At 43.2% G+C, this 143,856-nt stretch overlaps 4 protein-coding genes and 1 pseudogene across 18 annotated transcripts in view; 2 read left to right on the top strand and 3 right to left on the bottom strand.

Annotated features, from left to right (window-relative positions):
- LOC117074860 (SLAM family member 7) overlaps nt 1–14,373 on the top strand; it is a 14,657-nt gene extending 284 nt beyond the window's left edge. Inside the window, exons 2-7 of one of the 2 annotated variants that reach the window (XM_033196767.1) lie at nt 8,347–8,667; nt 9,971–10,243; nt 10,458–10,577; nt 11,499–11,602; nt 13,106–13,168; nt 14,018–14,198. In XM_033196767.1, coding sequence (XP_033052658.1) covers nt 8,347–8,667; nt 9,971–10,243; nt 10,458–10,577; nt 11,499–11,602; nt 13,106–13,168; nt 14,018–14,089 — 953 coding nt within the window. In that variant the 3' untranslated portion in view covers nt 14,090–14,198. Of the gene's footprint in view, nt 1–8,346; nt 8,668–9,970; nt 10,244–10,457; nt 10,578–11,498; nt 11,603–13,105; nt 13,169–14,017 lie in introns of both variants that reach the window. The other variant, XM_033196768.1, reaches the window with a different exon arrangement.
- Nucleotides 14,374–45,340: 30,967 nt separating this feature from the next.
- On the bottom strand, nt 45,341–47,002 carry LOC117074105 (annotated as a pseudogene).
- Nucleotides 47,003–53,186: 6,184 nt separating this feature from the next.
- On the top strand, nt 53,187–92,456 carry LY9 (lymphocyte antigen 9). 8 transcript variants are annotated; one of them, XM_033195752.1, is made up of 10 exons: nt 53,187–53,414; nt 56,916–57,245; nt 77,142–77,417; nt 78,423–78,764; nt 80,610–80,879; nt 82,243–82,344; nt 83,342–83,395; nt 87,695–87,987; nt 88,373–88,444; nt 91,964–92,456. In XM_033195752.1, exons 1-10 carry the CDS (start codon nt 53,291–53,293, stop codon nt 92,030–92,032), a joined length of 1,932 nt encoding a protein of 643 aa, XP_033051643.1. In that variant the 5' UTR covers nt 53,187–53,290; the 3' UTR covers nt 92,033–92,456. The 8 variants fall into 8 exon arrangements, with proteins under 8 accessions (XP_033051643.1, XP_033051641.1, XP_033051648.1 ...); XM_033195750.1 differs by having other exon boundaries at nt 87,653–87,987; XM_033195751.1 differs by having other exon boundaries at nt 53,285–53,414; nt 56,674–57,245.
- Nucleotides 92,457–94,174: 1,718 nt separating this feature from the next.
- On the bottom strand, nt 94,175–129,234 carry CD244 (CD244 molecule). Of its 7 annotated transcripts, XM_033195699.1 has the most exons (9): nt 128,948–129,234; nt 106,147–106,464; nt 105,774–106,064; nt 103,561–103,671; nt 103,072–103,139; nt 100,845–100,910; nt 98,049–98,114; nt 96,550–96,607; nt 94,175–95,458 (listed from the first exon to the last, which is right to left on the bottom strand). In XM_033195699.1, exons 1-8 carry the CDS (start codon nt 129,006–129,008, stop codon nt 96,566–96,568), a joined length of 1,023 nt encoding a protein of 340 aa, XP_033051590.1. In that variant the 5' UTR covers nt 129,009–129,234; the 3' UTR covers nt 94,175–95,458; nt 96,550–96,565. The 7 variants fall into 7 exon arrangements, with proteins under 7 accessions (XP_033051590.1, XP_033051587.1, XP_033051591.1 ...); XM_033195696.1 differs by lacking the exon at nt 96,550–96,607; XM_033195700.1 differs by lacking the exon at nt 100,845–100,910.
- A 14,082-nt stretch (nt 129,235–143,316) lies between these two features.
- ITLN1 (intelectin 1) overlaps nt 143,317–143,856 on the bottom strand; it is a 9,219-nt gene continuing 8,679 nt past the window's right edge. Inside the window, 2 exon segments of the mRNA XM_033195790.1 lie at nt 143,317–143,551; nt 143,554–143,593. Of these exon segments, the coding sequence (XP_033051681.1) occupies nt 143,442–143,551; nt 143,554–143,593 (150 nt within the window). The 3' untranslated portion in view covers nt 143,317–143,441.

Here is a 143,856-nt window from a genome sequence, read left to right as displayed (position 1 = left end):
AGTCCAGCCGGATTCTCTTCCACTCTCCTACTCTCCTGTCTACCACATCCTGAATAGTTCCAGGTTTCTTGTTCCATTCTGGGCCTCTGGCTCAACTCAGGAGGCCCTGTGTTCTCATCTAACATTTGCTTTTCGCCATCCTCTGATCTCTGAATCTCAGGTCAGGAAGAGACTAGAGGGAGGGCAAAAACTGACTCTGAGAACTGACTCCTCTATTGACTGTCCCAGGGATGAAGGAGCTGAAGGAAGTGGTGCTGGGTATCAGAGACCATTTTTCTAATCCAGTTTCTGCCATGAGTTAGATAAGGAATGTTAAAGTTTTCCTGGGCCTCAGAAACTTTATCTTCTAGCCTTCTCTCCTTTTGAGGGCAACTTTAAGAACAAAATGGTACTGTACAGGTATGTATTTATTTACTTATAAATGTATTTATAAGACCGGTTATGCATAACAGTAATATAAATGGAAAGAATCAATTGAATTTTCTTTCCTTACTCAAGCAATCTAATCAGTCTCTGCTTAAAGAACCATCTCATACCATAGGCACTTTATGTTTAAGCCCATGGAGGACAGAGGTTGGTTCTGCACCTGTCATTAGTATTCTAGTCTTTGAAGATTTTTCTATCCTAAGGGCTCTCAAAAAGGATCAGGAGCCCCATAAATGAGAAATATATCTTCTGTCATCAATCTCATGGAGTACTACCATGAGGTCACCCTATGAGGACTTCACATAACTGCTTCATTATGTGTATCTGAGCCTGCTTGAAGTGATCTGCCCAAGACCACGCAGGTGGCTGGTGCTCCCAGTACTTTCCCCTGCATCATCTGGCCTCGCTAAGTGGTCAGCATCAGCAGACTCTTACCAGCTTTGAATTCATCAGAAGTTTGTATTTTTGGGAAGTACCTGGGTCTAACCAGGTGGTTCTGGAATAGGCTCTCACTTTAAAAAAAACACTCCCTGAACGGAAATGATGAGCAAAAATGGAGCTTGAGGGAGATAAGGTGGAGGGGTTGGGGAAAATGGCAGAGATTTTGAAAGCCCCAGGTGTCCATCTGAAACCTGTCGGTGAAAGAGCCAAGTATGGAAAACCTGCCATGCAGGTCCCCCTCTGCCCTGCTCCAGAGGCTGTGGGTAGCCTGTGTAGTGCACCTCCTGAGGCTGAAAGGAGACAGAGATTGTTCTGGAACTTCCGGTCTGCAGGGCAGTGGCACAAGTCCTGGCCCTGGACAAGCGCATCCTGGGTTTGACTTAGTAGATGTATTATTGTGGACAAATTACTCTTCCCCTCTGAGCCTTGCTCTTCTCAGGTGTGTAACAGAGAATGAAATCTAAGTTGCAGAATTATTGTGACATTTTAAATGACATATCAAATGCAAAATAATTATTAAAATAATCACCATTTATTAAGTTACTACATCCAAGGTGTTTTTCATACCACCTCCTCATAAGTCTGTAAGACAGATATCATTATCCCTGTTGTATAGATGAGGAAACTTAGGCTTAACAGAGAGATCATGTTTCTTGGGCAAGATAACACAGCGTTTAAAAGGTAGCCAGAGATTGAGTTTTCAAAGCTAGTGCTCTTTTAATCACAACAAGCCATTGGTCACTGGACCTGGCACCAAAGAGATGCTCACTACATGTGCATTTGAGCTGAATCTTCCTCAGGGAGTACGAGTTGGGGTTTCTTCCCTTGCCAGGTACATAAATCTGAGGTAGAAACTGGAAAGGCCCAAGAAGAGCAGGTTGCTCTGTTTCTGGGATATGGGTGTACCAACAGGGGGTCACCCTGGCTAAACTCAGAGGGTCCAAGGAGCAGCTCTCATGGCCTCAGTATTCTCATCTGAAAAATGGGCACAGTAATCTGCCAATGATTCGATGATATAGTAGTGTTGAGGAGACAATCAATAAAAAGAAAACAAAAAGTGAGTGAGGGGAATTAGGAGAGTGTTGAAAAGAACCAGAATAAACAAGGAAGAGGGGGCAGGTGATGAGTGAGGAGCAAAGTGGTGAGCAACGTAAATGTGAATGTGGTAGTCTAGGGCTAGAGTGATGGGAAAGGTGTGCGGTGAAGTGGGAAATTTTCAAGCCTCTGTCTGTGGCTGCCTTGTGCGGCATTGAATTACACTGCTTTTTCATTCGTTAAGGAGGACTTGAGTAAAGTGCAATAGATTTCAAACTACTTTGGGGTTTTTTGCTTTTGTTTTTTTAATCCATGGTTTCCTTTTATGAAATGAAATGTTACACAGAAAAAAAAAGCAAATAAATGACTCCAATGTATAGAGTTGAACTCTCTCTAACGGAGGCAAGTCCCATGGCCTCCTATCCTATGCTCACCCCTTAAACCTCCTCCTGAGCTCCCAAGAAATACACTGAGGCACTGCCACAGCCTCCAAAGGTGGCAGGGGGCACAGTCTGTAAAATCCTGCCTTAGGAGCCTTGGCTGTTAATCCTGGCCTTCCACTGGTTTGGGAAACATCACCATAATCTTCTGAATATCAGCCTTCTCATCTGTGAAATGAGATCAGACTAAGTAATCCCTGATACTCCTCCCAGCTCTGAGATGCTCTGGTCCATGGTTTTCATGAGGAGAGTGCCACAACACACTGGTGCATTTGGACAGAGGCACCAAGTGTTCAGAGAAGTGCTTGGGGACGGGGCTGGCAAGCAGGAGGTAGGCTTTTCCACTCTCCCCTCCCCCCAAGTCTTCCTGCTATATCACCATCTCTTGGTACTGGCTGCACTGATAATGTATCTTCCTCATAATCGGGCTCCTTCCCTCCACTCAACTCGTGAGACTCTAGGGGACAGGACAGGGGAGGAGATGACAACCAAGAGGAAAGGGAGGTGGCAATGGGCAGGACCTGTTATCCCTTTCTGTTACAGAGGACATCTTACAGCTGACTCCCCCTGATGCAAAGACATCTGAGTCTTGGCTGGGGCAAAAGACAAAGGGTCTTCTGCCCCAGCTCCCTCCACCTCCAAAGGCAGGCGGGGGATGTAGTGGGGAATGCTCATGGCCATCTTAACTTTCTGGCTCACTTTGCTGAGAACCCATCCAAAGGTGTTTTGGGATATCTCTGTTTCTCATTTTTACCTATCTGTGCAGAAATAAAACCAAAAGATGGGAAGTCTTCTCAAGGCCTCACTCTTACGCTCCCATTTCCCAACCTTGTCACCTGCCTCCCATCTTGTTGTTAGGCTACTCTGTACTTCTCAAAATGCTTTCAAATCCATATTCACAATTCATCTTCCCCAAATGCCTGGAAACTAAATGTTGTTATTTATTTCCCGTATGAGGGTTCAGAAACCAAAACTTGAAGTGGTACATGTTGAAGCAGTAGTGAAAACCACACAGACCTCTGAGGCAGAGGAACTAACTCCTCTTCCCTTTTCCAGCGTTTCTTCAGTGGGGCTTTAGGAAAGTCACTCCACTTCTCAAAACTCCAGTATCCTAATTTATAAAGCAGGGCTTAAGCTCTATCTCACGGGGCTGTTCTAAGGATCAGGAGAGAGGATGCCCACTGATCTAGCATACAAACCACAGCGTGACACCAGGCATTTGCTGCTGAAATTATGATTACTGAAGCACAGGAATGGACCCAAGGTCCTGACTCCCAGTTAGGCCAGAGCCCTTTCTCCCTCTGCCACATGCTAGAGGAGGAGAAGCCACCTCTACCCCTTCTCTGGGCAGGACTTGGTGACCCCATCATTGAGTGATCTGGCCTCTAATCCTGTGGACCAATCATTGGCTAATCCACAGCAAAATGATATATCCAACAACCACCCAGGGAGGATATTTCTTTCTGGAGAATTTAAAGTGTTAATGAAGTGAAATTGGTGATAAATTTTCAGGGGATGTGTGTGAGGAGGAGTTGGAGGCTTCCTCAGGGAAGAGCTTTAAACTAGAATTTACGGGGTTTGAATAAGATTTAGATGAACAGAAAGGAGGATAAAGCACAAACAAGAGTGTGAGGTAGAAAGTGAGCTGAGGATCAGAGGAGGGAGGAGGCTGGGATGCTTGTGTGGTGGCCACATGTGAGTGGTAGTCCCAGTTGCATATCTTTCCACAACAATACATTGTCATCCTGGCCTTATACAATCAACCCATGTCATGTGACACTCCTGAACTAATTACCGTACAGGAGAAGGGCTACCACCTGAACTGAGTAACCCAAACCATTTGGCTTCTACGGAATGAGGAAGGGGTAAAACTGATGTAAAAGAGGCAGGTTACAACCTTATGACTGTCTTGCTCCCCAGTTATACCCTCGGCTCCTAAACAATGGGAACTAAATAAATTCTTGTTAAAAGAAGGAATGACTGAATCTGACAAGTGTGACCTGCTTAGATATGGCAAAACTCCATAGGGTTACACACTGCAGGTGCAAAACCATCACAGAAAGAAGAGCTTCAATTCAGCCTTGGACATCTGAAAAAAGAAGTGTCTTGTTTCTGGATCCCTTTTCATAGTCAACTGATAAGTAGAAGCAAAACTGGTTAGGACTCTCCAACTCTGCCCCTGTCCTCTGAACCCACATTCCGAGAATGGCATGGAGCTACTGTTTTCTTTCATTACTCCTTGTCTCACCCTGAAGATACATTTAAGACAGAACAATACACTCCATCTATAGGCTCATGTTGGTAATTTGCCCTGCGTCACTCTCTAATTTTATTCTAACAAGAAACAATTAATTTGGCGACATTTTCTTATATCCCACACAAGTCATGTCCCTTGGCATTTACCGTGAGAATACAGCACTATGTGTGTGGAAGGGTGAAAAGAGTAATTGCACACATGCTAGCAACTAAAGCCACGTGCTTGTAGTTTTGGCACTTCTTCACCTTAAATATTGCTCCAGAATGAAATGTGAAAATGAAATTACTTGAAGGTTGCCCTAAGTGTAGAAATTGCATCCATTTGGGGCCAAGTGATACCCAATCTTTATTTGACTTCAAAATATTCACCCCTTTCATCTCCGCTGTTGAAGTAGAAGAACAAATACATTCACTGATCAAAATTTCAGAATAAAATTGATTTTGTCTGTAACATTTCCTGGCACTATTTGACTTGACACTCCTAAAGATGAACAGAGAGAGCAGTCGAAAAACCATCTCGGCCTTAATATTGAAGAAGCAGAGAGAATAGTTTTTTTAAAAAATCAGATTACTTAATGGGATGATTTGATAAAAGCTTGAGTAATCCAAAGTATATAGGTACCGACTGATACATTATAAGGGGGGAAATGTTTGAAAATAGAAATCAGCTCCTAAAAGATACTGATTCCTCTTCTTACCCATGAAGAGGAATCAGTACTTTTGGAGATAAATTTAGCAAAACATTGGCAGAGACTTCAGATCTGTAAGCAATGGAGTGGGTCACCCTTTGGTAGCATCAGATTTCCTCCCCCTGGGGCACTGGTAGAGTAGTTTATGCTTGAGGGAAGGTCACCAAAGGACAAGAAGGGAAATTATGGTTCAATGGCACCCAAGGGCTTTGAATTTGACACTAGAGCCCCTTAGGGGGACGGAGAAGGGGAGTAAGGGAGAAGGCTAGAGCTGGTACAAATGCCAGGTGGCCTTCAAATTGAGCCACAGTGAAAAGAGTACAGGTCCCAGAGCTGGAGAGACATTGGGTTAAATTCTCAAATCATCACCTGCTAGCTTTGTGCCCTTGGGTAAGTTACTTAGCTGTTGTTGTTTGTTGTTGTTGCTTGAATCTCAGTTTTCTCATGAAGTCAGGAGTTAGCAATTTTTTTCTGAAAAGGGCCAGAGAATAAATATTTTAGGCTTTGCAGACAATAAATCATGGTCACAATTATTTAACTTAGTCTTTGTAGTGAAAAAGGATCCATAGACAATATGTAAATGAAAGAGTATGGCTGTGTTCCAGTACAACTGTATTTACAAAAACAGGCAGTGGACCAGATTTAGCCTGTGGGTTATAGGTTGCTGATCCTTGTGTAAAAAGGTCAAAATGCCTAATTTGCATGATTGTTTTGAGTGTTAGGCATGCTCCTTACAATAAACGTTTGGCGCAGAATAAACATCTAATATATGACAACTCTTATTATTTGGAAACCCTTGCCAAGATATTTGATTTTAACAGGGACCAAAAAAATGTCTCTAATGAAACAATTTTTGATATCTGGATATGTCCGTATAGGAATTTGTCTTTTTACTAGAAAAGACATGAGTTACATTAGTACTGGAGTAGAAGAAAACATTGTGTCTAAGAGAGCAGGCTGTGAAATGAAACAGAGCCTGGATGCTTGGTCAGTCTCACAGGGCCAATTAGACACAGGAGACACTGTATGTAAGGCTCACAATAGTTTTAATTTTAATTTCTTTTAAAATCAGAAGAGAAATGAATACAGCAATAACAATAACAATGAATATATAATGAATCCAGCCTGGATCACATTCATTTTATACCAACACAGTCATGAGATATGATTTTTAACATTTCTTATGGAAGAAGGACCAACAAGGTCAAAAGTACATAGAAACCACAAAAGTCACTATGTAGTCTTGCAATAGCATCGTTAGAACTGTCAGGATCCTATAGCTTGGCTGTTTTGTTGGCTTTGCTTCTTTCATTTGTGCTTTTCATGGCTGAATTAATAAAAATTCCATTTAAAAATTTCAACCTGACACTTTATGTTAAGAGGCAGAAGGGGAAATAATTTTGGGTTTTGTACTTTTAAGGAGAACACCTTTGTTGACAGCTGATGTGAGACCTAAGTTCTTGTCTACTTAGTTTAAGAGAATTTATATGAGAGACACACAGCAAAGGAAATGCAGCATACAGTAATTGATCGCAAAAGAAAAAGAATATTTTGACAGTTAAGTGCAGAAAAGACAGTACATCCTGAGAGAGGGAAAATTCAGGGCGGGCTGCTTGTAAGGATGAGACAGCAAAGACTGGCACTGGGGAGACTCCCTTTATGGGAGTCTTACATGATTCTTCATAAAAGGGTGGAAAGAAGTGTTATTAGTAACCATGTTCTTGGTGGTCCTCTGGGTGGACATGCACGGTAGCTATACATACTTCTTCATAAACCTCATATCTCATTAGCATCTTAAATCTCCACCCATGGGTGTGTTTTTTACTATTATAATGAGCAACGGGTCAGTTTGAGGACAAGTAAAATCAAAATCCACATGCTCTGTGCAGAGGAAGTCCTCACCGAAGACAGTTTTGCTTGAATGAGCTCAATTACAATGTGAATGCTGAGGCTTATTGTATTGACTGTAGGGTCACCAGAGTTACTGCCTCGCACACTGTTACTTCCTTGACTACCTACCCTACCTCACCTTTAAGGGTTTAGTCTTAGTTTTCATATTTCTATCAGCCTTGAATAAGTTCTTTTCATTTCTGCTATTTAGTTTTCTCATCTATAAAATATGCCCTTCAAGGTCTCGACCCTGTGGGTTTTGGTGTGTACTCTGCCTCTTACTATGTGGCTTGAGTAAGTCATTTACCCACACTGTGCCTCACATTCCTGTTCTGTAAGATACAGATATAAAGAATGTTTCCTTAAAAAGTTGTTTTAAGAGTTAAACAAGGCTGGGTGTGGTGGCTCATGCCTGCAATCCAGCACTTTGGGAGGCCGAGGCAGGCAAATCACTTGAGGTCAGGAGTTCATGACCAGCCTGGCCAACACGGTGAAACCTCGTCTCTACTAAAAATACAAAAATTAGCCAGGTCTGATGGTACACACCTGGAGTCCCAGCTACTCAGGAGGCTGAGGCAAGATCATCACTTGAACCCAGGAGGCGGAGGTTGTAGTGAGCTGAGATCATGCCACTACACTCCAGCCTGGGCAACAGAGTGAGACTCTGTCTCAAAAAAAAAAAAGCGTTAATCACGATTATAATTTGTGCTTTTAAACTGCTAGTCCCAAACTAAATTCTCTCACTGCTCTGTGCTATTCCCAGAGGCTGTCTCTCAAATTTAATAGGTAAGAAAAAGATGACTTACTCCCCACACCTGTTTACTAGCAGTGCTCAGCTGGCCACTTGTGGAAGTTTCTTCAGCAGACATTCTTAACTGTTTTTCACCTACAACCACATAACCAGTGATGACTTTTTATAAGTCATACTTTCTGGGAGTGAACTAAGATTGTTGTGATACATAAATTTCTAATATCAATGCTTCCATATGAGCACTTACATAACAGGGTAACATGTGAGGGACCTTCATATAAGGTTCCAAAGGCTTTTCCAGGAGCTGGCTGTGTCGGACTGAGTGGGTTTCTCAGATCTCTCCAGGACCTAAAGGGGATGAGTAACTGGTGACAAGGACAGGGAATCAGGCTTATTTTATGGTTCTCTGTGTTTATAGGGTCAACAGCCTCTGGATCCGTGAAAGAGCTGGTCGGTTCCATTGATGGGGCCGTGACTTTCCCCCTGAAGTCCGAAGTAAAGCAAGTTGACTCTATTGTCTGGACCTTCAACACAACCCCTCTTGTCACCATACAGCCAGAAGGGGGCCCTATGATAGTGACCCAAAATCGTAATAAGGAGAGAGTAGACTTCCCAGATGGAGGCTACTCCCTGAAGCTCAGCAAACTGAAGAAGAATGACTCAGGGATCTACAATGTGGAGATATACAGTTCATCCCTCCAGGATCCCTTCACCCGGAAGTATGTGCTGCGTGTCTACGGTGAGCAGAATCAGTTCCAATGGTGGATGGCTGCCTTGGTGAGGTGGTGAGCTCCTTGACATGAGAGATGTTTATGCAGAGGCTGGATAAACACTTGGCAAGAATGTGGGAGAAGGGACTTCTGCATGAATGAAATAGATGTAACTGACCCCTGAGGTCCCTGCCTACTCAGAGATGCTATAAGAAGCAGCGTGGTACAGTGAATGGCTGATATGTGCAGTGGCCATAGCATAGATCAAGACCAAATGCTGGCTTCTTAATTTAGTCACATGACCTTAGCCAAGTTATTTAATTTCTTCAAGTCTTAGTTTCCATATCTGTAGTGGGGAGGAAAGCAATGCCTACCTTAGGAAGATTTTTGGGCAAAGTATAGATCACACCTCTTTCTCTACAGATTACAACCAATTGATAAATAGATGCAAGAAGGAGGGGATAAAAATATCAGCATTATTTCTGGTACATCTAGACAGGAGATATGCTTCTTTTTAATTCTGGACCTTGGCACTCATCCAAGGAAGTTAAAATTACTATGACTCAAACATGTACAAGAAGAATAGCTGCCTCACTCATTGAACCACAATATCAGGGACATTAGGAGATGGGCCTCCAGACTTGCTTGTAGGAGGTAGGCACTGCACCTGATCCAGGTGTGTCTTTCATATAGACATGGTTGAAGGGAACGAAGATATGTATTCTGTGGGCTAACTAGTCAGGGGAGGAAGGAAAAGGGCAAACCACATTTGAACTGCAATCTTTAATGTCTCAAACCCATGAGTAGAGAAAGGTAAACGATGAATGTCAGACTCTTACCATCTCACCAATGAACCAATTACTCATTCTCTGAGGCAGGGGAGTGAGCACAGGGTAGAGAAGGGGGCCAGAAGGGCTACTCCAATACAATTTTCTCCTAGAGAGTAAAGTAAACTCTCCTAGAGAGTAAAGGGAAGCCTGAGGACAGAGACTAGAGAACCTCTAAAACAGATAATATTAGCAGACATCTAACAAGTGTCTAGCACAGTGCTTGCCATGTGGCTATGCTTAATAAATGGCGGTTATATTCCTATTGCATTATTATTTCTATTATTTCTATTGTTGTTATTGTTGTTGTTATTATATAGCTGTGGTAAAACAGACCTAGATAGTTCTCTTTTCTAGATAAGAATGAGGATTCTGCTCTGAATTACTGCTTTCTCTCCAGTCGGAGCTCCCAGGGAGATTCAGGTCCAAGGTATCCAAGGTTAACTTAGAGAATGGAGGGCTATAGGCAGAATTTCCACCTCTGGTTGTCCTTCCTCTTTCACAGAGCACTTGTCAAAGCCTAAAGTCACCATGGGTCTACAGAGCAATAAGAATGGCACCTGTGTGACCAATCTGACATGCTGCATGGAACATGGGGAAGAGGATGTGATTTATACCTGGAAGGCGCTGGGGCGAGCAGTCAATGAGTCCCATAATGGGTCCATCCTACCCATCTCCTGGAGATGGGGAGAAAGTGATATGACTTTCATCTGCATTGCCAGGAACCCTGTCAGCAGCAACTTCTCAAGCCCCATCCTTGCCAGGAAGCTCTGTGAAGGTGACTGCCTCTCCCCCCTCCACAGGAGCCTCTGCCCAGGACCTACACCTTCTTCAGCTCCTAGCCCCCATGGGAACAGGCACTGTATGGAAACTGGAAGCCACTGGGTGGTCACCAGGCTGGGAGGAAGGTGGCAGGTGCTCCAAGACCTGGGTCGTTTTCCTGAACTGACTTTTCTCCCTTCCCTGTGCCTCCAACCGTTCTCTCTTTGAAGGTGCTGCTGATGACTCAGATTCCTCCATGGTCCTCCTGTGTCTCCTGTTGGTGCCCCTCCTGCTCAGTCTCTTTGTACTGGGGCTATTTCTTTGGTTTCTGAAGAGAGAGACACAAGAAGGTAGAGCATGTACTATTTTTGTCCTCACCCACATTCATGCTTTTCTCCTTCATTGATTCAACAAGCACATATAGAGCTGTGTGCCAGACTTGGCATGAGGTGTTGAAGATGCAGAGATGAAGAAGCCACAGTCTCTGCCCTCAGGAAGCACACAGTCAGCCTGTACTCCTTAGTTCTGGAGTAGAGAAAGTGCTGGAGGTCTTTCCTGAGGACACAGTTCTCTCAGTTCCCTTTCCAGGACCTGTTTCTCTCCTTCTCCCAGAGGGACATACTGATGTGGCTCTTGTGTTGATACAGGCCCCACATTGCTGACTCTGCACCCCTGACCTGGGAGGTAATGGCCTCCAACTCTGAGGTCCCCACAGACCAGCATCCTCTAGTCAATCTTTCCTATCCCTATCAGAGCCCACAAACCACTCCCACCCTTTCCACAGGATCAACCCAAGACCTAGCTTTACTGCCCACTAGACACATGGCTCCTTGGGAATCCTTTCCCTGTCTCTCTCCAGTTGCACCCCATCCTGTGTTCCTAAACCCTGCTGATTGGTCTTCTGAGTTCCCACTGTCCATGCGGGTGATGGGGAGGGACATAACATCAGTTGGGTATGACTTGCAGACTTTGAAATCTCCCTTCCCTCCTGGAAGCCCCTCTGAAAGTGTCTTTGACTTTCTCTACTTCCCACTTTAACCACCTTGATGGAGAGATCAGGAAGTGAAATGATGAGAGTGGCCAATTCATCCTGTTTTGTTTAGATTTTCCCAGTTTTAACACTGAAAGTCCTATATCGTGAAAACCCTTCCGTTACAAGGAAACTGGGATGGTTGGTCACCCTAAGTGGGTCATCCAGGAGAAATAGTGGGCCAGTGGAAGTGGTGAGTGGTCGGAGAGGTGTCTTTGATTCTCTCCCAACTTGTTTTTAGGGTCCATTGAAGAGAAGAAGAGAGCGGACATTTGTCAGGAAACTCCTAACATATGCCCCTATTCTGGAGAGAACACAGAGTACGACACAATTCCTTCCACTAATGTGAGTCCCTTCTAATCTTTCCTGGGGACTGATCCTCTCTCTGAGGCTCTCCTTGTGAGGTTTTTCCATGGATTTGGGCAACATGGGAATGAAGAGGGGAGTGAGGATATATAGCCTTAAAACTCAATGCACCTGTGCCTCCTCCAAGTCTTCATGGATTCTCTTCTGTGCAGAAGAAGCTGGTGGTCTCTGGAGCACCTGGTTCTGACTTGTAATGCTCATGCTGTGGTCTATGAAATCACCTGCTCCCTTCCACAGTTCATAACGGCCACACAAAAGGCCAGATTCCTTTTGCATAAGGGAGTGGGTAGAAGAGTGTGACTTTGACAGGATGTTTGAATCGTGGTATCAGAAGACTTCTCTAGAGATGCCTCTTCTTCTGAGATGACTCAAGGAGCCATCAGAAGGATCAGGGAATCTGTGGTGACTCTGGGCCCTGAATCAAGGCATTGTAGGTGTAGGTCACTGAGTGAAGCGAAAGAACACAAATGCAATTCAAAGAAAAGTCTCCAAAAAGAAAATCATAATAATGAAGTTTAAAGAAACTCAAATAACAAAAGACAATTTGGAGAAATGAAATAAGTAGACAACTTCAAAAGGCTCCTCAGGGCCAATTAGTGAAGCCCAGGCTGGGCTAGCTCTTTAGAGGTCATAGAGCCCTTTACCACAACGGCCTGTTTAGTGAAGAAATAAAAATACTTTGAAGCCTCAAAACCCCAGTTTTACTCAGAACTTTAGTGTCTCTCAATCAGGTTGCATCTTCCTCATTTACCTACAACATTTACTTACGTTTACCCTCTACAAAGAGGAGTCATTACCAAAGTCATTAGTATTGTGAGACTGCTTTCCTTTCTCACAAAAGAGGCTGCTTTATGCTCCATTTAACTGGTTTAAGTCAAAATTTATCACTTTATCACTATGTTCTTTCTTCCCCTGCTTAAGATATATCCCCAGAGGGCTGCAGGGCTGCTCATGATGTTCAGGAACAGGCTTAGCCAACCCAGGATATTTGCCTCTGATTGGGAAGGAGTTTTGGTTATTGTTGTTCTTGTTTTGTTTTATTTTGTTCCATAAGTCATCCTTACTGATTTTCTCCAAGGGCCCTTTGACCGTTGGGGAAGTTTATTTGCAACATTAGCAATACTATTTCAAATTATCCTTTAATCTTTTTAGGAGACTTATAGCTAATGATATATATATATGTGTGTGTGTGTATGTGTATATATATATATCTTATGTATTTTTGAAATTCATGTAAACACAATACAGTTTAAAAATAATGTAATGGCTTCCTGAAAAAAGTTATCAAAAATTATTACAATAGCAGTCACCAACAAGAGAACTTCCTACTGCCCTTCTCTGTTCCAGAACCCTCCTTTTCCTCTCACCATCTCCTCCCATCTCTGCTTTCCTCTCTCTGGATTCTGAATGTCTCTCTGGTCTTGTCTATGTGATTCAGGATGTGGGTGATTATTTATTTTGTTTGTTGTTTGTTTTTAATAGAGAACCATCCCAATGGAAGACGCAGCAAATACACTTTATTCCACTGTGGAAATACCAAAAAAGGTAAGAAGCTTTGAGCTGAATTTCATCTTAATGGTTCCATTTCTTTTCCTGCTTCATGTTTAGGTCAAAATTTCTTGGACCCAGGGATCTCATATTCTCTGGAAATAAAAAGTCCCCTAGTAGTTCCCCATTCCCTTTGCTTAGGGTTATATGAGAACATGGGGGATGGAAGAGAATTGTGTTTTAGGCATCAAATTGGGTAATCTGGAACAAATAGAGTAGGAAAGAGGTTCTAGATAGAAATAACAGAGAAAATCAAAAGGCTTCTGACTGAAGTTACAGACAAGGAAAAAGACCATGGCTTAGGTTGTGCAAGGAATAAAGAGAGGAATAACTGGGGAGGAGACTCCAGCTTGCTCCTGAGACACCAGGAAACTGTAGGAGGGAGAGATTTCTACTTTTCTCCCATAGTCCAACTATGTTACATCTGGTTTGCATCCTCCCCTCAGTTAAACTACTAATGCAGTAGCTTTAATGCTTATTCCTTCACAGGGTACGGTTGGCAGCAGTAGTGGTACCTTTCTGTCTCCTTTTTCTTCCTCTCCCAAACAGATCTAAAAAGATAAGGATCATTAAAGCAGTTTGCTTAGTTATAGAAAAGGTTGGTTTAGTGAATTATTACAAGGAAAGTTCAGTTCGTTAAGCATTCAGCAAGATAAATATAGGTTAAACTTAAAAAATAGTTTCTCTAAGCTAGGGGTGGTTAAGATTAAACAGTGGGAGCCAGCATGGCAGCCAAATTGGGTTGGGTAACCTTGGAAATAAAGTTTCCTGGATGTCAAGGCCTCCATGGAAGATCCAGAGCCCTGCTCAACTCCCTCACTCTGCTTTCTTTTTGTCTGTCTTCAGATGGAAAATCCCCACTCACTGCTCACGATGCCAGACACACCAAGGCTATTTGCCTACGAGAATGTTATCTAGATAGCAGTGCACTCCTCTAAGTCTCTGCTCAAAAAAAAGCAATTCTCGGCCCAAAGAAGACAATCAAAAGAATTCACTGATTTGACTAGACACATAAAGGAAGATTGAAGAACATTGACTTTTTTCCAGGATAAACTATCATTGACGTTCCTTTAGATTTAAGAGTTCATAATTCCATCCACTGCTGAGAAATCTCCTCAAACCCAGAAGGTTTAACTACCCCATCCCAAAAATGGGATTGTGAATGTCAGCACCCCACAAGAAAAGTGCTTAGAAGTGTTCCTATAAAAATGTAAACGCGGCCGGGCGCGGTGGCTCACGCCTGTAATCCCAGCACTTTGGGAGGCCGAGGCAGGTGGATCATGAAGTTAGGAGATCAAGACCATCCTGGCTAACACGGTGAAACCCCGTCTCTACTAAAAAACTACAAAAAGTTAGTTGGGTGTGATGGCGGGAGCCGGTAGTCCCAGCTGCTCAGGAGGCTGAGGCAGGAGAATGTCGTGAACCTGGGTGGCGGAGCTTGCAGTGAGCAGAGATCGCCCCACTGCACTCCAGCCTGGGTGACAGAGTGAGACTCCGTCTCACAAAAAAAAAAAAAAAAAAAAAAGTAAATGCAAGGTCACACATATTAATGACAACCTGTTGTATTAATGATGGCTCCAGGTCAGGGTCTGAAGTTTCATTCCATCCCAGGGCTTGGACGTCAGGATTATACCAAGAGTCCTGTTACCAGGAGGGCAAGAAGACCCCAGAAAAGTCCAGCAGAAGCAGATACACCTTACAAAAATGGATGTATTAATTGGCTGCATAAACTATGTGCCCGGCACTATGCTGAGCTTACACTAATTGGTCAGACATGCTCTCTGCTCTCATGAAATTGGCTCCAAATGAATGAACTACTTTTATGAGCAGTTGTAGTAGGCCTGACCACAAATTCCCAGAGGGCCAGGTGCGGATCCACAGGACTTGAAGGTCAAAGTTCACAAAGATGAAGAATTAGGGTAGCTGACCATGTTTGGCAGATACTATGATGGAGATGCAGAAGTGTGCATGGCCCAAGGACAAGGACCTCCAGCCAGGCTTCATTTATGCACTTGCACTGCAAAAGAAAAGCCTAGGTCTTAAGGCTGTGCCAGAACTCACCCCAATAAAGAGATCGAGTCTGAAGTCACATTGTAAAGCCAGTACAGGAGACTTGGAGTCAGGTAGTAGAGACTGGTGGGACACATAGGGCGGTTGGTACTTGTAAACCTTTAAAGATGGTTAATTCATTCAATAAATATTTATTAAGAATCTATGCAGCCAGGCGCGGTGGCTCACACCTGTAATCCCAGCACTTTGGGAGGCCAAGCTGGATGGATCATCTGAGGTCAGCAGTTCAAGACCAGCCTGGCCAACATGGCAAAACCCCATCTCCACTAAAAATACAAAAATTTTCTGAGCGTGGTGGCACGCACCTGTAATCCCAGCTACTCGGGAGGCCAAGGCAGGAGAATCACTTGAACCCGGGAGGTGGAGGTTGCAGTGAGCTGAGATCACATCACTGTACTCCAGCCTAGGCAACAAGAGCAAAACTCCATCTCAAAAAAAAAAAAAAAAAAAACCTATGCTAGGTCAGTCTCAGTCTGGCACGTAAGATGAACATCCCTGCCAACACAGAGTTCTCCATCTCTTATACTTAAGGGAAAAACATGGGGAAGGGGAAAGGGGGATGGCTGCTTTTGATATGTTCCCTGACACATATCTTGAATGGAGACCTCTGCACCAAGTGTTGAAAGTGTTGAAAAACTTAAAAACAAATGATTGTTGGGCAAAAATGGGATTGAGAAATTGAGAATTATCTTCTCTCAAAAAGGCATTTTGAAGGAATTGAGCCAGATCTTTTTCCCTTACTGCAAAACCGTATTGTAGTAAAAAAGTCTTCTTTACTATCTTAATAAAACAGATATTGTGAGATTCACATACAAAAAGATGGATTATTTTGCTATTTGCAATAGTGAAATTCTGGAAATTGCCTAAGAACCTGACCACCACAGGTGAAAGTCTGTTCACACATAGACATTAAGAATTATGGGTTAGGCCAGGCACAGTGGCTCACGCCTGTAATGCCAGCACTTTGGGAGGCCGAGGCAGGTGGATTACTTGAGGTCAGGAGTTCAAGAACAGCCTGGCCAACATGATGAAACCCCATCTCTACTAAAAACACAACAAATATTAGTTGGGTATGGTGGTGAGCCCCTGTAATCCCAGCTTCTTGGGAGGTGGAGGCAGGAGAATTGCTTGAACCTGGGACGGGGAGGCTGCATTGAGCCAAGATCACGCCACTGCACTCCAGCCTAAGTGACACAGCAAGACTCTATCTCAAAAAAAGAATTATGGGTTATACTCAGCATCATGAAATATACCCATGTAACCTACACATGTAGCTTCTGAGCCAAAAATAAAATTAAAAATAACAAATTTTTAGCACTTGCCTGTAGTCCCAGCTACTTGGGAGGCTGAGGCAAGAGGATCTCTTGAACCCAGGAGGTGGAGGTTGCAGTGAGCCGAGATCACACCACTGTACTCCAGCCTGGGTGACAGAGTGAGATTCTGTCTCAAAAAAAAAAAAAAAAAAAAAATTGTTTAAACAAGAACTATGGGTTGGCCGGGAGAGGTGGCTCACGTCTGTAATCCCAGGACTTTGGGAGGCTGAAGTAGGAGGATCATTTGAGCTCAGGAGTTCAAGGCCAGCCTAGGCAACTTGACAAAGCCCCACCTCTACAAAAAATACAAAAATTAGCCAGGCATGGTGGTGCATGCCTGTAGTCCCAGCTACTAAAGAAGGAGCTGAGGTGGGAGGGTCACTTGAGCCTGGTAGGCTGAGACTGCAGTGAGCTATAATCGTGCTACTGCACTCCAGCCTGGGCAACAGAGTGAGACTCTGTCTCATAAAACAACAGCAACAACAACTATGGGTTTTCAAGTTAGAAAATGTTATGACATCACAAATATAAAAAGTAGAATGCAAAATTTAATGTGCTATATGATTACAGCTGTGTTTTAAAAAAAATCTCTACACAGAAAAATTTGGAAGAAAAAACATCAAAATAGTAACACCAGTTGTTTAGGGAGGGCGAAAGCTTAGGTGGCTTGGTTTTTCCCTATTTTTATTCATTTTCTGAATATTCCTTAATGAGAAAGTATGTATTACATAATAGAGTAGAGGAAGTTTTAAATAGATGTTCAGTGAGAAAAAAGAGGTGCTACCCACTACGTGGGGTTGAGGGGAAAGTCTGAGACCCTCATGATGAGGGTGTGGGGGACGATGGAAAGACCTCCTCGAGTGAGAATGGGTGGGGAGAAAGGAGGAAGCCCTACACATGAAAGAGGAAAAGATGACTTTCCTTCAGAGAGGGCTGCTGAAGGCTGAGGAGAGATTCACAGTGTGTGAAGACAGAGGCGTGGAGAGGGGGATGCTGGGCCTGAGGATGCATCTGTTTTGCCTTCCCCTCTCTCCTCAGAGCCCATTCAGATGATAAATAATTAGGGTTAATCATACTTTGGGGTTTTTTAAACCAGTGACTGAAACAGGACCTAGGGAGACCAATAGATCTGGAGTCTGGACACTCAGTAAATTCTGCTCCAAAGCTGGCTGCAGAAAGAAGCTTCCCCTCATGAGCTCAACCAGCAGGCAAAGGAAACCACCAGCTCTTTATGGTGAGAAGTCACATCACCTCACAGCCCCATTACGTGCAGCCTCCAGAACTGTGTGGTTTGCAACTTGTGAGGTGTAAGTAACAAATTCATAAACATTGAAACCTTGGTGGAAAGTAAAGAAGGTATCTGTACCATTTCAGTAAGGCTTTCACTCATTCATTTGATCATGAATGCATTCATTCATTTATTCATTCAGCAGTACTTATTGAGCACCACTAAGTGCTGGGCATTATGCTGAACTCAGGGAATACAGCAGTGGGCCATGACAGAGGTCTCTGCCCTCAGGGTGCTTACATTCTAATGGCAGAGGCCAACACTCAAATATCCTTTAAATATCATGGCTGCAATGATGACTGCTATGAAAGAGAGGTGTGTGGAGCCAAGAATGGCAAATTTTCCTCTGGTCAGAGACAGTATCTCCAAAGTGATGAAGACTGAGCTGAGATCCGAAGATCAGTAGGAGCTACTTACAAGAAGTGGAAAGGGAAAATAAAACCCTTCTAGTCAGAGATGCAAAGGCCTTGTGGTGAGAGGACCTAAAAGAACAAAAGTCAGTGTGGCCAGCAGAGAGAGTTGCACTTTTAAAATTTCATTAGTTGCAGTATGGTAAACAGATTGTAGGGGGTCAAGACTGGATGTAGGCAAACTGAGTCAGAAGGCTCCTACAGTTATCCAGGAGAGAGGTGATGGTAGGTTGGACAAGGATGGTAGGATGGAGAGAGAGAGGGAAGGATGCTTTCAAGAGATATCTAAGGGATAAGGAGGTTTCTGTTTTCACTACTGTCTTGAGAATGTGTGCTGATCTGGAAAAGGAGGTGGGAAGATGGGCCTTTGCTTCTGATAGCCTCTAGGGACTAGATGGACAAAGTTTAGAGTCTGGGGCTGCCAAGATTAGAGAACTGGTAAATCACTCATCTTTTTGACCTGGGACCCGAAAAGACTTACCCTGGGAGACTTATCCTTCTTGTAAACAAGAAGTACACCAGTTTTAATTCATCTATGGAGCCAGGAAAATCTCAAAACTGCTGTTAGATTAAAGAGATCCAAGCTTACAAGTGCCCACAAGTACCTTACAGAAGGAAACAAAGACCATCACTAAAAGAAAATAACATTCTTAAACCTCACATTTTTCCTACAAATAATTTTTCATAAGCAACGTTCATCGTATGTTCAGAGATATCCAGGCCCATGAGCAAGACCCTCTTGGTGGGGACAGCCTATCACAGACTGCAGCCCAGGACACAGCCTGGCCCACTCCCCTCTCATTTCATCCCAAGAAGATGGAAGAAGGAACTTCAAACCTCCTCAGTTCATGTACTTATAGACAGACTTAACAGATGTTTGGGCCAGGCACGGTGGCTCAAGCCTGTAATCCCAGCACTTTTGGAGGCCGAGACGGGTGGATCACGAGGTCAGGAGATCGAGACCATCCTGGTTAACACGGTGAAACCCCGTCTCTACTAAAAAAAAACACAAAAAACTAGCCGGGTGAGGTGGTGGGCACCTGTAATCCCAGCTACTTAGGAGGCTGAGGCAGGAGAATGGAGTAAACCCGGGTGGCGGAGCTTGCAGTGAGCTGAGATCCAGCCACTGCACTCTCCAGCCTGGGCAACAGAGCGAGACTCCGTCTCAAAAAAAAAAAAAAAAGATGTTTGGAGTTCTATCTGACTATAGTCCTAAGCATACTCTTTATTGCAATCTGTCAAGAATATAGTCAACAACAGACAAGAGTTAATAAACCATAAAATGACCATTTATAATACATTTATAGTATTTAATATTTAGAGCAGTCACAATCTGCCAATCATTGTTCTAAACAATATATATGTATATGTGTATATGTATATACATATGTACCTTTATTTAATCTTCATAACAAACATAACCATTTTATAGATGAGATAGTTGAGACCAAGACTGTCTTTTGTCTATCTGGGTTGTGTGGCTTGTTTTGTTTTGTTTGGCTCATATGTATTACAGTTCTAGGCAGTATTAATTAATTGATTAATTTATTTAAAATTTAGAGCTCCCAGCGCGAGCAACACAGAAGACAGGTGATTTCTGCATTTTCAACTGAGGTACTGGGTACATCTCACTAGGGAGTGCCGGACAATCGGTGCTGGTCAGCTGCTGCAGCCCAACCAGTGAGAGCTGAAGCAGGGCGAGGCATCACCTCACCTGGGAAGTGCAAGGGGGAAGGGAATCCCTTTCCCTAGCCAGGGGAACTGAGCCACAAAACACCTGGAAAATTGGGTAACTCCCACCCCAATACTGCGCTGTACAAAGGGTCTTAGCAAACGGCACACCAGGAGATTATATCCCACACCTGGCCAGGAGGGTCCCACGCCCATAGAGCCTCCCTCATTGCTGCTAGCACAGCAGTCTGAGATCTAACGGCAAGACAGCAGCGAGGCTGGGGGAGGGGTGCCCGCCATTGCTGAGGCTTAAGTAGGTAAACAAAGCCGCTGGGAAGCTTGAACTGGGTGGAGCTCACAGCAGCTCAAAGAGGCCTGACTGTCTCTGTAGACTCCACCTCTGGGGACAGGGCACAGCTAAACAACAACAACAACAACAACAACAAAAAAGCAGCAGAAACCTCTGCAGACGCAAACGACTCTGTCTGACAGCTTTGAAGAGAGCAGTGGATCTCCCAACACAGAGGTTGAGATCTGAGAATGGACAGACTGCCTGCTCAAGTGTGTCTCTGATCCCTGAGTAGCCTAACTGGGAGACATCCCCCACTAGGGGCAGACCGACTCCCCACACCTCACACGGTGGAGTACACCCCTGAGAGGAAGCTTCCAAAGTAAGAATCAGACAGGTACACTCGCTGTTCAGCAATATTCTATCTTCTGCAGACTCTGCTGCTGACACCCAGGCAAACAGGGTCTGGGGTAGACCTCAAGCAATCTCCAATAGACCTACAGCTGAGAGTCCTGACTGTTAGAAGGAAAATTACCAAACAGGAAGGACACCCACACCAAAACCCCATCAGTACGTCACCATCATCAAAGACCAGAGACAGATAAAACCACAAAGATGGGGGAAAAGCAGGGCAGAAAAGCTGGAAATTCAAAAAATAAGAGCACATCTCCCCCTGCAAAGGAACGCAGCTCATCGACAGCAAAGGATCAAAGCTGGATGGAGAATGACTTTGACGAGATGAGAGAAGAAGGCTTCAGTCCATCAAACTTCTCAGAGCTAAAGGAGGAATTATGTACCCAGCACAAAGAAAGTAAAAATCTTGAAAAAAGAGTGGATGAATTGATAACTAGAATAATTAATGCAGAGAAGGCCATAAACGAACTGACAGAGATGAAAACCATAACATGAGAAATACGTGACAAATGCACAAGCTTCAGTAACCGACTCGATCAACTGGAAGAAAGAGTATCAGCAATTGAGGATCAAATGAATGAAATGAAGCGAGAAGAGAAACCTAAAGAAAAAAGAAGAAAAAGAAATGAACAAAGCCTGCAAGAAGTATGGGATTATGTAAAAAGACCAAATCTACGTCTGATTGGGGTGCCTGAAAGTGAGGGGGAAAATGGAACCAAGTTGGAAAACACTCTGCAGGATATCATCCAGGAGAACTTCCTCAACCTAGTAGGGCAGGCCAACATTCAAATCCAGGAAATACAGAGAATGCCACAAAGATACTCCTCCAGAAGAGCAACTCCAAGACACATAATTGCCAGATTCACCAAAGTTGAAATGAAGGAAAAAATCTTAAGGGCAGCCAGAGAGAAAGGTCGGGTTACCCACAAAGGGAAGCCCATCAGAATAACAGCAGATCTCTCAGCAGAAACTCTACAAGCCAGAAGAGAATGGGGGCCAATATTCAACATTCTTAAAGGAAAGAATTTTCAACCCAGAATTTCATATCCAGCCAAACTAAGTTTCATAAGTGAAGGAGAAATAAAATCCTTTACAGACAAGCAAATGCTTAGAGACTTTGTCACCACCAGGCCTGCCTTACAAGAGACCCTGAAGGAAGCCCTAAACATGGAAAGGAACAACGGGTACCAGCCATTGCAAAAACATGCCAAAATGTAAAGACCATCAAGGCTAGGAAGAAACTGCATCAACTAACGAGCAAAATAACCAATTAATATCATAATGGCAGGATCAAGTTCACACATAACAATATTAACCTTAAATGTAAATGGACTAAATGCTCCAATTAAAAGACACAGACTGGCAAACTGGATAAAGAGTCAAGACCCATCAGTCTGCTGTATTCAGAAGACCCATCTCACATGCAGAGACATACATAGGCTCAAAATAAAGGGATGGAGGAAGATCTACCAAGCAAATGGAGAACAAAAAAAAGCAGGGGTTGCAGTGCTAGTCTCTGATAAAACAGACTTTAAACCATCAAAGATCAAAAGAGACAAAGAAGGCCATTACATATTGGTAAAGGGATCAATTCAATAAGAAGAGCTAGTTAGAAGAGCTCCTAATATATATGCACCCAATACAGGAGCACCCAGATTCATAAAGCAAGTCCTTAGAGACTTACAAAGAGACTTAGACTCCCATACAATAATAATGGGAGACTTCAACACCCCACTGTCAACATTAGACAGATCAACGAGACAGAAAGTTAACAAGGATATCCAGGAATTGAACTCGGCTCTGCAGCAAGCAGACCTAATAGACATCTATAGAACTCTCCACCCCAAATCAACAGAATATACATTCTTCTCAGCACCACATCACACTTATTCCAAAATTGACCACATAATTGGAAGTAAAGCACTCCTCAGCAAATGTACAAGAACAGAAATTATAACAAACTGTCTCTCAGACCACAGTGCAATCAAACTAGAACTCAGGACTAAGAAACTCAATCAAAACTGCTCAACTACATGGAAACTGAATAACCTGCTCCTGAATGACTACTGGTTCATAACGAAATGAAAGCAGAAATAAAGATGTTCTTTGAAACCAATGAGAACAAAGATACAACATACTAGAATCTCTGGGACACATTTAAAGCAGTGTGTAGAGGGAAATTTATAGCAGTAAATGCCCACAAGAGAAAGCTGGAAAGATCTAAAATTGACACTCTAACATCACAATTAAAAGAACTAGAGAAGCAAGAGCAAACACATTCAAAAGCTAGCAGAAGGCAAGAAATAACTAAGATCAGAGCAGAACTGAAGGAGATAGAGATACAAAAAACCCTCCAAAAAATCAATGAATCCAGGAGTTGGTTTTTTGAAAAGATCAACAAAATTGACAGACCGCTAGCAAGACTAATAAAGAAGGAAAGAGAGAAGAATCAAATAGACACAATAAAAAATGATAAAGGGGATATCACCACCGACCTCACAGAAATACAAACTACCATCAGAGAATACTACTAACACTTCTACGCAAATCAACTAGAAAATCTAGAAGAAATGGATAATTTCCTGGACACTTACACTCTCCCAAGACTAAACCAGGAAGAAGCTGAATCCCTGAATAGACCAATAGCAGGCTCTGAAATTGAGGCAACAATTAATAGCCTACCAGCCAAAAAAAGTCCAGGACCAGATGGATTCACAGCTGAATTCTACCAGAGGTACAAAGAGGAGCTGGTACCATTCCTTCTGAAACTATTCCAATCAATAGAAAAAGAGGGAATCCTCCCTAACTCATTTTATGAGGCCAACATCACACTGATACCAAAGCCTGGCAGAGACACAACAAAAAAAGAGAATTTTAGACCAATATCCCTGATGAACATCGATGCAAAAATCCTCAAAAAATTCTGGCAAACCGGATTCAGCAGCACATCAAAAAGCTTATGCACCATGATCAAGTGGGCTTCATCCCTGGGATGCAAGGCTGGTTCAACATACGCAAATCAATAAATGTAATCCAGCATATAAACAGAACCAAAGAAAAAAACTACATGATTATCTCAATAGATGCAGAAAAGGCCTTCGACAAAATTCAACAGCCCTTCATGCTAAAAACGCTCAATAAATTTGGCATTGATGGAACATATCTCAAAATAATAAGAGCTATTTATGACAAACCCACAGCCAATATCATACTGAATGGGCAAAAACTGGAAAAATTCCCTTTGAAAACTGGCACAAGACAGGGATGCCCTCTCTCACCACTCCTATTCAACATAGTGTTGGAAGTTCTGGCTAGGGCAATCAGGCAAGAGAAAGAAATCAAGGGTATTCAATTAGGAAAAGAAGAAGTCAAACTGTCCCTGTTTGCAGATGACATGATTGTATATTTAGAAAACCCCATTGTCTCAGCCCAAAATCTCCTTAAGCTGTTAAGCAACTTCAGCAAAGTCTCAGGATACAAAATTAATGTGCAAAAATCACAAGCATTCTTATACACCAGTAACAGTCAAACAGAGAGCCAAATCAGGAATGAACTTCCATTCACAATTGCTTCAAAGAGAATAAAATACCTAGGAATCCAACTTACAAGGGATGTAAAGGACCTCTTCAAGGAGAACTACAAACCACTTCTCAGTGAAATAAAAGAGGACACAAACAAATGGAAGAATATTCCATGCTCATGGATAGGAAGAATCAATATCGTGAAAATGGCCATACTTCCCAAGGTCATTTATAGATTCAATGCCATCCCCATCAAGCTACCAATAAATTTCTTCACAGAATTGGAAAAAACTGCCTTAAAACTCCTATGGAACCAAAAAAGACCCTGCATTGCCAAGACAATCCTAAGTCAAAAGAACAAAGCTGGAGGCATCACACTACCTGACTTCAAACTATACTACAAGGCTACAGTAACCAAAACAGCATGGTACTGGTACCAAAACAGAGATATAGACCAGTGGAACAGAACAGAGCCCTCAGAATAATACCACACATCTACAGCCATCTGATCTTTGACAAACCTGAGAAAAACAAGAAATGGGGAAAGGATTCCCTATTTAATAAATGGTGCTGGGAAAATTGGCTAGCCATAAGTAGAAAGCTGAAACTGGATCCTTTCCTTACTCCTTATACGAAAATTAATTCAAGATGGATTAGAGACTAATACCATAAAAACCTAATACCATAAAAACCCTAGAAAAAAACCTAGGTAATACCATTCAGGACATAGGCATGGGCAAGGACTTCATGTCTAAAACACCAAAAGCAACGGCAACAAAAGCCACAATTGACAAATGGGATCTAATTAAACTAAAGAGCTTCTGCACAGCAAAAGAAACTACCATCAGAGTGAATAGACAACCTACAGAATGGGAGAAAATTTTTGCAATCTACTCATCAGACAAAGAGGTAATATCCAGAACTCAAAGAACTCAAACAAATTTACAAGAAAAAAACAAACAACCCCATCAAAAAGTGGGCAAAGGATATGAACAGACATTTCTCAAAAGAAGACATTCATACAGCCAGCAGACACATGAAAAAATGCTCATCATCACTGGCCATCAGAGAAATGCAAATCAAAACCACAATGAGATACCATCTCACACCAGTTAGAATGGCAATCATTAAAAAATCAGGAAACAACAGGTGCTGGAGAGGATGTGGAGAAATAGGGACACTTTTACACGGTTGCTGGGATTGTAAACTAGTTCAACCATTATGGAAAACAGTATGGCTATTCCTCAAGGATCTAGAACTAGAAGTACCATATGACCCAGCCATCCCATTACTGGGTATATACCCAAAGGATTATAAATCATGCTGCTATAAAGACACATGCACACGTATGTTTATTGCGGCACTATTCACAATAGCAAAGACTTGGAATCAACCCAAATGTCCATCAGTGACAGACTGGATTAAGAAAATGGGGCATATATACACCATGGAATACTATGCAGCCATAAAAAAGGATGAGTTCGTGTCCTTTGTAGGGACACGGATGCAACTGGAAACCATCATTCTCAGCAAACTATCGCAAGAACAGAAAACCAAACACCGCATGTTCTCACTCATAGGTGGGAACTGAACAATGAGATCACTTGGACTCAGGAAGGGGAACATCACACACTGGGGCCTATCATGGGGAGGGGAGAGGGGGGAGGGGGGAGGGATTGCACTGGGAGTTATACCTGATGTAAATGACGAGTTGATGGGTGCTGACGAGTTGATGGGTGCTGAGGAGTTGATGCGTGCAGCACACCAACATGGCACAAGTATACATATGTAACAAACCTGCACATTATGCACATGTACCCTAGAACTTAAAGTATAATAATAATAAAATTTTTAAAAATTTATTTAAAATTTATCATTTTAAAATAAATACTGGTACTGCTTGTCTTTACTAATTATAAAAGTTATTTTTTCTTTCAATTAAAACTTATTATGTGTCTACAATGTGCTCCTCATACTTCTAGGAGCTCACAATTAAGTGGGAGACAGGGATATCAACAGACATTACGAGTTAAAATGGTAGGTAAGAAAATAAAGGCATGTATAAGACATATAGGGGGTTGTATTACTCACGGTTCTCCAGAGAAATAGAACCAATAGGATATTTGTAAATATATATAAAAGGAGACATTATAGGAATTGGCTCATGCCAATTAGGAAGGCCAAGAGGTCTCATGATCTTCCATCTGCGGCTGGAGAACAAAGAACGCCTGAGGAGTAATTGAGTTTATGACTTGGAAGTCCTGAGAATAGGGGAGCCAATGGTGTAACTCTCAGTATGACCCAGAAAGTCAGAGAACTGAGACCACCAATGCCCAAGGGCAGAAGAAAATGCATGTCTCAGCTCAAGTAGAGAGACCAAATTTGCTCTTTCTCTGTTTGGGGGGGGGCAGCTGTTTTTGTTTGTTTGTTTTACATTTTTGTTTTGTTTTGTTTGACATAGAGTTGTATATTGCCCAGGCTGGCCTCAAATTTCTGATCTCAGGTGATCCTCCTGCCTCAGCCTCCCAAGTGGCTGGGAGTACAAGTGTGCACCACTGCATCTGGCCTTCCTCTGCCTTTTTTGTTCTATTCAGGCCCTCAGCTGATTGGGTGGTGCTCACCCACATTGGTAAGGGTGGATCTTTACTCAGTCTACTGATTCAAAAATAAATCTCTTCTGAAAACATCATCACAGACACACTCAGAAATAACATTTTACCAATTATCTGAGCATCCCTTAACCCAGTCAGGTTGACACATGAAGTTCATCATCACGAGTCCACCCCTTGTCAATTTGGCACCCATAGCAATCTCCTAAAACTCATACTTAATCTCCAAATAAAGAGAATAACAAGGCCATAATTCAATCTAGCACGATACAACAACCTTGCATACAACTGAAAACACACTAGCCTCTTCCCCAAGAAGAGATAAAGTCTTTGAGTAACATTTACTCTTCTCCTGATAGCTGCAACTTAAATATATATATATATATTTTTTTGAGGCGGAGTCTCGCTCTGTCGCCCGGACTGGAGTACAGTGGCCGGATCTCAGCTCACTGCAAGCTCCGCCTCCCAGGTTTACGCCATTCTCCTGCCTCAGCCTCCCGAGTAGCTGGGACTACAGGCGCCCGCCACTTCACCCGGCTAGTTTTTGTATTTTTAGTAGAGATGGGGTTTCACCGTGTTAGCCAGGATGGTCTCGATCTCCTGACCTCGTGATCCGCCCGTCTCGGCCTCCCAAAGTGAACTTAAATATTATGATGTAAAATTAACAATACTTAAATACTGATATAAATTCAATACATCTTGTGTTACATGACAAGAAAATAAGACAGGAAAGAAAGCAAATATATTTGTCTAACATACATACACATAATTGTATTCATAACAAAATGAGGAAATATCCACAACAATTACAGTCCTTATTTCTGTAACTGGTCATATGGTTGTAGCTGAAATTTACAATTATCTTTTTCTACTACGCATTCTGTATTTCCTTTAACTTCAGCAAGTGCCTCAACTGGGTTTTGTTCTTTACCTGGTAGGGTGACCTAAACCTTCATTCCTGAAGGGCCTGGGCCATTAGCAGTTCTGCCTGCATTGGATTGTTGTAGTTGACCTTAATCACAGGGCATGATAATACTAAGAGATGTCCCTAAGGGAGCTCTTTGTATTCCAGACCCTTACCTGCTTTTGTGAAATACTAGTCTAATTTCTACCTTGGCAGTCAGGATCAGTATCCCAGTCAACACCAAAATTCCCTTCTTTGTCTGTTGATTCAGAGGCATGAGGAGGCCAAAGTGCTCAGGTGGCAGTCTTGACTTCCAGTTCAATGGAATCACTGTTGTGTCTCCTAGTGGAAGCATTCCTCCCTCTGTAACTAAGACATTAAGGCCAGCAAAACACAAAGTTGCAAGAACAGGAAGGAAAATTTTTGCTAGTGGGTCACTAGGGGGTAATAGTGGGTGGTGCCACTCCCGTTGCCATCTCCTTGATTCCACAACCCATGAATACTGGCGATTGCAAGAAAGAGCACTATATGTTGAACACTGATTCCAAGCCTAGGCACAACCTTCTGGAGAACCTTGCCCTAGTCCTGCAAGGTATGTGATGGTCTAAAGGTTGGTAGTCCAACGAAATTCATACTTGGGACCTAATGCCCAATATGATAGTATTAAGTGGGAGAACTTTTAGGAAGTGATTAGGTCACCAGGGATCTAGCCTCATGAATGGGATTAGTGGCTGTAGAAAAGAGGATTGAGAGGTCCAATTTGTCCCTTTCACCATGTAAGAACATAGCAACAAGGGGCCATCTATGAAGCAGAGAGCCCTCATCATACACTGAATCTACTGGTATATTGATCTTGGACTTTCCAGCCTCCAAAACTGTGAGCCAGAAATTTTTGTTGTTAATAAATTACTCAGTCTAAGACATTTTGTTATAGCATCAAGAACAAACTAAAACAGTATTACCACCTAGCTCTTGCTGTAACTGAGTCTTCCAAAGCCCATTCCTCTGTTCTATTAGGCCAACTGCTTCAGAATGATGAGGAGCATGGCAAGACCAGTGAATTTGAAGAACATGGGCCCATTGCTGCAATCCTTTGCTGTGTAATGAGTTCCTTGATCAGCAGCAATGCTGTGTGGAATATTATAATGGTGGATAAGACATTCTGTAAGTTCATAGATGGTAGTTTTGGCAGAAGCATTGCATGCAAGGAAGGCAAATCCATATCTAGATTAAGTGTCTATTACAGTAAGGACAAAACACTGCCCCATGATGGAAGTGGTCCAATGTATTCAATCTGCCACAAGGTACCTGACTTATCACTTTGGAGCATGGTGTCACACTGGGGACCTAGTGTTGGTCTCTGCTACTGACAGAGAACACAGCCAGTGGCCATTGCCAGGTAAGCCTTGGTAAGTGGGAGCCCATGTTGCTGAGCTCATGAAAAACCCCATCCCCGCCACCATGGCCACTTTTTTTATGAGCCCATTGGAGTGACTGGGGAAAGAGGCTGACTGGTATCCATAAAGTGGGTCATCCTATCAACTTGATTATTGTAATCATCCTCTGCTGAGGTCACTCTTTGGTAAGTACTCACATTAGACACAAATATCTTCACTCTTTTTGCACATTCAGAGAGATCTATCTAGATACCTATACCCCAAATTTCTTTGTCACCAACTTTCCAGTCATGACCCTTCCAAGTTCCTGCCCACTCAGACAAAGTGTTGGCTACTGCCCATGAATCAGTATATAATCATATATCTGGCCATATCTTATTCCAAGCAAAGTACACAGCCAAGTGCACTGTTCAAGTTTGGCACACTAGGGAGGATCTTCCTTCACCACTGTCCTTCAGGGATATCCCAGAAAAAGGCTATAGTGCCACAGCTGTCCACTTTCAGATGGTGCTTGCATATCATGCAGGACCATCTGTATTCCAAGCCTGAATCTTCTCTCCTCTGTAAATTGAGCATATGGAACTACCCATGAGGCCATAGGTTCAGACGGGGAGAGAGAAAGTAGTGTAGCAGGAATGAGAATCATGCATATTTAGGCCACTTCTTTATGTAATTTACTCGTACCTTCAGGGTCTGCTTGGCCTAATTATGTATATAACTCTTCCATCTGATGATGGAGTATTGCTGTGTATGCCAAAATTTATGGCTTAGGGGATCAGATAATACCCAGTTTAAGATGGGCAGCTCAGGATCATATGGTAATTTGGTCAAACATTCAGTCTCTACCAAAGCCCAGTAATAGGCCAAGTGTTCTTTCTCAAAAGGAGAGTAGTTATCTGCAGCTGACTCCAGGGCCTTGCTCCAAAATCCTAAAGGCCTGTGCTGTGATTCACCTATAGTGGCCTGACAAAGACTCCAAACAATACCCCTGTCTGCTGCTGACACTTCAATCACCATGGATCTGCTGGAGCATGTGGCCCAAGTGGTAAAACAGCTAACACAGCAGCCTAGACCAGTTGCAGAGCCTTCTTTTGTTCTGGGCCCCACCCAAAACTGGAAGCTTTTTTGATCACTAGGTAAATGGGACAGAATGAGGAATATGCTATCTCAAAAATCCGAAGTGGATCACTCAGCATTGTGCCTCTTTCTTGGTTCCATTAGGGTCCAGATGTAACAAGTTATCTTTCACCTTAGAAACGATAGCTCTGTCTGCCCCATATTGCTGAACCCCTAGAAATTTCACTGAGGTAGAAGGCCCCTGAATTTTAGTCAGATTTATTTCCCACCCTCTGACATGCAAAGGTCTTACCAATAAGTCTAGACTATGTGCCACTTCTCACTCACTAGGTCAAATCAGCATAATGTCATGAATGTAACTGATTAGTGTGATATCTTGTGGAAAGTGTCAGGCCTCTGAGCCCAAGCCAAGCCCAGATGGCCTGAAGTAACTGAAGAATCACAAAAGAAGTGTAAATGCCCTGCCTCGCCTTAACTGATGACATTCCACCACAAAAGAAGTGAAAATGGCCGGTCCTTGCCTTAAGTGATGATATTATCTTGTGAAATTCCTTTTCCTGGCTTATCCTGGCTCAAAAGTCTCCCCCACTGAGCACCTTGTGACCCCCACTCCTACTGGCCAGAGAACAACCCCCCTTTGACTGTAATTTTCCTTTACCTACCCAAATCCTATAAAACGGCCCCACCCTTATCTCCCTTCGCTGACTCTTTTCGGACTCAGCCCGCCTGCACCCAGGTGATTAAAAAGCTTTATTGCTCACACAAAGCCTGTTTGGTGGTCTCTTCACACGGACTTGCATGACAGAAGGCAAAGGTGATCAAGAGTCCCTTGAACTTGATTATGACACAGGGCCAAAGAGTTGATATTCCCCCAAGGTAGGATAGTGAAGGTGTACTGCTAGCCTTGTTAGCTAAAAGCATACTGTTTCTGGTGGGTCTTATGGATAAGAATGAAGTAAAAGGCATTTGCCTTAAGAAAATAAAAGAAGATATTTGTCAATTTAAAAACAAAATCTACATACTAGATACCAAGGAGTATGTTAATTACTCAAACAATAAAACCATATCTGATATGGCAGCTGCAACTGGAGTGACCACCTGGTTAAACCTATGATAATCCACTGTCATTCTCCAAGATTCATCTCTTTTTTGCACAGGCCAAATAGGAGAGCAACAAGGATGTAGTGGGAATTATTACCCTGCATATTCCAAGTCCTCAATGATGGCACCTATCTCTGCAATCCCTCCAGGTATGTGGTACTGCTTTTGATTTACTAGTTTCCTAGGCACAGGTGTTTCTAATGGCTTCTACTTTGTCTTTCCCACGGTAACAGTCCTCACTCCATAGGTCAGGGAACCAATGTGGGGACTCTGCCAGCTGCTCAGTGTGTCTATTCCAATTATGCATTCAGGAACTAGGAAAATAACAACAGAATCGGCTCAGGGACCCACTGGACCCAATGGGAAATGGATCTGAGCTAAAACACACTTGGCCTCCATAAGCCCCTACTCTGACCAAAGGGCCACAGTGATGTTTTGGTCTCCTGAAATCAGTGTCAGTTCAGAGCCTGTGTCCAGTAGTTCTCAAAATATCTGACTATTTACTTTTCCTCCATGAACAGTTACCATAGTTAAAGGCTGTAGGTCCTTTTAGAGAAGGCTAGGAGAAAGAGTAACAGTATGAATATTCTGTTGTTTATCAGGGTCCTTCCTCCAGAGAACTTGGCCTCCCCCTTATTCAAGAGGTTTTGGATCTGTAAACTGGCTCAAGTCAGGGAATTGATTCAGGGACTGTGACTGTTTTTAGGAACTGAGTTAAACTTTTGCTCACTTGATCTAACAATTTTTTTCTTATACAAATCATGTAAGAGTTTAGTAGGCTTCCTATCTGTTTTTCTTCTAGGAACACCATAATTACCTCACTAGTGCCACAGGCCTGCACAAGTCAAACTATTCTGATTGCTGCTTTGACTCTGCTATCTATTATGGTAACCACTCCCACTTTGCCTTTGGCGGTTCAATACCACACTTGGCTCCTGCCACCCAAGGTCCAATTATTCCCATTGTGTTTAGGTTTTCCAACTGAGTGGCTATGGTTCCCACTGTAAGATCTAATCAAAGTGAAGAGTGATCGTGGAGCTCTCCAACGATGCTGGGGCTCCCCTCACAAATTTATTTCTCAGAATTTGTAAAAGTTGTGTCTTCTGGATACTCCCCGTTTGGGTGAGTAAGTCTTAAATAATATATTCACTCTAACATTCGAATCTCTCAAAGTCTCTGATCCTTTTCTCTACACTAAACAAGGGAGGTCAGGCATTTCCAATTCTTATGGTAGGTAACTTTTTGGTCCATGATTTCAGTCAATAGACCAGACAATGTCTTGGGCCCTTTCGAACATCATGAGCTGCAACACTAAATGTAGAATCTCTGCTTAGTCAGCATATTAAACTAATAAATAAACTGAGACCCAACTTTATGTTCTTTCTACCATTACCCCACACCCTTATTATCCATTCCCACAGGTTTCCCAGACTTTTGCTTATATAAGTTAGAAAACTCACGTAGTCCTTTTGGAGTATAGTGTACCTCCTCATGGGTCCCACTTTGTACCTCATCTTTAGGGGCCTGCTGGGACTTGAGTTTAGTTATAGCTCTCAAAGCAACGAGGGGTGGGGAGAGTGGGTCCTGAATCAGCAGTGTTTTGCATGGCAGTTGCCTTAGGGGAAGGCATTACTCTTTTCTTTGGCAATGCAGCACCTCAGAAGGAGGTGGAAAGGCCAAGACCACTGTGGGTGGGTAGGTTACTTTCACTGGGGATGAAGGAAGACTTTTCCACTGGCAAAGAAGATTCATAAGCATAGAGGGGCTGAATATCCCCAGCTCTATCATGGTATTCCCAATGTCCCTTTCTCAACTTACAGGATATCATTCTGTCCCAATGAAAGCCATCACTTTAACAGTAGACATCCTGCAAGTTTGAGAGTTCAACTTGTATTGTAATTCAGCCAATCACAGGATGAGGTTCTGCGTTTGGTTTTCAGCCTTTCACCTATAGGAAATAAGTCTCTTCTTCAGGGCACACTACAAGCTTTTAGGTCATTTATGCCATGCTCCAGTTGGGAGATATATATATATTTTTTTTCTTTTTTTCTTTTTTTCTTTTGAGATGGAGTCTTGCTCTATCACCCAGACTGGAGTGCAGTGGTGCCAACTCTGCTCACTGCAAGCTCCACCTCCCAGGTTCAAGCAATTCTCCTGTCTCAGTCTCCCAAGTAGCTGGGACTACAGGTGCCCACCACCAAGCCCAGCTAATTTTTGTATTTTTAGTAGACATGGGCTTTCACCATGTTGGCCAGGCTGGTCTCGAACTCCTGACCTCAGGTGATCCATCCACCTCGGCCTCCCAAAGTGCTGGGATTACAGGGATGAGCCACTGGGCCTAGCCTCCAGTGGGGAATTTAAATCCCCAAGCTCATCCTTTTCTTTCACCACTTTGTCCATTGATATTAGGAGAAAAGAACCAATGTCATTATATTCTCTCATTTTTCTAAAAATGTTTAAAAGTATCATGTACAGAGTAAATGAGCTCCTTGCTTCATATAAGTGGTTAGATATAAGTTGATTAGAAGTATTCAGTGCAGATATTTTTCCTATCTATATAATAGTGTATGTCACAGACTATCACTGCTTTCCTTACTACTAGAAATAGAGTCATTAGCATCTTTCTAATCGGATTAGAGAGTCAAATCCAGAGACTCCAGAGCCAATTCAGAAAAATCATTCTTAAAATTGTTTCCTGTAGAACCACTCTCAGTACCAAACTCTGTATTAACCAGGGTTCTCCAGAGAAACAGAACCAATAGGATGCAGATATATAGGTGTATAAAGATTTATTATAGGCATTGTCTCATACAGTTATGGAAGTCAAGGAGGTCCCATGATCTACTGTCTACAAGCCAGAGAACCAGGAAAGCCAGTCGTATAATTCCGTTTAAGCCTGAAGACCTTAGAATTAGGAGGCCAGTGGTATAAGCCTCAGTCTCAGTCCAAAATTCCAAGAACCAAGAGTGTCAATGTCTGAGGGGAGAAGAAGATGGATGTCTCAGCTCAAGCAAAGAAACTAATTTCCTTCCATCCTTCACCTTTCTGTTTTTATTTTATTTTTTTAATTTTTATTTTAGGTTCAGGGGTATATACGCAGGTTTGTTATATAGGTAAACTCTTGTCATGGGGGTTAGTTGTGTAGATTATTTCATCTCCCCGATACTAAGCCTACTATTCAATCATTATTTTTTTCTGCTCCTCTCCCTCCTCCCACCCTCCATGCTCAGGTAGGCCCTAGTGTCTGTTGTTCCCTTCTTTGTGTCCATGAGTTATCACTTAGTTTCCACTTGTAAGTGAGAACATGCAGTATTTGGTTTTCTGTTCCTGTGTTAGTTTGCTAATGATAACGGCCTCCAGCTCCATCCATGTTCCCACAAAAAACATAATCCCATTCTTTTTTTTAGCTGCATAGTATTCCATGGTGTGTGTGTGTGTGTGTGTGTGTGTGTATGTATATGTGTATGTGTGTGTGTATATATATATTTAATTGACATATAATAAGTTTACATATTCGTGGAGTACATAGTGATGTTTAGAGCCATATAATTTGTAGTGATAACATAAGGGTAATTAACATACTTGTCATCTCAAACATTTATCATTTCTTTGTGTTGGGAACATTCAATATCCTCTTTCTAGTTATATAAAACTTACATTATTGTTAACTATAGTCATCCTAGAGTGGTATAGAACACTGTAACTTATTTCTCCTTTCTAGCTATAATTGTGTAACCTTTAACAAGTCCTACCTTATGCCTCCTCTCTACCTCTTTGTTCTATTCAGGTCCTCGATAGATGCATGATGCCTGCCCTCCTTGGTGAGGGCAATCTTCTTTATTCCGTCTACTGGTTCCAATGCTAATGTCCTCTGAAAACACCCTCATAGACACCCAGCAACAATGTTTTATCTGGTATCTGAGCATCCCTTAGCCCAGTCAAGTTGACACACAAAATTTACCATGACAGGGACCAACAGTTGTTTCCCCTCTGCCAAGGTAAATCCTGTATAAGGCTGGGACAACCCCAGAAGGGACAATCCTGGAGCTGAGTTAGTCTGGGAAGAAAGCAAAGAAGATGAGGACAGGGAGAGATGAAGGTGAGGCCCGGAGGCTAACCACTAACATCTAAACTTCAAAGATGGGCAGACAGCAAGGCAAGTGGTTGAGTGGTTGAGGCAGTTAAGAGGAGACAGTAGTGTGGATCATGGCTCCACTTTAGGGCTGAGGCTACCTAAAGTTTTTGATTTGCTCTTCTATGCATACCACCTCCATTTCAAACAAGGCAGAATAAAAAACCAGGGGTGAGCTGGCTTAGGGCACCAAGAAAATGAAATGAAAGGATGTTTAATTGAAAAGGGGAAAAATAAGAGAAAGCCCATGCTACCGACAGTGGTTAGTCACTAATCTGTATTACTTTACCACCCTGAAAACTTGGAGAGGAGAGAGAAAGAGGCACAGAGAGGGAGAGAGAGAGACAGACAGAGAGAGAGAGAGAGAACAGAAAAGCAACTCTGAACATCATATATCTTCTCCTAGTCCTATGACCATGAGCAAAATGCTTAGCTTCTTGGAACCTCAGTTTTCTCTTCTATAAAATGTGAAAGATACTTTCTACCTCACAGAGTTGTGGTGAAATTAAAGGTAAAGATAATCATATACATAAAGTGTTCAGCAGAGTATAACATCATTGTCCTTCGACAGAAGTTACCTCATCATAAAGAGACTACTAGCGTGAACCCAGGAGGCGGAGCTTGCACTGAGCCGAGATGGCGCCACTGCTCTCCAACCTGGGTGACGGCACGAGACTGCGTCTCAAAAAAAAAAGAGACTACTGGCTAATTATGTAGATTCCATTCAGAACTGAGCCTCTAGAACTTTAAGTATAAAGAGTAACTGAAGACCTGAGAAGAGCGGTTAATCATATCATTATAAAGTTGAGGCATGTGATAAGAGGCAGCTGACCAGTGCTCACAGAACAAGCAAAGTAGCAAACACTCTCCTCTGTGTCATTCACTCATTCACGCCACCCTTACAGAAAGCTTGTCAGCTATAAGCCTCCAAGCTGCTCCTCCCCTCACTCCTCTGGTGCTCTTTCTTGCTCCTCCTCTTCGCTGTGTTCTCCATGTTCCCTCCCAGTCACTTGCAGGCTGGGACTTGTGCATCTCTCCAGGAGCAGAAGCAAGCCCTGCTGAGTCAGGCTGCTGAACAGACTTTCTGGTTCTGGAGGTGCTGCAGGCCCAACTGCCCTGTGGGTGCAACTCTGCCGTGTCTCCTCCTGGGCAGTTAGGAACCCACCACAGTCCCTCTGATTGCCTGGCCCTGTCGAGAGCCTGTTCCCTGCTCCCATCTCACTTGGCCCCAGTGAATTTCATTCATTTCCTGCTTTGCCCGGTCCCTGGATCTGTTTGATATCTACTGGTCAAGCTCTGGTCCGATTTCTTACCCAGCCTCATACCCTCCAATCCGGACAACCTCCTCACCACTATGACAACCGTAGGGTCTGGAAGGCCCCATGGGAATGTAGGCTTCATAAGAGTAGGGAATTTTTGTCTGTTTCCTTCACTTTCTCTTCCCAGAGCTAAATCAGTCCCAAACGTCTATTTGAAGCTTACACACAGAATTTTGGAGCTGGAAGAGACTCTAAGGATCATGTAGTCCAACTCCCTCATCTCAGAGAGAGAAAGTGAAAGCAAGGTCCCAATGAAGGCTGGTGGTAACAGGATCCTCCAAGCCACACAACAAGCCCTGGGTTAGCTCACTGCTGCCTCCTCATGGCTCAGCTGGAAAACTATGCACAAATTCAGCTGTTTTACTCGTCTGTTTCTTGTTTTGTTGTCTGTTTTTCAATAAAATATAGAACCTTATGAAAATACCTGCACATTAAGCCTCATGAACACTGAGGAAAACACACGGTATTATTCCTCCTTCTTCTTCCTCTTCTTCTTCTTCTTCTTCTTCTTCTTCTTCTTCTTCTTCCTCTTCCTCTTCCTCTTCTTCTTCTTCTTCTTCTTCTTCTTCTTCTCCTTCTTCTTCTTCTTCCTCCTCCTCCTCTTCCTCTTCTTCTTCCTCTTTTTTGAGATGGAGCCTCACTCTGTTGCCCAGGCAGGAGTGCAGTGGTGCAATCTTGGCTCACTGCAACCTCCGTCTCCTAGGTTCAAGCAGTTCTCCTCCCTTACCTCCCGAGTAGCTGAGTAGCTGGGATTACAGGTGTGCACCATGACACACAGCTAAATTTTATATTTTTAGTAGAAATGGGATTTCACCATGTTGGCCAGGCTGGTCTCCAACTTCTGACCTCAGATGGTCCACCTGCCTCAGCCTCCCAAAGTGCTGGTATTACAGGCGTGAGTCACCACACCCGGCCTTATACACAGTATTTCTGCAGAGTAAAACTGTTGAATGGAATCTGCTTCTTGAAGTCTTCTAAGGGAAGAATATTGAGGTAACACAATCTGAATGAGAGTCTAAAAAGAACAGCTCAGAAGGCAAAACATAAGGCTGTATGAATTGAAAGGAAATAGATACCCCTGAATTTTGTTTCCATTTTTGAATTTCCTTATTTCTTCAAAATTTAAAATAAACATCAGCAGAGATATGAACTCTCCCTAGCCAAACCCAGAACTGTGGAATATGCAAACAGAAATGGATAAGTTGCTTCTCTCAAAGGGACTTTCATTCGTTCACTCGGTTTTGTTTGTTTGTTTGTTTTTACACTCACTTGCCCTGTAAGACAAAGTAGCAAACATAAGAGGCCATGTTTGCTCATTCAGCTGCCAGCAGAATTTCACAAAGCCCCTGACTCAGTGACAGAGGACAGCCCTTTGGAAGGATACCCTGAAGATGATAAGGGTAGAGCCCAGGTTACCACATCTCTTGCCTAAATCACTGCATTTTTAGAAAAGATAAATTCAATGATCCTGGCCTTTGTCTTTTTTCTGTACATAAGAAAATGGCTGACAGGATTAATCATTATGCCTCTGTAATCTATAACTAGATGGACCCTTGCACCCAAACTTTGGTGAAATTTTGCTCTTACATAACTTTTGAGCACAGGCAGAATGTCTGTCACCTAATGTATAAGCTGTAGGCTTAAACACTGCTTTGGAGCAGTCTAACAGAAACTCTCTGAAAGACTCTCCTGGGTTGCCATCCTCAGTAAGAGTAAATAAAACTAACTTTAATTCTTTAAAAACTTGGCCTTTCTTTAGTTGACAAGTATCTCAGCAAGTATTTAGTGAGCACCAACTATGTGCTATGGCAGGGATGGATAAAGTGTGACCCCTAACTTCAAAGAGCTCACAACTGATGGAAACACAAATGGGTCAAGAAGCAGCTTGACACAGATTGAGCCAGATGGAGAAAGGTCAATGAGTCCCCTCAGGGAGAAAGAAAAGCAAGGTGACAGCACAGAGACATGTGTAGTGACTGTGGGGCTTTAATGGCTGTACTTTGCAATGTGGAGACAGTGGGTAAAACTACAGAGATGGCAGAATGTAGCAATCTGTTTACTTTTCGGCTAAGGAAAATGAAGGGGGCTTTTCCAACAATTTGTTTTTGCATAGTCTGAACTGTCAACTTACTCTTTCATAGGGTGGTAATCTATCCGCTCCTGAGGGTCATTAATCATTTCCTCCTCTTTCTACCTGTTCTCACCTCCTCCTGTCACACAGCAAGGGCATCTGGCAGCACCCAAGCAGGCAGGAAGCTTTCAGATAAACATACAGTTCATACTTCACACCTAAAACAATTTCCAGTAGACACCCACTTCCCTGGCTTTTTGTGGGTAAGCGGCAGGATTTGAGCTCTTCTCTTCTAGGGGAATCTCAGAGCTTTCAGTATCTTGGGACCTTTTCCAGCAGGCATTAGCTTCTCATTTTGCCACCTTGAGGTTAGGGACCAGGAGATGAAGCATTCCACTCCTACAAAATGCTGGTGACTTCAAGATCTCAAAAACAGGTATTGTACCAATTCTCCCTTCTCCTTCATATTCAGATGGCAGGCTGCCGCCCAAGAGTTAAGGGGTTCTGGTTCTCTTCAGACGCAAAGAGTGAATAGTGCTCTGTGGCAGAGGTTTGTATTTACAAGTCTATGCCTTTAACAACGGTGCATTTGCTCTCAGGATCATGCTACCTGGAGTACCTGAATGATAGTTGTCTGGAACAACAAGCAAGATCACTGACAGCCCCAGAACTGCTTCCCTAGCTATGAAATTTTGTTATATCTGTAAATAAGCATAAATATTAACTAGTTAGTAATGTTGAATTTTGTTGAATGCATAATTGGAGCTAGATTTGGAGAAAAAACATTCAACTCTAATTTTGTTTCAACTAAAATTTGACTAATTAATCTCTGCCTCTTTGTTTAAACCATTCACTCTTCCTGTAGAACCCCATGACCCATTGAAATCCTCCCATTTCCACCCAGTCAAGTCCTTAGACTTTTGAGTTCTCTTTTTTGTTATTGTTCTTCATCTCTTGATGCATGTGCTTTCTAATATTTTAATTTTTTTCAAAATACTACATATATATATAGTTCTAAAATTCAACTAATAGCATAAGACATAATAAATAAATAAATAAACAGCAGACATCTGCCACACTACACCCAGAACTGCTGTTCTGGCAACTGCTGTGCTGGCAACCACTGTCAATTATTTGGTTTTTCTCATGATACTTCCTTGATGTTTAGAAATGTTATATTTGTTCTGCCCTTTCTTGATTTTAGACATTAGTTATTGACATCTTGCTATGGAGATAGGTATTTGACTCTCTTATCCACTGTCCTTCACACTCTTTAGCCACTCAGCAACACACAGGCCTTTCTGCCCATCCTGCCAGAGTATGACATAGTTTTTTGTTAAACTGTACTTAACATTTATGATAATAAGTATTCGCATTTGAGCCATGTAGAGTACAATGATTCAATTTTCTTCCTAACAATTTTTTGTTTTCCTTATAGTTGATATCTTTCACTGGGTGCTCTGGTCTTGCTGCATTAAGTCCTAGTACAAAAGAGTTGAGAGGTGGGAACTTTAAGAGCCCTCATGAATAGGTTAATGTCATTATCTTGGGAGTGGGTTAGTTATTGTGGGAGTGAGTTCCTAATCAAAGGATGGGTTCAGCCCCCTCCTCTCTCTCTCTTTCTCTCTCTCTCTCTCTCACACACACACACACACACACACTCTTTCTCATCATGTTATGCCTTCCACCATGTTATGATGCAGCAAAAATGTCCTCCCCAGATGCAACCCCTTGATCTTGGACTTACCAGTCTCCAGAACCATGAGATAAATAAACTCCTACTATTTATAAATTACCCAGTCTGTGGGATTCTGGCATAACAGCAGAGAATAGACTAAGACATGTCCCTTTCTGGAACTGTGTTATTCAGGGGTTGGAGTTCCTGGGCTGATTCTTTAATTGCCTTATCTTTTCTCTTTTATTTTCTTCTGTTTGTCTTTAGTTCTACTTTCTGAGAGAGTTTCTCCATTTGATTTTCCAACACTTCCATTGAATTTTAGACGATTTCTGCTTTTTATTTTTTTATTTATTGTTACTAGGGCTCTTTCTTATTCTCTGAGTTTTCAGTTTTTCTTATTCTGGCACCGTGTTTCTGTTTTTAAGTGAAAATCTTTTTATATGTCTCTAAGAATATTAAGTTTGAGGGATTTTATTTAATTTTCTCCTACTCCCTGTATTATCTTTTTCTTCCAAGTTTCTTTTTTCTCCCCTGATTCGTTTGGTTTGGAGATTGTCTTTCTTGTTAGAGTCTTTCCCCAAATATCTTGTGATCATGTCTGCCTACTTATATTTCCAAATAAGTCATTAACTACTTGATTGGAAGCTTTGTGTATAATGGGTGAGATTTGGCAATCCTCTCTGTGAATGAAATAGGAAATGAGGCTGGGCATGGTGGCTCACGCCTGTAATCTCAGCACTTTGGGAGGCCGAGACGGGTGGATCACAAAGTCAGGAGATCGAGACCATCCTGGCTAACATGGCAAAACCCCGTCTCTACTAAAAATACCAAAAAAAAAATTAGCCAGGCGTGGTGGTGGACACCTGTAGTCCGAGCTACTTGGGAGGTTGAAGCAGGAGAATGGCATGAACCCAGGAGGTGGAGCTTGCAGTGAGCCAAGATCATGCCACTGTACTCCAGCATGGGCAACAGAGTGAGACTCCATCTCAAAAAAAAAAAAAAAAAAAAAGAAATAGGAAATGAGCTAATCAACTGAGAGTAAGAAAAAAGAAAGAGAAGCTCAAAGTTTCTCTCCCACCTAAATTTTGCTTCTGGTTCGATTACTTGCATATGGTTCGAATTCTAGATCAACCTATCCAGCACTGCAGAGCAGCTTGTTGTCAAAACAAAACATAAATGACTTTTTTATTTTAACTTTTCCTTTTGCCAACTGTTGAGCATTCTAGGAAACTTTTAGGGTAAAGATTTAATTTCCTTCTTCTTTCCATCAAAAGCAGAAAGAGAAAACAAACAATGGCATAGGCCCCGGATCCTTGTAAAACCTCCTAATAGTCTTCAAATCTTAAGAAAAGATATTCTCAACTCCAATTCATTCCGTCATTCATTCAATAAATGTTGAAGTATCTATCATAAGCCAAACGCTATTACCCTTTGGGTTTTTAGTTGTGAAAAAAATACATAGAAATAGTTCTTATTGTTTGGACTAACGGAGGCAAGATGGTGCACTTCTGGGTTCTTCTTCACTAACTTTTCCCACGCGTGCGAAAATGCAGCCGGTGACCTGGGAAGGTGCAGACCAGCCGGGCATGCGCCAGGTGACGTCAATCCAAAGAGACTAAGATTTACCTGGTCGCACCTGCGGAACGCCCCCACGACATGCCGGTGCCCCGCCTATTGCCCTCCCACTCCTAGAAAAGCCGCTCCTGACAGACGCCAGGCGCGGACTTCCCAGCCCCACTCCTGTGGGGATGTCGGGACTGTATCAGGAACCCCGCCCGAGAGCCCCACCGGGGGACTCTGTCGGCTTTCTTTGCTGGAGGCCGACAGACCTCTCCCTACCCACCTACTTCCCTGAAGCTAGGTGACCAAAATAAATTTGCAGTTTTGCTCCTACTCTTGCCTACTCGCTGGTTCTTTTGTGCCCACTCTGGTGGTCTTTAGAAAAACAAATCACTTATCCTCATGGAGCTGAATATTTTGTGAGGGAAATAAACAATAAATAAGTAAACCAACAAATAAGTGTGCCAGGTATGTTAGTCTATGCCTGTAATCTCCACACTTTGGGAGGCCGAGGTGAGAGGATCACTTAAGGCCAGGAGTTTGAGACCAGCCTGGGCAACAGAGTTAGATCCTGTCTCTATGCAAAATAAAAAGAAGAAAAGAAAATATTCGATTGCTTAAATGGAATTCTCCATTTAGAGATTAACTGGTGGTTTCCAACTGGTTAAGTTATTCTGAGTTGGTTTTCTGTTTGCTTCTGTAGAATCCCAGACTGCTAGGGCCGTCTCAGCCTAAGAGCCTCCCAATTATGTTTTAAACATACATTGACTATGAATGAGAGGAAAGATCTACTTAAGTGTAGTGGCCAAAGGCTGCTCCAAGGAGATGACATTCAAGCTGAAGCTGGGCTGAATCCAGTTATTTAAACATTAACAAAAACTTAATAGTATCTATGTATGACAATAACAATGTTTTTATGTTTCAAACCATTCAATTTTTCTTAAACAAATAAGCTCCTTTTTCTTTCTGAAACTTAAAAACACACTTCAACAAAACATAAACAGATTATTTTGAACAGAAGACATGTAGCAGTTTCCTGATAATTTTGAACTCAGTTTGCAAATGAAATGGGGTTTATGCCTTAATCAGTGTCAATGTCCTTCTCTCACATCAGGAAATGCTGGCCTCAGGCAGCACTCCACATGCAAACTTGTTTAACTCTGTGTCTCACAGGATGGCCGCCCTCTCACACTTCTCTTCTTGGCTTCTCCACGTGTCAAGGTGAAATCTATTCAATCCCTAAAACTCCCAGAATCAAAAAAGGAAGAAATTCTTTCCTCAGGGTAGAAAGAAGGCTGAATGAACTATGACCATAGGTTAGGAATTGGGAGAAAAGGAAGAGAGGAAGACAGAAAAACAGGGAAAATGATTTTGAAGGAAGACAAATCAGAGGCATGGGTGGGCTGGAAGCCCCTTCAGGAAGCCGAATGTGGGGGTGGAGCTGAAATGTCCATCAGGCCCCGTAGAAAGAGCGGGAGACTGTGAATGTCTATAGCCAATTATCATGTCTCCAAGTGTCCCATAACACCCAGTGCGGATGCTTCTTAAATGCTTGTCAGACCCACATTTTTTTATGCCTATTACTTCTTGTGTATTAGAGATGCAGAGAACAGTAAGAATGTGTTTTTTTCACAGTTCAGTGGAGAACACAGACACAAAAAGCCCATCATAGAACACATACAATGTTGTCTTTGTACAACAAAATACAGAACTCTCCCAAAGTCATTTCCCAGGGCTGACTGGAAGACGAAATGGCCAAAAAGCTGGTCAGGTGCAGGTTGTAATGATTGTAACAGTGATTTACATGAGGGGTAGAAATTTATCTGGACCTCTTCTTCATTGTATCTACAATGGTTAGAACAGCACAGGGTTCATAAAAGATGCTCAGTAAATACCTGTGGCATGAATGAATGAATAATTGTTAAAATACTTATACCTTAGACAGTAGGCAGAGATCATAGGGCTTTTTTTTTTTTTTTTTTTTGAGACGGAGTCTCGCTCTGTCACCCAGGCTGGAGTGCAGTGGCCGGATCTCAGCTCACTGCAAGCTCCGCCTCCCGGGTTCCTGCCATTCTCCTGCCTCAGCCTCCCAAGTAGCTGGGACTACAGGCGCCAGCCACCTCGCCCGGCTAGCTTTTTGTATTTTTTAGTAGAGACGGGGTTTCACCGTGTTAGCCAGGATGATCTCGAACTCCTGACCTCGTGATCCGCCCATCTCGGCCTCCCAAAGTGCTGGGATTACAGGCTTGAGCCACCGCGCCTGGCCCAGGGCTTTTTTTTTTTTAGTTTTTAAAAGATTTACAATTTTTGATTGACAAATCACAGTAGCATGCATTTATGGTGAGCAATGTGATTTTTGATAATGTATACAATGTGGCATGATTAAATCAAATTAATGAACATATCTTCAGTTACCTACCATTTTTTATAGTGAGACATTTGAAATATACTCCCTTAGCTATTTTGAACTATATAATACATTATTATTGACCGTGGTCACCCTTCTGTGGAATAGATCTCAAAACCGATTCCTCCTGCCTGTCTGAAACTATGTACCCTTTAATCAACACTTCCACATTCCCTCTCGTGTTATAAGGTTTTAAGCTGAAAAGTAACACAAGCATTTCTTAACTTAGAATTAGACCTCTGGCAGTGCAATCTGGAAGATGATTGGGAAGGAAGAGATTAAAGAAAGAAGTAGTGGTTAGGATGCTGTGGAGTGGTCCAGGCAAGGAATAAAGGGAAAGGGTGAGCAATGGCAGGATGTGGTGGGAAGGGGAGAGGCCCTAAATGACACCGGCATTTCTGCCTTGGGCAACAGAAAGAAAACTAGGGCAGTGGAGAAAGGTCTGAGGCACCAGTCCTGAGAAAGATCCTGATCCAAGGGAAGATGTTCCAGGAGAGAGCAGTCCAGGTGACAAAGAAGAGCAGGTTAATGTGTCAAGTACTGGGAGAAGCCAAGGATAACAGAATTTAAAAGTGGCCACTGAATTTATCCATCAGGATGTAGCTGGAGGGGTAAACCAGCAGCAAGCGGGTAGAGAATGAACAATTGAAGATCTGGAGTCAGGAAAGACAACTGTTTCAGAAGGCAACTGAGAAGAGGAGAGACAGGATATGTTTGGACTAAGACAGTTTCCAGCCATGACCTATGACTAAGCCAAATGGGACCATGAGAGGCCTCCCTTTGCCTGCCAAAAGAGCACAGCCTCAAGTGTCTCTCAGAGCAGCTCTAGGCCAGGGGAGGTGGTAAGGTTTCCCTGAGAACACAGACAAGGAGTTTTGAAGGTCTCCTCAGTGGACTGTGCAGGGTTGAGTGTGGGTGAGGCAGCACCTTTCCTCAGGGAGTCCCAAGAATGAGCTGAATGCCTTGCTGAGTCTGCAGCAGGTCAGGCACAGAGGAACGAGGCCAAGAGAGAAAAGGTGGACCGCGACAGGCCCTGGGATGGTGGCTCCAGAGCCCTCATCTCCTGCCACCTCAGAGACACTTCCTGCTGCCAACTTATCCGGCTCCTCCCTTTCTTCAATTGCTCCTGGATCTGAGAGGAAGAGGCAGGGATGCTAAGAAACTAGACCAAGGCTTGCCAAGAAGAGAGTCAGAAAAGGAAAAGCTTTACCTGAGCAAAGGGGTCTGGTAAGGACAGAGCTGGAGCTCTGGCTGATGGGGTTCCTAGCATTGCAGTGGTAGCTCTCACTTTCCCCAGATATCCAGGGGACACTGAGAGTGGTCCCCTCATGGGATGCAACTGCCCCATGACTGGGAGGCTCCCAGCTGTTCTGCACATTCTCTCCAGCCTGTTCCAGGGAGCAGGCCAGGGTGATGAAGCAGGTCCCATCCTTCATGATCTGGGAGCTGGCAAAGATGTTTGGCTCCTGCAGCCTCTCTGAACCAAGAGGGGAAAGCTTGAGCTATGAGACGGCTCTGGTCTGGCCACGCAGGGTAAAGGAAAGCTCAATTTCATATGTGGGGCCCTCCAGCCCTCCTTACCGTAGACAAGCAGGGTGAAATCCCTGGTGATAGTGATTGAGGAAGGATGCAGTTACCCAGGCTTATAGGCTTATAGTCCTGCGGCCTCAGGGTGCTGATCTGATGAGAGTAGCTGTGGTGGGGAATGCTCAGTTATCTACTGGAGGGTCTCTGAGTCTCAAGAACCAGAACTGGTTTGCCTGTTAGTCCTTGTTGTAAAACAGCAACACGCTCCCGAGAGCTCCATGTAACACTTTCTACCTCTTGCTCTGCTGAGACTTCCAGGGGCCAAGTGGCCAACTCCCCAAGGATATCTTCCCCACTGTATCCTCTCCCAGTGTTCCTGACCCTGTAGAGAAAGAAGAGAACCCACAACCTCAGTGTCAGTGTCTCCCCACCCAGTGAGGGAAGCCACAGGCTCCATCCAGCTCCTCCTGTGTTAGTCCCTCCAGCCTCCCCACCAGCTCCAGTGGGTCTTCTCCTCCCACTGCCATGACCACACAGACCATCACCCACCCACCCCAGACTCCCACCCTCCCAAGTGCATTAGCCCCCTTGCCCCAGGGTCTGAAGGGAACCAGGACTACTTCTTCCACCCTCTCTGTCAACCCCAGAGCTGTTCAGGCCCCTAGGCAGACTGAGGAACCCGGTACCTACGCAGAAGTGAGGCACTGAGATAGGGTGGGAGCTGCTGTTACTGAATGGGTTCTTGACCACGCAGGTAAAAGTTAGAGCACTGTCCCCAAGCCTCAAGGAGACTCTGAGGACAGACCCTCCACAGGACACAACAACAGTCTGGGGTCCCGGGGGTGTCCAGCTGTAAGTCACACTGTCTCCTCTGCTCTCTGCCACACATGTCAATGACATATGAGAATGATGATGCAGCATCCATCCTCACGAATCCTGGAGCTCAGTGTGACGTGAGGCCAGGCCAGCTGCTCTATGTGTGCAAAAGGGAACAAACTGAGGACTGGGAAACTGCTCTGGGTCTCCACTTCACAGAACCGAAAATGCACAGCATTGGTGCCCAAATCTTGCATCACCTTGAATACACAGAAGGAACAGCAGAGGCAGGATCTGCCCACATCTGTTCCAGAACTTTGTGGTATGTAAGGCCATGTCACTTAATATCTCAGTTGATTTCCAGAACAACTCCATGAAGTAGACAGGGAAGATGTTATTCAACTCCATTTCACAGGCTCAGAATGCTTAGATAATCTGCCCAAAGTCTCATCTAGTTAAGTGGTAAAGCCAAAACCCAAATCCAGGGAATTTGACCCCAAAACTGAGGTTCCCAACCCTCCCCTGAATAAAGGAGTGCAAGCACGGAGCTGTGTTGTAATTACATATATTCCCCGTAGGGGGCTCTGCAGCATACAATGAGCTTCTAGGTGTTGATCAAGAGTCCCAGAGGAGGTGGCTGTGTGCCTTTGAGGTTTCTCTTCACTCCTTTGCCCTCCTCTTGCCCCAGGGCCATGACCCAGATATTCTTAAGTGCTTGAGGTGTCCACATTGCCATTATTTGTCCACCAGCCTCCCCAGGCCAGACCCAGGAGGATTTGCGGGGGAGGGCAGGGCAAGAAGAGCAGCTGCAGACACCAGGCCTGAAACAGGCTCAAAAAAGTCATATTGCATAGAACAAGGCTGCTCTGCTACTCAGCCTCAGCCCTGTGGCCCACATGACTGCAGCCCCAAGGGCAGCTCAACTGTGCAAAGTAGGACCACACAGGCCCAGCCTATCCCCTAGGAGAAGGCAGCCTGGACGTTCCCACAGGTGGGTACCTTGCTGCTGGCTCTCCCCAGTGTGTCTCCTGTAGATAAGACCCTGGAATGCAAGCCTTTTGACTTCTATTGGTCCTTTTCTCATCCAATAAATATGGCGACATACTGGAAACCCAGAGAACGAAGGCACAGGGTACAGCATCAGAATACCTGAGTTCTATTCCCAAATCTGCCACTTTCTAGCTCCATGTCATAGGTGTGTTGTTTTCTCTTTCTAAGATTCCATTTCCTTCCTAGAAATGGAAACTCCTGACCTGCATACTGGCAGGGCTGTTGTGAGGCTGCAGTGATGGGAAATACCCTGTGAAGGATGGAGCCTGACCATTAGCACTGCCTTGCCATTGGGGTGTCAGCCCAGAGAGAGAAGGGCTCTCTGGAAGACCCCACCCCTGACGGGTTGACACAACCCTATCTGCTACCCAGAATCCACCTGACACCATACCACACTAAGTTAGTGCTACCACAATGATTATCAGAAAGGCCAGAGGGCCCCTCCCACCAGCTTTGGGCCCACGCTACCTCAGTGAGCAACCCAACCGCAAGTCCCAGCAACCCACTTCCATTGTGCCCTGGTCCTGTTGTGAGGAGTAGGCCATAGTCAGCCCAGGCCTGATTTATGGCAGACACGCCTTCTCCCCAGCCATGTGGACCTGACCAGAGAGCAGCCCCATCAACTCCACTAAAAGAGTGCCTTCATCTAATAGGAAGATTTCCTATCACAGAATCCAAGAAAAATGTCTGTGAAGGTTCTCTGCAGGCCTTCCCATGTCCATCCTCACTCATCACCTGTCCCCCCTCGCTCACTGCAGGGGAACGGCTCTGCCATGGCACCCCGACACCTTGCACATCTCTCTCAAGCAAAGGTTTCAACCTCTGCTAAACTGGGTCTTGGCAAAATGCCTTGTGATCCACCCAGGACACGAGAGTTCAGGTGACCCATGAGGCACGGCCTTGAAGCCATCTCCCCTGGGAGGCTGTCATGAGACCATTTCCCCTGGCCCCTGGGGTTCTGATGCAGTATGGGACTTCCTGTCCTGAGAACACAGCTGCATTCTCTAAGTCCTCTTTGCTGAAGCTAGAATTGGACTCTCCGCGTCTGGGTATTCCACTGCTCCCACTGCAGCCATCTGGCCCCTTTTGTTTCAGTGTCATCTTTTCTGGTGTGGAACAAGTGCCCAGGGATCTGGAACCCTTGGCTACTCTTCCATTCATTATATGAATAATCTACTGTCTGAATCTCAAAGTGGCTCAGCGTAGCATCTTTTATAGGCCTTTCTCAGTGCTGTGTGGGCTTGACACCCACTCCATTGCTTCCTTTGTAGTTTCTCCCGCTAAATTTTTTTAAATTTATTTAAGGAATTTGATAAGAGCATCCCTCTGCATCTGCATAGGCCTTTCCAAACCACTTTCATATGCCTTTCATTCTCACGAGAAGGTGTTGTTCCCACTTTAGTAATGAGGAAGCACCAGGTCACAACAGGAGGTTGTGGAAAAACTCAGTTCTCAGAGCCTGAAATCCCATTCTCTGACCACTACTGTCCCAAGAACTCTGCTTCAGGTGGTCTGGGGTAGGTTCTGCACGATGCAGACTACATGCATCTTGGAACTGACTGTGGCTGATCCTCCATCTCATGCCTCCACAATTCAGCCTCTCTGGAAATGCTCAGGCTCCTTGTGATACATTAGTCAAAGAGTTGTGAGGGTCACAAGGACACCGTCTAGACCTGCATGACCTGAGATTATAGCACATGCACACAGACTTACACACCCACACGCACGTGTGCACACACACATACACACACAGAGCCTGGCTCCCATAGAGGCAGCACCTCAATGAAAATTGCACATTCCTAAAGTAAACCTGTGTACACAGCAAATAGACGAGCCTGGGAGGCAGTGGAGGGGTGGACTTACCTATGAAAAGACCAAAGAGGAGCAAGCACCATGGTAAAGAATGGGCCACAAAGTGCACCTGCAGAACTACTTGTCACATGGCAGCAGATGATGATCTATGTATGCGTAAATGTCAGCTTGCTACCAGTTCCTGTTTTTAGTGTCACCACTTTAATCACATGTAGTTTATGTGTCACAAGATATGAAGATGAGGGGACACAGAAGAAAGAAGGGTGAGAAACACCTGAACGAGCTACTTAAAAGCCAATGCTGGTGACATCACAGCCTTGCTTTAAACCCCTCAGGGGTCTACCACCCCCACAAGGCTAAAGTTGGGGGTCAAAATCCTTGTGGAGAAGGCCCTTCATGATTGGCTTGTGTCTTGCCAACCTACCTGGCTACACTCTCTGTCACCAAGTCTCACAGCTTGGACTCCAGTCACCACAGACTGCTTCTAAAGCAGTCCCCTTAGGATTTCTCATTTTTGTAAATGCAGCTCTACTCCCTCAGGCTGTCTTACTGATTGGATTGCCCTAGTGTCTGCCATCTACCTCACCTACCTCACCCTAACACCCTCCTATTGCCCATCTCAAGTCATCACCACCTTGGGAAAGGCCTCCCTAAAGCCCCAGGCTAGGATGGTGCTAGGACATCCATTCCCTCTTGCTGTTGAACATCAGGTCTGTGGTTATGGGTCAGGACACTTGTACTACCAGCCTCCCAGTTCTCAGGCCTTCCAACTCAGGCGGGACCTACACCATCAGCTTCCCTGGTCCTCCAGCTTGCAGTCACCAGGTCATGAGACCACTCAGCCTCCATAATCATGTGAGCCAATTCCTATTAAAAGAGAAAAAAGGAAATATATATGAGAAGATATATTTGTCTTCTCATCTAAGTGTAAAAAGCTTTGAGTTTGTCAAAATTCTACAGTCTTTCATATTCTTCCAATCCGTGGTAGCATATATATACTACAAGTCAATACAACATTTAAAATAAAGTCCAAAAAATGCAATTGTGTAAAATGCAAGGTTGTCTTAATTGCACAGTGAATGAAGGGTTCATTGGGGGCTGGTGGTGAAGCAACACAGCTGAGTTTGTGGTTGTGGCTGCCAGACCCAAATCTCAACCCAGGCTGGAGTTTGATGCTACCTGGAGGCAATGCCCAGTTGATGGGGGTGATTCTGGGCCTGTAGCTGGCTGGACTCCCACGAAAGTAGCAGGGATTTCAAAAATTTTCCAGTCAGTCACACCCATTTGCTGGGCTGGTTGAAGGATACTGAGAAGGAAAACACTGGAGATGCTGGGGCCAAAATCACTGGATGTTGCTCCCTGATTCTCAATGCTAGTGCCTTTGCCTCCCTGTCCTAATGAGAATATTAGTTCTCCCCATGTGAGGACAGGGCACACTTAACAAATGCATCGTACCAAAATTTATATTAATTTAGATTTTACTATACTTAAATGATAATACTTAAATTGGATTTTGTGTATCACAAGACTGTGTCCTCCTATGGTCACAACTTCAAAGGAGGTCATTTCAATGATGTTACTTTCCTAAATCTCAGTTTCTTCATCTCCAAAATGGAGATAAAAAGAGTATAATCCAGATAGGGTTTATCTTAGAATTAAAGGAGAAAACATATGTAAAGTTCTAAACACAAAGCCTTACTCATAGTAATTACCCAATAAATGTTAGTGATGATTTTTAGTATTACCAATCTCTCTGAACTCCTTTCTGCCTTTGTCCTCACCTCCCACGCAGACTGCTCCTGCCCTCATGCTCTGTACCCAGACTCCTTCAATAGATTCCTCACCTGTCTTCTCATCCCCAGGCTCATCCATTCCACCCATTCTCCCTCCACTCTGCAACTCCAGGAAGCTTCCTACTCCTGCTGTATCCTTGTTGCCTTTAGCTTGCTAACAGGATGCTTTATCTGGCCTCTGGTAACCTCTCCTGACCATATGTCCTGCAGTCCCCTCTAGACAGCCCATGTTCTAGTCACAGGACCAAGACTAGAGTGAAACAAGACAGGCTCCTATTGTGCAAAATTTAAAGATTTTGGAGATTCTGTCACTTTCAAGATTGTGCAACATCAGATGGTGACCAGCCTCTAAAGATGCTTTCCATGGACAGAAGCCTATTATCTTAATGGGTCCTCTCTCTCTCCCTTCTTCCTTTGATCCCAGACTTCCTGAGTTCAAGTCCTTTAATAACTATAAAACTTATAGTAAGCTATTTAACCACTCTCCACCTCTGTTTTCTCATTTATAGAATGGGGATGATAAAAGATATCTCATAAAACTATTGTAAGATCAAATGAGTGAGTATATTAAAGTGTCAGAAGATGGCCTAGCATTCTGTAAGCTTTCACCGAATATTAGCTAAAACTACACACACTGCCAGCCTCAAGTTTTCCTACCAAGTCCCCTTAATGTTACAGCCAAAATAAACCAATGACCTGAAGCCGGAAACACAAACTACAGCATAGCCAGCTATTACACTACTGACAAGAAGAAGGAGGAGAATAAGACAGTTTCCCAAGTCAGGATATAGGGAATCATGCCATTCTCCAACCTACCTTTTCAACTCAGTCACCTCCACACTGTCACATACAATGTCCACCCCCACTGCAGTCTCCCTGATGCCTTTGTCCATATAAAAAGTCCTTCATTGCATGTGACAGAAAGTTAGCACAAACTGCCTTGAGCAAAATAGAAAATGTATTGGGTCACTGTATTAGTTACCTGTTGCTGTGTAACAAATTGCTCCAAACTTCACAGCTAAAAGCAATAAGCATTTTTTGATGAAAAATAAAAAATTGAAAAAAATTTTAAAAACCAAGCATTTATTATCTTACAGTTTCTCTGGATAAGGAATCTGGGCATGGCTTAGCTGGGTGCCTCTGGCTTAAGGTACTCATACAGCTAACATACCATGTCAGCCAGGGTTGCAGTCATTTCAAGGCCCTCCTGGGGAGGATCCACTTCCAGTCTCACTTATGTGATTCTTGGCTGGCCTCAGTCCTAATGGACTGCTGGCCAGAGGAATCAGCTCCTTGCTGGGTGTTGGCCAGGGACCTCCCTCTGTTCTTTGTTTGGAACCCTCTCCCTAAAGTATTTCACAAAATGATATCTGGTAGGGAGACAGAGATAGTGGGAAAGAGAGAGAAGGAAAGAAGGCAAGAGAAAGAGAGAGAGAGCATATACACACACGTGCTAACCTAAGATGGAAGTGACAGCTTTTTTGTAACCTGATCTCAGAAGTGACATCCCAGCACCTCTGCCACATTCTATTCACTTGAAGCAGGTCACTAAATCCAGGCCACACTCAAGAAGAGGTGATTACACAGAGGCATGAATGCCAGGAGGTAGAGATCTTTAGCAGTCACCTTAAGGAGCCAAATTTAGAACCCAAGTCCCTTGATGTCAAAGCAAGTGATGCTCCACATCAGTCACAAATGAGGCCCTGAATAGACTTGGGACCTTCACCTGCCTGTGCAGATGGGAGGAGTCTGTGGTGTTTCGTATAAACAACCCTCCCTCTGAGACACACACACTTACGCATACACACGCACACTCACACACACATATACATGTGCGGAAGCTGTGGTAAATGCATCCTCCTTCTGTCTCAGATCTGAAAATAGATCATCATGGTGGCACCAAAGAGTCACACACAAGACTGGGCTCCTGGGCCTTTCTCCAATAAGCCACAGAGGAGTCAGCTGCAAATATTCTCTTCTGTTCTATGGACCTCTCTCCTCTTCCTGCTCATGGGTAAGTCCACTTTATGGCCACCACTTCTTGCAACTGGTGTTCTTCTGAGGCTGGTTGCATTCCCTGCCTGGGAGATTCTTTCCTTTTTTTTTTTTTTTTTTTTTAAACGGAGTCTTGCTCTGTCGCCAGGCCAGAGTGAAGTGGCGCAATCTTGGCTCACTGCAACCTCCGCCTCCTGGGTTCAACGATTCTCCTACCGCAGCCTCTGGAGTAGCTGGGATTACAGGCGTGCATCACCATGCACAGCTAATCTTTGTATTTTTAGTAGAGGTGAGGTTTCACTATGTTGGCCAGGGTGGTCTCGATCTCTTGACCTCGTGATCCGCCCACCTCAGCCTCCCAAAGTGCTGGGATTACAGGTGTGAGCCCAATTCTTGTTGGTAAAACCAGGAAACTCCTCGCCTTGCCAGAAATTACTCTGCATGTGTGCATACTCGTGTACCATAAAGGGGGTGACATTCTAGCCCTGGTCTCAAATAACTCTGGGCTCAAACTACATTTCTCTCACCCTCACACTTTCCTAAGAAATGCCAAGTATGTAATGAGTTTGTTCCTTGTATAGTGTGGATAGAACCCACAGAAGGATCCAGGAAAATCCCCTGATGAGAAGCCACCTAGCAATTCCTAGGGATGGAGATAACTTCTGGAGCTTCTTTCTACATATCCTGCCTTGGTTATCACATATGCTGGCTTTATTACTGAGGCTTCACTGGGGACCTGGAGGCGGTTGGGTGACCCTGGGCAAGGTGGTGTCTATCTGGATATCCTTTTGTCCTCAACCTTATTCCTCCCTATCAAGGCCCAACTCCTGGGAAACATCTCTCTGCTGCATGACCTGGAACCCCGCTGTCCAGCGGATAGAGCCAGTCCAGTACCCCAGAGAGGATCTCAGCCACCTGGGACTGTAGCAGCTACTGTCCTTCTGTGGTCCCACTTTGTCCAGGGTTTCGGGGATGATGGTGCAGGTAGCACTAGAGATCTGAGAGCAGTGGGAGTTGGCTGTTGGTACCTGAGGGGAGCTCTAGAAACACTCCTAGATGCGGATATGGGTGAACAAGGAGCTTAGACCTCAGGGCTGAGGTCCAGTCTGACCTCTCTTCATTTTCAATTTTATCTTGGCTCACCAAAAAAAAACACAGAAAGCAGCAAGGCTGTTTATGTCTACATCCAATCTTTGGGATATTCCTTGATTGTGTTGAGCAAACCTGAAATAAGCTACATTTAAGGTCATCCAAACCTCAAATGATCATTGCAGTGAATTTCAAACAGATCAGAGCAAAGAGGCATATCCTCCAGTCTGGCTCCACTAATTAGGATGACCTCAAATGGCTCCACTGATTAGGATGACCTCAAATAACCTCTTTTGGTCTGAAAGGAGGATGCTTTTGTATCTCCGAAGAGTCGTTTCAGGAACTTAAAAGGCAGTCGAGTGAAAAGACCCCTCTCACTTTAGTATCAGGAGCATCTAAAATTAAATATTGCTCCATCATTTACTAGTGGTGTGGGCCTCTATTTCTTAAGTGTAATAGTTAGTAGAATGCATCACGCAACACTCTTAGAGATTGAAGATCTGTACACACACACACACACACACACATATATATAGTGGCACATAGTTGGCAGAAGCTATGATTGTTATTATAATAATCAATTACTGTTATATGCATTCTTTGGAAACCATTAAAAAACAGGTGAGTCAAATTCAGTTATTGCAATCTTTGAACGCTCTTTTATGATTTATCCTATGGTGAAATTCAAATAAAATGGCTGGTACTGGGGACCTGTCACTGTACTGGGAGCTGCATTGCACTGTTTTCTGCAACAAGATTTGCCCTGTGAGGCCTACATCCTGTCCCCTCCACTGACGGTCTGTGAGGCTTTGTTCATGATTTTTGTCTGACGTAAGAAAATTTGAAGTCAAAACAAGTCATATACACCCAGCCAAAACCCAGCAGCTCCTGGGCTTCCAGGATACAGATGGACAGTACTCCTGGCCTTCCTACTTCAGGGGCATCCCAGGACATAGAATCTGGACTCTGTGACTGATCAACCCTGTAATCTCAGGGAAGTGGCTTAAATTATCTAAATATCAGCTCCTCATCTGTAAAAAGGGGCTAATTATAGTGTAGTTATGAGAATTAAATGAAATAATTTACATAAAGTACCTAATGCACACGTAGCAATCGTAAGCAGTGTCTTCCAGAAGAAAAGGGCTCTCTTTTAGAAAATCTCAAACCAGCCTCACATCAACTCAGCTTGAATCTGCCTAAAGAATCCACCTGACCTGACCTTCTCATGTCCAGTATCCCTAGCCCTGCATGCTCCATAGCTGCCTCTCCACAAGGTGAAAGTGCTTGACTGATGGAGGTCTAAGCAGAGAACCCCCATGACCTGTACCAAGCAGCCTCTCTCCTTCCTGTGTCTGCATATTCTGTAACTTCTGGGTTTTCAGAGCTTGCTTCAGCTTTCTTCCACCCCTCCAGGCTATGCTTTTGCTACTTTTTTGTCTCTAACATTTCCTACTTATTCTCCCACCCAGAATTCCTGGTGGAGTCTGGGTCCCAAACCCGTCTGATTTGGTCTAGAATTTCCAAAGTTCTCTCCAGAGCCTCAGAAGCCCTGGAATCTGGGAATCCAAGCTGGGGTCACCCAGAAGACACCCACAGGGTCCCTACAAGAAAATTAGCTGCCTTGGCCAAATACCAGCTTCCTAGATGCCTTGGTAACAATGTTTATCAGGAATATGATCTTGCCTAAGATGAGGAAATCAGGAACTGTATTGTATACTGTACTGTATACCAACCACCAGCTATTCCCACCCCCAAACCTGGCCAAGCTAAAGTCAATCTGAGATCCCGTGGACAATGAAGGGAAAGATAGGATGAGGTAGAGGTAGGAGAAGTTCCTTTAATTCCCGACACTGCTATGGGAATTCTCAAACATTCAGAAAAGTTGGAGCATTTACACTGAACATTCATATGCCTACTACCTCGGCTCTAACACAAATGTTTTACTTTACTTGCTTTATCATTCACCTGTTCATCTAACCACCCTTCTGCACACCCATATTTTAAAAAATATACTCCTTTTTACTTCATTGGCTCTTCATGATTTGCAGCAACCTGCTTTCATTTAATTTTTATCATATCCCTTGAAGAAAGTGGTGCAGATATGAGCATTTAAATCCTTTAGATAAGTAAACTGATTCACTGAAAAATTCAGAAATGTACCCAAAGTCACAAGGCTAATTCCCCTACAGGAACAGAAACCCAGAAGATCTGTTTCACAGATTGTTGTGGCTACTTTTAAGGGAGACAGTGTTTGGAGAATGGAGGAATTAATGACTTTGCTAGGCAATGGACCTAGAAGAAGGAGGACAACAATCTCATTTCATTTCTCAGCATCTGACATTTATGCCCAATGTATATTCACAGAGTGAAAGAAAGAAGGCTAGCTCAAGGAGTCTAGCTGCTCCTGCAAGTCCCTCTTCTATCTCTGCAGGACTAAGAGCCTCTGGAAAGGAGTCAGCCCCAACAGTGGTGTCAGGGATCCTAGGGGGTTCTGTGACTCTCCCCCTAAACATCTCAGTAGACACAGCGATTGAGCACGTCATCTGGATTGGTCCCAAAAAGGCTCTTGCTTTTGCACGTCCCAAAGAAAATGTAACCTTTATGGCCAAAAGCTACCGGGGCCGACTAAACATCACCAGGGGGAGTTACTCCTTGTCCATCAGCAATCTGACTCTGAATGATGCAGGATCCTACAAAGCCCAGATAAACCAAAGGAATTTTGAAGTCACCACTGAGGAGGAATTCACCCTGTTCATCTATGGTGAGTTCCAGAGAGTTTCTGTGTTTTGGTCTTTTCTTTTTTTTTATTTGTTCAAATTTATGGGGTATGTGTGAAATTTTGTTATATGTATATAATGCATACTGATCAAGTTAGGGTTTTCAGTGTGTCTACTGCCTGAGTACAATACATTCTTGTTAAGTATAGTCACCCTACTCTGCTATCAAAAACTGAATTGATTCTTTCTATCTTACTGTATGTTTGTACCCTTTAACCCACTTCTCTTCATCATCCCCCCACCACCCACTCCCTACACTCACCCTTCTCAGTCTCTGCTATCTATCTTTCCACCATCTACCTCCACATGATCAAAATTTTTAGTACCCACATGTAAGTGAGAACATGCAATATATGTCTTTTTGTGCCTGGCTTATTTCACTTAAGATAATGACCTCCAGTTTCAGCCACATTGCTGCAAAAGACATGATTCATTCTTTTTTACGGATTTTTAAATTGTTTAAATATATTTAGAGGGTACAAGTGTAGATTTATTGCATGCATATATTGCATGCTGGAGAAGTCTGGGCTTTTAGTGCACCCATCACCCAAAGAGTGACTTTTGTACTCAATAGATAATTTTTCAACCCTCACTGCTCTCCCACCCCCCCACCTTTTGTAGTCTCCACTATCCATTAGTCCTACTCTGTGTGTCCATGTGTACCCATTGCTTCCACTTATAGGTGAGAACATGTGGTATTTTACTTTCTGTTTCTGAGTTATTTTAGCTGGATAATGGCCTCCAGTTTCATCCAGGGTACTGCAAAAGACATGACTTCATTCTTTTATGGCTGATTAGCATTCCATGATGTGTATAAATATATGTATGTGTGTGTATACTGCATTTTCTTTATCCATTCTTCCATAAGGGACACAGATTAATTCTATATCTTTGCTATTGAGAATAGTGCTGCAATAAACATACAAATGCCGGTATTCCTTGCATATATCAATTTCTTTTCTTTTCCTTTGGGGAGATATCCAGTAGTGGTATTACTGGATCAAGTGCTAATTAAATGTTTAGTTTTTTGAGAAATCTTCATATTGTTTTTCATAGTGGCTGTACTAGTTTCCATCCCCACCAAGAGTGTCTAAGAGTTCCCCTTTTCTCCATATCCTGCCAACATGTGGTTAGTGTTTAAATAACAGCCATTGTGACTGGAGTGAGATAATATTTCATTGTGATTTTGATTTGTATTTCTCTGATAATTGGTGATATTGAGCATCTTTTAATACATCTGTTGGTCATGTGTATGTCTTCTTTTGAGAAACATCTATTTATATCCTTTGCCCACTTTTTAATGGAATTATTTGTTTTTTCTTGTTGAGTTATTTGAGTTCCTTGTATATTCTGGATATTAGTTCCCTGTCAGATGAATAGTTTACAAATATTTCTACCATTCAACAGGTTGTCTCTTCACTCTGTTGATTATTTCTTTTGCTGTGCAAAAGCTTTTTAGTTTAAATCCCATTTGTCTATTTTTGTTTTTGTTGCCTGTGCTTTTGAGGTCTTAGTCATAAATTATTTGTCCAGACCAATGTCCAGGAGAGTTTTCCCTAGGTTTTCTTCTAGTATTTTTATAGCTTCAGGTCTTACATTTAAGTCTTTAACTGATTTTGAGGAGGTTTTTTAATATGATGAGAAATAGGGGTTCAACTTCATTCTTCTGCATGTGACTATTCAATTTTCCCAGCACCACTTATTGAAAAGGTGTCCGTCCACGTCATCGAGGGTGACCACTGCACGCTCCTGGAGGGCAGCAGCCTGGAGTCCATTATCAGCACCCTGGCTGAGCCACACACGTGTGAGCGTGCGGAAGGGCTAGGCCTGCGTCCCCAACTGCCACTGGAGACCGCTCCGCCATCCCCAGCTCACCGCCGTGCAACGGGGGCTGGAAGAGTCCTGCCGATGGAACCCTGCCCTGCCCAGGGCCGCCGCCCCCCAAGGCTGCTAGACATAGGCGTTAGGCGTATTCCACCCACCCGCTGCCTCCCATGGCACCTCGGGCCACCAGAGCCCGACTTGGAGACTTCTGGTCTGTGAAGAGCCAGCGACGCTCGCAGGAACCGGGCTGGGCCTTGTGTGCTTGTGGGGTTTGTGCTTGGTCTTTCTCCGCTTGTATTTGCATATTTATTGCATTGCTGGTAGAGACCCCCAGGCCTGTCCATCCTGCAAAGACTCCTCGGGCAGCATGCGGGTCCCGCACACTGCACCCATTTCTCCAATGTCCCCTGCAGGCGCGGGTGGCCACCCAGGCCTGCTGGCTGCGGCCCCCTCTCAGGCAGGCCTGGCTCAGCCCACTGCGTGGGAGGTCACCGACCAGTCCCGAAGAGCCGGGACCCCCGGGATGCGGGCCCACAGTGCCGGGCTGCATCCATGATGCGGAGCTGGCCTCCAGCCCTGCGCACAGCGCCGGGCACCAACTCAGTGTTTGTCACTGTTTCTTTTTCCAAAAATGATTCAAATTGCTGCTCGGATTTTTAAATTTACTGTCGCTGTCAGTGTACACGTCTGGATCCCGTTTCATTTTTACACCAATTTGGTAAAAATGCTGCTCTTCTCAGCCTTCCCACAATTAAACTGCACATGGTCTCTTAGAAAAAAAAAAAAAAAAGTGTCTTTTCTCCCCAAAGTAAGTTTTTGTTGGATTTGTCAAAGATCAATTGGCTGTAAATCTGTGGCTTTATTTCTGTATTCTCTATTTTGTTCCATTGGTCTATGGGTCTATTTTTATAATACCATGCTGTTTTGGTTACTATAGCCTTATGCTATATATTGAAGTCAAGTAATGTGATGCCTCTAGCTTTGTTCTTTTTGCTTAACATTGCTTTGACTATTCAGGCTCTTTTGTGGTTCCGTATATATTTTAGGATTTTTTTTTCTGGCCCGGTGCAGTGGTTCATGCCTGTAATCCCAACACTTTGGGAGGCTGAGGCAGGCAGATCTCTTGAGGTTAGAAATTCGACACCAGCCTGGCTAGCATGGTGAAACCCCGTCTCTACTAAAAATACAAAAATTAGCCAGGGGTGGTGATGGGCGCCTGTAATCCCAGCTACTTGCGAGTCTGAGGCAGGAGAATCACTTTAATCTGGGAAGCAGAGATTGCAGTGAGCCAAGATCATGCCACTGAATGCCAGCCTAAGTGACAGAGTAAAAACCTTGTCTAAAAAAATGTTTTTTAAAAAAAGAAGGATTGTTTTTTGTAATCTGAGAAGAATAAGGTTGGTATTTTGATACGGATTGCATTGAATCTGTGGATTCTTTGGGCAATATGGTCATTTTAACAATATGGATTCTTCCTCCATGAGCATGGGATATTTCTCCATTTGTTTGTGTCTTCTATGATTTTTTTCATCAGTGTTTTGTAGTTTGCCTTGTAGAGATCTTTCACCTCCTTGGTTACATTTATTCCTAGGGTTTTTAATAGCTATTGTAAATGGGATTGACTTCTTTATTTCTTTCTTGATTAAATCATTATTTGTATATAGAAATGCTACTAGTTTTTGTACACTGATTTCTGTCCTGCAACTTTACTGAATTCGTTTATCAAATTTAAGAGTTTTTTGGTGGAGTCTTTAGGTTTCTCTAGATATAAGATCATATCATCAGGCTGAGCATGGTGGCTCACACCTGTAATCCTAGCACTTTGGGAGACCAAGGCAGGTGGATTGCTTGAGCTCGGAAGTTCAAGACCAGCCTAGACAACATGGAAAAACCCCATCTCTACAAAAAATACAAAAATTAGCTGGGCATGGTGGCATATGCCTGTAGTACCAGCTACTCTGGAGGCTGAGGTGGGAGGATTGCTTGAATCCCAGGAGGTTGAGGCTGCAGTGAGTCATGACTATACCATTGCACTACAGCCTGGGTGACGAAATGAGACCCGGTCTCAAAAAAAAAAAAAAAAAAAATTATACCATCAGCAAAGAGGAACAATTTGTCTTTCTCTTTTCCACTTTGAATGTTTTTTTATTTCTTTATTTTGCCTGGTTTCTCTGACTAGAACTTGCAGTACTATGTTGAATAAAAGTAGTGAAAGTGGGTATCCTTATCTTGTTCCAGTTCTTAGAAGAAAGGCTTTCAACTTTTCCCCATTTGGTACAATGTTAATTGTGGAATTGTCATATATGGGCTTTATGATTTTGAGATATATTCCTTCTATGCCTGGTGTGTTAAGAAATTTTTTCGTGGGCCGGGCGCGGTGGCTCAAGCCTGTAATCCCAGCACTTTGGGAGGCCGAGACGGGCAGATCATGAGGTCAGGAGATCGAGACCATCCTGGCTAACACTGTGAAACCCCGTCTCTACTAAAAAATACAAAAAACTAGCCGGGCGACGTGGCGGGCGCCTGTAGTCCCAGCTACTCGGGAAGCTGAGGCAGGAGAATGGCGTGAACCCGGGAGGCGGAGCTTGCAGTGAGCTGAGATCCGGCCACTGCACTCCAGCCTGGGCAACAGAGCAAGACTCCGTCTCAAAAAAAAAAAAAAAAAAAGAAATTTTTTCTGAAGGGATTTGGACTGTATCAAGTGCTCTTTCTATGACCATTGAGATGATCATATGGTTTTTGTCCTTCAGTCTATGGATGAGATGTATCACATTTATTGATTTACATATGTTAAACCATCCTTGCATCCCTGGGATAAATCCCACTTGATCATGTATTATCTTTTTGATGTGCTGTTGGATTATGTTTGCTAGTATTTTGTTGATGATTGTTTCTTCTATGTTCATCAGGGATATTGGCCTGTAGTTTTCTTTTTGTTGTTGTTGCATCCTTGTCTGATTTTGCTACCAGCATGATGCTGGCCTCATAGAATGAGTTAAGGAAAATTCCCCCCACTTTGATTTTTGAGAATAGTTTCAGGAGGATTGATATTAGTTATTCTTTGTATATTTGGTAGAATTTAGCTGTGAATCCATCAGTCTTGGGCTTTTCTCTGTTGGTAGACTTTTTTATTACAGATTAATTTCACTACTTGTCATTGGAGTCTGTTCAGGTTTTCTAGTTTTTACTTATTCAGTCTTGGTAGGTTGTATGTTTCTAGAAATTTATCAGTTTTCTCTAGGTTTTCCAGTTTGTCAGAGTATAGTTGTTCATAATAGTCTCTGATGGTCTTTTGTATTTCTGTAATATCAGTTGTAATGTCTCCACTTTTTCTGATTTTGTTTATTTGGGTCTTCTGTCTTCTTAATTAGCCTAGCTAGCAGTTTATTAATTTTGTCTGTCTTTTCAAAGAGCTAACTCTTTGTTTCATTGATCCTTTGCATTTTTTTAGTCCCTACTTCATTGAGTTTTGCTCTGATGTTTATTACTTCTTTTCTTCTGCTAATTTCGGGTTTGGGTTGTTCTTGCTTTTCTAGTTCCTTTAAGTGCATTGTTACATTATTTGTTTGTGATCTTTATACTTTTTTCATGTAGGCATTTATTTCTATAAACTTCCCTCAGCACTGCTTTTGCTGTACTCCGTAGGTTTTGGTATGTTGTGTTTTCTTTTCATTTGTTTCAAGAACTTTTTTAAAATTTCTGTCTTAATTTCTTTGTTGACTTAATGGTCAGGAGCATGTTGTTTAATTTCCGTGTATTTGTATCATTTCAAAGTTCCTGTTAATATTGATTTCTAGTTTTATTCCATTGGAATTGAAAAGATACTTGATATGATTTCAATTTTTAAAAATTTGTTGAGACTTGTACTGTGAACTAACAAATAGTTTATCCTGGAGAATGTTTCATCTGCTAATGAAAAGAATGCATATTCTGCAGTTGTTGGATAGAATGTTCTGTAAATATCTGTTAGGTCCATTTGGTCTAAACTCCAATTTAAATCCAAACTTTCTTTGTTGATTTTCTGTCTAGAAGATCTGTCTAATGCTGAGAGTGGAGTGCTGAAGTCCTCCAGTATTATTCTATTGCAGTCTCTCTCTCTCTCTCCCTCACACACACACACACACACAATCTCTCTCTCTCTCTCTCTCGCTCTCTCTCTCTCTCTCTTACTCTCACTCTCTCTTTCTGGTAATATTTGCTTTATGGATCTGGGTGCTCCAGTGTTGGGTGCATATACATTTAGGGTTGTTATATCCTCTTGTTGGATTGATCCCTTCATCATTATATAATGGCATTCTTTGTCTTTTTTTTTTCACTGTTTTTGACTTAAAATCTGTTTATCTGATATAAATATAGCTAGCTACTCCTGCTTGCTTTTGATTTCCATTTACATGGAATTGTTTTTCCATTTCTTTACTTTCAGTCTATATATCTTTACTATTAAGGTGAATTTTATATAATTAACATATAGATGGATCATGTTTTTAAATTCATTCAACGATTCTATGTCTTTTAAATAGATAATTTAATCCATTTACATTCAAAGTTATTATTGATATGTGAAGCTTTTTCCTATATACTGTTGTTTTCTGGTTTTCTCATATATTCTTTGTTTTTTTTTTCTCTTATTGTTTGTCATTATGGTTTGGTGGGTATCTGTAGTGACATCATTCAGGTCGTTTCTCTTCACCCTTTGTATGATTGTTTTACAAATGAGTTTTATACTTCTGTGTGTTTCCATCATGGTAAATCTCATCTTTTGCTTACAGGTTTAGGACACCATTGAGCATTTCTTGTAGGACCCCATCTAGTGGTAACAAATTCTCTCAGCATTTACTTGTCTGAGAAAGGCTATTTCTCCTTTTTTATGAATAATTTTCCCAGATATAGTATTTTTGGCTGACACTTTGAATATGTTACTCCATTCTCTTCTGGCCTGGAAAGTTTCTGCTGAGGAATCCACCATTAGTCTGATGGGCTTTCCTTTATAGGAGGCTAGATGTTTTTCTCTTACTGTTTTTATGATTTACTCTTTGACTTTGGACAGTTTGACTGTAATGTGCCATAGACACCTTTTTGCATTGTATTTTCCTGAGAATCACTGAGCCTCCTGTATCTGGGTGTCTAAAACTCTTGGTAGACTTGGGGAGTTTTCTTCTATTATTTCATTAAATACATTTTCTAATCAGTTCTTTGTCTCTTTGTCCTCAGGGATAGAAATAATTTGAATATTTTATACTTTATGTTGTCCCAAATGTAACAAAGGTTTGGCTCATTCTCTTTTATTCTTTTTATTTATTTATTTTTTGTTTGGCTGGATTATTTCAAAAGACCTGTCTTCAAGTTGTGAGATTCTTTCTTCTGCCTAATCTAGTCTATTGTTGAAGCTTTCAAGTATATTTTGTATTTCCTTCAGTGAGTTATTCAATTTCAGAATTCTATTGATTCTGTTTTTTAAATATCTATCTCTTTGGTTAATTTGTCATTCACTTCCAGCATTGTTTTTCTGAATTCCTTGTATTGTTTTTCAGAATTCTCTTGTATCTCACTGAGTTTTTTCTTATTTTTTAATTTACTTTCATGGGGAAGTCTTTTTCCTGAAAATGTGTCCATTGTGTTGTTGGGGTAGGGCACCCTGGCTTTGATTCTGGGTGCATGCAGTAGTATAGTCTCTGTATGATTTGTCTGACTATAAATAACATTAGTGGTATCTGTGATTTCCTCAGAGGGTCAGGGTGTGGTTATTAACAGAGGCTGTGGTGAAGTTGTGCTGGGGATTGAGATGTCAAGTGGACCAGTCATCAAGCCACAATGGTGGCAGCATACCTATCTTTATGCCTCAAGGCAGTGTATGCTGTAACTTGTGTTTATTCTTAACAGCAGGCCGAGTTTTAAGTCTCCAGTGGCTTGTTCAGATACCAATAATGGCAGCAGTGGGCTGGAGGGTGGTGAGCAGGTTCTCAGGCCCCTGGGAAACCAGTGTGGCATGGGCAATGACAGTAGTGTGATGATTCTCTGGGTCCCAAGCAGTGTGCATTGATGTTGATGGTGCCCAAAGTGGTGGATTGGGGTGGGCAATCCCCAAGATGCTGGCCTATGTGCTCTCTTTCCAAGGGGGAAGGGGGAAGCCAAGCTGAGTGGGCTTGTGCTCAGACCCCCCAGTGGTGAAAGCAGACACCAGCTATGGTACATGGGAGCAGGGCCATCCTCAGGCCCCAGGCAGAGTGCTCAGGTGAGGGCAGTAGCAGCCATAGTGAGGCCCTGCCTCTGGAAAAGATGAGGCCAGGTTCAGTGGCCACAGCCTTGGATGGCAGATGGGGAATATGCATCCCTCTCAGCCTCAGTCCTAGGATGGCTTCCCCCAAGCCAGCACTAGCTGCAGAAGCTTTTGCCCAGCTTGCAACCAAATTGCAGCAGCAACTCACAGCCCACTACTTTACCCAGTCTCAATCACAGCAGCACCCACTTCCTAGGAGCAGAAACCACAGCCCACACCTCTCTTGCTACTTAGTTCTACCCGCAGAGTGTTCCCAGTTCATACTCTAGTCTCAGCAGCAAGTTTTAGTTTTCCTAACACCTCAGATCCAGCACTCTTGGGCCTCAGGACAGCGTGCAGTCTGCCAAAGGCTAAGTTTGAAAATGGTCCCTTCCTATAACTGCAGAGGTCTCAGAAAGAGTATGGAACCCTGTAGGAGCTCCCTCCCTGGAGCAGTTCTGCCCCACAGTCTCCCAGCAGCTCCCTATGGTAGTTTCAGGGATCAGGAGGGTCAGAGGGGTCTCATGCTGCCAGAATTGCATGATTCTGCAGTGGGATGTGGGCCACTGGAAGTCTTTCGCTCACCTCTATTGGGAAATCACCTCCAGCTCCCAGCAGATCCCAGCCAGGGAGGCTGTCTGTGTTCCTTCTCCTTCCCTGCTTTTAGTGTTTCCTGTCACATCTCTGTTGAATTCCGGCATTCTCCCTTGGAAAATGTATTTGAAATATGACTGTTTGTATACTACTTTGGTTCTTCTAAGTAGAGGAAGTAGGCATTAAATGCTTCTAGTCAGCCATTCTGAAGCCCCTTCTCTTGATCTTTTATTTTTAAAAACATACATTCTTTTTCTCCAGGAATTTCTCTCTCTAGGATAAATATGACTACTATATTGATAATTTTTCACCTAATTCCGTATACACAGATGTCAAGATTAGAAGACGTACCCATAAATTCCTGACATGTTATATAATCACTATAATTCATGTAACTTGTCTCCTACTTGTAGAAATACTGTTTTCGCTTATAGAAATATTGTTTCTAATATTTTCTCTTATAAACAATGCTGCAATGAATATTCTTGTGCACCTATCTTTTCACACTTATGTGACTAGGTTATATTCTTTTTTTTTTTTAATACTTTAAATTCTAGGGTACATGTGCACAACGTGCAGGTTTGTTACATATGTATACTTGTGCCATGTTGGTGTGCTGCACCCATCAACTCGTCAGCACCCATCAATTCATTATTTATATCATGTATAACTCCCATTGCAATCCCTCCCCCCTCCCCCTCCCCATGATAGGCCCCAGTGTGTGATGTTCCCCTTCCCGAGTCCAAGTGATCTCATTGTTCAATTCCCAACTATGAGTGAGAACATGCGGTGTTTGGTTTTCAGTTCTTGTGACAGTTTGCTAAGAATGATGGTTTCCAGCTGCATCCATGTCCCCACAAAGGACGCAAACTCATCCTTTTTGATGGCTGCATAGTATTCCATGGTGTATATGTGCCACATTTTCTTAATCCAGTCTGTCACAGATGGACATTTGGGTTGATTCCAAGTCTTTGCTATTGTGAATAGTGCTGCAATAAACATATGTGTGCATGTGCCTTTGTAGTAGAATAATTTATAATCCTTTGGGTATATACCCAGTAGTGGGATGGCTGGGTCATATGGTACATCTAGTTCTAGATCCTTGAGGAATTGCCATACTGTTTTCCATAATGGTTGAACTAGTTTACAATCCCATCAACAGTGTAAAAGTGTTTCTATTTCTCCACATCCTCTCCTCTCCACCTGTTGTTTCCTGACTTTTTAATGATTGCCGTTCTAACTGGTGTGAGATGGTATCTCATTGTGGTTTTGATTTGCATTTCTCTGATGGCGAGTGATGATGGGCATTTTTTCATGTGACTGTTGGCTGTATGACTGTCTTCTTTTGAGAAATGTCTGTTCATATCCTTTGCCCACTTTTTGATGGGGTTGTTTGTTTTTTTCTTGTATATTTGTTTGAGTTCTTTGTAGATTCTGGATATTAGCCCTTTGTCAGATGAGTAGATTGCAAAAATTTTCTCCCATTCTGTAGGTTGCCTGTTCACTCTGATGGTAGTTTCTTTTGCTGTGCAGAAGCTCTTTAGTTTAATTAGATCCCATTTGTCAATTGTGGCTTTTGCTGCCGTTACTTTTGGTGTTTTAGACATGAAGTCCTTGCCCATGCCTATTTCCTGAATGGTACTACCTAGATTTTCTTCTAGGGTTTTTATGATATTAGGTCTAACATTTAAGTCTCTAATCCATCTTGAATTAATCTTCGTATAAGGAGTAAGAAAAGGATCCAGTTTCAGCTTTCTACTTCTGGCTAGCCAATTTTCCCAGCACCATTTATTAAATAGGGAATCCTTTCCCCATTTCTTGTTTCTCTCAGGTTTGTCAAAGATCAGATGGCTGTAGATGTGTGGTATTATTTCTGAGGACTCTGTTCTGTTCCATTGGTCTATATCTCTGTTTTGGTACCAGTACCATGCTGTTTTGGTTACTGTAGCCTTGTAGTATAGTTTGAAGTCAGGTAGCGTGACGCCTCCAGCTTTGTCCTTTTGACTTAGGATTGTCTTGGCAATACGGGCTCTTTTTTGGTTCCATATGAACTTTAAAGCAGTTTTTTCCAATTCTGTGAAGAAACTCATTGGTAGCTTGATGGGGATGGCATTGAATCTGTAAATAACCTTGGGCACTATGGCCATTTTCACGATATTGATTCTTCCTATCCATGAGCATGGTATGTTCTTCCATTTGTTTGTGTCCTCTTTTATTTCACTGAGAAGTGGTTTGTAGTTCTCCTTGAAGAGGTCCTTTACATCCCTTGTAAGTTGGATTCCTAGGTATTTTATTCTCTTTGAAGCAATTGTGAATGGAAGTTCATTCCTGATTTGGCTCTCTGTTTGTCTGTTACTGGTGTATAAGAATGCTTGTGATTTTTGCACATTAATTTTGTATCCTGAGACTTTGCTGAAGTTGCTTATCAGCTTAAAGAGATTTTGGGCTGAGACGATGGGGTTTTCTAAATATACAATCATGTCATCTGCAAACAGGGACAATTTGACTTCTTCTTTTCCTAACTGAATACCCTTGATTTCTTTCTCTTGCCTGATTGCCCTAGCCAGAACTTCCAACACTATGTTGAATAGGAGTGCTGAGAGAGGGCATCCCTGTCTTGTGCCAGTTTTCAAAGGGAATTTTTCCAGTTTTTGCCCATTCAGTATGATATTAGCTGTGGGTTTGTCATAAATAGCTCTTATTATTTTGAGGTACGTTCCATCAATACCGAATTTATTGAGCGTTTTTAGCATGAAGTGCTGTTGAATTTTGTCAAAAGCCTTTTCTGCATCTATTGAGATAATCATGTGGTTCTTGTTTTGGTTCTGTTTATATGTTGGATTATTTTTATTGATTTGCAAATGTTGAACCAGCCTTGCATCCCAGGGATGAAGCCCACTTGATCATGATGGATAAGCTTTTTGATGTGCTGCTGAATCTGGTTTGCCAGTATTTTATTGAGGATTTTTGCATCGATGTTCATCAGGGATATTGGTCTAAAATTCTCTTTTTTTGTTGTGTCTCTGCCAGGCTTTGGTCTCAGGGTGATGTTGGCCTCATAAAATGAGTTAGGTAGGATTCCCTCTTTTTCTATTGATTGGAATAGTTTCAGAAGGAATGGTACCAGCTCCTCTTTGTACCTCTGGTAGAATTCAGCTGTGAATCCATCTGGTCCTGGACTTTTTTTGGTTGGTAGGCTATTAATTATTGCCTCAATTTCAGAGCCTGCTATTGGTCTATTCAGGGATTCAACTTCTTCCTGGTTTAGTCTTGGGAGAGTGTAAGTGTCCAGGAAATTATCCATTTCTTCTAGATTTTCTAGTTGATTTGCATAGAGGTGTTTATAGTATTCTCTGATGGTAGTTTGTATTTCTGTGGGGTTGGTGGTGATATCCCCTTTATCATTTTTTATTGCATCTATTTGATTCCTCTCTCTTTTCTTCTTTATTAGTCTTGCTAGCGGTCTGTCAATTTTGTTGATCTTTTCAAAAAACCAACTCCTGGATTCCTTGATTTTTTGGAGGGTTTTTTGTATCTCTATCTCCTTCAGTTCTGCTCTGATCTTAGTTATTTCTTGCCTTCTGCTAGCTTTTGAATGTGTTTGCTCTTGCCTCTCTAGTTCTTTTAATTGTGATGTTAGCGTGTCAATTTTAGATCTTTCCTGCTTTCTCTTGTGGGCATTTACTGCTATAAATTTCCCTCTACACACTGCTTTAAATGTGTCCCAGAGATTCTAGTATGTTGTATCTTTGTTCTCATTGATTTCAAAGAACATCTTTATTTCTGCTTTCATTTCATTATGTACCCAGTAGTCATTCAGGAGCAGATTGTTCAGTTTCCATGTAGTTGAGTGGTTTTGACTGAGTTTCTTAGTCCTGAGTTCTAGTTTGATTGCACTGTGGTCGGAGAGACAGTTTGTTATAATTTCTGTTCTTGTACATTTGCTGAGGAGTGCTTTACTTCCAATTATGTGGTCAATTTTGGAATAAGTGTGATGTGGTGCTGAGAAGAATGTATATTTTGTTGATTTGGGGTGGAGAGTTCTATGGATGTCTATTAGGTCTGCTTGCTGCAGAGCCGAGTTCAATTCCTGGATATCCTTGTTAACTTTCTGTCTCGTTGATCTGTCTAATGTTGACAGTGGAGTGTTGAAGTCTCCCATTATTATTGTATGGGAGTCTAAGTCTCTTTGTAAGTCTCTAAGGACTTGCTTTATGAATCTGGATGCTCCTGTATTGGGTGCATATGTATTTAGGAGAGTTAGCTCTTCCTGTTGAATTGATCCCTTTACCATTATGTAATGGCCTTCTTTGTCTCTTTTGATCTTTGATGGTTTAAAGTCTGTTTTATCAGAGACTAGTATTGCAACCCCTGCTTTTTTTTGTTCTCCATTTGCTTGGTAGATTTTCCTCCATCCCTTTATTTTGAGCCTATGTATGTCTCTGCATGTGGGGTCTCCTGAATACAGCAGACTGATGGGTCTTGACTCTTTATCCAGTTTGTCAGTCTGTGTCTTTTAATTGGAGCATTTAGTCCATTTACATTTAAGGTTAATATTGTTATGTGTGAACTTGATCCTGCCATTATAATATCAACTGGTTATTTTGCTCGTTAGTTGATGTAGTTTCTTCCTAGCCTCAATGGTCTTTACATTTTGGCATGTTTTTGCAATGGCTGGTACCGGTTGTTCCTTTCCATGTTTAGTGCTTCCTTCAGGGTCTCTTGTAAGGCAGGCCTGGTGGTGACAAAATCTCTAAGCATTTGCTTATCTGTAAAGGATTTTATTTCTCCTTCACTTATGAAACTTAGTTTGGCTGGATACGAAATTCTGGGTTTAAAATTCTTTTCTTTAAGAATGTTGAATATTGGCCCCCACTCTCTTCTGGCTTGGAGAGTTTCTGCCGAGAGATCTGCTGTTAGTCTGATGGGCTTCCCTTTGTGGGTAACCTGACCTTTCTCTCTGGCTGCCCTTAAGATTTTTTCCTTCATTTCAACTTTGGTGAATCTGGCAATTATGTGTCTTGGAGTTGCTCTCTGGAGGAGTATTTGTGGCGTTCTCTGTATTTCCTGAATTTGAATGTTGGCCTGTCCTACTAGGTTGGGGAAGTTCTCCTGGATGATATCCTGAAGAGTGTTTTCCAACTTGGTTCCATTTTCCCCCTCACTTTCAGGCACCCCAATCAGACGTAGATTTGGTCTTTTTACATAATCCCATACTTCTTGCAGGCTTTGTTCATTTCTTTTTCTTCTTTTTTCTTTTGGTTTCTCTTCTCACTTCATTTCATTCATTTGATCCTCAATTGCTGATACTCTTTCTTCCAGTTGATTGAGTCGGTTACTGAAGCTTGTGCATTTGTCATGCATTTCTCGTGTCATGGTTTTCATCTCTGTCATTTCATTTATGACCTTCTCTGCATTAATTAGTCTAGCTGTCAATTCTTCCACTTTTTTTTCAAGATTTTTAGTTTCTTTGCGCTGGGTACGTAATTCCTCCTTTAGCTCTGAGAAGTTTGATGGACTGAAGCCTTCTTCTCTCATCTCGTCAAAGTCATTCTCTGACCAGCTTTGATCCATTGCTGGCGATGGGCTGCGTTCCTTTGCAGGGGGAGATGTGCTCTTATTTTTTGAATTTCCAGCTTTTCTGCCCTGCTTTTCCCCCATCTTTGTGGTTTTATCTGTCTCTGGTCTTTGATGATGGTGACGTACTGATGGGGTTTGGTATAGGTGTCCTTCCTGTTTGATAGTTTTCCTTCTGACAGTCAGGACCCTCAGCTGTAGGTCTGTTGGAGATTGCTTGAGGTCCACTCCAGACCCTGTTTGCCTGGGTATCAGCAGCAGAGGTTGCGGAAGATAGAATATTGCTGAACAGCGAGTGTACCTGTCTGATTCTTACTTTGGAAGCTTCCTCTCAGGGGTGTACTCCACCCTGTGAGGTGTGAGGTGTCAGACTGCCCCTGGTGGGGGATGTCTCCCAGTTAGGCTACTCAGGGGTCAGGGACCCGCTCGAGCAGGCAGTCTGTCCCTTCTCAGATCTCAGCCTCCGTGTTGGGAGATCCACTGCTCTCTTCAAAGCTGTCAGACAGAGTCGTTTGCGTCTGCAGAGGTTCTGCTGCTTTTTTGTTGTTGTTTTTTATCTGTGCCCTGTCCCCAGAGGTGGAGTCTACAGAGACAGGCAGGTTTCCTTGAGCTGCTGTGAGCTCCACCCAGTTCGAGCTTCCCAGCGGCTTTGTTTACCTACTTAAGCCTCAGTAATTGCGGGCGCCCCTCCCCCAGCCTCGCTGCTGCCGTTTCGGTTAGATTGCAGACTGCTGTGTTAGCAATGAGGGAGGCTCCCTGGGCGTGGGACCCTCCCGGCCAGGTGTGGGATATATTCTCCTGGTGTGCCCGTTTGCTTAAAGCGCAGTATTGGGGTGGGAGTTACCCGATTTTCCAGGTGTTGTGTGTCTCAGTTCCCCTGGCTAGGAAAAGGGATTCCCTTCCCCCTTGCGCTTCCCAGGTGAGGCGATGCCTCTCCCTGCTTCAGCTCTCGCTGGTCGTGCTGCAGCAGCTGACCAGCACCGATTGTCCGGCACTCCCTAGTGAGATGACCCCAGTACCTCAGTTGAAAATGCAGAAATCACCGGTCTTCTGTGTCGCTCGCACTGGGAGTTGGAGACTGGAGCTGTTCCTATTTGGCCATCTTGCTCCCTAGGTTATATTCTGATGGATAAATCTAGAATATATACATGGGGTCAAGTTACTGAATCAAATGGTATATGCATTTTTTTTTTTTGAGACATTGTCCCACTATGTCACCTAGGCTTGTCTCCAATTCCTGGGCTCAAGTGATCCTCCTGCCTCAGTCTCCCATGTAGCTGGGACCACAGGTACTTGCCACCATGCCCAGCTTTTAAATCCTGAATTTTTATTATTATTATTACCACTACTATTACCAGTATTTCATAGAGACATAGTCTCATTTTGTTGTCCAGGCTAGTCTCAAACTCCTGGACTCAAGCTATCCCCTTCCCTCAACTTCCCAAGTAGCTGGGACTACAGGCATGTGCCACCATGCCTGGCTTTAAAATCCTAAATTTTTATTTATTATTATTTTATTTTATAGAGACTGGTTCTCACTATGTTGCCCAGGCTGGTTTCAAACTCCTGGCCTCGAGCAATCCTTCCACCTCAGACTCCAAAGAAGCTGGTATTACAGGCACCACTGCACTCAGCTTAGTATATATATTTTTAATGTTGCTAGATATTGCTGGATTTCCCTCCATGTTACCAAGTAACCCTCCCACTAGCAATGTTTGAGAGACTACTTCCTTATATTCTCAATAACAATGTATTGTCAAACATTTCTTTATTGATAAATTGAGTAGTTAAAATAGTATTTCATAGTTTAAATTTATATTTTAAATTGAAGCATCTCTTCATGTTTTAAACTGAGCATTTCTTCATGTTTTATGTTTTATGTTTGTTTTGAGACAGTCTTGCACTGTTGCCCAGGCTGGAGTGCAGTAGTACGATCTCAGTTCACTGCAACCTCCACTTTCTGAGTCCAAGCAATTCACATGTCTCAGCCCCCAGGAAGCTGGGATTACAGGCATGCACCATACGCCTGGCTAATTTTTGTATTGTTAGTAAAGAGAGGGTTTTGCCATGTTGGCCAGGCTGGTCTTGAACTCCTGGCCTCAAGTAATTCACTGTCCTCAGCCTCCCAAAGTGCTGGGATTATAGGCATGAGCCACTGTGTCTGGTCATCTTTTCATGTATTAAATAGCCATTTGTATTCTCTTTTCTGTAACTTTCTATTAATATTCTTTACTCATCTGTATTAGTGTGAAAGGGATGCTGTAACAGAATACCCCAGAATAGATGGCTTAAACAACAGAAATTTATTTCTCACAATTATGGAGACTAGAAATCCAAGTTCAAGGTGTTGGCAGGTTTGGTTTTTCCTAGAACCTCTCTCTTCAGCTTGTAGTTGGCCACCTTTTCACTGTGCCCCCAGTCATTCCTTTGTCTGTGTTGTCCATGTCCTAATCTCTTCTTATAAGCACATCAGTCATATTGTATTAGGGTTCACCCTAACAATTCCATTTTAACTGAATTACCTCTTTAGATACCCTGTCTCCAAATACAGTCACATTCTGAGGTACTAGGGATTAGAACTTCTACATATGAATGTTGTGGTGGGACAGAATTCAACCCTAACATTCTACCCTCTGGCCTCTCAAAATTCATGTCCTTCTCACATGCAAAACACATTCACCCCATTCCAACAACACCAGAAGTTTTAACCCATTCCAGCATCAACTCTAAGTCCAAACTCCATCCAAATATTATTTAAATTGGGTATGGGTGAGACTTGCGATAGGATTCATCCTGAGGCAAAATTCTTCTTCAGTTGTGAACCTGTGAAACCAGACAAGCTATCTGCCTCCAAAATTCAGTGGTGGAACAGGCATGGAATAGACATTGCCATTCCAAAAGAGAGACATTGGGAAGAAGAAGAAAGTCACAGGTCCCAAACAAGTCCAAAACCTAACAGGGTAAATTCTATTAGATGTTAAGGCTCAAGCATAATCCTCTTTGGCTCAGTGCTCTATCCTCTGGGCCCACTGGAGTAGCAGCCCCACCTCCTTGGCTCTGGATGGCAGTTCTGCCCACTGGATTCAAGGAGGAAACCACCTCACCCTACCCAAGGCTTATGCCCTCTAGGCCAATGGTGGCAGTGGCATCTCTGCCTACTTCTGAACTGCCTGTGGGGTCACTGTTCCCTTTTTTTGAAGGATAATACATGTTTGCAGCTGTATAAGCTATATTGACTTGTTTCATAAAATCCCAGAAGCCTGACACACTCCTTCATTTGTCCTGTTTCTGTCCTTTACAGTCCACACTTGCAGCATTTTTGCTGAGGTGGTCCAATCTCATAACTTCTTTAGCAAACATTGCCAAGCCACAATCTTTGTGTTCTCTCCAGACACACTTTCTCATTTTTCACAATATGAATAGGCTGAAATTTTTTCAGAGCTTTAAATTCTGGCTCCATCTTGCTTGACAATTCCTTATTTAACCTCTCTCCTCTCACATTTTATATAAGCAGCAAGGAGAAACCAGGCAGTGCCTTCAACTCTTTGATTAGAAATCTCCACAGCTAAGTACCCAAATTTATCACTTAAACATTCTGCTTTCCGCAAAACACTAGAATACAACGTGGCCAAGTTCTTTGCTACTTTATAACAAGTATACCCTTTCCTCCAGTTTCCAGTAACATATTTCTAATTTCTGTCTGAGACCTCACCAGCAATACGTTTAATATTTATATTTTTACCAACATTCTGCTCATGATGACATATGTATATCTCTAAGGTAATAGCAGCTTTCCCTGCAGTGTTCCTATTTTCCTTCTGAGTGCTCACAAATTCTCGTTAACATTCATATTTCTACCCAGAGTCTCTTGAAGACAATCTAGGATTTTTCCAGTACATACCTCAAAATTCTTCCAATCTCTACCCATCAGCCTGTTCCAAAGCCATTTCACATTTTTATGTTGTTAGAGATTCATCCCACTTCTGGTATCAAAATCTGTATTAGTTTGCTAGGGCTTCCATAACAAAATACCACAGACTGACTAGCTTAAACAACAGAAATGTGTTCCACATTTCCCCAGAACACAATTCTGGAGGCCAATGAAAGTATCAGCAGGCTTGGTTTCTTCTAAGGCCTCTCTCCTTGACTCCCAGATGGCCACCTTCTCTCTATGTCCGCACATGTGTGTCCCTCTGTCTGTATTGTCTACGCTGTAATCTCCCCCTCTTAAAAGGATACCACTCATATCTGACTAGGGCCCACCCTAATGGCCTCATTTTAACTTAATTACTTCTATCTCCAAATATAACTCCATCTTCAAATGCAGTCACATTCTGAGGTGCTGGAGGTTAAGACTTTAATATCTAAACTTTGCAAAGATACAGTTTAGCTCATAACACCATCTTTCTCTCAGGTAGTTTGATCGTTTTCATTGATTTGTAGGGTATTCTGTATCTATTAAGGAAATGGAATTCTATGCAGTTAATAAAATTAGAATGAATCAACATGTGTTGACATACGACATACAATAATTTCCAAGATATGCTGTTAATTTTTAAGGTCCAAAACAGTGTATAAAGTATGCATATATCTGTCTATATCCAGAATATCTCTGGAAAGATCAACAAGAAACCCATAACAGTAATTGTCTCCAGGAATAGTAATTCTTGGGGAGAGTAAATAAATGGCTGGAGGCTAGAAAGCTTACTTTTTCATTATGTACCTTTCGTATTTTCTCAATTTTTTTATATGTATTACCTATTCAAAGAAGAAATATTGGGCCAGGTGCAGTAGCTCATGCCTGTAATCCCAGCACTTTGGGAGGCCAAGACAGACATCACCTGAGGCCAGAACTTTGAGACTAGCCTGGCCAACATGGTGAAACTCCATCTCTACTAAAAATACAAAAATTAGCCGGGTGTGGTGGTGTGTGCCTGTAATCCCAGCTACTCAGGAGGCTGAGGCAGGAGAATTGCTTGAAACTGGAAGGCAGAGGTTGCAGTGAGCAGTGATCGCAGCAATGCACTCCAGCCTGGGTAACAGAGTGAGACTCTGTCTCAAAAAAAAAAAAAAAAAAAACAAAGAAAGAAATATAGCTTAATGAAACATTCACACATGTGCACATACATGGTGAACAGTGGAGATGGGGCAAAAGGAAAGGAGAAGACAAGGAAGAAGAGCTAGAAGCACAATTCTAAATTCAGACCAAAAGACACGGGCAACTCAAATTCTAGAGGCACAGTTCCCCACTCCATAGTGTTTGGGGCTGGGCCACTCACCTACTTATTCATCAAACATTCCTGAGTATTTTTCATAAGGCAGGCTGTGTGTTAGATGTTCAGACGCAGAAATCAGCCCTGTCATCAAAGAGTTCTCATACTGGTCAGGGAGAAAGAGAAGTAATCAGACTATTAGTCATGCTGAGTCATGGTGATAACACCTGTAGAGGATGTTATGGGAGCACAGAGGAGAGGCCGTCAACCCAGCCTGCAGAGAAGATGTTTCTGCGACAGGTAATGCTGGCCTGTCTCTGCTGCCCCCAACTCCACTATTATCACTCCTTTCTTTTTTCAGTGCTTTTCTGCTGGCAAAGGGATCTGAGCATCTTCCCATGCTGTTGTCTCTGCAGAACAGCTGCAGGAGCCCGAAGTCACCATGAAGTCTGTGAAGGTGTCTGAGAACTTCTCCTGTGACATCACTCTAATGTGCTCTGTGAAGGGAGCAGAGAAAAGTGTTCTGTACCGCTGGACCCCGAGGGACCCCCATGCTTCTGAGTCCAATGGAGGCTCCATTCTTACCATCTCCCGAATGCCCTGTGAGCCAGACCTGCCATACACCTGCATAGCCCAGAACCTCGTCAGCCAGACCAGCTCCCACCCTGTCCATGTTGGGCAGTTCTGTACAGGTACCTGGCTTCAACTTGGCCCTTGAGGGAATTCCAGAAACAATGTGAGCAACTGTGGAGTCTAAACCCTAGGGTTCTGGTCAGACACATAGCAGGTGGGTAAGCAAGAGGATAGGCCCCAAAATCCCTTATTCTCTACTCTCAGGGGCCTGAGAGAGGCTGGCAGGACTTGGAAAGCCCAGAACACTGTGATATATGCATACTTTATACACTGTTTTGGACCTTAAAAATTAACAGCATATCTTGGAAATTATTGTATGTCGTATGTCAACACATGTTGATTCATTCTAATTTTATTAACTGCATAGAATTCCATTTCCTTAATAGATACAGAATACCCTACAAATCAATGAAAACGATCAAACTACCTGAGAGAAAGATGGTGTTATGAGCTAAACTGTATCTTTGCAAAGTTTAGATATTAAAGTCTTAACCTCCAGCACCTCAGAATGTGACTGCATTTGAAGATGGAGTTATATTTGGAGATAGAAGTAATTAAGTTAAAATGAGGCCATTAGGGTGGGCCCTAGTCAGATATGAGTGGTATCCTTTTAAGAGGGGGAGATTACAGCGTAGACAATACAGACAGAGGGACACACATGTGCGGACATAGAGAGAAGGTGGCCATCTGGGAGTCAAGGAGAGAGGCCTTAGAAGAAACCAAGCCTGCTGATACTTTCATTGGCCTCCAGAATTGTGGGTTAGAGCAAGGGAGGAGAAGACAATATGGATACAGGAGTCCTGATGGGTCTTTGCTTGGGTGGAGGTGTTTCCGGGTACCCTCAGAAGGGCAGAGAAGGGGAATGAGAGTCCAAGTATTCAGTGGGCAGAGCCTGGTGGAACAGGTGGTCATGGGGAAGTAGCAGGCATGCCCCTCAGAGGAGGAGGCCAGGAGGAAGAGGAGGGCAGGAGGGACTTCAGTCCCCTCAGTCCCCTTTAGAATGCCTGGAGGCCAAGGGAGTAGGGACAGTGACTGAAGCTGCAATGTCTCATCTCTGACCCCAGATCCAGGAGCCTCCAGAGGAGGAAAAACAGGGGAGACTGTGGTAGGGGTCCTGGGAGAGCCAGTCACCCTGCCACTGGCACTCCCAGCCTGTCGGCACACAGAGAAGGTTGTCTGGTTGTTTAACACATCCATCATCAGCAAAGAGAGGGAAGAAGCAGCAACGGCAGATCCACTCATTAAATCCAGGGATCCTTACAAGAACAGGGTGTGGGTCTCCAGTCAGGACTGCTCGCTGAAGATCAGTCAGCTGAAGATAGAGGACGCCGGCCCCTACCATGCTTACGTGTGCTCAGAGGCCTCCAGAGTCACCAGCATGACACATGTCACCCTGCTCATCTACCGTGAGTCTCTGGGCAGGGCACCCGTCGTTAGATTCCTTCTCTGAAAGCTTTCTCCTCTGCTGCCTTCTCCACCTCCCCCTTCTCCAAGGGTCTTCCCTCAGACTGAAATGCCTCAGACCACTAGGACAGCTGTTCAGTTCACACCAGTTGATTCACAGGAGGAAAACTCATGACTAGTTGCTGGACAAGTCTACCTGCCAAAGTGCCCCTGGTTCTAGGCTGCTAGTTAGGCCTCTACCACCTAACTTTAAGTGCTTGCCCCGGTCCTTCTGCATTGAGTCTCAGAAGGGACTAGGAGGCCAGGTGCGGTGGCTCACACCTGTAATCCCAGTACTTTGGGAGGCGGAAGCAAGCGGATCACCTGAGGTCAGGAATTTGAGACTAGCCCGGCCAACATGGTGAAACCCCATCTCTAGTAAAAATACAAAAATTAGCCGGGTGCGGTGGTGGGCGCCTGTAATCCCAGCTACTCCGAAGGCTGAAGCAAGAAAATTGCTCGAACCCCAAGGGGCGGAGGTTGCAGTAAGCTGAGATCATGCCACTTCACTCCAGCCTGGGAGAAACACTGAGACTCTGTCTAAAAAGAAAAAAAAGGGGAGGGGGGGACTGGGAACTCACCAACCCGCATTTTTTTATTTTTGAGATGGAGTCATGCTCCATCTCAAAAATAAAGTCACCCAGGCTGGAGTACAGTGGCACGATCTCAGCTCACTGCAACCTCTGACTTCCAGGTTCAAGGGATTCTCCTGCCTCAGCCTCCTAAGTAGCTGGGACTACAGGCACACACCACCACACCCAGCTACTTTTTGTACTTTTAGTACAGATGGGGTTTTGCCATGTTAGCCAGGCAAGTCTCAAACTCCTGACCTCAGGTGATCCACCTGCCTCAGTCTCCCAAAGTGCTGGGATTACAGGCATGAGTCATGGCGCCTGGCCCCAACCTGCATTTTTATAAACTATTATCATTTCTAATAAGGCCAGAGTTGGCTGGGGTGAAATCAGAGAAGACTGAGGAGAAGCCCTTGATGTCCAAAGACACTGTGGCCTCCAAGAAGGTGGGCCACTCAGCTCCCCTGGACGTGTGGAACAGAATTTGCATTCTGCCTCCTCAGCCTTGGGCCTCACAGGAGCTTGGCTTGGCAATTTGCATGGTTTATGTTTACCTGTTCCTTCACCTGTGCCATTCAGACGTGGTCAGCATACCCCCTGCCTGAGTTTGTCAGTGTCTAGGTATCTGTGAAGGGTCACAATCATGGTTTTGTTAAAATATGCAGCAAGTCGGCCAAGTCCATGCCTATTGCCCACAGTGCCTCAAATATAAAGAAACCTACAAGGTTAAGTAAAAATAAGAATAAATAGGAAACCAATAGAGTCAGTCTTATTGTTTCTTTTAAAGTTGCTAACATTTATTGAGCGTTTACTCTGTCAGGTACAGCGCTTGCCTCCCTGCATCCCTTGTCTCACATCAGTAAGCAAATCAGCCTCAAAGGCAAGCCTTGAAGGGTCTTTACAGCACACGGAAGTGTTGTGCTCATCTATGTTGATTGGTTTGCTTGCTTTCACAGCTGTAACTAACTGTATAGAATGAGGTTGTATCTTTCTTTCTTTACTTTTCCTCATTTCCCTTTTTTCTCACCTGAGCATCAAGAGGTAAAGAGGTGTGTCTGAGATGTCACACGTAGGGAGGAAAATGCCAGGTGTACTCCAAAATTCCTGTGGCTCCTGGAGGCACTCTGCCAGCAGTATCAACACTTGGCTTCATGAATATATTTTTAATGAATGAAGACAGATGACTGCCCAGGGGGCAGGCCTGATTCCACATGGAGTCTGCCTCTCTCCTCACAGGGAGGCTGGCGAAGCCCAAAATCACGTGGCGCGTCCGGCACAGCAAGGATGGCATCTGCAGGGTCAGCCTGACCTGCTCCGTGAAGGATGGGGGAAACGCCGTCATATACGCATGGACCCCGCTGCAGAAGGGAGCTGTTGTGTCCCAAGGGGAATCACACCTCAATGTCTCATGGAAAAGTGGTGAAAATCACCCCAACCTCATATGCACAGCCAGCAACCCTGTCAGCAATAGTTCCCACCAGTTTCTTTCTGAGAACATCTGTTCAGGTTTCTCTCCATCTCTATTTACTCAGGCCATGGGGCCTTGGGGCCTCAGATCCAAGAGTTTGCATCCTGGCTGATTCCTTATGAAGTGCAGTGGGAGGTTGTGGGTGAGAGCTCTTTAGAGTGGCATGCTTCCACAGATATGTGAGAGCCAAGCATGTGATTTTAATGTTCTAATAGCCACGTTAGAAAAAGCAAGAAGAAATAGATAAAGTTATTTTAATAATATGTTTCATTTAACTGAATATATCCAAAATATCAAGATTTCAATGTGTATTCAATACAAAAAAATTCATTAGACACTACATTTTATTTTGTACTAAGTCTTTGAGAGCCAGTATGTATTTTACACTTACAGCACATCTCTATTCCAATGCTAAATTTTCACTGAAAGTGTTTAATCTATATTCAGACTTCGTAAAATTACAGTTGAAAAAATAGATTTATGCACCCAAGTTATTCCAAGCACACTTATCAGTTTTTCAAGAAGGAATTGAGTAGCCATTTTTAAATTAAAACTAAAACTAAACAAAAGAAGCAGTTTGGTGTCTCAGTAATCCTAGCCACATTTCAAGGGCTTATGCATAGCTTGTGGCTACCATATTGAACAGCACAGAGTTAGAGGCTTGTAGAGAAAATCTGACACGAAGCTGATATGGAAAGGGATGTGGACCACACAGGAACAAAGGCTGTGTGAGTGGGAGCTAGAAAAGAAGCCCCAGTGGCCCTTACTAAATGCCAAGCGCTATTCTAGGCCTTCAAGCATTTTTGCACAATCTTCGCAACAATCCTACAGAGTAGATACTCTCATTTTTCCCCATTATATGGATAAAGAAACTGAGGCTCAGAAAAGATAAGGGACTTGCCCAAGGTCACACCATAAAAGCTGGATTCAAACCCTAAGCTGTATCTTCTGCTCTTCCATAGAAGGAAGCAGAAAAAAGGTATGGTCTACCCAGGATCTGACAATGTTGGTTCAGATTGTGTCTGACAGACAGATCTAGAGTCCAGCTTAACAGGAATCTGGAAGTCCCCTCATATCATTTACAGAGGGGCAGTGTAACATGGCGATTAAGGGCGCTGTAGGATCTGCACTCGAACCTCAGGTCAGACACTTGAAACTCTGTGACACTGGGCAAGCCATAAACCTCTCTACCCAGGGACTGTCTGCCTCAGGTACTGCTATAACCTCTTGCTTAGAATAATGCTTGCTTAAAAATTGGTTGTAGAATGAATAAAAAGAAAGACTTTCTGCAATGTCATGGATTTTAAGGAGCAGGTAGGATGGCTGTCATGTTCTGTCCATTGTTTGCTCCAGTGTGTCTTGTCATTATTTGTATTAACATCACTCATTTCCTCCTCAAAGGCCCTGAGAGAAACACGAACCTTTGGATTGGGTTGCTCCCGGTGGTTTGCCTTCTGTGCATTGGGATCTTCAGCTGCTGCATTTGGAAGCAAAAAGGATGGTGTGAGTTTCCGAGATCAATGTTGTCCACCAGCGCTAGGCCATTTCCTTGGGAGGCTTCTGTGCCCTCACACAATCCCGTGCTACCCCTCCCTGCCAGCATCTTATTTCTTCTCAAAGCAATGGGGGAGGGGTATCAGTTGAGACTCTTTACTTGCAAATAATTGAAGCCCAACTCAAACTAGCTTAGACAAAAAAAAAAAAAAAAAAAAAAGGCATGTGGGGGCAGGGAGAGTGATTCATTATTTTTTCACTTAAATCATCAATCTGTGGGGAAGGCAGGGATAGAGCTGGAGAAATGGAGAAATGTCACCAGAGACTCAAAAGTCACCAGAGCTCTCCACCTTTCATCTCTACTGTGTGTTTTGAGTCAGCTTAACTCTCCAGCCAGCTGAGGGGAGGGATGGGAGCGAGGGGAGGAGTATACCACAACACAACAGCTGGCAGCTCCAGACCCACACATACTAACAGCTCCGACACCAGACAGGGAAGAAAATGTGCTAACCTCCAACCCCAATTTAAAGAATGTCAGAAATAGCTCTGATTGGCCCAAGTTAAGGTCATGCGGCTGCTGCTTGGACCAATTTCTATAGCCAAGAGGATACACTATTATCATTGGCAGCTCCTCTAGAATCCCACTATTGGAGTGGAAATGAAGTAGTTGCCAAAAAGAGCAGAATGCGTAGAACACATAGGATCCCTGGAAGAATTACTGAATTGCAGGCAAACTACTCTGATCAGTGGCTATGGCAGAGGAGTTCTCCCTTCTGGAGGGATGGCAGGAAGCTCCAGAGCCTCCACCTCTGCAGAAAGTAGCCCTAGACTCTGGCCACCCCTTCCTATAGGCCTGGCCTCTCATCAGGGTTCATCCTCCTTCCTGAAGCCTTTTCCCTGTCTATGTCCCAGAATTCTCTCCCCTTCTCCTTTGACTCTTACAGAATGAAAGACACCTTTCGCCTCACAGCCCTCTTGATAAACCTTCTCTAACTTGGTTTCTCAGGTTCAGTCCCAGCCTTCTGTTCCAGTCAAGCTGAGGCCCCAGCAGACACACCAGGTAGAATCACCCATGACACAGGCTATGGGGTCTCTGGTCCAAATGGAAGCTCTAAAGTCTTGCTGCACAAAGTGTGGTCTGCTGGCCAGCAATGTGGGCATCACCCAGGAAGCTTGTTAGAAATGCAAAATCTGACCAGGTGCCGTGGCTCACACCTGTAATCCCAGCACTTTGGAAGGCTGAGGCAGGTGGATCACTTGAGGCCAGGAATTCAAGACCAGTCTGGCCAACAAAGTGAAACCCTGTCTCTACTAAAAATAGAAAAAATTAGCTGGGCATGGTGGTGCATGCCTATAATCCCAGCTACTCGGGGGTCTGAGGCATGAGAATGTATTTAACCTGGGAGGTGGAGGTTGCAGTCAGCCGAGATCACACCACTGCATTACAGCCTGGGCAACAGGGCAAGACTCTGTCAAAAAAAAAGAAAGAGAGAAGAAAGAAAGAGAGAGAGAGAGAGAAAGAAAAAGGAAAGAAAGAAAGAAAGAAAGAAAGAAAGAAAGAAAGAAAGAGAAAGAAAGAAAAAGAAAGAAAGAAAGAGAAAGAAAGAGAGAGAGAGAAAGAGGAAGGAAGGGAGGGAGGAAGGGAGGAAGAGAGGAAGGAAGGAGAAGGAAAGGAGGAAGGGAGGAAGGGAGGAAGGGAGGGAGGGAGGGAGGGGGGAAGGGAAGGAAAGAAGAGTCTTGGGCATCACCCCAGAATACTGATTCCAAATCTGTATTTTAATAAGATCCATAAGTGATTCATATGCCCATTAAAGTTTGAAAAGGAAGGTAGCATAGAAACAAAAGCCAAGACAGACTCCTTAGAGATGGTCACCAGAGCTAGGAGAGGCAGTCTGTCATCCAGGGTCTCTAGGATTCCTTGGGTATTAACTATCAACATTTGAATGTGGCCTACAACGAGGATGAAGTTATTGTCTCCATTCTGAGAACAGAGAAACAAAGGCCAGATGGAACAGTAAATCTGTGGTAGAAAAAAATTTAAAACTTAATTAAAATTAAACCCCAGGAGACTGTACAATACCTATTACCTAAGAGCATTGCAGGAAATGGAACTGCTCTGACAGGTTTTGGTGTGGGGAGCTGAGATGCCTGCCCTTACTCCCCAGCTCCCATGCCACAGTGTCCTAAATTTTCACCTTAAACTCTGGAGCCTGGAGTGCTAAGGAATCCCCAACCTGTACTCACTCTAACCAAATCCTGCTTTAAAAAATAAAAAATAAAAACTGTATGTCACCTCTCATGGCGGGGATTCCCCATGGAGATGGAATCAGAGGCAGGACTGGGCAGGGAGCATATGACAATATGGGCTTTTCTGATGGAAAAGCATAACCAAGAGACAGGGGGCAAGGAAGGGAATTAGGCTGGACTATGAAGCTCCACATCAGCTCCCTCCTCACTACTGGGAGGACAGAGCTCTGGTGTCCCACACTCTGAACCCTCCTTCCTTTGGCAGAGGGTAAAGAAATGTTGGGGCCACTACTACTCCCTACCTCTTCTCTCTCCCCCAGAACCCTTCTTGAACCTCCAAGGCCTGCTTCTTTAACCTCTCCAAGGTCTCCTCTTCCCTAGATCCACTGCCACTGCCTTAGTTCATGTTGTCACCAATTTGTTGTTTAATTGAATAGTTTTTTTTTTTTTTTTTTTAATTCAAAATCAGGCTGGGCGCAGTGGCTCACGCCTGTAATCCCAGTACTTTGGGAGGCAGAGGCAGGTAGATCACCTGAGGTCAGGAGTTCGAGACCAGCCTCGCCAACATGGTGAAACCCCGTCTCTACTAAAAATATAAAAATTAGCCAGGCATGGTGGCACGCGCCTGTAATCCCAGCTACTCTGGAGGTTGAGGCAGGAGAATCACTTGAACCCGGAAGGCGGAGATTGCAATGAGCTGAGACTGCACCATTGTACTCCAACCTGGGCAAAAAGAGTGGAAAAAAAAAAAAAAAGACATATATTCACACGGCATATAGTTAAAAGTAGCTCTCTTTCCAAATTCCAATCTCCAGGTTCTAAGTATCTCCCCCAACAGACAACCACTGCTGAGATTTCTACAGACCTGAATCCTTTCAGAAACTTTTAATTCATTTGCAGGTTTCATACATATTTGTGTGGGGAGGGTGTTCCTTTAACTTCACATGTGGGAGCAATCTATAACACTTTTCTAAACCTTGCTTTTTGATCTTAACAGTACATCCCAGCAATATTAACATTTGTAGATTAAAACTGACTCCCATTTATTCAATTCTACACATTTGTTTAACTGATTTACTTTACCAGTACTTATTAACAGACATTCTCATTCCTTGTTATTTCTTTCCTAAAATATGCTAACAGTTTCCTTACAGACTATTCCCTTTCATCACTTTGCCAAGCTCAACTGACTTCTCTAAAACCCTCAATAGCTCCTAATGGCCTTTGTCTGTTCAAAAGGCAATATAACCAAGTGGTCAGGTGTATGGGTTCTGAGACAGGACAATCCTGTGCTCAAACCCTAGCTCTCCTCCTTATGAATCCCTAAGCCTCAGTTTTCTTACCTTCCAGAATAAATGTGTCTACCTCTTTTCACTCAGTATTAAGCGAAAAAGAAAGAGGGGTCAGCAGGGAGGGGGCAGGGTTGAGCAGCGGTTAAGAGCATCAGGGACAAGACTACTTGTGTTCAAATCCTGGCCCTACCACTTACTCAGACAAATATTTAATCTTTATGTGCCCAAGTTTCCTCATCTACAAAAAATAAACACGGATATTGTTTATGCTTTATGGGGTTTTATGCAGACTAAATAAACTTATTCATGAAAAGCATTTAGAACAGTGCCTCGCACATAGTAGGCACTTACCAAAAAATATGAGCATCAGGTCAAATTGAAGGGGCTATGTTGTCTGAGATATAAACTCAGGGTTTGTCCTCACATGCCTGGAAAGTTTAGGACACAGACACACATGACACACACACGGAGTTTAGCAGCCGAGGTTTAATAAGTAGAAGAGAAGAAAAAGAGAAACAGCTTCCTCTATGGAGGAAGGGGTCTCAGGGTGGGGACCGGCTGCTGGTGAATGTGCCGAGTTCTATAGTCCAGTTTGAGGAGGTGGCGTCTGATTTACGTAGGGCTCACAGATTGGTTTGATAAGGTATGATGTTTACATAGTGTCTGGGGAAGGCTGCTTGCCCCACCCTAATCTTCTTATGCAAATAGATTTTCCAGTTGATCGCCACCATCTTATATGCTCCTTACAATACCGGTGGCTGGCAGAGAAGGGAAGATGGAGCCACCATTTTGAAAATGTCTAGTCCTTAGTCCCTGCTGGCATTCACCCATGCAAGCTCCCAGCTTGCAGGCTGCTCTTTGTTGGAAAATGATTTGGGGCTTCTTTTCAATAAAAAGAAAAGCCTTACCAAGGACTCCCATACCCTTACTATCTGCCTAAGTAATTTCTTCTTAACTCCTACATCAAAATGGGCTACTGCATGTGCCCCACAGGCAGGGTTGACATCCACCTAGTGTGCCGTGACAGCATTCACAGCATATCCACCCAGTGGGCCACACCAGCCCTCACAGCACATCCACCATGCCAGTGTTCACAGGTGCCTATGCTGATTGCCTAAGCCCTGACCATTGCAATTGTTAAGTATTTTTAATATCACCCTTTTGGAAAAGGAGACTGCTCCAGGCTTTACACCTGCCTCTAATCATGCTGCTCCCTCCTCCACCTAGAATACCCTTCCACTCATTGAAATATTGAATCCCTATTCAAGACCCACCTCAATTCTGCCACCTTCATGAGTTCCTCTCTGCTTCTCTAACCAGAGTCATCTCCTCTCAACTCTGTACTTTCCTCATATGTTCCATGGAATACTTGGCCAATCTGGCCTTACATTACTGGTTTACACATGCATGCGACTCCCCAGCTAGACAGGGTGCTCCTCCAGGACCAGGTCCAGTTTACCTTTGTGTTTCCCCAGAGTACCTGTCATGATGCTTGGCATGGTGCATCCCACAGGGCCAGAGAGTTGCTAAAGTCTATCACATGTCATATTTAATATTTATCAAATAAATGAATAAATGAATGCTTGAAAGGAAGGAGGAAGGGAGAGTGGAATGGACTCCCTGAGGGAAGACAGGAAAAAGACAATCTCCCTCAGTTCTCTAGGCCTCATCCAATGCAAGCGTCAGAGCAGGCTTTGCTGCAGGCTTTTGCCTTGCAGCAAAGCAAGAGAGAGAGGTGGGGTTGGCATACTTTATCAGCCCTGCACAATGTGTTCCAGAACCCACAGCTGGCCACATGCTATACTCTGTGCTCTCTCAAGAGTATGAGAAGCTGGACAATCCCCTCAGGCCTGCCAGGCAACAGCCTAGGCCCAACTCAGACAGCAGTTCTGACAGCAACATCACAACTGAAGAGGATGCGGACAGGCCCGAGGTGCACATGCCCATCAGTGGAAGAGACGAGGTGTATGACCAGGTCACTCAGGAGGGTGCTGGACATGACCCAGCCCCTAAGGGCCAAGCAGACTATGATCCCGTCACTCCATATGTCACAGAAGTTGAGTCTGTGGTTGGAGAGAACACCATGTATGCACAAGTGTTCTTTAACTTACAGGTGAGCCCTTCTGATCAATACACCTTCCTCCTCCTCCCACAACTAGCAGCATCTGAGATCCTGGTTGACTAGTTCCTTCAAACTGGGGGCTGGGGCCTGGAAACAGGACTAGGGGCATATGGGCGGGGACTCATGGCTGTGTCCATGTTTACCCAACCTTGGGATCTTGTGGAAGGAGGGACTTCTCCCTCAATTCTCATTCTTGGGCCACTAAAAGGGAGGTGTTGGAGAACCAGAGGCACCGTCCCCACTGCACTATGGCAGCTCCCACCCTCTGTGTGAGATGGGAAGCTGGGGGGTATCCCCTCTCCTCAAGGATTGAGGGTAAAACTGAAAAGCTCTCATGTGGGGTCACTAGGGCTCATCTGGTATTGGTCTGTTACAGGGAAAGACCCCAGATTCTCAGATGGAAGAGAGCTCGGCCACAATCTACTGCTCCATACAGAAACCTCAGACGGTGAGAACAACTTTCTCTGTATCCCAAGGCCCACAGAGTGAGGAACTATTTCTTAGACCCTTTGAACTGAAAATCCTAGATTCCCACGGCTAAGGATCTTAAATTCTACCTACTATGCACCCCTTAGATACATTCCATGGTCAACAGAAATGTGTAAACAAACATTCCTGACATCTGCATGACCAAAGGCTGAACATTTCTAATTGATTTAATAATATCTTATGTTGGTTATTTTTAACACTGACCTGAATGACAGCTTATAAACTCAAACAAGGTAGGGTCTTTATAGTTTTCTAAATCTATCTCCAACCCTAATCCTAATCTACCTAAATGGCAACTTCTCAAAATCATTGAAAATTAGCTAACAATTTAACAACAAGAATTTTTGGAAAATATGCCACTACCTACAGTATGTTAGTTTTATTCTAGTGTTTAAAAAATCCCAGCTGGGTGCGGTGGCTTACACCTGTAATCCCAGCATTTTGGGAGGCCAAGGCAGGTGGATCACAAGGTCAGGAGATCGAGATCATCCTGGCTAACATGGTGAAACACCATATCTACTAAAAAAACAAAAAAATTAGCCAGGCGTGGGGGTGGGCACCTGTAGTCCCAACTACTCAGAGGCTGAGGCAGGAGAATGGCATGAACCCGGGAAGTGGAGCTTGCAGTGAGCCAAGATCACGCCACTGCACTCCAGCCTGGGCAACAGAGCGAGACTCCATCTCAAAAAAAAAAAAAAAAAAAAAAAAAAAACGCAAATCCCAGCCTGGGCAACATGGTGAAACTCCATCTTTATAAAAAATTCAAAAAAGATTACCCAGGCCCATGGTGGTACACACCTGCAGTCCCAGCTACTTAGGACACTGAGGTGGGAGGATTGCTTGAGCCGGGGAGTTCAAGGCTGCAGTGAGCCAAGATCATGCTACTGAACTCCAGCCTGGGTGACAGAGTGAGACCATGTCTCAAAAAAATAAAATAAAATAAAAATCCCTTACAGGTAGAATTTGTCATTAAATAATCATAATGATAATAATAACTAACTTGCTTTTATATGAAGTTTTACAGATACAATACGTTGATACACATTCTTCTCTGATCTTTGTAATACCTCTAGAAAAGTATTGTCATCCACATTTTATAGCCGAAGAAGCTGAGATTCAAGGAAGTTAATTTTGCCTAAGGTCACAAAGACAGTAGTTGGAACTTCCAGTATTAAGACCATGAGGCGTTTTAAGATAATCCTGAGTAATCTTAAATAATTCACTTTGATCTGACTGTCCACTCCATTTTCACTTTCCTGAAAACATCGGGTCCATTCATACTTCTGCTTTCAAATCTCCCCCAAATTCCCTCCCTATAAGATATTCAAAAAAATATGTTTTAAAAAACTCCCGGCCGGGCCTGGTGGCTCATGCCTGTAATCCCAGCACTTTGGGAGGCTGAGGCAGGTGGATCACCTGAGGTCAGGAGTTCAAGACCAGCCTGGCCAACTTGGTGAAACCCCATCTCTACTAAAAATATAAAAATTATCTGAGTGTGGTGGCAGACACCTGTAATCCCAGCTACTCAGGAGATTGAAGCAGGAGAATTGCTTGAACTCAGGAGGTGGAGGTTGCAGTGAGCCAAGATAGCACCATTGCACTCCAGCCTGGGCAACAAGAGTGAAACTCCATCTCAAAAAGAAAAGAAAAGACTGCAGTTGACCCTTGAACAATTCAGGGATTTAGGAGTGCCAACCCCACCCCACTCCATGCAATCAACAATCATTATGTAACTTTGACTCTCCAGAACTTAACTTCTAATAGCCTACTGTTGACCAGAGCCTTACCAAAAACATAAACATTAGATTAACACATATTTTGCATGTCATGTGTATTATATACTGTATTCTTACAATAAAGTAAGCTAGAGAAAAGAAATTATTAAGAAAATTATAAGGAAGATAAAATACGTTTACTATTCATTAAGTGGAATTTGGATCATTGTAAAGGTCTTCATCCTCATCCTTCACATTGAGTAGGCTGAGGAGGAAGAGGAAGGATTGGTCTTGCTCTCTCAAGAGTGGTAGAGGTAAAAGAGATAGAGGAGGTAAAGGGGGAGACAGGAGAGGCAGGCACACTCAGTGTAATGTTTATTGAAAAAACTCTGCATATAAGTGGCCACACAGTTCATACATATGTTGTATTTATGCCTAGTGTTCCATTATTGGAACGCTAAGCATGTAGGAGTTATTTATATCCTACTGCTTGAGATCATCGCCAAGGTCTGATTTTTCACTTACGCACAAATTCAAAAAATTGCAACCTCCTGCATAAATGGGTTAAGGTTACTTGACTACTTAACAAATTGTATGCTCAGTTCCTAAGGGTTTTTCAGACGCTGAAGGTGGGGGATATCACTGCACTGTGGTAAAGAGGAAACACTTCCTAAAAAAGGAATTTGGGTTGGGCCTTAAAATATGGATAGAATTTGCTCAGTAAACACTCGTTGGGATGTGTGGTTTGATTCAACCATCATCCATCTCATGCTGACTTCTAGACAGTAGTCTAATGCTTAGCCAGCTAGAGACTTTGCCTTGGAACCTGAGGCCAAATAAGTGCTGTTCACTGCATTCCCATAGCTGCTTTCTACTCTGGCCTGGCCCTTTGTGTTTGGGTCAATATTGGTCAAACTTAAAGTCATGAATGTCCGTCCCTGCTCTGAGTTTCAGCATGACCACCACATGTCTGGTCAGTCCTGTAAGGCACCCACACTACCTTGGAGACTTAAGACCCCTAAAACCACCTCGCCTGCAGTGTAAGTGGAAATCAGTGCATTTCCTGAGCCAAAATCTTAACAGATATGTCCCTTGTCTTCAGAATTGTCAGGACCAGGAATTCTGGTTCTGGATCTCTGAAGGCCATTACTGCCTACTTGATCCGGAAATTCTCAAACCTACTTTAGTTCTTATTACTGATATACCTCTCTGCATAACATCTCAAAGGTTTATGCTATCCCCAAGCTGTTGCTGGTACCCAACCTCCCACTCCTCTGGGTCAGTGCAGAGCTCATCTGCTCTTTAGAGCCTTCCCTGAACACTCTCAGACAGGGGAGTCTAAGAACCCTTGGAACAACTTGGGGACTAATGGTCTGGACCATTACTTTGGAACTTAATCTCTGCCATCTAAATTATCTTCATATAAATGTTTGTGTTTCTCCAGCTAGGGCAGATATAGGAATCATTTGACAGTAGCTTCTTGAGGGCAAGGCCCTTCACTGTCATTTTTTTATCCCCTGGATTTGCTGCATTAAACTGTCTTGCATTGGCCTTGCAGAGCATCCAGCCCACAGCCTTTCCCATTAGGATCCTCCATAAATGCTTGGCATCAGGCTGGTTGATTGTGCCATGCCTGGGCCAGCACATGTGAGTCTACTTCTGTAGGATGGACCAGTCATAACCTGGCCTTGCCTTCCTCTTTCAACAGCCTCACTCTTCCAGGGCTTTATTAACCATATTCTTTGTGGATTTTTGGCTCACAGGTCGTGCCGCCACCACAACAGGATGATCTTGAGATTCCTGAAAGTCCTACCTATGAAAATTTCACCTGAAAGGAAAAGCAGCTGCTGCCTGTCTCCCGGGACCGTGGGGTTGGAGAGTCAGCTGGACCTCATGGGGCCTGGGGCTCGCAGACAGAAGCACCTCAGTGCCTCAGAGATGCCTGGGTGTGGCCCCTCCCCGTCCTTCTCACACTCAAGGCCTCCCAAGCCCATGAATAGTTCGGACACAGGCTCCTTCTTGGAGCCTATGGGCTTCAGATGTCTTTGCCCCATTTGTCACCTCCCACACTCATAGCGTTTCCTCCTCGAAATTCTACCAAGACTGGTCAAATGTTGCTGAGGGACCTGGACCAGCTGACCTTCACACCACCTTCTCAACACTGCTGAAATGAACCCAAGAAAATTGTTACACATGACACAAAATGTACGTAAAATCATGCTCACTGCAGTGTTATTTAAAATAAAAGGCAGGAAACAACCTAGATCTCCATTCGGTGAGAATCTAGTTACATATACGATTATATACCCATGCAACGGCAAACCCTGACACTTGGAAAGCAAGCAAGGACTAATAGGTGCTAATATGGAATGGGCTCTAAGATACATTATGGAGTGGAAAAAAGCAAAGTTCAGGACCATGTGTATTGTATACTACCAATTGGATTTTTAAAAAACTATATGTTGGTCAGGCACGGTGGCTCATGCCTGTAACCCCAGCACTTTGGGAAGCCAAGGTGGGCAGATCACTCGAGGTCAGGAGTTCAAGACCAGCCTGGTCAACATGGTGAAACCCCGTCTCCAATAAAAATACAAAAAACAACTAGCTGGGCATGATGGCTGTAATCCTAGCTACTTGGGAGGCTGAAGCAGGAGAATCACTCGAACCTGGGAGGTGGAAGTTGCAGTGAGCAGAGATCGCGCCACTGCATTCTACCCTTAGCAACAGAGCGAAACTTTATCTCAAGAAAAAAAGAAGAAAGAAAGAAAAGAAAAAAATGTAAGTCTACATGCCTACATAGGCATAGAAAAGCTTTGGAAAGAAACACAAAAAAACATTAGTGGCTGCCTCTGGGAAGGAACTGGGAATCTCAAGTTGGGAAAGAGACATTTTTTACTGCACAATATTTGCACGGCTGGATTTTTTTAAACCATATGTGTATATTACTCTTTTGCTATTTTGTAAAGGTGCTTAAAATGCCTGTTTCAGATAAGCTTCCCATATTTACCTAAAAGAACTTCCCTCCTTATTGTCCAGTCTGGATACAGAATACCCACAGTATCTCTCCCCAAGACTGTGGCTACAGCCCTCTCCTCTGCCTGTAAGATGCACTATACTTGACTTATATTCATGATACTCTAGTGTACATTTCTGTTACCATCACCTTGCAGCCCATCTAGGTCCTTTAATTGTGTGCTGCCTCTGTCATGCTCTCCTGCACATGGGCCTGGAATCAGTATGGCTTCTGTCACCTGAGTGGGTACTCCCAGGGGTTCAAGCAGTGCTTCCTACACAGCAGGAGCTTAATTACTGCTTGTTCATTAACTGGCTTGTTGCATGGATAATTATCTTTGTGAGACATTATCAGGGAAGTTCAACAATCAGACATACAACATGGTGTTGTACATCTTTCTTTCCATAATACTGCATCCTCAAAAGCCCTGACCCCATAGGGTCTCTTCTGCTCCGTAAATAAATCTGGCCAGTTCAAGATCCATGCAGGACACGTGAAAGGCCAGCAGCAGTTAGTGGTCAGAGTCCTTGGTGTTCATCTGGACTGTTTCTGACCCCCGTCATTTCCTGCTGCCTCTGCTCACTGAACTCCTTGACTCTGCAACTCAACTCCCAGTACCAGACTCCTTCTGAATATATTTCCCTGGTTTTTAAGCTTCACACTTGCTTTAAGATGTGATCTGTTTACACTTCTCTCCAGGAGGAAGCCAGCCTGGCCAGCAGCACAGTCTCAGGGGAGAGGGATCCTGCAGGGTGTGAGCAAGTGCATGCCTTGGCTCTCCTTCACAAGATGGAATAGCTCCTGGTGTCTGGTTCTGTGCTGTCCCAGTGTGAACAGGGCTGAAGGACACTGCCAGCTCACCAGGAAGTCAGACCCTCTACAGCAGTATTCAAACAGACATATGTTTATGGATGGCCCACAAGTGTTCTTTGGCTGCTATAGAGAATAAAAATGCAGGGTATGGAGAGGATACATAAATTTAATTCAGGTAAGGAATTCAGACTGCATCTGCATGATATCACAGTTTTATATGAAACTCCTGTATTAGATACAGGGTAGGACAATTGAAGAACCAGGCTTTGTGCAGTATCACCTGTTGGGATCTCTGAGTAAGTCCTCTCCCAGTTCACCCTTGTCCCTTTCCTGGGCTCAGCCAGAGTCTCCGCCGTGCTCCCCACAGCCTTGTTGAAATGTCTGGCCTGACGACTCAGGGAACCCAGCATAGTGTCTAGATTCCAACTGCCTCGTGCTCAGCTCTCAGCTGCCTGAGCCCTCATCAGTGCACCTGGGGAGCACTCATCAGGACTCAGAACTTACATAGAATATGGCTTCTGAGAGGCCTCTTCCTCTGGGAAGCCACTTCTATGAAGAAGCCAAAATGGATTTCTAACAATGTGTCTTCATAAATCAAACATCATACCGTGGACAAAGCTGGTCTCAACCCCCAGTTATCAGGTTGGCATGTGCTCAGGGTAATTTTTTTACTCAGAGATGGGCTTGCTTTGCACCATCTACTCTCCCTTCAGCTTACTCCCCCTGGTGGCCAACTGGCCAGAGGTAAAGGTGTGAGATGTAGGGGGAAGTTTTTTCTCTGCACTTGAGTCAAGCTCAGGCCCTGGCTTCTGGTGCAGAACTTGCCAGGCAGCTAGCTCACAGCCAGACAGTCCAGGCTCTCAGCAGAGGGCTGCTTCCACTTCCCCTGAGTCACCATTATCGTTCCTTCCTCTTGCTTTGGAAGATGGGCCTGGGCCTGGGCCTGGGCCTGGGCCCGGGCCCAGGGAGAGTCTAGAAATGCAGTCAACCCAGATTGAGGAGAAAAGGAGACAAGTGACAGCTTGAAAATCAGGTGGACAGAATCTTGATGCTAATAACATCACTTACATACACTTCCTAGATTACAAATACTTGGAATGTGGCCTTTTGTGAACAACCTAACCCCTCCACCCATTCATGTCTGATCTGTAAACTGGAAGATATTATTTAACAGCCTTGCTCTTACCATGGCTGTTAGACATCATTTTCAAAACAAAATATAAAACAAGAACAAATTTCCATATCCTCTCCAAACTAGGAGCTGTTCTATGAGACTCCTGTGGCATCATCCACCGTGCCAATTCCCAAAGCAGATGCTCATGTGCAAGAAAGGTGAGAATTGCTGCAGCAACTAGGAATAAACATCAAAGTTCTCCAGTTCTTTGCGGCTCAGTCGAGCAGGGTTCTGGGCTTTAGGTTGACTCTTTTCAATCTGCAAAAGAAAAGGAAAAGCTTCAGACCCTTCCACTGGGAGGTCCTTATAACAATCCTGTGGGGTATGAATTGCCATCCCCATTTTACAGATTTTAAAAATGAAGCTCAGAGTGGTAAAACAAATTACTCAGGGTTCACAACTAGTGTGAAGTGCAGGAGGGACTTGAATCCAGTTCTTCTGGCTCCAATTCCAGTGCTCTCTTAACCACATATGCTTTTTCATGACCTCACAAGCTATCTGAGTTTACACAGTGCCCTCTATGACCCTAGATTGTCCAGTTGGCTTTAATGTTGGGTGATAGCTGAAGTGCCAGGAATACCAGCAGGCAGCCACCCACCCCTCCCTTGTGACCAATGGCAGCATCTTTATTGGACCACAGGTGAGGAGGCTCAGGTGTAGTGTGAGGCTACTGGGTCAGGGGGAAGGATGGGGGATGCGCTCCATGCCTTAGTTTCTCTGAGTATAAATGGAAAGTATAATTATACCTATCTTGTAGCATTCTGTGAGGATTAAATAAAATAATCCATGTGAAGACACGGGCAGGCTACCTTATCCGTAATAAACTCCCAAGAAATATTGAGTCCCTCCTTTCCAGTCTCTAAATGCTCTGATGGGAATCAATTCAGCTACCAGGCTCAGTGATCATCTTTGAATAGTGTCCACTCCTGAAGAAGATTAAGATCACCTATGCCCTGCAATGGCTCCCAAAGACTTCCTAATTTTAGAAAATCATTTAGAGTGCTTTATCTTCCCCTCTCTGACCCCTCCCCCAACCATTCTTGGAAAGGGGAGATGTCCAGTTTGTGGCCCACAGCCTGGGAACTAGCTTGGGGACAGCCCTAACGTAGAACCCAAGCTGCCCAATAAGTATCGTATCTAAACACGCAACATGATCTTGGGTTAGACCCTCACTCTCTTTGGCCTTCAGTGTCTTCATCTCTAAAACAGAGACTTGCATTAAAAGATCTCTAAATTCCCTACAACTCTGAGACTATGTGGATGACCTTTTCCTAAGTGTACCCTTTCATGGCTAGATTTCAGGGCTATGCCACAGACACTAAACCCATTGAGGAGTTCCAGAATCTTACCACTTCATAGATAGTGCTATTGAAGGGAAGGGCTGTGGTTCCTCTTTCTGGATCCAGGCTAGAAATTCAGAATGTAAAGAATGCTTAACTTCGAGATAAGCGCTCTCCCCCTCCTAAGTGATGTGAGAGGTCTCAAAAGAGACTCGGGGCCCAGAAAAATTCTGAGGCACTCTCAGCCGGAAAATGAATAGAATCTGTCACCCCAGGAGCAAACAATGGTGTTTATGGTCTCCAGGGAAGACACAATATATACAGTATTTGCCTATAATATGATATTTCTGAACCAAAATCAGAATTTACTGTTCCACACCCACATACACCTAAAACCCATACATGTATGTGTGTATATATACACACACGCACACACACACACGCACACATACACATTCCCAGAGCACATACACATACGCATACACATACACACACACACATACATATCCCTCAGGCAATCCTAATGCAAATACTGCCCCAAACCATATAACTCTTCAACACATGGCGTACACACACCCTTAATGTAAACAATTCAGGCATATAAGCAATTGCCAACCCAAAGACACTGGAATTCAGAGGCACATTCAGTAGCACATAGAGTTTTCATACACCAAAGCATGTGAACATGGTGCCTATGAACATCTATAAGGCCTTATATTGTAGCATATAATTAAAAATAAATCTCTCTCATGATGGGATCCAAGTAGGTTGAATGGCTTATTGGAAGGAGGTTGAATGAAAAGTCTGAAAATCTGTCCTAAACCCCTTCAAACCTGTGGTCCCTGACCTGCATGGACTTCCACGGTTATGTGGACTCCCAACTTCCCATGCTACCATGTTAAGGTTTTCTGGCTTCATACTGTGGCTCCAGCCTTGGGAACACCACTCTTCCCATCTGCTTTTACACAAGAGAAAAATAATGACCATGGGTACCAGGATACCCAACTCTGTTTCCAAGTACACAAGAGAGCTATGAGCTCAGCTCGGAAAAGGATTTCAGTGCATGACAATGGGTTGCCTCAGTCTGGAGGCCTCCACCAGCAGGTGACTGACTGCTCAGGACCTTTCTCTGCTCCCTGAAGGTCAAGATTGTGTCTCTCTAGATCCAGTCTACTCCTCCAGCTCCAGGCAATATGCCCTGCCTTGCAAACCCCTCCAGTATCTCTCACCATAGCCTCAGCTGGCCTACTAAGTACCCCGTAGTCTCTCTGTGCAAAGCACCTCCTTTCTGTCTTTGATTGTCCTTTACCTCCCACAGAAACTCCCAAAAACTCATCTAATCTACTGTTCTCTTAGTCTAGAAGCTGTTATTTTTCTCCAGACAGAACCAGAAAGGCATTTCTCACTGGCGCATTGACATTTAAATACAATCATTTAACAGAAGCCACTCAGATACACACAATGAAGAACAACTTGCTAGGATGTGCACACATACTGTCTCTGCAAACACATGCAAAATACACATCTGCATCAACAACACCCCACCACCACCACGGGAGGAAGCTCACCTTCCTGGAAGGCTGAATTAATGAATATAATGTATATGCAGGTTCTTGTGACGTAGGAGCAGAAGACTAATGAGAAGAGAAATAAAATCATTTCAGAAGCACAGATCCAGCACAACCCTACGAAGGTCATCTCTTCCATCCCTCCACCTCAACTCTGCCCAGATGGAAGCTTCAAGTGTTAGTGCAAAGAGCCCTGGACTAGCCAGGAGGTCAGACAACCTGAGTGTTAGTCTCGCTCTGTCATTAATGAAAGCTACTATTTGTTGAGCATTTATTTTAAATGTGTATTCTCCTCTGTTTGTTTGTTTGTTGTTGAGACAGAGTTTCATTCTATTGCCTGGGCTGGAGTGCAATGGCTCGATCTCGGCTCACTGCAACCTCTGCCTTCTGGGTTCAAGTAATTCTCCTGCTTCAGCCTCCTGAGTAGCTGGGATTATAGGTGCTCGCCATCATGGACAGCTAATTTTTGTATTTTTAGAGACAGGGTTTCACCATGTTGGTCAGGCTGGTCTCAAACTCCTGACCTCATGATCTGCCTGCCTCAGCCTCCCAAAGTGCTGGGATTACAGGCATGAGCCACTGCGCCTGGCCTCTTCTCTAACTCTTTTAACATTCCTATGAAATAGGAATGATCATAATTTGCCCCATGACACAAATGAGCCTCCAAAGGGATAAATAGCCCAAGTCAGGCAGTGCATACACAGTAGAAGCAGAATTCAAACCTCTCCAGGGCTCTTTCCTCAACATCTCAATGCCTCCCTTTGGCAACTTGTCTTCCTTCCCTGGACCTGAACCAGGTGTCCTCTAACTCAGGTAACTATCCGCCTTTTAAGATGCTCCAGAGGAGGATTCTCATTCTCACCCAACACCATAGTTTGAGAGGAGCCCTTTCTTGCACTGATACAAGTTCCTCTTGTTGGAGTTCAATGTGGCTAAAACTAGAGAAAGGGCAGATATCAAGCACTCTTATAATCAGATTTTCTTTGCCCCACAACTCAGCCACCAAACTGAAGATGGTGCTGCTTCAGGTCTCAATTTTTTTTTTCTATTTTTTTTAAGCCATTTTTATCAGAAAGTGTTTTATTTATTTATTTATTTATTTATTTTTTTGAGACGGAGTCTCGCTCTGTCGCCCAGGCTAGAGTGCTGTGGCCGGATCTCAGCTCACTGCAAGCTCTGCCTCCCGGGTTCACGCCATTCTCCTGCCTCAGCCTCCCGAGTAGCTGGGACTACAGGCGCCCGCCACCTCGCCCGGCTAATTTTTTTATATTTTTTAGTAGAGACCGGGTTTCACCGTGTTAGCCAGGATGGTCTCGATCTCCTGACCTCGTGATCCGCCCGTCTCGGCCTCCCAAAGTGCTGGGATTACAGGCTTGAGCCACCGCGCCCGGCCTGGAAAGTGTTTTATTACTGGCCACCAGGAAGCTGTGTTTCCCTTGGGAGAGACGTCCCAGCCTGGGTTATCAATGTCATTTTAGTCATCAATATTAAAGGACACTTCTCCAGTTTATGAGTGAATTTCTCTAATCCCAGAATATTAGAGGTAGAGTATGAGGAGGTGCAATGGAGACTCAAAAACGCGGCCGGGCGCGGTGGCTCAAGCCTGTAATCCCAGCACTTTGGGAGGCCGAGACGGGCGGATCACGAGGTCAGGAGATCGAGACCATCCTGGCTAACACGGTGAAACCCCATCTCTACTAAAAATGCAAAAACTAGCCGGGCGAGGTGGCGGCGCCTGTAGTCCCAGCTACTCGGGAGGCTGAGGCAGGAGAATGGCGTAAACCCGGGAGGCGGAGCTTGCAGTGAGCTGAGATCTGGCCACTGCACTCCAGTCTGGGCGACAGAGCAAGACTCCGCCTCAAAAAAAAAAAAAACAAAAAAACAAACAAACAAAAAAACGCTTTGGCTCAGCTCTGCCACTACCTAGCTATGTAGCCTTGAGTTATCAGTTGACCTGAGTCTCAGTCTCCTCATTGTGATATGGAATGTAGAACACATCTAAAGTATTAGAACTAGTTTCATGAGGCTGTTATGTGAGACTTAGTAAGAAAATATGGCCGAGTGCAGTGGTGCATACCTGTAGTCCTAGCTACCCAGGAGGAGGCTGAGGTGGGAGGATCACTTGAGGCCAGGAATTCAAGGCTTCAGTAAGCTATGATTCTATCACTGCACTCAGCCTGGTAGACAGAATGAGATCCCGTCTCATAATGGGTGTACCAAAAATCTCACAAATCACCACTAAAGAACTTATTCATGAAACCAAATACCACCTGTTCCCAAAAAAACTATGAAAATAAAAAATAAATAAATAAAGAGACCCTGTTTCTAATCAATAAAATTTTTAAAAAGAAAAGAAAATGGACATTATTGCTAAGTGATAATAAGATAAAAGAGACCAATGCAGATTCATTCTTTCCTGAAAATGAATATAATAGGGAATAGGGATAAAAAGTGCAAGGGCCTCAAGTGCTAGAGGCAGCAGCAGGGCAAGAAAGCAGAAGTTGAGTCCCCTAACCAGGTTTCTGCTCCTATAGACTTTATCTGGGCCAGACCTTCTGCCAGACATGGAAGAAAAAGGAATGTCCACATCAGGCTTCCCAGTTGTGTTAAGATGCTCCACAATCACATGGATCTTTTCAAATAATGTGTTAATGCAACTGAAGTCAAGCTATCTTCTGGATTCCAAGAGCACTAAGATCTTATTCTGCCATTCAAGGGTGTGAGTTTCGGTGGGGGGGGGGCACTAGGAAACCCCAGAGATAGGTATGGAATGGACTAGAGAAACTAGAGAGGTACCTGGGACTGGATCATAGAGTAGATGGTGCTCCCCGCTCCAGGAAAAGTCTGCTCCTGCTCCTGCTCCTGCACAAGAAATAGGGATGGGGTAACATGAGCAGACAGCTAGGTCAGTCCAGATTTAGACTGAGCAGGGGAAAACAGCACAAAGAAGAGGGGCTTTCAGGAGCCTGGGAGGGAGGTGGCAGGACTGAGGAGAGTCACTGATCCTCCCAGGATGGGGAAAGACAGGAAGAAGAGCAGTTCGCAGTGAAGCCATTAGTATCAGGAGCAAGGAACCACCCAGGTGTGAGGGATTCCAGCAACCCTGCCCAAAGAGAATGCTGTCACTTTCTTTCCTTTACTAACTTAGAAACCCTTCCTTGCAAAGCTCTGAGTAGGGCTGTTATCTGAGCCTTACATCAGAGCACTGGAATTCAGAAAGTTTAAACATTTCAAAGACCAAACACAGTTAAGCCCTTTCTAGATCATCTTCAGTGTCACTTTGCCCGTGACCTCAAGCCAGCCTCCTGGGCAGCTACAGTGCTGGGTGCAGCCCTGAACCCAAGGGCCAAAGCAGGGAGCAGCACTTCCTGCTTCCCTTTTCTTGTTCTTGCCCCTTAGGAAATCGGTGGTGGAGGTATTTCATGCTGCTGACCACTGAAAGCATATTGCCAGTTTGGGTTCTAATGGGAGCCAGTGGAGGCCAGCAGGTTTCATTAGGCAAGGTGCAAGCTAAATTCCTGGAAGCAAGAAGAAACTAAGAGGAGCAGAGAACTGTCAGCTGTCCTTAGAGGCTGGAGAGTCATGGGCATCTGACAATGTCAATAACTTCATTTGTGTTTTAAAATACTGCGAGAGTTTGTTGCTTTTCTCTCCTGTCCAGACTCATCTGAAGTGTTTCTAGAAAGATTAGAGCTGGGTCTCAAAGTGAGACCACATGAAACTTGAGATTTGGGTCTTCAAATTGGAACCCTGAGAAAATAGGGAGAGGCCAGAGAGGGCTGAGGCCAGACAGGGAGGAGCTCTTGAGTCAGAGGTAAGCTAATAGGCCTGAATCCCCAAGATGTTTCCTTTGCACTAAGTTGTTTCTCCCCCTGTGGTCTCCTAAACTCAAGTCATCTTCTTTTTGGAAAAACAGATTATTTGTAGCAAGCAGCACCCGCACATCATTGGCTGTGGATAGATTCACATGCTCTCAGGAATTTGCACCAGAGTCTGGTAGCAGTGAGAGAAACAAAGTTCCCTTTTATTTTTCACATTCCAATAGCCACTGCTTTATTTTTCACATTCCCATAGCCACCACTGGGGCCAAAACAAAACAAAACAGGCGTGGGGAACTGCCCTAACTGCCTCTGAAACCAGACCCGGGAGAGGATGCTTGCCTGCTCTGCGAGGCTGCACAGGGCCTCACGTATGTGGCCAGGGCGGAAGAGCCCCACCACATGTGCTTCCTACGTGGTGCTGGGTCTCCATAGCCAAGTGCCAGGGGGCAGTGGAAAGAAGGCATTTCCACCCCACTTCACCCCCCAACTTCCTGCCAGCAGTTTGGTAGGCCCCATTAGAGCTTTCCCCTGGGCCTGTTACCACATCAGCCCTGAGCAGGACACAGCAGCGGGGGCATCTGCAGGCCCTCTGCAATTTCCTCCTCTTCTAATTCTTGGATGACGGGCGGAGTTGGCCGCTGCCTGCCACAGAGAGCAGGCGAGAGGCTCCTGGAGGAACCCACTCAGGCTGGTTGGCTTTGTGCCAGGCTGGTTACTCTAGTACCTCAGCCACACTTAGGACTCTTCTTCCAAAAGGCTGTAAATGCAGCCCATTGAGCCAGCTACAAAACTGTTATGCTTTGGCTGGTCACACTTCCCAGCCTGTGTCACCATTAAGGGACTCATGAATGCAAGCCCTGACTCATTAGGAAAAAGAATTTGTGGTCAGACAACAAATACCACAGCAGCACTCTGCCTCTGCCATTGATTTCTGTTGTGCTCCATCCCTTCTCAGCAGGTGCAATTCTGCACCAAGAAGCCCCTTCAGCTTCCCTTTCATCTTCTCTGCTCCTTTTGTTTCCTCTTTTCCTCCATTGCCAGAACTAGGAAGCAAGTGGAGGAAAGATAGTTGGGGAAGGGCTGAGGGTCACATCAAGAGGACAGTTGTTCAGTCCTTTTTGTCCCTCTTCTCTGTATAACCATCATTGAAAGAGCATTTTCCAAGCCAATTGAGAGCGACCCCAGCCTCCGGGACAACATACTTTATTTCTCCTGGTTTTCAGATCCTTGACCTCTTCATAAATTGTCAAAAATTCCTTGGGACAGGTCTCTGAGGGAAGAAGAAAACAAAGAGCAGAACTGCAGAAACCTCCAGAAGGGCTTTTGCTTCTAACAGGCCCCACCTCCACCCCAAATGGCCAAACCTTAAAGAAGGTTCTAGAAAGGAGGCAGGTTAGTGCTCTTCCCAGGAACCCCAAAAAGCACAGAGGCAGCAACCGAACTACCCCTCTCATGCTTCCTCCCAAACCAGCTGTCTGCAGGGAAATCTGCACATTGGGGATCAGAAAGCATGAACGAGGAGAGAGAGCCTGGCAGCCTGCGTGTCCCCTGCCACCATGCATACGCATATACCAAAGCTCGCTGAGGAAAAGGAGATGCTGTGCTCCCAGATACATCCCACTGGAGGCAGGACCTAGTCACAGGATCCAAGGCCTCAGGCAGAAGCACCACCCCAAGGACCTTCCACTCACCTGATTGCTTCCCCTTCCTCTTTCTCCTCCACACACAGAAGCAGACAAGGGTGCCAAGGAACAGTGTGCTTAGAATCACGATGATCACCAAAAACGGCCAAAATTTGAATTCTGAGGAACACAGAAGGCATAAGGTCTGAGCTGTCAGCTCACTCTCTTCTTCCTTCCCATCTGCCTACTGCAGGGGCTGCCTCAAAACCCACTCTTGTCTGTGGTGTGGTTGATCGCACTCTGTGAACTCACCATCAAGGTTTTCTCTTTGCTCATTTGGGTAACCTCCTCTGAGTGATGCCAAGAGCATGGATATTAATATCAGACAGGGCTGGCTCAAATTCTAACTCTGTGAGCTCTGCACTATTTATTTAATCTCTCTGGGCCTCTCAAGTCATCTTCTTTTTGGAAGATGCCTCAGAGCCTCTCAGATTTTCTCACCTGTAAAAGGGGATAAAGTCATCTACCTATAGGGGCCAATTACATGATCTAATACAGTTGGCCCTCCAAAGTTTTGAGTTCCACAACTGTAGATTTAATGAATTGTGGATCCAGAATATTCAGAGGAAAAAAATTGCATCCATATTGAATATGTAGACACTTCTTTCTTTGTCATTATTCCCTAAACAATACAGTATAACAATTTAAATAGCACTTACATTGTATCAGACATTATAATTAAACTAGAGATGATTTAAGTAAGGTATACAGAAGGATGTGCATAGGTTGTATGCAAATACTGCACCTGTTTATGCCAAGGACTTAAATATTCGTGGATTTTGGCATCTATGATTATGGGGTGGGTCCTGGAACTAATTCCCCACGGATACTGAGGGACATGTAAAGCATCTAGCACAACAAATGTTACATTTGTCCATTCATTTATTTTTAACTCAAAAAAATACTCATTGTCCAGGTAAGTTTTCCATCTCTCTTTTCCACTATTCCTGCCTTCATGGCTCTTCCTCATTTGAGCTTCTACTTAAAACATTTGTGTCAAACATGTAGCCTGAGCCTGATACATAATCCAGCCAATGAGAGGAAGGGAAAGGAATTAAGTGTTCCGAGGTACTTATTATCATCCCCATTTTACCCAAGGGGGAAAGAAATTGAGACTCAGAGAGGTTAATGAATCTGCCAGAGATCACAGAGCTTTTTTTTTTTTTTTAGGGATGGGATTACACCATGTTGTCCAGGCTGGTCTCAAACACCTGGACTCAAGTGATCCACCTGCCTCAGCCTCCCAAAGTGCTAGGATTACAGGTGTGAGTCACCACACCTGACCTCTAAGAGATCACAGAGCTTCTGAATGATGAAGCTGGTGTCCCAGTTCAGTGGCGTGATCTCGGCTCACTGCAACGTCCGCCTCCCAGGTTCAAGGGATTCTACTGCCTCAGCCTCCCGAGTAGCTGGGATTGCAGGTGCCAGCCACATGCCCAGCTAATTTTTTGTAGTTTTAATAAAGACAGGGTTTCACCATATAGGCCAGGCTGGTCTCAAACTCCTGACCTTGTGATCCACCCTCCTCAGCCTCCCAAAGTGCTGGGATTATAGGCATGAGCCACTGCTCCCACCCTGCCTCAGTCTTGTTTATTTTTTGTGCAGAAGTACTTATTTTAGTTGCCCTTACTTGGCTATAAGTTCCTTATTAATGAGAGCTATATGTTTTTTTTTTCCTATAGTGCCCATGCTGCTGGCATATGAAGTCTCTGTTTATATAATAAAAAGTTGTGGAGAGTGAACTCAGGTAACTCGTAGGATGAGCATAAGCAACAACCCAAGAACTCATCTAGGTATTCCTGGGATCATCCTCATGCTCCAGCTCCAGGCTACTGCTGCACAGTACAGTTAGCTCTTGAACTATGTGGCCTGGAGAAAGGTATCACTCAAGAGGAGAGAACAGTTCTCCATCAGCCTCTCTCAGGAAGAAAATAATGTTCCGGAGCCATTTCAGGACTGTCACTCACCAAAAAACTATGCCCTCCCTCTGCAGAAGAAAAACGTGCATCTCCCAGAAGGAAATAGGGATAACTTTTTTTCCAGAGTAGGATAGCTTTACAGGAACTATGTGCTTGGAGGCCAGGACTCCCCTGGGAAGGGCTACAAGGCACTGGGAGAGGAAGCCAAGGGATTTTATCTCATACCACGTCTGTCTTACACATGAGCCTGGTTGTGGGGTCCAAACCTTCAGCCCTTGTTATAGCCCAGTGTGCTCCACTTACCGTGATGGGCATTCTGACAGTCCTGAGTGAGATTCAGGGTGTGGCTTTCCCAGCTAACAGGATTGCTGACGTTGCAGGTATATGTGTGCGTGCCATGAATGTCAACCTCTTCCTCCAGGTAGGTGAGGTTCCCTGCTGTCTGGATCAGCTTGCTGCCTCTGTACCAAGCATAGGTCACATTGTCATCCCTGGAGACCAAGCAGGACAGAGCCACTTGGCACCTCTCTCTGTTCAGGATCTTGCCCTGCCCCTGTAGGCGGGGTTTCTCAACTTTATCTGGAAGCAGAGACTCTGATCAGAAAGGCATGGAAATACAGAAATTAGAGGCCTACAGGAATCAGAGAGGGCAGTATGAGCAGTCCTGGAGACTTACCAAATACAAAAACCTGGAACTTGGCTCTCTGAACTTGTCCCATCGTATTGGTGACCTCCAGGCAGTAGAGGCCACTGTCCTGCTGCTGAGCTGCCTTGATGAGAAGAGTCAAGTTCTTGATTATAAAACTGAATCTATTGTTGAAGGTATTGGAAGGTGAAGAGCCATTCTCCCACTGCAATATCTGACAAAATGCATTTTGTGAGGGCAGCCACATCTTCCACTGAACATTGTAAATCTTCATCTGTATGCTGTTTGGTTGTAACTGAAGGGGCATTCCAGAGATGCTAAACACATGGTCAGCTGATCCCTGGCATCCTAGGAAAGAGAACCCAAGCTGAAAGTAGCGGGAAGAGTGTCAGGCCTGAGCAATGTGGGCAGCTGGATGTGATTTCCCTTAAGCCAATAGGGTGGGGATGGGTACGAGGAGCCCAGAGCCTAGGAACACCTTAAAGTGTATCCCCCCATCTGCCTCCCCTTGTCCCCAAGCTCTATGTCCCTAGTCTGAAGGATCCCATAGACCAATAGCTAAAATCTTGAGTACTTACTATGTGACAGGCAGGTTTCGCACTTTATACATTTTAACCGTTTAAGTTAAAAGGTATAGAATGGTTAAAATGTACAAATGTTTTATACATTTTAACTATTTAACTTAACAATGACCCTTATCCCCATTTTATAGGTAAGGAAACTGAGTTAGAAAGAGCTTAAGTAACTGGCTTAAGTTACACAGAATGATGAGCCTGAAACCTAGTCAGTTTGGTGTTGTTTTTGTTTTCTTTTGTTTTGTTTGTCAGAGACAGGGTCTCACTCTGTCACTCAGGCTGGAGTGCAGTGGCGCAATCACAGCTCACTGCAGCCTTGAACTCCTAGGCTTGAGGTGATCCCTCCACCTCAACCTCCCTCGTAGCTGGGACCACAGGTGCATGCCACTGCACCCAGCTTATTTGTTTACTCTTTGTAAAGACAGCAGTTTGACTTCAGAGGATAAATTCTTAACCATGATGTTATAAACACCACATCTAATGTGAATCCCTCCAAGCAGTGCTGAGGCAACTACTAATGGAAAGTAGTGACTGTCAGAAATTCTGAATGGTCAGGCCCAGGAAGAATGACCCTGCAAGCTGAACTCATGACCCCTCAACTGTCCTCTCAGAGAGCTGAATACATAATCCTCTCTCGTGGCACTTGGCACATTGGATTTTGGCCACTACTCATTGATGTTTGCCAGTTTTTCAGTGATCAGAAAGTCTCCACAAAAATTTCTCTCTAGAAAACAATTTTTAAAATAAAACTGCACTTCCCAGGTAGATCCCAGCACTTCCCTGTCAATGAATCTGGATGAGACCTAATGAATATGGGGGTGTGACAACCTGGAGCAATTCAGTGCAGGCAGTGTACAAAACTGGAAGTTTCTACAGCCAGTTTTAGCAACGAAGCTATCTATGTGGCATGGCCCAGTAGGTGCAGTAAATTAAAAAGTCTCTCTGGGTGAGTTGGGGAGGGTCAGGGAGGGTTTGGAGGAGAGAATAGGAGATGGAGAGAGTTTTACAAGTGGCTCTGTTAAAATGGACACTATTAAGAAGTAAGCAATGGAGAGAGAGGGGTTTTTAGATGTCCAGTGCATTATGAATGCACTCTCTCCAAGTCACAGCTTCACCCTGGCATTTTCTCAAGAGACTAAGTAAATAATTAAAGGACTTGTAATACTATTTGTTTGATGAAATATGTTTCTTTGATCTTGATGTTCCTAAGACTAAAATACATAGGTTCCCATTTATATTTATATGACTTGTACTGGCTCTGCCGATTAGCAAACCAAAAGCTTCTCAAAAGTAGAGACTGTGCTGTGCATCTCTGTGTCTCTGTCTCCCACAGTCCTAGCACTATTTATGAGAACAGGTCAACCTACCAAATATTGCACAAAGACCCTGAGAACAAAGGTGAATGGAAAAAACCATTACTAAACCTACAAGAAGGACATAAACTGTCCTCATCAATCATTCAGTCCTTACTGAGTCCCACTCTAATCCAGCCACTGAAGAGGCAGGGCCTCTTCATGTATAAGACGTGATTCCTGACTCCAGAGAGTTTGTGATCTGGAAATGGAACACTTTCATTCTACAGCATCCCCTTAACGGTTGATATAAAGAATCATCTGAGGAATTCTAATTATGTAATGAAAATCCAGGTTAAGACTTGCTAACAAATCCTCCCACTAAAAATAACTAGAAAAAAAAAGGAGCAACATGTAAAAGCACATTGTTAAAGTTATCAGAGAGTTTATAAAACAGTGAAAAATTATGGGGCCTAGATCTGGAAGAAGGAAATTCAGAGAGGTGAGACCAACATTTCTGACGGTTGTTCCCTGGAGGCATCTTCTGATTCCATAAATGGCAGCTAAAAGGCTGAGAAGCTGAGCAGAGCTCACAATAAAACTCAAGGAACTAAGAGAACATGGAGTTCAGGCCCCTCCTGTTAGAAAGTGGGTATACCTAAAATCCATCAGTGTTGAGGTTGGTACCACAGAGGGCTATACACTAAGAGTAAGAGTGAACGAGAAATGAACAGCCCTCGCAGGAACTGAAGCTCAGTTTTGAATCGTCACAACCCTGGATTGAACTAATGATCTGGAATCTCTAGTAGCCCTAACCTGGCTACCCACTAGAAGCAAATATAAGTTATGACAAGAGGAAAATAACATCAACCAGAGCATTAAATTGTTTCTAGAATTTTTTGTGCACAATATCCGAAATGAAATGAAGTATAAGAAAAGGAAACATGTCCAAAAACCAAAACAAGAATAGAGACAACAGAAACCAACCAACAGGGCATCTACATAATAGAGTTGTCAGTCATAAACTTTAAAGTAATCATGTCTAATATGTTCAAGGAAATAAAACATAAGTTTAAGAATTTCAGCAGAGAACTAGCGTGATCAAATGCAAAAATAACCATGTCCTTGCAATGTGACTTTGCAACTCCTTCCATCATCAAGAAATGGGGTTCATTTCCCTGTCTCTTGGAACTGGGCTGGTCTTCATGATGAAACACAGCAAAAGTTATGTCTGCCAGTTCTAAGCCTAGATCTGAAAAGGCATTGCACATTTCTACTTGTTCTCTTGGAACCTCATCTGGCTGACATGTGAACAAGCCTAAAATAGCCTGGTGGGGAATAAGAGATCACATGATACAGAGATAAACCAACACAACTAAGGCCATTCTAAATCAGCCACCCCTGGCCTGGTGCGGTGGCTCATGCCCGTAATTCCAGCACTTTGGGCAGATCACTCGAGGTTGGGAGTTCAAGATCACCCTGGCCAACATGGTAAAACCTTGTCTCTGCTAACAATACAAAAATTAGCCAGGCGTGGTGGCACACGCTTGTAACTCCAGCTACTTGGAAGCCTGAGGCACGAGAACCTCTTGAACCCGGGAGATGGAGGTTTCAGTGAGCCAAGATATCATGCCACTGCACTCTAGTCAACGTGACAGAGCAAGACTTAATCTCAAAAAACAATAAAAAATAAATAAAAGAATCAGCCACCTGTGGTCTGGCAGCTGACCACACATGCATGACTGCTGCAAGAGGAAACCAAAAGAACCACCTAGCAAAGCCCAGCCCAAATTGCCAGCTAGCAGAATCACTAACTAAATAGGTAGTTGTTTCAAACTACTGGATTTTGGAGTGGGTCATTACGCAGCAATAATTACCTGAAATTGGATTTTTTAAAGAATTAAATGAATATTACAGAAATAAAATGTAAAATAACTGTAAAACAAACTCAACTGAAGGGTTTAAAAGGCCATTTAGATGCCATTGAAAAGAGAATTAGAAAACTGTTATAAAGGCCGGGCGCGGTGGCTCAAGTCTGTAATCCCAGCACTTTGGGAGGCCGAGACGGGCAGATCACGAGGTCAGGAGATCGAGACCATCCTGGCTAACACGGTGAAACCCCGTCTCTACTAAAAAATACAAAAAACTAGCCGGGCGAGGTGGCGGGCGCCTGTAGTCCCAGCTACTCGGGAGGCTGAGGCAGGAGAATGGCGTAAACCCGGGAGGCGGAGCTTGCAGTGAGCTGAGATCCGGCCACTGCACTCCAGCTTGGGCGACAGAGCGAGACTCCGTCTCAAAAAAAAAAAAAAAAAAAAAAAAAAAGAAAAGAAAACTGTTATGAAATATCCAGAGTGAAGTAAAGAAAAACAAAAGGATAAAAATACACAAGAAGGAGTGTAAGAGATATTTGAGACATGGCAAAAACAAAACCCCTAAACTAAGTGTAATTGGAAAGCAAGGAGATGGGAGAGGAAAGAGGAACTGAGCAAAAGAGATAACATAAGAATTTCCCAAAACTGACAAAAGCCATCAAGATAGACTTGTAAAATGTGTTACAAACCCCAAGCAAGATCAAAACAAACCAACAAGCTGGGCACGGTGGCTCACGCCTGTAATCCCAGCACTTTGGGAGGCCCAGGCAGATGGATCACCTGAGGTCAGGAATTTGAGACCAGCCTGGCCAATATGACAAAACCCCATCTCTGCTAAAAGTGCAAACATTAGCCAGGCATGGTGGTGCACGCCTGTAATCCCAGCTACTTGGGAGGCTGAGGCAGGAGAATCACTTGAATCCAGGAGGTGGAGGTTTCAGTGAGCCGAGATCATGCCATTGCACTCCAACCTGGGCGACAAGAGTGAAACTCTGTCTCAAAAAAAAAAAGAGGCCGGGCGCGGTGGCTCAAGCCTGTAATCCCAGCACTTTGGGAGGCCGAGACGGGCGGATCACGAGGTCAGGAGATCGAGACCATCCTGGCTAACACGGTGAAATCCCGTCTCTACTAAAAATACAAAAACTAGCCGGGCGAGGTGGTGGGCGCCTGTAGTCCCAGCTCCTCGGGAGGCTGAGGCAGGAGAATGGCGTAAACCCGGGAGGCGGAGCTTGCAGTGAGCTGAGATCCGGCCACTGCACTCCAGCCTGGGCGACAGAGCGAGACTCCGCCTCAAAAAAAAAAAAAAAACCAATGAACAAAAGACAACTTCTCAATACATCAAAAGAAACATTATGGAAACCAAAGATAAATAGAAAAATCGTAAAATAGCCAGAGTGGGGGAAAACTAAATTCCCTTTATAAAATAAACAACTTAGCTGACATTTCAGCAAAAATAATAAAAAGCAGAAGATGATGGAATGGTATCTTTTTTTTATTTTTCCATAGGTTATTGGGGTTCAGGTGGTGTTTGGTTACAAGAGAAAGTTCTTTAGTAGTGATTTGTGAGATTTGGTGCACCCATCACCCGAGCAGTATACACTGCACTCTATTTATAGCCTTTTATCCCTCACCGCCTCCCACTTTTCCCCCCAAGTCACCGAAGTCCACTGTATCATTCTTATGCCTTTGTATCCTCATAGCTTAACTCCCACATATCAGTGAGAACATACGTTGTTTGGTTTTCCAAGGAATGATATATTTAAAGTGCTGAAAGAAAATAACTGCCTATCTAGAATTTTATACTGGTAAAGAAGTACTTCAAAGACGAAGGCAGACACAGTGGCTCATGCCTGTAATCCCAGCACTTTGGGAGGTTGAAGCAGGTGAATCACTTGAGGTCAGGAGTTCAAGACCAGGCTGGCCAACATGGCAAAACCTCATCTTGACTAAAAATGCAAAAATTATCTGGGTGTGGTGGCATGTGCCTGTAATCCTAGCTACTCAGGAGGCTGAGGCATGAGAATCACTTGAACCCGGGAAGTCAAGGCCAAGACTTATGCCACTCCCCTCCTGCCTGGGCGAAAGAGTGAGACTCTATCTCAAAAAATCATAATTTTTTAAAATGAAGCTGAAATAAAGACATTTTTAGAAAAAATAAAAAACTGAAAGGATTTGTCACAAAAAGGCTTGCAGTAAAGGAAATACCAAAGGATGTTCTTTACATATAAAGAAAATGGAAACTCGGGCACAAGAAGTGAAGAGCAATAGAAATAGATGTAATTTGTGACAATAAAAGTTGGGAGATAGAGCTGTATAGGAGTTTTTTATACTATTGATAGGGAATTGGTATTAATTCAAAAAATATTGTTGAAGGTATTCATTGTAATACCTTTGGTAACCATTGAGAAAAAAACAAAATGTACAGAAGAAGAAATAAGAAGGGAATCAAAATGATGCAGCACAAAATATCAATTAAATACAAAAGAAGGCAGTAATGGAGAAAATGAGGGATAAAAAAGACATAAGATGTATATAAAATATACAGAAATAGAAGGAAATGTCCTCATTAGAAAAGGACCTATTAAGTAGGAGCAAACAATCATCTTCAGTTTCTATGCATATAACCAGATTAAAATATATAAAATAAAATTTGAAAGAACTAAAAGGAGAAGTAAATCCACAATCATAGTTGGTTTTATTACCTTGTCTCTCTAACTGATATAAGAAGCAAACAAAAAAATCAATAAGGCTATAAGAATTTGAAGATCATTAAACCAATATATATATTAATTATATATAAAACAATTATCCTAACAATTGCAGAATACACATTCTTTTCAAGTGCACATGCAATATTTACCAAAGTATTTTTGTAATTTTATTTTATTTTATTATTATACTTTATGTTCTAGGGTACATATGCACAATATGCAGGTTTGTTACATATGTATACATGTGCCATGTTGGTGTGCTGCACCCATTAACACATCATTTACATTAGGTATATCTCCTAATGCTATCCCTCCCCACTCCCCCTACCCCACGACAGGCCCTGGTGTGTGATGTTCCCCTTCCAGTGTCCAAGTGTTCTCATTGTTCAATTCCCACCTATGAGTGAGAACATGCGGCGTTTGGTTTTCTGTTCTTGCGAAAGTTTGCTGAGAATGATGGTTTCCAGCATCATCCACGTCCCTACAAAGGACATGAACTCATCCTTTTTTATGACTGTATAGTATCCCATGGTATATATGTGCCACATTTTCTTAATGCAGTCTGTCATTGATGGACTTTTGGGTTGATTCCAAGTCTTTGCTATTGTGAATAGTGCGGCAATAAACATACGTGTGCATGTGTCTTTATAGCAGCATGATTTATTTTTTATTTTTTATTTTTATTTTTTTTGAGACGGAGTCTCGCTCTGTCGCCCAGGCTGGAGTGCAGTGGCTGGATCTCAGCTTACTGCAAGCTCTGACTCCCGGGTTCACGCCGTTCTCCTGCCTCAGCCTCCCGAGCAGCTGGGACTACAGGCGCCCGCCACCTCGCTCGGCTAGTTTTTTTTTTTTTTTTTTTTTTGTATTTTTTAGTAGAGACAGGATTTCACCGTGTTAGCCAGGATGGTCTCGATCTCCTGACCTCGTGATCCGCCCGTCTCGGCCTCCCAACGTGCTGGGATTACAGGCTTGAGCCACCGCGCCCGGCCAGCAGCATGATTTATAATCCTTTGGATATATACCCAGTAATGGGATGGCTGGGTCAAACGGTATTTCTAGTTCTAGATCCTTGAGGAATCGCCATACTGTTTTCCATAACGGTTGAACTAGTTTACAGTCCCACCAACGGTGTAAAAGTGTTCCTATTTCTCCACATCCTCTCCTGCACCTGTTGTTTCCTGACTTTTTAATGATTGCCATTCTAACTGGTGTGAGATGGTATCTCATTGTGGTTTTGATTTGCATTTCTCTGATGGTAAGTGATGATGAGCATTTTTTCATGTGTCTGTTGGCTGCATAAACGTCTTCTTTTGAGAAGTGTCTGTTCATATCCTTTGCCCACTTTTTGATGGGGTTGTTTTTTTTCTTGTAAATTTGTTTGAGTTCTTTGTAGGCTCTGGAAATTAGCCCTTTGTCAGATGAGTAGATTGCAAAAGTTTTCTCCCATTCTGTAGGTTGCCTGTTCACTCTGATGGTAGTTTCTTTTGCTGTGCAGAAGCTCTTTAGTTTAATTAGATCCCATTTGTCAATTTTGGCTTTTGTTGCCATTGCTTTTGGTGTTTCAGACATGAAGTCCTTGCCCATGCCTATGTCCTGAATGGTATTGCCTAGGCTTTCTTCTAGGGTTTTTATGGTTTTAGGTCTAACATTTAAGTCTCTAATCCATCTTGAATTAATTTTCATATAAAGAGTAAGGAAGGGATCCAGTTTCAGCTTTCTACTTATCGCTAGCCAGTTTTCCCAGCACCATTTATTAAATAGGGAATCCTTTCCCCATTTCTTGTTTTTGTGAGGTTTCTCAAAGATCAGATGGTTGTAGATGTGTGGTATTATTTCTGAGGGCTCTGCTCTTTTCCATTGCTCTATATCTCTGTTTTGGTACCAGTACCATGCTGTTTTGATTACTGTAGTCTTGTAGTATAGTTTGAAGTCAGGTAGCATGATGCCTCCAGCTTTGTTCTTTTGACTTAGGATTGTCTTGGCAATGTGGGCTTTTTTTTTTTTTGGTTCCATATGAACTTTAAAGTAGTTTTTTCCAATCCTGTGAAGAAAGTCATTGGTAGCTTGATGGGGACAGCATGGAATCTATAAATTACCTTGGGCAGTATGGCCATTTTCACGATATTGATTCTTCCTATCCATGAGCATGGAATGTTCTTCCATATGTTTGTGTCCTCTTCTATTTCATTGAGCAGTGGCTTGTAGTTCTCCTTGAAGAGGTCCTTCACATCCCTTTAAGTTGGATTCCTACGTATTTTATTCTCTTTGAAGCAATTGTGAATGGGAGTTCACTCATGATTTGGCTCTCTGTTTGTCTGTTATTGGTGTATAGGAATGCTTGTGATTTTTGCAGATTGATGTCGTATCCTGAGATTGCTGAAGTCACTTATCAACTTAAGGAGATTTTGGGCTGAGACGATGGGGTTTTCTAAATATACAATCACGTCATCTGTAAAGAGGGACAATTTGACTTCCTCCTTTCCTAATTGAATACCCTTTATTTCTTTCTCTTGCCTGATTGCCCTGGCCAGAACTTCCAACACTATGTTGAATAGGAGTGGTGAGAGAGTGCATCCCTGTCTTGTGCCAGTTTTCAAAGGGAATGCTTCCAGTTTTTGCCCATTCAGTATGATACTGCCTGTGGGTTTGACATAAATAGCTCTTATTATTTTGAGATACATTCCATCAATACCAAATTTATTGAGAGATTTTAGCATGAAAGGCTGTTGAATTTTGTCAAAGGCCTTTTCTGCATCTATTGAGATAATCATGTGGTTTTTTGTCTTTGGTTCTGTTTATATGCTGGATTATGCTTATTGATTTGCGTATGTTGAACCAGCCTTGCATCCCAGGGATGAAGCCCACTTGATCATGGTGGATAAGCTTTTTGATGTGCTGCTGGATTCGGTTTGCCAGTATTTTATTGAGGATTTTTGCATTGATGTTCATCAGGGATATTGGTCTAAAATTCTCTTTTTTTCTTGTGTTTCTGCCAGGCTTTGGTATCAGGATGATGTCAGCCTCATAAAATGAGTTAGGGAGGATTTCCTCTTTTTCAAACTCAATCAAAACCATTCAACTACATGGAAACTGAAAAACCTGCTCCTGAATTACTACTGGGTACATAACGAAATGAAGGCAGAAACAAAGATGTTCTTTGAAGCCAATGAGAACAAAGTTACCAAAGTATTATCATATGCTATGCATTAAAACAAGTGTCAACAAAGTTCAAAGTATTGAAATCATATGAATTATGAGTAGAATTAAATAAAAAATCAATAACAGAAAAATAAGTGGAAAATCTCTGAATGTTTAAAACATAAGCAACATATTTCTAAAAACCCATGAGTCAAAGAATAAATGAAATGAAATTTGGAGAAAAATTTAGAGCTAAGTGATAATGAGCATCAAATGTGCAACATAGCTAAAGCAGTGTTTAGAGGGAAATTTATAGCTTTAAATTTGTATGTTAGAAAAAAAAAGAATGTTTGCAAGTCAATAATGCAAGATTCAATCTCAAGAGACCAAAGAGAAAAAGAAATAGTGATTCAAATGATGATGATGATGATGATGATGATGATGATGATAATCCAACGAAAGGAGAAAGTAAAGGTAAGAGCTAACCTCAATAAAATAAAAAGCAAATGTACAATACAGAAAATTAGCAAAGTCAAAAGTAAGTTCATTAAATAAAAGTGTTAAAATGTATATATCTGGTGCTTTGGAGGTGCCAACATCACCTAGAGTCTCTTGCTATCAGCCATAGTTAACCCCACCGTGTTCATTAATATAGCCGTTGACTATGAACTCTTGGACTGTGTCTCCTTGGAGCTGTTTGCAGATAAAATTCCAAAGGTAGCAGAAAACGTTTGTGTCCTGAGCACTGGAGAGAAATGATTTGATTACAAGAGCTCCTGCTCTCACAGGATTATTGTAGAATTTATGTGCCAGGATGTTGACATCACACACCATAATGGCACTGGTGGCAAGTTCATCTAGGGGGTGAAATTTGATGATGAGAACTTCATCCTGAAGCATATAGGTCTTGGCATCTTCTACATGACAAATGCTGGACCCAACACAAATAGTTCCCAGTTTTTCATCTACATTGCAGAGACTGAATGGATGGATGGCAAGAGTGTGGTATTTGGCAAGTTGAAAGGGGGCATGAATATTGTAGACACCATGGAGCCCTTTGGGTCCAGGAATGGCAAGGCCAGCAAGAAGATCACCATTGCTGAGTGTAGACAACTCTAATCTAATATGAATCAAAAGACCCTCATTCCAGAGAAGTTCCTGCTTCAGATTCTAGAGAAAGAAATGCTGCACAGAGAGACCAAGAAGAATCTGAACAGACAGGCCTTGCTGAGTTTCTCCACTCAGCCTATTAATATGAAATCATACCCTTTTTGTCCAGTCACATTTCTACAAGGTTGTCAGTCATGCCTATGAAATGAAGTCTCCATAAAAACCCAAGAGGACTGGGCTTGGAGAGCCTCCAGATAGCTGAACACGTGGAGATCCCTGGCAGGCGGTGTGCCCAGGGAAGGCGTGGAAGCTCCGTGTCCCTTCCCCCATACCTTGCCCTGTGTCATCTCTTCATCTGTATTCTTTGTAATATCTCTTATAATAAATCAGCAAACATAAATGTTTCCCTGGTTTGTGTGAGCCACACCAGCAAATTAATTGAACCCAAAGGAGTGGGTTATGGGAACCTCAAGTGGAAGCTGGTTGGTCAGAAGTTCTGGAGGCCCAGACTTACAACTGGTGTGGTGGAGGGGCGGTGTTGGGGACTGAGCCCCCAACCTCTGTGGTCCAACACTGTCTCCAGTTAGTGTGTGAACTGAATTGGAGAACACCCAACTGGTGTCCACTGTAGAATCCATTATTCAGTTTGTTGTGAGGAGAAATCCACCTCCCTGCATTTGGTCATGGAAGTCTTCTATGTTGATGATTGTTGTTATTTTGATGTGGAAGCAGAGGAAAAATGTGGTTGGAGAGGTTTGTTCAAAACAACAAACATTCACATTTGTACCCATCTCTTTTTTTTTTTTATTTATTTTACTTTAAGTTCTGGGATACAGGTGCAAAATGTGCAGGTTTGTTACGTAGGTATACAGGTGCCATGGTGGTTTGCTGCACCTATCAACCCATCATCTAGGTTTTAAGCCCCACGTGCATTAGGTATTTGTCCTAATGCTCTCTCTCCCCTTGGTCCTCACCCACTAACAGGACCTGGTGTGTAATATTCCCCTCCCTGTGCCTATGTGTTCTCATTGTTCAACTTCCACTTTGAGCGAGAACACGTGCTGTTTGGTTTTCTGTTCCCGTGTTAGTTTGCTGAGAATGATGGCTTCCAGCTTCATCCATGCCCCTGCAAACTCAGGAACAAAAAAAAAGGATTCCATAATTACCTCTTTTAATCAACATTGTACTGGAGGTCATGGCTAGTTCAAAAAAACAAGGAAAATAGCCAAACGGAATAAAAATTAGAAATGTATATGTGAGGCTGAGTGTAGTGGTTCACGCCTGTAATCCCAGCACTTTGGGAGGCTCACCTGAGGTCAGGAGTTCGAGACCAGCCTGGCCAACTTAGTGAAACTCCACCTCTACTAAAAACACAAAAATTAGCTGGGTGGGTGGCAGGCACCTGAAATCCCAGCTACTCAGGAGGCTGACGCAGGAGAATTGCTTGAATCTGGGAAGCAGAGGTTGCAGTGAGCCAAGATGGCACCATTGCACTCCAGCCTAGGCAACAAGAGCAAAACTCTGTCTCAAAAAAAAAAAAGAAAAAGAAAAAAATGAATATGTGAAACTGTCATTATTCACAAACTATATACCTGTGTATATAGGAAACCCAGAGGAATATATGAAAAACTATTTGAGTGTAGAAGTCAGTTTGGCAAAATTGCTAGGTATAAGGTCAATATAGAAAAATCATTTTTATTTCTATGTGTTAGTACAAACAGATAGAAAATGAAATTTTGAAAACAATACCAATTACAGCAGCACAAAAAAATTAAAATATATAGAAATAATTTCAACAAGCAATATTTAAGACCTATACACCTATTGCAACAAAAGATTTCTGAGAAAAAATTAAAGAGCTAAATAAGCAGAAGAATATAGCATGGTTTTTATTGGAAGACTTAATATTGCTAAGATGTCAATTCTTCCTAAATTAATGTATAGATTCAATAGAATTCCAATAAAAATTATTGCAGGTTATTTTTATAGAAATTAACAAGTTGATTCTAAAACTTATGTGAAAATGTAAAAGACAAAGAATAGCCAAGGCAATCTTGAAGAAGAACAAAGCTAGGTTTTCATTACCTAATATCGAGATGTATTGTAAAACTTCAGAAATTAAGATAGCATTCCGTATTGCAAGGATTGAAAAGTAGTTGATGGAATATAATAGTCTAGAAATAGACCCTGTATATGGGAAAAAACACTAACTGTTTTTCCTCTGGTTTCACACCACAACAATCAACACAGAAGTGACCAACGTGTGGGGAGTTTTCCCACGCACCAAGCAAGCAATCAGTTCTTCAGTGGACACCAACTGGATGTCCTCTAATTCAGTTCAATTCTGACACTATCTACCTGTAGATATCTACCAGATACCAATTGCAAGCTCCAGCATTGTTTTACCTGCGCTTCTGACCAACTGATTATAAACTGGGTTTCCCGTTATTCCCTCCTTGGGTTCAATTAATTTGCTAGATGACTCACAGAACTCAGGGAAACACTTACATTTACCGGATTATTACAAAGGGTACATATGAAGAGATGCATAGGGCAAGGTGTAGGGGAAGGGATACAAAGTTTCTGTGCCCTCCCAGGGCATGCCACCCTCCAGGAACCTCCACATGTTTAGCTCTCTGAACCTTGTTCTTTGGGTTTTTATGGGGGCCTCAATAAGTGGGAATGGATTGACCACAGGCCATCAGTGATCAGCTTAACCTTCAGTCCCTCTCCTTTTCCTAGAGGTTGGGAATGGGCTCAGAGTCCAATATTCCTAACTTGCCTTGGTCTTTCTGGTGACGGGCCCCTGTCCCGAAGCTACCTACAGCCTGCTAGCCATCAGTCACTTCATTAGCCTACAAAAACACATCACTTTGGAATTTCTAAAACTTTTAGGAGTTGTATGTTAGGAAAGGAGGTTGAAAAACAAATATATATTTCACAATATCACACAAACCAACACATATTTGATGTTTTCAATAAATGGTGCTGGGTCAAATTGATATATATAAGAAAAAAACCTTGATATCTCCCTCATATCATATACAAAAATTAATTTAAAATAAATCATAAATTTAAATATGAAAGCTAAACCTATAAAGCTTCTAGAAAAACGTACAAGAGAATATCTTCTACATCATGAGATAGACAAATGTTTCCTTTTTTATTTTTACATTTTAATCTATTTTTGTGTTTATTTTGAGACCAGATTATGAGACTGGCTAATTTTTGCATTTTTGGTAAAGATGGGGTTTCACCATGTTGCCAAGGCTTGTCTTGAACTCCCGGGCTCAAGTGATCCACCCACCTTGGTCTCTCAAAGCTCTGAGATTACAGGTATGAGCCACTGCAGCCAGCCAACAAATGTTTCTTTAACAGGACAAAAAAAAAAAAAAAAAAATCACTAACCATGAAAGAACATTGATAAATTGGACTTCACTAAAACTTAGAACTTCTGTTTGGTGAAAGACAACATTGAGAGAGTGAAAAAGCAAGCCACAGACTGGGAGAAAATGTTTGCAACACATATATTTGAAAAAGGGCTCATATCCAGAATGTATAAAGAATTCCATCAATAATAGACTGATGACAATAATCAATAATAGACTGCAAATCAGTAATACACTGATGACAATAACCACAAAAAAAGCAACAGACTTGGGCAGGCATTTTACGAAAGAGAATATCCAATATCCAATAAGCATGCAAAAGGGTGCCCAACATCACTAGTTATCAGAGAACAATGAGATTACGCATTCTCACCAAAATAGCTAACATTTAAAGGTCTGAAGGTTGGGCGAAGCAGCTCAAGCCTGTAATCCCAGCACTTTGAGAGGCCGAGGTGGGTGGATCGTTTGAGGCCAGGAGTTGGAGGCCAGCCTGGCCAACATGGTGAAACCCCATCTCAAAAAAAAAAAATTAGTTGGGCATGGCAGTGCACGCCTGTAATCCCAGCTACTTGGGAGACTGAGGCAGAAGAATCACTTAAATCTGAGAGGTGGAGGTTGCAGTGAGCCAAGATCACACCATAGAACCCCAGCCTGTGCAACAAGAGTGAAACTCTGTCTCAAAAAAAAAAAAAAGAAAGAAAATCTGGTGTTTATATCCACTAAAAATATGTACAAGAGTGTTAATAATGGCTTCAATCATAATAATTCAAAATGAGAAAAAACCCAAATGTCTATCACAATTGGATGAGCAAATAAATCATGTTATAGTCTTATGGAATATTACACAGCAATGAAAAAGAAAAGCTACTTTTCCTGGCAATAATGTGGATGGATCTCACCACAATGATGAGTGTTAAGGAAGCCAGACTCCAAAGAGTACATAGTGAATTATTTCATTGATATAAAGTTTAAAGTCAGGAAAAACTAATCTATGGTGAGGGAGGTTAGAATGTGGTTACCCTTGCGGGAGGGCAGTTATCAACTTGAAGGAGCAAAAAGGAACAACTGGGTGCTAGAAATGTGTTACATCTTGATGTGGGTAGTGTGAATATGCACTTACGCATATAAAAGTTCATGAAGTTGTTGATTTAAACTTTGTGCACACAATTGTGAGTTATACCTCTATTAAAAAAATAGAAAAGGAGTAATGACTACCTCTCACTGCAGTGTTCTGACCATTAAACTAAGATGTACTTTGATAAAAGCAAAGTATGACCTGCCATTGTGGAAACATTACCATAGCAAGTGAATTTGTAGATTTCCTCACTCATCTCAGCTAAACCCAACTCTTAGCTAAATATCAGAAAAGCCTGGGAGGCAGGGGTTGCAGTGAGCCATGACTGCACCACTGCACTCCAGCCTGGGTGACAGAGAAAGACCCTGTCTCGAAAAAAAAAAAAAAAAAGTGAAAAAGGAAGATAGACCTAAAACAGCCAACTGAAATGCAATATGGAATGTGCTATGGATGTGTGCCCAGGATGTAAGGCAAGCATAAGGAAAGCATGTTTTCCGCTGTCCTGCAGAATTAGGAGTGGCTGCCTGGAGGAGGTGGGTGGGAGCTGCCATTGAAAGAAAAAGCCAAGGCCTGCCTGGTGGATGCAGAAAGGAACAGGGAAGGGGGTTATTGTGGACACAGCAGTAGCATGTTTAGGGGAACACACAACACATGTGTGGCTTATGGGTCTGGTAAAGACAGAGCAGGTTTGGAGAGTGGGGTGATGGAACATGAGTTTCATTTTTAGGTGTTTTGTGGTGGTTTTATTTTATTTTTATCGTTTATAAAATTGTGAGAGGTAGCACAAATATTAAAAGGTACTTAAATATAAAGTTACTGTATAATGAATAATAACGTAAACTCCCATATAATCCACCAGTAGATCAGAATGTAGAGTGCTGCGTAGAAGAAGGTTGTGCTCTGCTATTATAAAACTGAATAGGAATCACACAGGAAAATGGTTAAGTTATTGCCTAGACTTCTTTTTTGTTTGTTTGTTTGTTTGTTTTTAGATGGAGTCACTCTCTGTCACCCAGACTGGAGTGCAGTGGCGCAATCTCGGCTCAATGCAACCTCTGCCTCCCTCGTTCAAGTGATTCTCCTGTCTCAGCTTCATGAGTAACTGGTACTACAGGTACCTGCCACCACCCCCAACTAATTTTTTTTTTTTTTTTTTAAGTAGAGACAGGGTTTTGCTGTATTGGCTAGGCTGGTCTTGAACTCCTGACCTCAAGTAATCCACCCTCCTCAGCCTCCCAAAGTGCTGGCATGAGCCACCACTCCCAGCCATAGACTTCTAAATACTTAAAGAACGAAGTGTGTGATCTACAGTCCTCATGCTATACTGCCTTTAGGGTTTTTAAAAAACTTATGCCATTATATTTTATTTTTATGTAATATTATATTAGTTTATACACTTAAGACTGGTTTATCTGCAAATAAAAAGGAGCTAGAGAGAACACCAGGTGTTGTTTTGATTTGTTGGTTTGATTTTTTAACTAGAAGAAAACTGTGCTAAAGGTAGAAAGCCCGTAGAAAAGGAGCAGCTGAAGAAAGATCAGGGATGTCTTCATGGACAGCAGGTCCCAGATGACTTCTGAAAGAAGCTCTGGTGCCCTGAGCACATAGGAAAGTATTGTTCAAGGACAGGGCAAGGGCACTCTTGCCCTCAGCAGAGGCCAATGTGGTCATTTACAGTAGTAGATGAAGTACATTGACACTGGAGAATTGTTAGCAAGGTTGGCAGAATCCCTAACTTGTGCTTCAGTTTTCTTAAAGAAGGAGGTTGTTGGTTTGTGGAGGCTGGGATAGTGGAACAGGGCCTTGAAGAGATGACGAAGGTGTGGAATTATCCCACCTTTTGGGAAGTAGGAGAAGTTATGGGCCAGAAATGAGGATTCTGAGGACACTGAGAGTCCAGCTGGGGTTGGAGATTATGAATCTGTAGCCGCTCTTTGTTGCTGAATTTTCTCCTGTAGCCCCCAACAGTCCAGTGTTGGAAGAAGGAAGATGGTTGGAATGAGTTTCCATGGACGGCCTGGAAGGGGTGGTGCTGGAGCAGGGATGCAGAGCAGATACGGTGAAAAGGCAAGTAGACAAGTCACTATGTCCAGGGTATTGTGACTGATACAAAAAGACCTCAGTTTCTGTACCAGGGGAGTACACACACCAGACAGGGGAGATGAAATGCTAGTATGAAAACATAACTTCAACGCAAGTTCTCACACATTTGGCGAGGCATAGAGGAGGACCCTACAAGTGAAAATTGTTTAGAGGAAAGAGGCCACAGTGCAGGAAGGCCCCTGGGCCCCTGCCACTGCTGTTGCTACTGCTCGGCAGCCTTGGGGGCCTCTTTCCGGTGGTTAAGAACGGATGAGGTGAACTAGTAACTCTGAAAGGGAGGGTAAAGGGCAGATGGTTAACTCCACTGCAGCCTCAGGAAGAACAGAGGATGGTCAAGGACACAAGTACGGAGGATGGTGAAGGAGACAATCTAATCCAGCAGCAGTGAGTCTCACTCAGCCCTGAGCCCATGTGCAGAGCTCTGAGTCAGTTCAGCTTCCTCCAACCTGGACTTGCCAGTCGGAGGAAAGTGTGGGGCCTGAGCACCTGGGAGAAGGAGCACAGAAGGGTCTCAGAGCAAGTGGAACTTCCACCAGTCAACAAATAGATGTTAACGTTTTCTCAGCTAGGGCTTGTGCTACCAAGCGTGGGGTGAAGGCATCAAAAATGTACCTGCTAGGAACTAAGCAAATAGAGCCCAGTGAGATTCCAAAAGTACGGGGGCAATCCAGCTTTAGGGCAAAATCATAAGATAGATAAAGTATCCTATAGGGCCCACATCCCATTTCTTTCTTCCTCTCTATTTAGCTTCATACTGACCATATTAACTCCCTTCGTCAGGTAATGCAACCTGCTTACCTCTGTCAAAACTCACCTAGCCCAAGTCCCACTCTGCATTAGTTAACCAAATCATCTCATATGTCATACTCTTTCTCCATGATAACAAGTGCATCTGCCTTTCCTGTTTCCCATCCAAACCTCACGCATCCCTGGCTTTTCTGAGCTCTTTCCTCTGCTTCAATTGTCCTCCTACTTTGTACCTACCTCCTAAACTCTTATTTATTCTTCAAGGCCAGTTCTCCAGTGTTGCTACCTAGAAGGAATCTTCATCTTCTTAGCTCCTTTTTTATTCTAAATGTATCTTGCCTGTTAATGACATGTAGCATTTCCATCTTCCCTTATAGTTGTAATTATACATACCTATTTTCCTCTGTCTGAAAGATTCTTAAGGGTAGAATAGACATCTGTTTCATCTTTGTTTCCCCCACAAAACCTTGCATAGTTCTTGGACCATAATAAGGGCTGGGGAAAGAGTTTATGAATAAGACCTCAAAAGCACAGGTAACAAAAGCAAAATAATCAAACAGTATTATAGCAAACTAAAAAAAAAAAAAGTGTACAGTAAAGGAAACAATCCACAGAGTGAAAAAGCAACCTATAGAATAGAAAAAAAATTACAAACTATGAATCCTACAGGCAACTAATATCCAGAATAGACAAGAAATTCAAACATCACAGCAGCAAAATGAGCAACCCAAGCAAGGGCTTCATGAATTCATTTAAATTAATTAATTCAACAATGCATCTCACATAACTCCTAAAAATGACTCCATTGTCAGAATTTCACGCAGGATACCGGAGAAATCCCAGAGCTATAATTCCCTTGCCTTTGGCCTCTTGCCAAGCTCCACATTCCCACAATTTCATTTTCCATCTGCAGACCTTCAGAACCAAAAGCCAGTGGCCCCAAAGCAGCATGGAACTCTCATGCACTATTTGGTCCAACCACTTTGGAAAACAGTTTGACAGCATCTGCTAGAGTTACGTACACATACCCCATGATTCTGCCCCTCTGTCTGAAAGAGGGACAGAATAGGCCTGGGCCCTAAAGTTCATTTTGGACCCTAAATTCAGGTTTCAGTTGTCCATTCTGAGGAATGGACATTTACTTGTAAGCTCGCCCCATTCCCTGTAGGGACCTCAGTGTGTGCTAACCTGGCAGACCTCCCGAACATCAGCAGCCATAGCAGCATGAAGGGGTGTGCACCCTGCCTGGTCTGGCTGGTTGGGGTTGGCTCCGGCCTCAAGGAGGCAGCGGGCAGCAGTTGGCTGGGAGAATCAGGTTCAAGACCACCCTGGGCAATATGGGGAAATCCTGTCTCTACAAAAAAAAAAAATTAGCCAGGCATGGTGGCGCAAACCTGTAGTTCCAGCTACTAGGGAGGCTGAGGTGGGAGGATGGCTTGAGCCTGAGAGGTCAAGGCTACAGTGAGCCGTGAGCACACCACTGCATTCCAGTCTGGGCAACAGAACAAGATCTTCTCTTAAAAAATAATAATAGGCTGGGCACAGTGGCATACACCTGGAATCCCAGCATTTTGAGAGGCAGAGGTAGACAGATCACTTGAGGTCAGGAGTTTAAGACCAGCCTGGCCAACATGGTGAAACACTGTCTCCACTAAAAGTACAAAAATTAGCCAGGCATGGTGGCATGGACCTGTAGTCCCAGCTACTTAGGAGGCTGAGGCAGGAGAATCACTTGAACCTGGGGAGGCGGAAGTTGCAGTGAGCCGAGTGGTTGCAGTGGTTCAGCAAAAATTATTATACATTTATGCACACATATACATACAGCGAGGACCACTGTACTCCAGCCTGGGCAACAGAGCGAGACTTCATCTCTAAAAAATAACAATAATGATGATATAAAATAAATAAAAATGCATATGATAACCTGAATCATATGAGGGAACATCAGACAAACCCAGATTAAGGAACCCTCCACAAAACAACTGGCTTGTCCTCTTCAAGAATGCAATATCATGAACGATGAAGAAAGGCTAAAGTATGGTCATAGACTGAACATGAGAAACATAAAAACTGAATGTAATACATGATCTTGATTGCATCTTGGGTCAGCAAAAAATAAATAAATAAAGCATATTCTTGGGACAATCGTTAATATGTGAATATGGACAGCATATTTGATGGTATTAATGTGAAATTTACTAAATTTGATAATTGTGCTGTACTAACATGAGAATGTCTTTGTTCATAGGATGTAAGTGCTAAAATATTTAGGAGTAAAGGGACATAATGTCACAGCTTGTTCTCAAGTGGTTCAGCAAAAATTATTATACATTTATGCACACATATACATACAGCGAGGACCACTGTACTCCAGCCTGGGCAACAGAGCGAGACTTCATCTCTAAAAAATAACAATAATGATGATAAAAATAAATAAAAATGCATATGATAACCTGAATCATATGAGGGAACATCAGACAACCCAGATTAAGGAACCCTCCACAAAACAACTGGCTTGTCCTCTTCAAGAATGCAATATCATGAACGATGAAGAAAGGCTAAAGTATGGTCATAGACTGAACATGAGAAACATAAAAACTGAATGTAATACATGATCTTGATTGCATCTTGGGTCAGCAAAAAATAAATAAATAAAGCATATTCTTGGGACAATCGTTAATATGTGAATATGGACAGCATATTTGATGGTATTAATGTGAAATTTACTAAATTTGATAATTGTGCTGTACTAACATGAGAATGTCTTTGTTCATAGGATGTAAGTGCTAAAATATTTAGGAGTAAAGGGACATAATGTCACAGCTTGTTCTCAAGTGGTTCAGCAAAAATTATTATACATTTATATACACATATACATACAGCTAGAGAAAGAGAAATAAAGTAAATATGATAAAATATTAACTGGTGAATCTAGATGAAAGAAATTCAAGAATCCTTTGAACTATTCTTGCAGCTTCCCTGGAACTTCACAATTATTTCAAACTAAAAAGTTTAAAAATTACATAAACAGAGCAGCTTCAGTTAACTTACGCCAGGCCAGCCCCACAGACCCAGGTTGGAGGGGGAAGCAGCTCAGGAAGACCCAAGTCCATCCCTCCCTGTGCCTAACGAGTCACTCACCAGCTTCACAAGGGCCAGCATAGCCAAGCTCAGCTATGGCGCTGAAACCCTGGGAATGGGGGTGGAGGGAGCATCACCCTCTGTCACACAGGCTCAGGACCTCAGGGTCATAACCTCAGCTTCTCTGTTACTCTCATCCCCACAGCCAGGCACCAATCCCATCAGTCCTCCTTCAGCTGTCTGAGCTGCTTTCAAGGTGCCTTAGACCAGGTTCCAGCCTAGCTCTCCTGACCAGAATCCTGGGCCACTGGGCCCCCCAACCCACCCACAAGAGCTGCAGGCTCCACACCTACCTCCCTGCTCCCTGTTCCTCATCATACTCTGCCCTAGGCTGCCTGCATCCTTACAAATATTGAGTCCACCTGAGCTTTGACTGTGTCTTCCTGAAGGACACAAGAATGCTCAGAGACTCAGTAACTGAATTGAGTACCTGGGCATGGGACTTTATTGCATATGGGGCTTCTACCCGGCCCTGAACCCACACAACACTATGCCTCAGTTTCCCCTCTTTGTGCCCAGAGTGTACCCTCCTCTAACTCCACGCTCTCCACTCCTGTGAAGCTCCTGCAGAGTCACTGATCTAAAATGCAGAACCCTGGCTAGGCACAGTGGTTCACACCTGTAATCCCAGCACTTTGGTTGGGGGAGACCAAGGTGAGCAGATCACCTGAGGTCAGAAGTTCAAGACCAGCCTGGCCAACATGGTGAAACCTGGTCTCTAATAAAAATACAAAAATTAGCCAAGTGTGGTGGCACGCGTCTGTAATTTCAGCTATTCGGGAGGCTGAGGCATGAGAATCGCTTGGACCCAGGAGGCAGAGGTTGCAGTGAGCCGAGATCACACCATTGCACTCCAGCCTGGGTGACAGAAGGAAACTCCGTCTCAAAAAATAAATAAATAAATAAATAAAAATTAAAAATTAAATAAATAAATTAGTTAAATTAAATTAAATGTGAGATCCAGGTTTCAGAGCATGCTGGACCCCAGGACTGGAGAAAGAGGGGAGCAGCCCTCAACCGGGATCCCCGGGAGTAAATGTTAGATGGCTCCATGCCTGGCTGACAGCTTTAGGTTTGCTGTGGAGCTTCCTCATATTGTCTCCTTCTTCTGCCCCAGCCCAATGTGTCTCTAATAATTTCCAGGCTCCTGTGGCATCTGGGTGGCTGAAGAAGCCAGGGAGATGAAGAACCATGCCATCCAGCCTCTTCCTGGCTGCTGGCCTTGCTCTCCCCTCCTCGGGCTCAGTTTTCCTGCCTCAGGGGTCCATCTGTCTGTCTATGAGCTCCAGAACCAACCACTTCCTTGGGACTGCTTCTCTTCTCTCATGCCACAATTGGAGGATGCAATTTTCTTCATCTTTACAGGCAGCTGGAAGGAGGCTTCTCTCTCCATGACATGGAAAGGTAAATTGAAGCCAGTGGGAAGGAATCTCCTCACCCAAGACTTCCTGGATTGCTGGCAGCAGAGCCAGATGCCCCTCTCACAGACCCCCCAGTGCACTGCCAGCCTGTCCTGTCTGATTTAGACTGTCAGACCTGTCAGGAGCTGCTCGGAGTCAAGTTCCAGATGAATGTGTATGTGGCACAATCAGGGAGATATGGCTCTGATCTCCCTGAGGGGCACAGCTCCTAGTCCATCATGTGAGTCCCCCGCCCCACACCAGGCAGGACCTCCTTACCTTTGCCCTGATACCCCTTGAGGAGCAGGAGGAGTGTGAGGGTGACCACTTGCCCCAACATTTCCACAGAACAGAGGGGCCAGGCCAGCCCCTCCACCCCCACCAGACGCTGTGCCGTGCACTGGCTCAGCAGTCTCCAGTCAGCAAGAGGACGATGCGGAGCAGAACTGCCTTGCAGCCTGTCCAGCCACAGTTTCCTCAATTAGAGGCTGTTAACACCTGTTGTGAGCTGACAAGGCCACTGAGAAAGCCCCAGCGCCTGGAGCTGGTCTGACAGTTCCCACAAGCCAAGTTGGTGAAGCTTACCTCAAGTGGGAGGGTGCTTGATGTTCACAGTGACTCACAAAGCCAGTTTCAAAACTGCATCCCTTTGTCTGCTTCAGCCCAAGAAATGTTCCAATTCTCTGAATCCTATGTGGAGAGACCCACATGGGGGCCAAACAGCCAGTATCCTCGGCTGTTCCATTCCAACAGACTTTGTGGAGGTGGAGTGGAGAGGGGATGGAGAGGAAGTGGGCTGAAAAATAGGGCCCTGGATAAGCGGCCAACAGTGTTGAAGGAGAGGAGGAGTAGCTGAGAGAACATAGGAAGAGACTTAAGGGCTGGAAGCACTAGAAAAATCTAACAAACCTGGGGATTCCATGCAAGTTGACACCAAAGTTTAAGCACATGTAAGTTAAATTTGTTTCATAAGAATTTGTTGGCCGGGCGCGGTGGCTCAAGCCTGTAATCCCAGCACTTTGGGAGGCCGAGGCGGGCGGATCACAAGGTCAGGAGATCGAGACCATCCTGGCTAACACGGTGAAACCCCGTCTCTACTAAAAAATACAAAAAACTAGCCGGGCGAGGTGGCGGGCGCCTGTAGTCCCAGCTACTCGGGAGGCTGAGGCAGGAGAATGGCGTGAACCCAGGAGGCGGAGCTTGCAGTGAGCTGAGATCTGGCCAGTGCATTCCAGCTTGGGTGACAGAGCGAGACTCCGTCTCAAAAAAAAAAAAAAAAAATAGAATTTGTTTCGCATAGGGCACGGTGGCTCACGCCTGTAATCCCAGTACTTTGGGAGGCTGAGGCAGGCAGATCACTTGAGGTTAGGAGATCAAGACTAGCCTGGCCAACATGGTGAATCCCTGTCTCTACTAAAAATAAAGAAATTAGCCAGACTGGGTGGCATGTGCCTGTAATTCCAGTCACTTAGGAGACTGAGGCAGGAGAATCACTTGAGCCCAGGAGGTAGAGGTTGCAGAAAGCTGAGATCACGCCACTGCACTCCAGCCTAGGTGACAGAGCGAGACTTTGTCTCAAAAAAAAAAAAAAAAGAATGTGTTTTGCTCCACATTTCCAATCTGTATGTCTAGATTCCCTCCCTTCCTCTTTTTCTACTTTTCCATAGTAGTCCTCTCTTCCCTCTTTTGCCTTCTCCCAGAAGTGATGTGGGCCTACTTTTGCTGCCTTCACATTCATGCTTGGATGCCACCCTCCAGGAAGGCCAGGCAGCTTTGGATCTGCTCAGGCCCCCATGGAGGGGTGGGGACAGTGGCATCCCCCCTCCCCTGGAACACTGTGCTTCAAGGTCAGGCCCCAGGGTTAATGCCTCTTTCTTTCTTCCTTCTGCTTTCCCCTTAATAAATGCTTTCGGTTTCCTTCAAGTCCACTCTTCTCTTTTTCCATCCTCCGGTCCATTTCCGGCCATCCTGTCTGAACAGGGCAGGGGTCAGCAGACTGACAGCTTCAGCTGCCAAAAGAGGCAACAGTGGTGCTCTGGACAGAGCCCTGGATTTAGAGTCAAAGACTTGGACTTCGAGCTCCCATTCAGCAACTTATAACCTATGGTGATTCTGGCCATGTTGCTGTCTGAGCCTGTAGGGTCATCAATACATCCTCCCCGCCTTCACAAGGTAGTTTTCAGGATCAAATTAAAAATGATACTCGAGAACATGCATACCAAAAAGCACTGTACATAGATGAGGCTTTTCTGGTTCTGTTTTCATTTTTTTAAGCTCTGAATTGCTTTTTCCAGCTGGTCTAGTGGTTGTCATCTCTTTTTTCCTTTGTCTCCTCCCAAGTCGCAGCCCTCAACCCTGGGGAATTGCCTCAGAGTTGATCGGGCCATGTCCTTAACCTTGAGAAGTGGTGCACAAGACACGATATAACAAAGAAGGGCAAACTTCCTCACATGATAGGTGGAAAACAAGATCCAACTGTTGGAACCCACTAATAAATGTGACTTAGGAATCAGCCTCTCTAATCCTGACCCCAACATCAGCTCCATCCTTCCCACCAGGCATGTGGATGACCTATCATCCCCTGGAAACTGACCTCAGAGCAGCTGTACCACTTAGTGTGTGTCTGTCTTGTAGTCCCTGACAAACTCTATCACACAATGTCTGCTATTTGTAGGCTGATTGCAGTGGCTCATGCCTGTAATCCCAGCACCTTGGGAGGCCAAGGCAGGCAGATCACTTGAGGTCAGGAGTTTGATATCAGCCTGGCCAACATGGTGAAACCTCATCTCTACCAAAAACACAAAAATTAGCTGGGTGTGGTGGTGCATGCCTGTAATCCCAGCTACTCAGGAGGCTGAGGCAGGAGAATCCCTTGAACCTCGGAGGCAGAGATTACAGTGAGCCGAGATCGTGCCTCTGCACTCCAGCCTGGGAGACAGAGCAAGACTCTGTTTCAAAAAAAAAAAAAAAAAAGGCTGGGTGCAGTGGCTCATGCCTGTAATCCCAGCACTTTGGGAGGCCAAGGTGGGTGGATTACCTGAGGTTAGGAGTTTGAAACCAGCCTGACTAACATGGTGAAACCCCGTTTCTACTAAAAATACAAAAAATGAGCCGGGTGTGGTGGTGCACGCCTGCAATCCCAGCTACTTGGGAGGCTGAGGCAGAAGAATCACTTGAACCCAGGAGGAGGAGGTTGCAGTGAGCTGAAATCGCGCCATTGCATTCCAGCTTGGGCAACAAGAGCAAAAACAAACAAACAAATGAACAACAATAACAACAACAACAACAAAAACTGCTATTTGTTCTACACACTGACCTCCCCAGCCCTGAGCTCTTCAACACAAAGTCTATGCTCTCCTTAGCTTAGTGTTTCCAAGCCTCACCCAGTGCCTGGTTCTTCAGAGTTGATTAGTAGATTGTCAAGTGCTGAAGGAATGAATGAATTCCCTAAGGAAAACATTTCTATTTCCCCTGAGATAGACTGGTTAGCTAAGTCACCATATACCCTGCCTTCATGGAGTTTGTATCTTGCCCTGCCGAATTTTTGTGCAGAGGACCCTTCTGTGCAACTCAGCCCCTGTAGCACAAGGACCCAAGACCTACAAAATCAATATAAACCAGAGACTCCCTTAGCTACATTTCCCATACATATTCACCCGATCTCTATAAGTCTGGGACAGGGGACTCAGACAGTGCATTTAAAGGTTAGTGGACATTAAAGGTTCATAAACTCCTGCCCTTTCATCTTTCCTTTTCCCAAACCATGCTTTCATCAAGTTTCGGTGAGTCAAGGTCATTCCAGTAAATCCCACTTCTGATGCCAATTACAAATTTCATGGGTCCCCAAGACCACGCATTTCTGAGACAAATTGCAAGTTTGAGGTCCCCAAGACCACCTTCAGGTTTGATAATTAACTAGAATGACTCACAAAACTCACTGGAAGCTGTTTTACTTATGTTTTACTCTAGCCTTCACAAAGAACCCAACTGATCTTATAGGTATAGTCAACCAATCTTGTAAGAATTCAACAAATAACTTCTGTAATATTAGAGTTTATTAAAGCCAAAAATACAGATGGAAATGAGCCAAGGGAAGAGGTACCTAAGGCAAGGTCCAGGATAGTCACAAACAAAAGAACCAGTCACAGCACTTCCAGTTCTCCTCTCCCAGTGGAGCTCTGCAGACAGGGCCTACTTCTCCCAGAAACTATGTGTAACAATATGCACAGAGTATTGTTGAGCAGGGAAGCTCTTCCAAGTCTTGATGTCCAGAATTTTTATTGGGGTTTGGTCACATAGACATGGCTGACCACCCATGTGGCTGACCATAGTCTCTGGGCCTCCAGAAATTGAGTTGATGCTATGTGGCCAAAGCTCCCACCATAAATCACATTATTAGCATTGACAATCCTAACAAGGTCCCCAGTAATGAAGATACTCTTATCAAACAGGACATTTCAAAACTTAGAGATTACTCCCAGGAGCCAAGAGCAAAGGTTGGGCCTCTCTTTGGAGAAGGTTTATCCTTTACTGCACCACTGGAAAGAGGTTGTTAAAGTTGTCAAAGATGAACCGTTCACAAAGAGGCCAACTGATCTTATAGGTATAGTTAACCAATCTTGCAAGAATTCAACAAATAACTTCTGTAACACCAGACACTAAATGAGAACTCATTGCCTTTATTTCTAACCATCTGAATATTCTCTGTGTTCCTGTTTGGATTAAACCATAATGATACTTTTAATAGGCACAACCTATCTTTTTCCCTCTCTTCTTCTCAGAAGGGCTAGAAAATCACTTTCCCTTCTATGTATATTTATCTTCTGTGAGCTTTCACTTGTTGGAAGAGAAGTAGCCAGTTATTGTTTATTTATTGATTGTGATAACTTTCAGGTTCAGGTTAAAGGTAAGAGATGCAATAGTCTCATAAAGCAAATGGAAGATAGAGCCTCTCAAAACAATTTATGGGACATTAAATAACCCAGAGAACCCACATCCCCAGGAGCAAGCGCTAAAGAGTGCAATACATGTCTTAACTCCTCTCAGAATTTCAACATAACAAGAAATTTGTCATTCCCAGATTCAGTGTGAGAAACAGCTCTGACGATGCAGAGAAACGCAGGCTATCTCTCTGACACTAGCAATGTGGTGGGGGAAATGGAATCAATCTCTACTTCCCTGTTTTGGAACAAAATGTTTCTACACGAAAGAGGAACGAAAGGATTTTCCTAAATTGCAAGGGAAATGCACCATAGAATAGCCTCCTATTTAAAGATAACTAAATATAAATTTGTCTCATACATTTGTATCTTTTATTACATTGTATAAATCAGAATCTGATTTAGTATGAAATTATATTCTGAGATTTTTATGTTTGACATATTAGTAGACCAAGTGTTTTGCAGTTAAAAAAAAAAAAAAAACATAATCACTTCTAAGTGCGCTGCCATCTAGTTTGTGAATTTTATCTAGTTTGTGAATTACAAATATAGATAATCAAAATTGGGGTTATAATGATAAAGCCATTTGTGCAAACCAATGTTCTCTTTTAATTTTTTTGTGCTACTTTGACACCTAAAAAGAAATGAATGTGATCAAAGTTTAGTGGTGTAATCAGATAAACTCATGATATGGATTGGCTGTGTCCCCACCAAAATCTCAACTTGAATTGTATCTACCAGAATTCCCACATGCTGTGGGAGGGATCCAGGGGGAGGTAATTGAATCATAAGGGAGGGTCTTTCCTGTGCTATTCTCGTGATAGTGAATAAGTCTCACAAGATCTGATGGGTTTATCAGGGTTTCCGCTTTGCTTCTTCCTCATTTTCTCTTGCTGCCACCATGTAAAAAGTGCCTTTCACATCCCACCATGATTCTGAGGCCTCCCCAGCCGTGTGGAACTGGAAGTCCAATTAAACGTCTTTTTCTTCCCAGTCTTGGGTATGTCTTTATCAGCAATGTGAAAACAGACCAATACAACTTACAACCAAGTTGTTATTTTAATAATTTGAATATCCATAATTGACCATGAAATTGTTTTGAAATGACAAAACTTTACTGTGGAGTATTTTATTCTACATCATGTTGCTGTTTTATTCTATTTCACCTTGCTCTTTATCCTTCATGTAGAATCCTTATCAGTGCTGACAGTTTCCCTGATTCTATGTGTCATTGAATCTACCACACAGGTTGCATGGGCTCACACATTCACATGTGAGATTATAGAAGATGAAGAACCTGAAACTGACTTCCTGTTCCTCTAAGAGTTCCTCTTCTTCTTCCCCTATCCGTGCCCTATCCGATCTCCCTACATGATTTTTATGTGAAGTTCTCTGGGTTTTTCTGGCATACCCTCTCCTGCTAAGAAGTTGACTCTGGCCAGGTGCAGTGACTCACACCTGTAATCTCAACATTTTGGGAGGCTGAGTTCAAGAATTTAATGGGCAAAAATAAAGAAGTCTGGTAACACCAAGTATTTGAGGGCATAGGGATCAATTGGATCAATATTATACAGCTGATGGGAGTGTAAATTGCTAAAATTTTGTGGAAATAAATTGGTGTTATCTTATAAAGTAAAATATTTATAAACTCTAATGATCCAGCAATATGACATCTAGTTATATACCTACATATAAGAGAAAATTTAGCACATACATGCCTGGAGACACATATGATAATGTGCATAGCAGCACTGTTTTTTATTGGAAAAAAAACTGGAAGCAAAACAAATGACAATGGGAGAGTGGAAAAATAAGATGTGATCTATTCATACAATGTGAACTCAATAGCACTGAAAATGAATGTGAGACAGCATAGGAGAATAATAGTTACATAAAGTCATAGGAAAAAAATAAGCACCAGAAAACAATATACAATATAATACTATTTTTATGTAGTTTAAAAACAAAAATTAAACAACATATTATTTAGGCATGTGCATGATTGTTAAAAAGTAGTTTAAGCAATAGGACCTTAACCACAAATTGAGATAATGGCAACAACTAAGGAAGAAGGGAGGGATGGAGTGACGTAGAGGAACACAGAGGTAGATGTAGATTATTAATAACATTCTAGTCGTTGGGTTGTGTCATGGTAAGTGTCCACTGCATTGTGAAAGAAAGGAAGGTGGGAGAGAGGTGGACAGGGGGTAGAAAGAGAGAGAGAGAGGGAGCTGACCTAGCTGCCATGCATCTCTGCTGCCTATTATAACCACAAAGAAAGACCACTAATACCACCTCATCATGAAACCTTTCAGGTAATCATTAGTGTTGTTCACTCTGATACAATTCTCCTCTTTTGGGGCAGGGTGGGGACATGGAAGGCTGCACTTCTCTTTGAAGTTAAACAGGACCATGTGACTTGCTCTGGCCAAGAAGTGTAAGCAGAAAGTATCACTTTCAGGCTGAAGCCTTTAGGAGAAGCAAGGCACCAGTCAACATACTCCTTTCTCCAGCTTCAGTAAATACCTAAAACATGCAGCATTGACTTGGTAATGGGCTTACTGGTGATGAAGAAATTAATATTGAAGGTTGGAAAGATGGCACTCCATGTTATGTAAGAATTGAAAATGTTAAGAGCATTGCCTGTGGTCACTCAAGAAGTGTGTTATATACCTAGTGCCCTTGAGCTCTAAGGGAAGACATCAGGGAAACAGAATGTCACACTGTGTGTCAGCTGCCTTTGGTAATATATTATAAAAGAGAGGCCCAAAGGAAAATCAGATGGTCTGTTTTGCAAGCAGGAATGAAAGAACTAACTGATTCAGTGTCTTCAACAGGTAAATGGTAAAGAAAGCTTTCATTGATAAATGACCTTCAATAAAGACACACACAAATACATACACGTGGCTGCGTGTGGAGGCTCACCCATGTAATCCCAGCACTTTGGGACGCTGAATCAGGCAGATTGCTTGAGTCTAGGAGTTCGAGATAAGCCTAGGCAATGTAGTGAGACCACAACGCTACAAAAAAAAAAAAAAAAAAACACAATTAATTAGCCAGGTATGGTGGCATGCCTGTGGTCTCAGCTATTTGGGAGGCTGAGGTAGGAGGATCTCTTGAGTCAGGGAGGTCAATGCTTCAGTGAGCTGTGATCATGCCACTGCACTCCAGCCTGGGCAACAGAGTGATATTAAGTGCATTCATACTCTTGTACAACCATCACCATCATCCATCTGCAGAACTCTTCCTCTTGTAAAACTGAAACTCTGTATCTATTAAACAATCATGACCTGTACCCCTTTCCCCACAGCCCCAGGAAACAATCATTCCATTTTTCTCTATATATAAATTTGACTATAGATACTCATAAAGTGAAATCATACAGTATTTGTCTTTTTCTGACTGGCCTATTTCACTTAGCATAATGCTCTCAAGATTCATCCATGTTATAGCTTCAGTCAGAATTTTATTCCTTTTTAAGGTTGAATAATATCCCTGTCTATGTATATATATGTGTGTGTGTGTGTATGTATGTGTGTATATATATGTGTATATATATGTGTATATATGTACATATGTACCACTTTTTGCTTCATCTGTCAGTGGGCACTTGGGTTGCTTCCACATTTTAGTTATTGTGAATAATGCTGCTATGAACAAACATCTCTTAACCCTGCTTTCAATTCTTTTGGGTATACACCCAGAAGTGGACTTGCTAAATCATATGGTAATTCTGTTTCATCTTTTTTTTTCTTTTTTTTTTTTTTGAGACAGTCTCGTTCTGTCCCCCAAGCTGGAGTGCAATGGCATGATCTCAGTTCACTGCAACCTCCACCTCCTGGATTCAAGTGATTCTCCTGCCTCAGCCTCCCAAGTAGCTGGGATTACAGGTATACGCCACCACACCCAGCTAATTTTTGTATTTTTAGCAGATACAGGGTTTCACTATGTTGGTCAGGCTGGTCTCAAACTCCCAACCTCAGGTGATCCTCCTGCTTCAGCCTCCCAAAGTGCTGGGATCATAGACATGAAGCACTGTGCCAGGCCTATGTTTAATCTTTTGAGGAACCTAATACTGTTTTCCACAAATGCTATAGCATTTTACATTCTGATATGGTTTGGATCTGTGTCCCTGCCCAAATCTCATGTCCATTTGTAATCCCCAATGTTGGATGTGGGGTCTGGTGGGAGGTGGTTGGATCATGGGGATGAATTTCTCCCTTTGGTGCTGCTCTCGTGATAGAGTTCTCACAAGATCTGATTGTTTAAAAGTGTGTGGTGCCTCCCCCATCTCTTTCACTTCCTCCTGCACCCACTATGTAAGATGTACCTGCTGCTCCTTCGCCTTCCCCCATGATTGTAAGTTTTTTGAGGCCTCTCAGAAGCCACTATGCTTCCTGTAAAGCCTGTGGAACGTTGAGCCAATTAAACCTCTTTTCCTTATAAATTACTGGTTTTGGATATTTCTTTATAGCAATGTGAGAACAGACTAAAACACATTCCCACTGTCAGTGCGTAAGAGTTTCCATTTCTCCACATCCTCACTAGCACTTACTATTTTCTGTTTTGTTTTGTTTATAGTAGCCATCCTAATGGGTGTAAGGTGGTATCTCATTGGGATTTTGGTTTGCATTTCTCTAATGATTAGTGATGCTGAGCATTTTTTCATATGCATATTAGGCATTTGTATATCTTGTTTTGAGAAAGGTCTATTTAAGTCCTTTGACCATTTTTGAATTGGGTTGTTTGGTATTTTGTTGTTGAATTTTGGGAGTTCTCTGCATAGTCTGGATATTAATTCTTTATAAGATACATGATTTGAAAGTATTTTCTCCCATTCTGTGGGTTTTTGCTTTGTTGATAGTGTCTTTAGGTGCACAACATTTTTAAATTTGCATAAAGCACAATTTGTTCATTTTTTTCTTTTGCTGCCTATGCTTTATTGTCATAGTCGAGAAAGTATTGCCAAATCCGATGCTGTGATGCTTCTGTCCTATTTTTATCTAAGAGTTTCATAGTTTAGGTCTACATTTAAGTCATGGGTCTGTTTGGAGTTAATGTTTTGTTTTGTTTTGATACAGAGTCTCGCTCTGTCGCCCAGTCTAGAGTACAGTGGCACAATCTCAGGTCACTGCAAGCTCTGCCTCCCGGGTTCAAGTGATTCTCCTGCCTCTGCCTCCCGAGTAGCTGGGACTACAGGCATGCGCCACCACACCCGGTTAATTTTTGTATTTTTAGTAGAGACGGGGTTTCACCGTGTTGGTCATACTGGTCTCAAACTCCTGATCTCATAATCTACCTGCCTCAGCCTCCCAAACTGCTGGGATTACAGGCGTGAGCCACCACAGTCAGCCCAAATTTTATTCTTTTTACATGTGGATATTCAGCCTTCTGAGTATCATTTCTTGAAAACATTGCCCTTTCCCCATTGAATGGTCTTGGCAACCTTGTCAAAAATCATTCGGACATATATGCTAGGGTTTCTTTCTGGGCTCTCTATTCTATTGTATTAGTTTGTATGTCTGATATTATGCCAGTAGCACACTGCTTTGAATACTGTAACTTTGTAACAAGTCTTGAAATCTGGATATGTGAGTCTTCAAGCTTAGTTATTTTTCATGGTGGTTTTGGCTATTTGGAGTCTCTTGAGATTCCATGTGAATTTTGAGATGGGTTTTTCTATTTCTGCAAATAAATATCATTGGGATTTTCATAGATATTGCATTGAATCTATAAATCACTTTGGGTAGTATTGACATCTTAACAATATTAAGTCTTTCAATCCATAAACATGAGATGTCTTTCCATTTATTTAAGTCTCGTTTAATGTCTTTCGGAAATGTTTTGCAAGGAGTCTTTCACCTCCTTGACTAAGTTAATTCCCTAGTGTGTTATTCTTTTTGGCGCTATTGTAACTGGAATTATTAATTTTACTTTTCATATTGTTCATTGTTGCTGTATAGAAATGCAAATGATTTTGTTTGTTGACTCTGTATTTTGCTACATTGGTGAATTTATTTATTAGTTCTAACAATATTTGGTGGAATCTTTAGGGGTTTTTTACATATAAAATCATGTCATCCTTTAACAGAGATAATTTTACTTATTCTTTTCAATTCAGATGCCTTTTATTTGTTTTTCTTGACTTATTCCTCTGGCTAGAACTTTCAGTACTATGTTGAATAGAAGTAGCCAAAGAGGGTATTCTTGCCTTGTTCCTGACATAAAAGAAAAGCTTTCACCATTAAGTATGATGTTTGCTGTGGGTTTTTTGTATATGTCTTTTATTTCATTGCATTGTGGTAATTTTCTTCTCTTCCTAGTTTGTTGAGTGTTTTATCATGAAAGAGTGCTGAGTTTTGTCAAATACTTTTTCTGCATCCATTGAGAAGATCGTACAGCTATTTTCCTTTATTCTGTTAACGTGATGTGTTACGTTGATCAAGTCTCATTTATTGAAACATCCTTACTTTTCAGAAATAAATCCCACTTGGTCATGGTGTAAAATCATTTTAATATGTGAGAGGGTGCAGAGTGTGATGGCTCATGCCTTTAATCCCACCACTTTGGGAGGCCAAAGTAGGCAGATTGCTTGAGGTCAGGAGTTCAAGACCAGCCTGGCCAACATGGTGAAACCCTGTCTCTATTAAAAAATTTTTTAAAAAGTGGTATGTGTGTATATATCCATATATATGTATGTATATGTGGATATATACATATCACTATTTATATATATTTATCTATTATATATACTTTCTTATATATACGTATATACATACATATGTATGTATGCATATGTGTATTTACATACATATGTACGTATATATACATGTGTATATATGTGTGTATACATATGTATATACACACATATATATGTATGTACATATACGTGTATGTATACACACACACACATATATATATGCTGCTGAATTTGGTTTGCTAGTATTTTGTCAAAGGTTTTTGCATCAGTGTTCACAATGGATACTGATCTGTATTTTTCTTTTCTTGTAGTGCCTTTACCTGGCTGTTATCAGGGTAAAGCTGGACTCACAGAATTGGGGAGTTTAGCCTTCTCCTCAGTTTTTTGGAAACATTTGAGAAGAATTGATGTTAGTTCTTCTTTAAATGTTTCTTCACTGATAGAATTCACCAGTGAACCATCAGGTCCAGAGCTTTTCTTTATCAAGAGATTTTTGATTACTGATTCAATCACCTTACTAGGTATACGTTTATTCAGATTTTCTATTTCTTCATGATTTAGTCTTGATAGGTTTTATGTTCCTAGGAATTTGTCCATTTCATCCAGGTTATATAATTTCTTGGTGTAAAATTGTTCATAGGCTGGGCATGGTAGTTCATGCCTGTAATCCCACCACTTTGGGAGGCTGATGTGGGTGGATCACCTGAGGCCAGGAGTTCAAGAACAGCCTGGCCAACATGGCAAAACCCAGTCTCTACTAAAAATACAAAAACGAGCCAGATATGGTGGCATATGCCTGTAATCCCAGCTATTCATAAGGCTGAGGCACAAGAATCACGTGAACCTGGGAGGCAGAGGTTGCAGTGAGCTGAGATCGCACTACTGCACTCCAGCCTAGGCAAAAGAACAAGACCCTGACTCAAAAAATAATAGCAATAACTAATATATATCAAGCAATTACTATAGGCCAGGCACTCCTTTAAAGGCTGTACATAATTATTTCATCTAATTTTTATGAAAACCACATGTGAGGACTTTACTACTCTTATCTGTAGTTTACAGATAAGGAAACTGAAACTCTGCTAAATGAAAATTTTTTCAAGGGTCAGATTCATTTAGAAAGCTAGGATTTGGACTAATTCCATCTATTTCCAGAGCATAGACCTTTAACAACTTCACTCTCTGGATGTGGGGCACAGTGAAAACAATGACAGGTGAAAATTTTCCCAGCTCAGAGATCTCTGTGGTCACGCCAAGGTGGCAGGGAGAATTAAGGTAAAGCCACCTTCCCTGAGAGGTCCTTCCTAACATTCCTTTCTGAATTGGGGATCCCTCTCCTGTGTTTCCACAGTTCCCCGGGAAGCTCTCATGGGAGACTTTATCACCTTGCACCTAAAGAGCCCCTGGGCTCCACCACCTGCAGCTTTAGAATTGGATTCATCGGTCTTCTCTATCACACTTCTCTATCACTGTATCCCCAGCACTTAGCCCAGGAACTAGTACACACTCAATGAATATTGTTGGAATTAATTCATAAAGGAATATATCAAAGAGAAAAAAATGTTCACCTCTCTCTCCCACCACTGGTCTGTGCACTCCCAGCCAACAGCGTCTGGCACACAAAAGGTGAGTCACATACAGGGGAACTCCAACCAGAGGTAAAAACATACTCTGGTTTGTCTCCTCTAGTTGGAAGAAGGGCATCTGAGAGTGAAGAGGGACGGAGACATCTGTGTTTCAGGATAGAGAATGGGGAAAAGAGGTAAGAGAGAAGGCAGGAAGAACAGATGACAGAAAATGAGTTATTAAAAAGGTAGAAAGAACTAAAGAAAAAAAGGCTCTAGAGAGAATACTAACAATTTCTAACCCAGGTCTAAATAGACCTAGTTTAAACAACAAAGAAAATCCTCCCAGACATTTTTTTTTTTTTTTTTTTTTTTGAGATGGAGTCTCACTGTCACCCAGGCAGGAGTGCAGTGGTACGATCTCTGCTCACTGCAACCTTCACCTCCTGGGTTCAAGCAATTCTCCTGCCTCAGTCTCCTGAGTGGCTGGGATTACAGGCACATGCCCCCGTGCCCAGCTAATTTTTGTATTTTTAGTAGAGACGGGGTTTCACTATGTTGGCCATGATGGTCTTGATCTCCTGACCTAGTGATCCGCCCACCTTGGCCTCCTAAAGTGCTGGGATTATAGGCGTGAGTCACTGCACCCCAACCCTCCCAAACCTTTTCTAAGCAAAATTCTTCCCCTTCCTCTTTCCCTTCTTCCCCTTCCTCTTTCCCTTCTTCCCCTTCCTCTTCTAATTCCTCTAAGGCCTAAGAACTTTAAACTTCATTTTCTAGCCAGTGAGAAGTAATTGACACTTAAGAGTGGGGAAGAATTGGAAGGGCTTGTCGTAATCCAATTTGTATTGTGGAGGAAACACAATATTATGCCTAATATTTAGTCTGGATAAGAACTGATGCCATCCCCATCCTATCTGTACCAATAACCCATTGGGAATTATTTGGCCACATGACTCCTTCTGAATGAGCACCTGCAGATGGGAGCCCAGGAATGGTTTAGCCACTGCCCAAGGAGAGTCACCATCATCATATCATGCCAGCCCATTCTTCCCTAAGGAGAACGCCCAGTCACTAAGGTTAGAACATACTAGATATCGATATTGGGTATATCTCCTTCTTCTTTGGTGCACCCCCCCAAAATGGACTCTTTTCTCCTTTTGGGTCTGCAGGTTGAGGATACAAATTGATCAGTCCATGTGGATGAGTTAGGAAGGGTTAGGATAAATGCTTCCTTTCCCCTTACCCTGTATTCCTCTGGCTATTTTAAGGGCTATCTAAAAGGGAAGTAGAGATGCCATGTTTCTCTGTCAGGATTCCTGAGTCCTAAGAGTCCAAACACACAAGCAGTTGAAGTTCAATCAGCCACAGCAATACACATGCTTTTGAAATTTCCTACAGTGCTTCACCCCTACAGGAAAGGAATTCACAGAAACACCAAGCTTTGAGTCAATATGATTTATTAGTTTCTCTTCTGCCATTAACATTGTAGCTACTGGGTAAGGTGTTCTCCATTCTTGGGATCTCATGGTTGGGAGGAGAGGTCTGGGTTCCCTCCCACAAAGCTCTCAATGATAGAATAGAAGCACAGCTGCCTCAGTTATCTCCCGGCTGCTGCTGTAACCAACATGAGTTCCATATCCACTCCAATCAAAACCAGAAAAATCTCCACACTGCAGGGACTAGACTCTGGAAAGTATCCTCCTCCACCAATGCAGTGCTGGGAAACAAAGAGAGGAAGAGGCAATAATAAGAGATCTGCCGGTGAGGCCAATGCCATCTTAACAGCCAAATCCAGTCATTTCTGTGGTCTTCATCAGACTCTCCATTGACAGTGTTGATCTATCCTTCCTGTAAAAATCTCTGTCTCTTCCTTGGCTCACACCTATAATCCCAGCAGTTTGGGAGGCCGAAGAAGGTGGATCACTTGAGGCCAGGAGTTCGAGACCAGCCTGGCCAACATGATGAAACCCTGTCTCCACA

This window comes from Trachypithecus francoisi, unplaced genomic scaffold (assembly GCF_009764315.1).
Source record: "Trachypithecus francoisi isolate TF-2019V2 unplaced genomic scaffold, Tfra_2.0 Lachesis_group5, whole genome shotgun sequence".
NCBI classification, from domain to species: Eukaryota; Metazoa; Chordata; class Mammalia; order Primates; family Cercopithecidae; genus Trachypithecus; species Trachypithecus francoisi.
This window is presented reverse-complemented; position numbering and strand designations above follow the sequence as displayed.

Excerpts from the sequence above, each read along its gene's own strand:
- CD244 (XM_033195695.1), bottom strand. The coding sequence starts at position 129,008 with ATGTTGGGGCAAGTGGTCACCCTCACACTCCTCCTGCTCCTCAAGGGG. Across the intron at positions 106,065-106,146 it reads GTTCCAGGTTTTTGTATTTG|AGTCTCTGCTTCCAGATAAA; the intron begins GTAAGTCTCCAG and ends CTTTCTGATCAG. Across the intron at positions 103,672-105,773 it reads CTGTCAGAATGCCCATCACG|AATTCAAATTTTGGCCGTTT; the intron begins GTAAGTGGAGCA and ends TGTGTTCCTCAG.
- LY9 (XM_033195749.1), top strand. The coding sequence starts at position 56,771 with ATGGACCTAGAAGAAGGAGGACAACAATCTCATTTCATTTCTCAGCAT. Across the intron at positions 57,246-77,141 it reads ATTCACCCTGTTCATCTATG|AACAGCTGCAGGAGCCCGAA; the intron begins GTGAGTTCCAGA and ends TTGTCTCTGCAG. Across the intron at positions 88,445-91,963 it reads CCATACAGAAACCTCAGACG|GTCGTGCCGCCACCACAACA; the intron begins GTGAGAACAACT and ends TTTGGCTCACAG.